Source organism: Drosophila subobscura, chromosome U (genome assembly GCF_008121235.1).
Source record: "Drosophila subobscura isolate 14011-0131.10 chromosome U, UCBerk_Dsub_1.0, whole genome shotgun sequence".
NCBI lineage: Eukaryota > Metazoa > Arthropoda > Insecta > Diptera > Drosophilidae > Drosophila > Drosophila subobscura.
In genome coordinates, this window is record NC_048534.1 from 7,893,458 (window position 1) to 8,034,387 (window position 140,930).

At 46.4% G+C, this 140,930-nt stretch overlaps 12 protein-coding genes across 18 annotated transcripts; 6 read left to right on the top strand and 6 right to left on the bottom strand.

The window, feature by feature from the left end:
• Positions 1-445: 445 nt before the first annotated feature.
• On the bottom strand, positions 446-1,801 carry LOC117902175 (protein l(2)37Cc). Its single transcript, XM_034813317.1, has 3 exons — positions 1,682-1,801; positions 1,030-1,464; positions 446-958 (listed from the first exon to the last, which is right to left on the bottom strand). Exons 2-3 carry the CDS (start codon positions 1,459-1,461, stop codon positions 560-562), a joined length of 831 nt encoding a protein of 276 aa, XP_034669208.1. The 5' UTR covers positions 1,462-1,464; positions 1,682-1,801; the 3' UTR covers positions 446-559.
• Positions 1,802-2,323: 522 nt separating this feature from the next.
• Positions 2,324-5,257, bottom strand: LOC117902172 (pre-mRNA-splicing factor ATP-dependent RNA helicase DHX16). The gene is made up of 4 exons (XM_034813313.1): positions 4,851-5,257; positions 4,653-4,789; positions 3,026-4,595; positions 2,324-2,971 (listed from the first exon to the last, which is right to left on the bottom strand). Exons 1-4 carry the CDS (start codon positions 5,201-5,203, stop codon positions 2,344-2,346), a joined length of 2,688 nt encoding a protein of 895 aa, XP_034669204.1. The 5' UTR covers positions 5,204-5,257; the 3' UTR covers positions 2,324-2,343.
• Positions 5,258-5,506: 249 nt separating this feature from the next.
• LOC117902288 (general transcription factor 3C polypeptide 5) lies at positions 5,507-7,160 on the top strand. The gene is made up of 4 exons (XM_034813565.1): positions 5,507-5,664; positions 5,722-5,923; positions 5,979-6,108; positions 6,162-7,160. The coding sequence occupies exons 1-4, from the start codon at positions 5,545-5,547 to the stop codon at positions 7,138-7,140; spliced, it is 1,431 nt and encodes a 476-aa protein (XP_034669456.1). The 5' UTR covers positions 5,507-5,544; the 3' UTR covers positions 7,141-7,160.
• Positions 7,161-7,322: 162 nt separating this feature from the next.
• Positions 7,323-9,281, bottom strand: LOC117902287 (asparagine--tRNA ligase, cytoplasmic). The gene is made up of 2 exons (XM_034813564.1): positions 9,125-9,281; positions 7,323-8,999 (listed from the first exon to the last, which is right to left on the bottom strand). The coding sequence occupies exons 1-2, from the start codon at positions 9,153-9,155 to the stop codon at positions 7,357-7,359; spliced, it is 1,674 nt and encodes a 557-aa protein (XP_034669455.1). The 5' UTR covers positions 9,156-9,281; the 3' UTR covers positions 7,323-7,356.
• LOC117902289 (dynactin subunit 6) lies at positions 9,276-10,076 on the top strand. Its single transcript, XM_034813566.1, has 2 exons — positions 9,276-9,393; positions 9,464-10,076. Exons 1-2 carry the CDS (start codon positions 9,377-9,379, stop codon positions 10,002-10,004), a joined length of 558 nt encoding a protein of 185 aa, XP_034669457.1. The 5' UTR covers positions 9,276-9,376; the 3' UTR covers positions 10,005-10,076.
• On the bottom strand, positions 9,997-10,543 carry LOC117902290 (probable DNA-directed RNA polymerases I and III subunit RPAC2). Its single transcript, XM_034813568.1, has 2 exons — positions 10,387-10,543; positions 9,997-10,326 (listed from the first exon to the last, which is right to left on the bottom strand). The coding sequence occupies exons 1-2, from the start codon at positions 10,402-10,404 to the stop codon at positions 10,012-10,014; spliced, it is 333 nt and encodes a 110-aa protein (XP_034669459.1). The 5' UTR covers positions 10,405-10,543; the 3' UTR covers positions 9,997-10,011.
• Positions 10,544-10,802: 259 nt separating this feature from the next.
• Positions 10,803-39,267, top strand: LOC117902285 (brain tumor protein). 6 transcript variants are annotated; one of them, XM_034813558.1, is made up of 4 exons: positions 10,803-11,234; positions 28,231-28,501; positions 29,376-32,610; positions 38,751-39,267. In XM_034813558.1, exons 3-4 carry the CDS (start codon positions 29,424-29,426, stop codon positions 38,819-38,821), a joined length of 3,258 nt encoding a protein of 1,085 aa, XP_034669449.1. In that variant the 5' UTR covers positions 10,803-11,234; positions 28,231-28,501; positions 29,376-29,423; the 3' UTR covers positions 38,822-39,267. The 6 variants fall into 6 exon arrangements, with proteins under 6 accessions (XP_034669449.1, XP_034669454.1, XP_034669450.1 ...); XM_034813559.1 differs by lacking the exon at positions 10,803-11,234 and adding an exon at positions 23,201-23,412; XM_034813560.1 differs by lacking the exon at positions 10,803-11,234 and adding an exon at positions 23,201-23,358.
• Positions 39,268-41,788: 2,521 nt separating this feature from the next.
• LOC117900881 (keratin-associated protein 9-1) lies at positions 41,789-42,075 on the top strand. The gene has a single exon (XM_034811408.1). It carries the CDS (start codon positions 41,819-41,821, stop codon positions 41,969-41,971), a length of 153 nt encoding a protein of 50 aa, XP_034667299.1. The 5' UTR covers positions 41,789-41,818; the 3' UTR covers positions 41,972-42,075.
• A 313-nt stretch (positions 42,076-42,388) lies between these two features.
• Positions 42,389-42,926, bottom strand: LOC117901766 (small cysteine and glycine repeat-containing protein 1). The gene is made up of 2 exons (XM_034812656.1): positions 42,786-42,926; positions 42,389-42,731 (listed from the first exon to the last, which is right to left on the bottom strand). The coding sequence occupies exon 2, from the start codon at positions 42,634-42,636 to the stop codon at positions 42,466-42,468; it is 171 nt and encodes a 56-aa protein (XP_034668547.1). The 5' UTR covers positions 42,637-42,731; positions 42,786-42,926; the 3' UTR covers positions 42,389-42,465.
• A 987-nt stretch (positions 42,927-43,913) lies between these two features.
• LOC117901765 (tubulin gamma-2 chain) lies at positions 43,914-45,583 on the bottom strand. The gene is made up of 4 exons (XM_034812655.1): positions 45,469-45,583; positions 45,214-45,416; positions 44,564-45,154; positions 43,914-44,510 (listed from the first exon to the last, which is right to left on the bottom strand). Exons 1-4 carry the CDS (start codon positions 45,515-45,517, stop codon positions 43,977-43,979), a joined length of 1,377 nt encoding a protein of 458 aa, XP_034668546.1. The 5' UTR covers positions 45,518-45,583; the 3' UTR covers positions 43,914-43,976.
• Positions 45,584-45,817: 234 nt separating this feature from the next.
• LOC117901422 (protein pigeon) lies at positions 45,818-49,867 on the top strand. Of its 2 annotated transcripts, XM_034812159.1 has the most exons (9): positions 45,818-45,969; positions 46,028-46,429; positions 46,480-46,772; positions 46,829-48,010; positions 48,067-48,299; positions 48,361-48,575; positions 48,639-48,863; positions 48,931-49,085; positions 49,230-49,363. In XM_034812159.1, the coding sequence occupies exons 1-8, from the start codon at positions 45,906-45,908 to the stop codon at positions 49,053-49,055; spliced, it is 2,739 nt and encodes a 912-aa protein (XP_034668050.1). In that variant the 5' UTR covers positions 45,818-45,905; the 3' UTR covers positions 49,056-49,085; positions 49,230-49,363. The 2 variants fall into 2 exon arrangements, with proteins under 2 accessions (XP_034668050.1, XP_034668049.1); XM_034812158.1 differs by lacking the exon at positions 48,931-49,085 and having other exon boundaries at positions 49,230-49,867.
• Positions 49,868-52,566: 2,699 nt separating this feature from the next.
• LOC117901539 (tyrosine-protein kinase Drl) lies at positions 52,567-67,697 on the top strand. The gene is made up of 4 exons (XM_034812329.1): positions 52,567-53,021; positions 65,544-66,885; positions 66,978-67,274; positions 67,378-67,697. Exons 1-4 carry the CDS (start codon positions 52,910-52,912, stop codon positions 67,487-67,489), a joined length of 1,863 nt encoding a protein of 620 aa, XP_034668220.1. The 5' UTR covers positions 52,567-52,909; the 3' UTR covers positions 67,490-67,697.
• The last annotated feature ends 73,233 nt before the right edge of the window (positions 67,698-140,930 follow it).

Consider the following 140,930-nt stretch of genomic DNA (forward strand, 5'->3'; position numbering starts at 1 on the left):
ACGCCCCAACCAGCCACCCATTGCCACTCACACTCCTGTGTGTCCTGCACTATGGGGTTGATTTATGGCAGACTTTGGCATTTATTCATGTCCTCTTGAGATGGCGCCTTTAAGTGGGGGGAGCTGACTGCATAATCAGGCATAAAAGACCAAAGAGAGCCACAAGTAATGTGTAGATACATTTGAGTGTATTATTTATTGTATTGTTTCTTTACGTGACGTAATTAACATTTTCCGCTGCTTAGATTTTGATTTCGATTTTATAAACCGATACGCGAGGCCTCATACTAAACAGCTCTCATGGAGAGAATCGAAACTTTGAGCTGGGTTTGAGGCACACGCTGCGGCAATCAATCCAACCAGAGGGGGGAGGAAGTTTGTGTGTAAAAACCATTGTAAAGGGGACAAATTTTTGGTTGTTACGCTACACTTTTCTCCAGTGAATCAGTCAGTCAGTGGGCGCGCATTACAACAGTGCATATTTCAGCAGAAACAAATCGAAGGAGTACTTAGTAAATGCTAAAGGTAGTTACAACTTAACGGAACTAGACGCGTCGAGCTACTGCGCCAGGGTCGATGGTAGATTGAGGAGCGTGCTCTGGCCACTGGGCAAGTAGGCAACGCCGCGGGATCTGGATAGCTGGTAGGCAATGTCCTCAGCGGCTTCGATACGACGCAGCTCGACGAGACCGTCACCAGCCTCGCCAAACGATTTGGCCAGCAAACCGGCAGCGGCGGCATCACCCTCAGCCGAAATGATCGATGCCAGCTTCTGTTGCTCTGCCTTCTCCACAACGAAGCGCGCCTTTTCGGCCTCCTGCTGGGCAACCTGTTTCATCTCAACGGCCAGCGTGAACTCGCGGCCAAAGGTCAAGTGTGTCAGCGAAATGTCGTCCAGAATGAAGCCGAACTGATTAGCGCGCAAGGTCAACTCCTGCGAGACGCGCTGCGAAACCATCTGTAGATTGGGCACAAGATTTTAAGGGTCAAGGTTCATCCATTGTTGTTTTGATGCTGCTTCGAACTCACCTCACGCTGCGTAATCAGCTCTCCGGCATCGAATTGAGCGACGACTGCCTTCAGCACCTCAGGGGCAATGGAGGGCAGGACACGCTCATCGTAATCCTGGCCCAAAATCGTGTAGATCTTTGGCAGCTGCTCGGGTATGGGACGGTACAGGATACGCAGCGTAATGTTCACATTCTGCAAATCCTTGCTGCCGGTGATGACTGGCACGTTGCGGGGCTGCGAGCGAATGTCGAAAATAATGGGACGCTGCACCCATGGGATGAAGAAGTGTGTGCCCTCGCCAACCACATGCTCCTTGATGCCGGTGAATCGGTCGAAAATCACAGCCCGGTGGCCTCCCTCCACATTATATAATGCGGAATTGACAACGCCGCCGAGCACGGCCACTCCGAGGCCCATCTGGCCAATGCGGTTGAAAAATTGTGCAGCCATGGTCTATGCGCAAGTAAGAAGAACAAAGATTATTGCCTTGTCGTGCTAAATTAACCATTTATTTCTATATGTATGTAAATAAAAAGCCGACTCGGTTTATCAATTTCATCAACTTTTTAGGTTAGACCGTCATTGTTGACCGACAACGTGTAATGTACATGTTTTATGCCGTAATAACTTATTTCTAAAGCTTCGTGAAACGCGAGTTCTTGGCACTTACAAATTACAAGTTTTTAATGTGTATTATTGCAAAATTAAGACACAAATTTTATATAAAACACGAATTTCAGAGTAGAGCAAGTGTGGCCGCGGAACTATCGATAACTTATGCTGTCAGACCCTCAAAAATATACCAAAATAAACCATCTTATTTTAAAAATATACCGTAATCTTAAATCATATATCTCGATTTTTATATTCTATTTATTTCCTAGCTAGTTAAAATTTTATCCGCTTTATCAATCAATTTTTCACAAGATGGGCTAATTCCCATGAATTTCTTTTGTTGGATTGTTTGCAAAATAAGGTCCAAACTTAATATGTACAAAAAAAAAAAATACCATAGAATGGAAGCTGGAGCTGGCAACCTGTGGGAAAAAGCCTGCAAAAAGACATTCTGAAAAACGCCGTGGGGCGCCAATTTCAAAATGTAAGAAAATTATACGACCATTTGGTCTTGATAACCTTAATTACTTTTAATTTCTATGATTAAGAGTGCACGGAGACCTTATCTGAATCTTCTACAATTACCAGCTGCAAAGTGTTTGCTCTGCTTTGTGCAGTCGCTTCTCCACTGCTATAAAATACTGAAATTTTGGGTGGATATTTGCATATTATTAATAACAAAAGCGAACTTCTTACGTTAGAAAGAACCAACTGAATTTATTGTGTCATTTCGGCCCGCCCCGCTCCCTTGGGCATCTTTTTGTTGGTCGAGTCCTCCAGCTCCTTGGCCTTGTAGTAGTGCGGTGCCACCTCCAGCAGCCACTTGCTCTCGATCTCAATAACCTGCCGCATGTACTCCTTGGAGGTGAAGACCAACTCATGGTAGAGCACCCAGCGAGGCAGCTCCTCGAACAGCGAAGAGTTCGGATGAATCATAACCGTCTGATTGTGCTTGATGGTCTTGTAGTGGCCGCCCTTGGACAGGCGCGCCACATGGTAGAAATATCCGGCTGTGGATGCCTTGCGCACATTTATCGTCTCCGGCAGGCAGCTGACCATATCGATCTCGACGCGCTGCATCAGGCCCACCAGCTGCTCCCGCACATCTCGTGCGCGCTTCATGGAACGATACTGGATGAAGTTCTCGTAGCACCACTGCGTGCTGTAGTCCGTCTCCGCCCACTGATTGTAGACCTGCAGCAGGCTCAAATGATCGCCGTGCATGTGATTGAAGTTCTTGCGGGCCGTGTCCGCGTGTATAATCTTGTCCTTGGGTCGATAGAAGATGGCACTGTTCACCGACAGCATGGCCGATATGGTGACCATCTCCTCGGAACATTTGTACCTGCAAAGAGAATCGATTAGGTTACAGTTTGTGGAGCTCCCCCTCAGCACTCACTTTTCGCTCGCCAGCAACATCTTGCCCATCATGGGATCCACGGGAAATTCGGCCATGCGGCGACCCAGCTTGGTCAGCTCTCCATGATGATTGAGTGCACCCAGCGCGTAGAGCTGTTCGAGGGCCAGCACGAGCGTCTCGTGTGGCGGCGGATCCAAGAAGTCAAAGTGTATCAAATCGTTGATGCCCAGAGCTTTCAGCATGAGCACCGCGTTGCCCAGATTGATGCGCTGTATCTCCGGCACCGTGTTGTCCTCCAGCTCGTGCTTGTAGGCCCACGCGGTGTACAGGCGGAAGCACTTGCCGGGCGCCGTGCGACCCGCTCGACCCGCACGCTGATTCGCCGATGCCTTCGAGATGGGCACCACCATCAGTGACTCCATGCCGGTGCGGGAATTGAAGTTGTTTTGCTTGGCAAAGCCCGGATCAATCACATAAACAATATTGTCGATGGTCAGCGAAGTCTCCGCAATGTTCGTGGCCAGAATCACTTTGCGGGCATTCGGGGGCGTTGGCTCAAAGATTTTCGCCTGCATGTCGCTGGGAAGATTGGCGTAGACGGGAATGACGATCAGCTCGCGGATTTTGGAGCCCAGCCGCTTCACGCGATCCTGCAGCACCTCCTGGCAGGTCTCGATCTCATCCTGGCCCGTCAGAAATACCAAAATGTCGCCCAAGGGCTGAGTGGCGTGTATCTGCAGCACGGACACGCAGCAGGCATCAATGTAGTCCGCCTCCGGGGCCTTTGTGTAGAAAATGTCCACGGGATAACGTCGTCCGGGTATGCGGAAGATTGGCGCATCATCGAAGAAGGCGGAAAACTTATCCGCATCGAGGGTGGCGCTCGATATGAGCAGCTTTAGCTCGGGGCGAAAGCGAGCAATATCCTTGACCAGGCCGAACAGAATGTCCGTGTGGAGAGTGCGCTCGTGAGCCTCGTCAATGATCATCACACTGTAGGAGGCCAGATCGGGCTCCGAGAGGAACTCGCGATGCAGCGTGCCGTCCGTCATGTACTTGAGAATGGTGCGATCCGAGGTGCAGTCTTCGAAGCGTATGCTGTAGCCCACCTCGTTGCCCAGCTTGACGCCCATCTCCTCGGCCACGCGCGCCGCCACAGACATGGCAGCCACACGACGCGGCTGCGTGCAGCCAATCATTTTCTTGTCCTTGGTAAAGCCCGCGTCGACGAGGTACTGCGGCACTTGGGTGGTCTTGCCCGAGCCCGTTTCACCCTCAATGATCAGCACCTGATGCTCCTTAACGGCGGCAATGAGATCCTCTTTGAACGGATAAACGGGCAGCGAGCGGCGCGTCTCGTCGAGGGTCAGTCTTTTGCGTTCTTTTTCTGTCAACTCCGGCTGGCGGCTGGATGACTTTTCGCGACTGCCGTCGAGCGTCAAAGCCTGTATGAAATCAATTTGATCGTCCAGCAGCAGCTCGTACTCCTCCTCGGCCTTGACATCCTTGGCACCAAACTGGAAACGGGCGGAGGCCAACTGCTCGGCTTCCCACTTCTTTTGCTCGGAGTTTGGCTGCCGCTCGAAGTCATCCACCTCGACATATTCAGCTGAGAAAGAGAGAAACCCTCAAGTGTGTGCATTTGTGGATTGTACATTCGACTTACAGCGCTCGCCCTTCTTCATGTCCTGCGGCATGCGATAGCGCTGCACGCGCTCCAGCTCCCGCGCCTTCTCATGCTCCTTGGCAATGTTCAGCAGCTGCTTTTTGTACTGGCGCTCCTCGCGCTCGCGCTTGGTCAACCTTGGGGAAGCAATAGGGACAATTAGTAAAGGCTTTCCATTAGGCATTGAATCTCCCTTACACGCTCTCCTCGAACAGATACTCGTCATCCAATATATCCGCCTCCAGCTCGGCCACTTTGTCATCCTTGCGCTTTTCCAGGTACTGGCGTCGCGACTGCAAGCGCAGATGTGGCACAATCTTGTCCCGATCCTCATGCTCCAGCTTCAAGCGTTTGGTGGCCTCCTCGATGGCCTTGCGGCTGCTGCCCGTGGAGTCCACCACCTTGCGTGTCCGACCTTCATCGCGCTGCTTCAGACGATTGGCGAACTCATCTCTCTCCTGCAGATCTTTCAAGCGCGACTCCTCCTCGCTGTCCGGCTCCTCGGCACTGCTGCTGCTGCCAGCCGTTCGCTTTCTGTTTTTACCCGACATTTTCCACTATAAACAATATAAATGCAAAATCAAAACAAAACAATGCTCCGGCTGGACCAAACTATCGATGCATCCGAAAATCGATATATTTGATTATATCGATAGCGAACAAAACGCAAGATTTAATGAAAATGCTTAAAGAAATAAAAAAAATGCTCTTAATCTGCAAACAAACAACCTTCATGTTTTTTCAACGAAGGCTTGGACATGTCTCTAAACTGCGCTTCTTAGTCGGTGTGTTAGCACATCAGCTTATCGATACATACAGCACATCTCTAAGAGCGTTGCAAGGTGTGTTACGTAGGGGTGGAAGGCGTGCAGATTTTAAATTTCAAGCTGTAATGTCGCGTCAGTTGAGTTTTAATCCCCGCAAGGAATATGAATTGATTGAATACCCAGGCCGCGTAGTCCACACGGAGCGTATGCTGGCCACCTTGGGCGGAATTGTCAAAGTTTCCAGAGTAAGTCGCTGCATACCGCCTACAGTTGGGTTTTTATTCTGAACTGCTTGTTCCCAGGTCTTGGGCGATGAGGTGAAGCGTCTGGAACTGCGCTTTCATCCAAAGAATCCCTATAATAAGCCCGCCTTTGGGGACTGCACCGACAAAACGGGAGTACTGCTCTCGGTGACTGTGCGGCGGCACAAGCGGGACAAGCTGCGCGCCCCACAGTACTTCGTTCGCGTGCTAGGACACTGCAGCCGCAGCTTCTCCTTCGAATGTGAGAGGAGCACCTACAGAGTGCAGTCATCTAATAACCCCTGAATTTATTTCAGCTCTCTGTGATTTTCAGTACTTGCCGCTGTGGACCACGCCACAGAGTGACAACAGCCAAGCGGCGTCAAAGCTCGAGTATGCCCTGGAGCAAACGCAGCCCACAGACGTCACCGATCTCGAGTTCTTCAAGTGAGTCAGAGTCTTCACAGCATAACCAGATTAACGGCTTTGTCTTCCTGCAGACGCCGTCAGAGTCAGCATCTTTGCCTGCCCGAGCTGTTTGCCCGCGTGGACCTGGTGCATACGGGCAACTACCGCATCGATGGCGCGGAGGATGGCCTGCAGGAGGTGCTGGGAGTGCTGACAAAGTCCTCGTATGACAGCTACGATGTGGTCTCATTCAACATGCTGGACACCTTCCCCACCCAGGCAGACGCACAAATATTGAAACGCCTCAAAGTGAAGTACGTTTCCGATGAACAATTTGCGCGCGTGCAAAAATTATTCGACGAGTGCCCCATCTGGACGCGCATAGCGCTGCTGTACGAGTCCGGCGTGGGCACGGACAAACTCAAGTGCATCATACCCTCGCTGGCCTTTTACTTCAGCAATGGGCCATGGCGTACGCTGTATGTGCGCTATGGCTACGATCCGCGCAAGGACTTCAACAGTCGCCACTATCAGACCTTTGACTTTCGCCTGCGTTTTGGCACCGGCGTCTCCGAGTTTGTCTACTCGCGGAAGTCGGCCAAGCTGAAAATGACCTCTGCTGCCGGCGCGGAGGAGCCAAAGTGTGATTTGGTCCAGAACATTGACTATCCGTACTTCGACGAGCACAAACTGCCACGCTCCAGGCAGTGCATGCTGCGCTACTGCGACGTGCGCATCCAAAAGATTCAGGATATGCTGGAGAAGATTCCCACACCCCTCACTGGTGCCATTTGCAACGAACGCACTGGATGGCTGCCACCCAGCTTCGATGCTCAGGTGCGGCAAATTGTCTGCGCCACCATCAGCGATCTGTTGCGCAGTCACTATCGCAAGGAACATCTAATGGCCGAGGTTGAGGCAGTGCCGCAGGCCGACGAGGAGGAGGATGATGGCGAGGACGAGGAGACGCAGGAAGAGGACATGGAGCTGGACGACTCGCTGACAATGAACAGCACAGAGACCTACATGGACAAGGACATTGAACAATTGTTTAATAATATTACAAGCTGATAACAATATCGGAGTATCGATAACACATACCGTCAGACCCTCGAAAATATACCGCAATATACCAACGAAACAGCTGCAGCACATTCCGATTAAGCTTAGGCGCGGCCTTTATTTTGAATATTTGGGATACAGATTGGTAAGGATTAGAGCTAAGATTAGCGCAGAGAAGCTGAAAGTGTGTTTAAATGCGGTTGCCAGATGGTTAGCAGGGCATGCTTAGGGCTTGCATCTGTCGAGGAAACGTGGATAGAGGCAGACCTCACGAATGTGATAGCGATTTAGCAGCCAGCAGAGGAAACGCTCCAGACCCAGACCATAGCCGCCATGCGGCATCGTGCCGTAGATGCGTTGATCGGTGTACCAGTAGTAGGGCTTGGGATCGATGCCCTCGCGCTGATAGCCCTTGAGCAGCTCCTCGCTGTCGAAGATCCTCATGGAGCCACCGACAATTTCGCCCACATTGGGCAGCAGCACATCGACGCTTTCGGTGAGTGTCTTATCCTCCGGGCAGCGCGACATGTAGAAGGACTTAATCTCGGCTGGGAAGCGACACAGCATAATGGGCTCGTTGATGGCATCGGTCATCTTGCGCTCGGGTGCCTCGGGTATGTCCTCGCCAAACTCATAGAAAGTGCCATCGTCCTTGGTCACATTGTTCTCCTTCAGCCACTTGATGGCATCCGAGTAGTTCATGCGGCGGAAGGGCTTCGTTGGCGGCTTGAAGTCCGGGTTCAGCTCCTTCACAAGATGTCCCCAAGGGGACTTCAGCACACGATCGACCACATCGCAAACGAGATCCTCCAGCCGATCCAGGAGATCGTCGAAAGTGAGGAAGGGACACTCCGCCTCGATGTGTGTGTACTCGGCGAGATGGCGACGCGTGCGGCTCTGCTCCGCCCGATAGCTCTGGGCAATGGTGAAGACATCGCCGAGTGCCGGCAGACAAGTCTCCAGATACAGCTGCGAGCTCTGGGTGAGGTACGCTTCCTCGCTGAAGTATTGCAGCTTGAAGAGCGTGGAGCCACCCTCCACCTGGGTCTGCACCAATGTCGGAGGCGTCACCTCATTGTAGCCGCGCTCGAAGTAGTGCGCCCGGAAGGCCTGCATCACCACAGAGCGCATCTTGAGCACCTTGGAGGTGTTCTCGCCACGGATCATGATGTGGCGGTTGTCCAGCTGCACATCCGGCTGCGCTTCCTCGTTGAGGATGGCGTCAGCGCCACCCGGAGGCGCCAATCCAATCAGCTCCCAATAGTCCACAATGAGCTCATGTCCACCAGGTGCGGTCTTGCCCTCTGGTGTGAGTTTCAGCGTGCCAAACAGCACCACAGTGCTCTCGGTGCTCAGGGTGAGAGCGTCGTACGTCTGGCAGAGCTGATCGTTCAGCACGCACTGCAGGAAGCCAGTGCCATCCCTCAGCGTGATGAAAGCCAGCGACTTGCCCTGACGCCGCAGACGATGCACCCAGCCATAGATCTTGACTCGTGAGCCACGGTTGTCGGTGCCCTCCATAATGCGGATTTTGCGGGCCACCGGCCAGCTGGGATCTTCGGAAATCTTCACCTTGCGCGCCTCCTCGAGGTTCTGTTGACGCTTCTCGGCATCCCCAGCCTCACGCTGCTGCTTGTCGGCATTCTTGTGTCCCTCACGTACGAACAGCTTCTGAATCTTCTTCAGCTGAGACTTGGCAGCCGGCTCGAAAGCCTCCGCAGCGTTCGGGTCCTTGCTGTCCACGTAGATGGTGGGAAAAGGCTCCTTGCCGGCATGACGCATCGCCTGAAGGATGGTCTTATAGGGTTTGGCCTCGCTGCCATCTCCAGACTCGTCACTGCCACTCTTCTCAGAGGTGAAGAGGGCGCCTGCACACACACAGAAGTGCATATAAGTATAAATATTCAATGCAAATTGCAATCCGATAGTTTTCGCCGCTGACAACGTGGATTTGCACGTGTCGTTTCTTGGGCAAAATAACAAGTAAACTTACTTATGCTTAGGTCAGCCAAATCCGCGGGCATCTTGTTTGACAAATGATGACTAAGAAGGCGGCTTTTATGGAGAAAATCACAAGATTTAACAACTATGAAAGTGTGCACAAAATTTCATCAGCTACTCGAGTCGATTGCTCCACCGGGATACTCGATGGCACACATCGATAACAGAGGTGCGATTTTTTGGTATTTTTAAGCAACGTCGGATTTTGGTGCAGAAAAACAAAACAAAACAAAAACAGCATAAAATGCCTACTGAAAACAGGTGAGATTAACAACAAATTAAAACTACTATTACAAAATGCTGATGCTCCACTTCCCACATCCCATTCCAGCATTAAGATAATGCCCAAGGCTGTGGTCTGCGAGGAGAGCAACCTGCGTGGTGACATCACCTTCTCCGCTGGCTGCGTTGTCCATCCCAGTGCCACTGTCATAGCAGAGGCGGGTCCCATCATCATCGGGGAGAATTGCATTCTGGAGGAGTACACTACCATCGCTCATCGTCTGCAGGCCGGGGCCAGCTGGAATGCCAACAACATCCTCAGCATTGGAACGCACAATGTCTTCGAGGTCGGCTGCACAGTGGAGGCCGCACGCATTGGGGACAAGAATGTGTTCGAGAGCAAGTGCTTTGTTGGCCCGGGCGTTACTGTGCCAAGTGGCTGCGTGGTTGGGGCCGGCATACGGATGCACACGGCACAGCTGCTGCCGGAAAACACCATCGTGTATGGGCAGCAGGCACTGCAGCGCGAGGGGATCGAGAAGCAGAGCTCCCAGACGCTGCAAATCGACTTCCTTCGCAAGGTTCTACCTAACTACCACCACCTGCGGAAGCCCAATCACGATCCAAAAAAGGCGCGCAGCGTAGTTTAAATCTCACTCATATATTCTCTTGCACACTCCTGGAATTCGCAGCATTAAAGTTATTCATTTCCTTCCCAAAAACTTCCATCGTGTGATCGCACAGCGCCTCCAGGTCCTCGAGTCCACGCTTTAGAAGATCCACGGCTCGATCCCTGCGCGACTGTATGCGGAAGTGTAGCTTCTGCTCTGTGGGATGGGGTATGGTGTAGCCGCAGAAGTCTACCTCTGGGTACCTGGCGATGATCGTCTTCAGAGCGTTACCCAGTGTGTGGCCCTCGTTAAGGAAAACGAAGGTGCGGGATCCCTCGCCGTTCTTCTCGTCGCCTGCAAGCTGAGATAATCGAATCATTAGTTGTAATTATCTTCTTTTTAAGTCGGTTTTGGCACCAACCTCTGCTAGGGCTCCCATTTTGTCCAGGGTCGAATTTGTTTATAAAAATATAAAGAACGTGCACGCCACATGCGGCCGTACGACCCTCAAAAATATACCACAATATTGCTTTTTCAAAATATACCAAGGAAAATAAAATACCTCACTTTGGATAAAGCACCACCTAAAATATCATTTTATCCGATTTATGAATCTTATTTCTACAATCTACAGTCGCCGAAGTTAAACATTAATGAACATTTTCGGTAAAAAAAATAAAAGTAAGCGTAAACGCAATATCTTTCTGGTGAAATGTGCAAACTAGAGTTTTTCACCGGGTGTGCTTAAGTGGGTTAAGTGCGTTAAGTCAGCCATGATGTATGGTATTTTTTGATATATTTCCAAAACCCAGAGGTATATTCAAGCGATACACTCACGGTCACACTGAATCGTACACACTGCCGGCGATTTGAGCGTGTTTCAAATTTAATTTATATTTTTAGATAAGAATTGTTCTAGACCCTACCTAAAGCCAGACGACTACACTAAGAACTCCAGTTATAATAAGTTCTTGTCGCGGATTTTGGGACATATGACGCAGCTGTTATTCGTTAATTTGTGCTTGTTAATGTGTTTGTTTGAACGCGAAAAAGTCTTAAGCAGCAGAAGACGCGGCTAAAGAGAAGCAAAGAACTGAACCAAACCTCTTTGTGCAAAGCGAGGCTTCAGCAAAAAACTGCAACGGCAAACATAATTGCTTTCGCAATGCGCTGAGCTCCAGCAGAAAAAAAACACCGACCGGCCTGGAGGCGGCAAGACCTTTTCGTTTTCGCGCCCAGAAGCAAACGGGAAAAAAATCTGCAATACAGGTTTGTGTGAAACAGCAACAAATGCGGTGAATTATAGTGAATAAATACTCTTATTGAACTCCAAAGTGCCACTTTGATTTTGGCCATGACAGCCACGCCCCCCTCTGGCCGCAATCCAAATTATGCAAATTCATGCATTACACACACACACACTTAAACAACATAAGAGACATACAGGCAGCTACCTCTGCCGCTGCTGCGACGAGACCAGCAAAGGCGGAAGCAAACTCGAGACAGCTTTGGCGTTCTGTTTTGTTTTGTTGTGTCGTCGTGTACAATTTGATACATTCGGTTAATAAATAATTACAAATTGTTTAAATGTCTTGTTTCGTTGGTTGCTAGGCGTGCAGCTCCCTACCTCCTTGCGGCAAGCGTCACTGCCTCTCCCTCCCAAACGCTCCACACCCCACACATCTGCTGTTTGTCAACGAAGCCTGTCTCTCGGTGGTGGTGACTAATGCAAAAGCATGTTCCGTTATCTCATGTGTTCCCCTGCTGCGTCCCCTCCCCACACACAAACTTGCAATGGTCTCGCTCTGTCGCCCGTTTCATTCGGCTCCATGCGTTCCCCCTAATTTTCGCCAGGCTGCAAAACGTTGCAATTTGGTCTAGGCTGTGTTCCGCTTCCATTTTGTTTCCCCCATTATGCTGTGCGCCCTTTTTCTGTTGTTTTTACATCGCTGCAGTGCACACATAAATACATACATATGTATGCCATGCCTATCGGCGTTGGTGTACATTGTATGTATGTTTGTATGTACATTGGTGTATGTACCATGCTGTGAGAGCGAGGCAGCTGCTCCCAGTTTGCTCGCTGTTACTCTCCTTGTTTTATTTTTGCATTTATTTGGCTTTGTTGTTGTAACAAAGGAACTGCATTTAAACGGCACGATCGTCGCAAAAAAAAAAACTGGAATATTTCTGCGAATACGATACAAAGGTTCTCATGCGGCTTGTAAGAAGACAACAATCATACATAAATATGTATCATAATTACATTTGTACATAGCAGAATCCCCAACGTACCCCAGAATCATACAATATGCAATTTGGGAAATAGTTTTACAGGTGTGTGGACAAAGAGGGGAGGGAGGAATTTGCCATTTGTAGGATTTATCAATATAATAAAACGGATCCAAAACTGATACCAAACCAAACCACATTGGAGTATTTTAATGCATGGTGAAAAATACTTCCATATGTACATACACACATGCATATGTACATACAATACAATTCATATAATTGGCAACGGCAGAAGGCAGATGCGGACAGGCTGGCAGACACCACAGCGTGGCCAGGCCAACATCCTGTGCAGCAGCAGTGGCAACAGCAGCACGAAAGAGCACGTAAAAAGCAGACAAAACCAGAGCTGGATACGGAGAATGAGAGTGAGAATATACAGGAGGGGAACGAGAGGTAGAAACCTGTCATCTGGTGGCTGCATTCGATACGGACAGAGGAGGCGACAGCGCAGCAGGATGGAGCTGAGAGCATTTTTAGAATTCCCAAAAACAACAACAACAACAAAAAGAGTAAACGAACAATGCTGGCCAGACAGACACACCTCCCTCTCTCTCTCTCTCACTCTCTGTCTGTATGTCTGCCTGTGTGCGTGATCGAGTCCCGTCCCAGACGGAGCCTTACTTTATACATACAGATGATGTACATACATTCATATGTACATATGTATGTATATATGTAAATATGTGCATTCTTCTGTTCTTTTCATTTTCGCTCTTGTTTCCTTGCTGTTTCTGCTCTCGCTGCACACTTTTCTGGCTTTCGGGCTGCTCTTTGAGCTGCACACTTGGTATGGGAATCGTCAAAACAGGAAGGGAAGAGTCGAGACTGTTTTTGTGGCCGAAGCTGCCAATACCCTACAAAACTGTTGGCAGATAATATGCATGCATAAAAATATTTGCAGGAACTGGGATGAAGGATATTTTGCTATAAATTTTAGAAATAGGAAGTGTGAATTTCTTTTGTAATAAAATGGTAGTACCCTCTTCAAAGGTAGGGAAAGTTTCGAAGTTATTTTCCATTGAAATTGAAGTATTTTTTTGTTTGCTTGAAGAGATTTGCATAATACGCTGTGGAACAACCGTAAAATGTGTCCAATGCCGTCTGTTGCCCTCGTCCGTGTTGCTCCTGCTTTTGGTGGTTGCTGTGAGACTTCGGAGGACGGATCCCATCCCTTGCCGATGGCGGCAATGTCCTGATCCAGTCCTTGTGCCCTGTGTACGTGTGTGTGTGTAATTTCATTTCGTTTTCGTTTCAGTTTTTTTGCTCTGTTGCTTCCTACTTTTATTGTTGAACTTTTACAGCTGCCGCTCTTTCGCCTTGCATTCGCAGCTCCGCTCCTGCTACATGCCAGGAAGGGTGGTTGCTGGGGTCGTCCGGCGTCTGCCTCACTGCATTGCCTGCCACTGAAAGTTGAATTTCCACCACACTCGCATATCGTGTGCGTCTGGCTTTTATCCTTTTTTTGGTCTGTCTGGTCGGGCTCTGAGTCTGGCCACCCCCAGGCCCAGAACCAGGAGCGTTAGGGAAAGTGTCTTGCAAATAAATAAATAGTCATGTCAGCCGTATTATTAATGCCCCAGCGGAAGAGAGGTATCGCAGCGTAGTGGTAGGGTGGTGTAGGTGGAGGTGGAGTGGGGACCGTTGCTAATCCACCCTCTTAAGGGGGTGCGTCTTACCAATGCCCAATTGCTCTACGCATATTGCTTTGTCTCTTGATTTTGGGGTCAACAAACTTTTGAGCCAGAGACCCAGCCCACACCGACAGCCAATTCTCCCCCAGCATCAGTGCTGCGGCTGGCTGCGTGCGTGTGTGTGCGAAAACTCCACATCGTGCTGCGGACGGGGCACGTTCTACGCATTTTTGTGCATTGACCCCAGGCAGACGGCAGCGCAACCCTCTTCCACAGCATGTACATATGTATGTGTGTACGTACACATACACACGAACACCTTACACATATATATATGAATGTGCGTTTTTATGGGCACAATGGCAACCCTATAGCTGATTTGATTTCCGAAAGAGCCGGTCGGAGGGTGGATTGGATTTGAATGTGTCTGTACACCTTTATCGGAAATTGTATGAATTTTTGTTGTATTATTTTTTACGGTTTTGTGACCAGATGTACTAAAATATGAATTTACATTGCTGTGGGTGGGTGGTGTTGGGGCAGCTGAAGGAATCTTCGATTACAACTTTATGCCGTCATAAACTCAAGAAGCGACTTTAATTGTACTCCCCTCTGGGTGGTAAGTGGTAAGCTGGGCTTTTGTTTTAGTGTTATTTTACCTTTGGGGGAGCCTTGGAACATAAAATGGTTTTATTGCAGCTCCCTTCCTCCTGATGTCTGGGTGTGGTTTTTTTGTTGTAAAAGATTGATGGGTTTTAGTTGAATAATTAGGTAGGACAATCATTTCCATCTCCTGTTCAGTGTTCTGTCCACCTTTTGTTTCCTCTTCTTGTCCACAAAATATGCGGAACATCATCACTAAAGGTCATTTACTTTTGTTAACCGTTAGGGGTAGTTTTCCCTAGTATGAGATTCGGTCGGGTCTCGATACCATCTCCCGCCCGCCCCTCAATGAGTATGCGAAAATTTAACGCATTCAAATGTAAACGGAAAATTGTCCCAAGAAAAGTGTCCTGTAAATGAATCTTTATGGGCCCAGTAAAGAGGGTAAGCATGGGATGGAACGGGACGGGTTTGTTGTGTGGAGGGGGGAGTTGTACGGTTCATGAGTTCGTGGGAATTTTACATAAACTTTGAATAGTTGCTAAGAAAGAAGAGAAGGGTGTTTTGGGTTTGTTTCTGTTTTGCCGGAACAGGTTGGTCTGTGCTATTAAAATATGTAGATATCATTATCATAATGGGTCTGGTCTGCAGGGATCACATGGTTTGTGTCTCTATTTGTAGCGCGGGCTTCTATCGCAGCTGCGAAATCTTTTAACAGAAATACAAGCACACACACACGCACACACGTACATGCATATGCTAGTCTGCTTGAAGCCCCAGTCGCTCTGTGCTTTTACTCTTATTATTCTTGGAAAAGAGACCGACGCCAGCATGTGTCTTCTGTTTGTTTGCTTTGCTTGTGTCTTTTCCCCTTTTGTTGTACACATGTTTCGGATTCCTTCGTGTCTCCTCCTTTGTTGCCATTACGCGCCATCTCGCTCTGGCAGCCTTGAATCTGAGTTCTCATTTTTTTTTTTGCTCCGTCTGATGCTGATCTTGTCGGTTTTCCGTGAGGATTTTATTGTGTTTCTTGCTTGCACTTGGTGACGCTCTCCCGCTTCTTTGCTTGTTTTGAGCTGGGAGCTGGAGAGCCGCTCCACTCGAAAAGTTCACACGCTGCTTGCGTCTTTGCATTTTCATTTGCTTTTGACTTTGTTTGGCTTTGTCTTTGGTTCTGTTGTTCTCAAGCCAGAGCCGAATCCAAGACAGCTGATAAAGCAAATGAATCCAGCAATAACGGCGACACGCGCAAGCAAAAACAGAGCAAAAACCAGCAACAGCAACACCATGTACCCAAGATACATTCAAGAAACGGGGTGAGGCAGCCCAATTGAACGGGATGGTGCAAAAAAACAGTACAGTAATGACGAGCAAGATCCAAGGGGAGTGAGTGGGGCTGCCTCACCTTCATTCGATATGCTTTAAGCGAAGCGTCTCGAGTCCGCATTGAAACACTGATGTGGAAATATTCAGAGTATTTTAGTGCGCTAAAGCTGAAATGTAGTATTTGTACATATTTTGCTCTTGCTGATAAAACAAAGCAAATGCCGTTGTTAAGTTTAAAAAGTGGGGGTGATGGCCAGTGAGTCGCATTCAGCCAGCACATTCATACATATGTACATATGTATGAATGTATGTACACGTGTACATACACATATTCCTATCAATTCTTTGGTGGTGTTGCTGCTGGTCTGGTGTTCCTCTTGTTGTTGCTTCGAAATAGAAATGATTTCACAATTTACTTGTGCTTCTTTCGAGTCTTTCTTCCTTCTAACATTCCCCCTCGTCTAACGCACGTCCACCCAGGGGACCAACAACAAAACAGCAACAAAACACATAAAAAAAACAAGGAAAAAAACACAAACACGTTTTCCAGACTCGGTTCGGCTTTTGCTGATTTCTTATTAGATATTTCTCCTCTCCCTCTCTTTCTCTCTGTTCCTCCGCTTGTCTGTCTGTCCAAAGTCACTTATTATTTATTCTTTCGTGGCTTTCAGCTTATGGTGATTCAGCTCTAAACGAGAAGTGAGTGGCGGCTCCCCTTGTCCCGTGCCTGTGCCTACCAGAGGCAGCTCTGCAACGCATACTGCATTTTGTGTGTTGTTGTTTTTGTCTGTGCTGTAAAGCGTCAGTGTTAAATAATAATATTGTTACAGCAGAGAAACGTAAGCAAATGTACCGTTTGACATGAGCAAGCGCTGCTAGATACAGCGACTCGCAGAGGAAGAAAGATCTTCAAGTACTGGCCAAACGAGGCAGCATATTCTCTTCGGATCATTTACATCGCTACGGGTAGAGGTGGGGCAGCCGAGGAATCTTTGATTACAATTTTATGACGTCATAAGCTCACGTAGCGACTTTAATTGCACTCCTCTCTGCAGAAGTGGTAAGCTGGGCTTTTGTTTTAGTGTTATTTTACCTTTGGCAGGGCTTTGGCACATAATTCGCCGCTACCCCGCTGCCTTGTTTGGGAAGTACTCGAAAGAGGAAACGGCGATTGAGTGAGCGCGCTCAAGAGAGTGATTGATGGCCCACAGCAGCAACAGCAACAGCAAATGCAGAAACAACAGCAACAACAAGAGAGCGAGAGAGCTTAAAACTATGCTGAAGCTGCTGCTGCTGCTGCTGCTTGTTCTGGTTCTTCCTCTTGTTCTTTAATGAAGGTCAATGTTCGTGGACGCCAACGCCGCTATCGCTGCTCGCTGCTCGCTGCTCGATGATTGGCAGTTGTTTGGTTATGATTGTTGGGGGCTCGGGGGCTGTGCTGTTGTTGTTTGAGTTCTCTGGTCTTGTGTTGGCGGGTCGCGCTCTCGAGGTTCGGGTTCATTTACTCGTGACTGCAGACAACTCGGAAGAAACCGACCATACCCGTAGAACTGGTTAATGATGTTGGAAGTTACTGCTGGCTTGGCCTCTCCACCCGCCCCGTTTACCAAATAGACAATCCCCATAATTATGGAATCAAATAATTGTTTCCATTTCGTTTCCACAGGCCATACGCAAGCCTCTCCCTAATCTGTTGGCAACCTTTAATCTTTGGTGTGGCCCCTTTAAACAGGGGAATTCCGTTCCAACTGCAAGCCCAGAACTTCCAGATCTGATTTGGAAATAACCAGAATGGGATGCGAATTGAGAATGGTGGAGAGGAGGAGTAATGCAAAGAGTTATCAGCTACTTGGATTAATTTCATCATCACAAAGACATCGGATAAGCTGGATGACTGAATTTTAATATCCTCAACACTTTTTGGCGTTTCCAACAAATATGTACCCACCTAACATGAGGGTACAATGGGGATTGTTCAGAAAACAACATTCTGGATCGACACAAAGTGCCATTTCCGTGGAAAAAAAAACAATTTTATAATTTGCCGCATCTAATATTAAAATTGTGTGAGAGAAGGAGACCGCGTTCGCCCGGCTCGTTGGCTTAAAGAGTGCCACAGAATACAGACAATTATGAACGTTGACCTTCTGCCAAAATGCTCGTACATACCACAAAAATTTCCACAATCTCAAAAAAGAGCCAGCCCGTCGCAAAGGTGAAAGAACGCAACAAGAGGAAGACAACAAAGACATTAGAACTTCTAATTTGGAAGTGAGTGAGGGGTAATGTGGAAGTGGGGAATGAAACACATCTGCTTGGTTGGGGAAGAGTCAGGTGTAGGTGCGTTGCAGGGGTAGGGAGGGGACACAGACCTCCGAAGCAGAGCGGGGAGAAAGAAAAGTTTTCGGAGCAAATAAGCAAAGAAGGAGAGAAAATAATAAAGCAGGCAAGACAAAGCGAATTCGGCCAAGACCAAAAGTCATCACAAAGAGAATCCGTAGTCACGGGGTTCAAGTGTACAACTATGTACATACAAACATAAATATGTATGTACATATGTATATATTTTATATGTATTAGCGTGGTATAACCTGGCGCTTTTTTTGTTAAGTTGGAATGCCTTTGCTTCTGCCTCTGATTCTACCACAGCCTCTGCCTAGCCAACAAACGAGTTTGAAACAAAAGAACAGACGCTTAGCAAACCCCCATCAACCACTCCCCCGTCCCCCCACGCCCTGTCCACGCGTGTGAAGATCGCGCAACTGTGTGCGAAGGTGAATTGGCAAGAGGAACGAAATGGTAATTGGAACAGCTGTGGCATTGAACCAAGGAGGAATCGAACATGGAGCATCCCAGGTACGAGAGCCCTCATTAGGAATGACTTTTCTGGAGAAATGGCCTAAAAAGTGACAGTTAAAGCCAGCAATAATTAAGAGCGTTCATCAATTACATGAGTGCCGCCCACATACACCACACACGAGGTCCCACCCTCTTGAACACAACGCAGTGACAAAGCTCGTAAATGAGTCTACCCTCTCCTGCCACCGTCCTGGGGGTTCCTTTAATTCCTGTGCTGCTGTACAACATTGGGTTTTTCTGCAGAAAAGGAAGGAAACCTGAGTAGAGAATAATACGAGTACTTAAGAGCTTTTTATTTTCGCATCTGCCATAAATCTATCACCGTTAGGCTCTCCTTATTTTTCCTTCGTGCTAGAAACCCAATACCGGACATGTGGGTGAAAGAAATCAAAACGAAGCGAATACCCTCACGATCGCACCCTGTAAAATGCTGCTCGCTCTGATTTCGTTTATATTTTGATTTTTATAAAACTACGCTTGTTAATAAGGGAGATTGTGAGACTAAAACACCCACTGGTGTACCCTCAGCCAGGGCATCAGTAGGACGTACGCTTGATGAACGCTTCTGTCTGGTAAGAAGGAGATGGAGATATATGGAGGAGCCCATAAAGCATGCGAAACATGTGCCGACGGCATCGATGCGTTCTTAATATTCTCGTTGGTTGTTGTTCCTCCACTTCCGCGCTGAGCTTTTGCCACATGCACAGACACATGTACATATTTATGTACATTTGTATGTATGTATGTATGTACATATGTATGTACAGATGGAATATGCTCCGCCACCACAGGACATTTATCAAGTAATTTGTTGCTTTTGCTGCATGAGCTGAGCAACAAGTTTATTCTTGTCTATTTTTTTTGCTGCTTCTGCTTTTGTGGCTATATTCATGGCCCGCGACGCAGGTCGCCGGATAGTTGGTTTATTGACATCGCCGCTGCCTCTGCCTCTGCCGCTGCCGCTGCCTATGCCTGCGTCAACGTTGGCTACACACTTTTTTTCAAGTTCGTGCATTTTTTAGCCGTTCGTTGACTTTTGGGGTTTCTACTGCTGCTGCTTTTGTCTTTGTTTTTCTAGCGCTGCTAACGTTTTATTTATTGTGTCCAAACTAATGTCATTCGAGCGCTGTTTCTCGCTGTCCGTCGCCCCCCTGGGCTCTCATCGGTTCACCTTTGTCCGATTCCGGCTAAAGCCCTTCCCCCTTTTCATCGTTTTCGCAACATTTTGACCAAACCGCGAACTTTCTGAGAACCCGAAAAAAAAGACTAAAGGGGAACACAGACAAAGCAGCAGCAGAAAAAAATTAATGGAAATTTATTTACCAGCACCGATATTAAAATACCCTTTAGGCCTTCAGACATAACTCGAACCATAATCGATTCAATGGATCCTGGAGAACAAGCCCATTGGTTTGCCTTTCTAAGGATAGGTAGCATAAATACATAATATTTTATCATTCAAGGCGCATACATTTCTTACTGATCGGCGCAAAAGTCTTGCTAAAATAATCGTCTCTGCGAGGGTATATAAAAAGCTCAAGCTATGGCCCGCAGAAGTTCGGATTTCAACGGGTTGATTGAAATTTCCTGCACTTTATGGCGGGGGAGGGGTTCGGAGGAGTTTGTATGATGATCTTCCTCGATTATTTTGTAGCTTAATGCGAATTATGAGGTCAGTGCTGAGACGACACATTCACAACAATCTAAAGGAGAGGGAGTGAGTGAAGAGTTCAGCAAAGAGCCCTTATTAGTGGTAACGTAAGGGGATATGGTAGGCGTTGAAAGACGAGAACGGTCAGTCTTGCCCGACCTCGGACCTCGGCCTGGGTCGTCTCTCGGATCTACCAACGACCATACATATGCGGGCCACGAGGCTAGAGTTACAATGCCTTATGCCACCAAAAACATAATTACCCCCCTCTCTATATTCTACCTTGCTTATTTCGCTTCCTCTTCGTTTTCTTCTACTTATTTATGTGTGGTGTGGCTGTTGCCAACCCAAATTGAGCAGTTCAACAGCATAAGAAAAGCTGATGAGGAAATTTGTTGTTACTTTTTGCATGATACATACAACCCGTTGCTTCTATGGGAGTGTGTTAGTCTCCAACCGCTCAAATCGCTCGTATTCCGGAACTGAAACGTGTAACTACCTGTAAATACTCGTAGAGTTAGAGTTCTTGCAAGTGTTCCTGTGGCTACAGGATTACTCGGCATTACTCGTGCGTTCAGCCTTGTGTCCTAGGAAGAAGAGAAGCTGCACTCTGAGTTCTCTTATGTAAGTGCATAAGCATACTCTCTTCCCCACCTGGCTAAGAGCGCGGCGCGGATAAAATAAATGAGCGGAGCAAACGCAACGAGTGGGAAAGCGACAGCTGCTGCTGCTAATTTCCGGTTTCAAGTGTCACATTTTTTCCAAAAATTATTGAAAGAGCCATAACAAATACGTGTGCATTGTTGCTGTTGTTGGATGGTTTAAAGGTTGGGGTTGGCTTTGCCCTCCGATCATCGTTCTCCAAGAGAGGGAAACATCTGGTGGCAGCGGCAGCGGCAGCGGCAGTGCGTGGCAGTGGAAGCGCAGGGGTAGATCGGCGACAGCTGCTGCAAGGGATCGTGCGACCCCTTCCCCTCGTGCCGTCTCTGGAATTGTCTGGTTGTGCGGCAGGGGAGCGGGGTTATTGAAACGAGTTCGATTGAATCGTCTGTCAATATGGCAATAAAACAGTTGAGGTTGAAGTTGGGGGAAATGAATGCTGTGCTGTGCCCTCGACTAGACGTACATGTCCGTGTACCAGATACTCTCTTGCTCTCTCAATGAAATATAAATATGTTCATATGTACATCCATACACACACACAAAAACATACACACACACATATTGAAAGATTGGCGGAATTTTTTGTAGGCATGACGCTGACTTTTTTGCCGCCGTATCGGTATCTTTTTGCTACTTTAACCACGTCGCTGTCCGTCATATACAGGAGGTTCATGAACCGCTGGCAAGGACAAAGCGCGTCGAGCGCTGTCTCTGGCTCTTGCTCTTTGCCAAGTCGGTGGGGACCAAGGGTACATCGATCACAGAGACTGGCAACAAATGGAACAGAGTAAAGTGGAGAGCAGGCGGAGACAAAGCATCTCATCTCTTCTCCCTGTGCCATATTCCACTTGTTTCCTGTGCAGCCACCACTTGAACTTCTGGAAATTCTTGGAATCTGGCCCTGGCCTGTGTCCTGGTGGGGGGTGAAGAGCAGCGGGTATGTGGAGCCATACCAGACGTGTTTCTCCTCTGCATCCGCTGCCTGCTGCGTGAGTCACGCAGCCAATCACGGCGACCAATCGAAATTGGCAATGCTGTCCAAAAGAGAGAACAAGAAATCACTGACCTTGACTTCAAGCAGAGTTTAAGGCCCTATGTAGCTGCCAACCACACATACACATATTGCTATACATACACGTGAATGTATGCATGTACATACGTTGAAAGAGTAGCATAATTATATAGCCAAGCGGCGTGCGGGTTTCTAGACTGGTTTATGATACGCGCCGTGTCCGGCGTTGGCTTTGACCGCGGCTGCGTCTCGGCTCTCCACTTTATTCTTAAGCTCCGCTTTGAACGAAACGAAAACGCACATGACGCAAGCGCGCAGACTTTTACATTCTCTTCTTTACCCCTCTCTCTCGTTGGCTCCCGCTTCCTCCTATTGCATCAGCACTAAAGTTACAGCGTGTAAACTAGTCGTTTATGACCATAAAGAGAAGGTGTTCTCGACCGTTCTTCCTTTCTCCAGTCAAAGAGAAAGACCAAAGAGAACAAGAAATAACAGTTCAGCTCGGCTGGTTTTGTTGTTGCTTTGTTCTGTACCTGTAACTCAATTCCTGTTTATGCAAATTGTATGGACAATACAGAAATAAATGTTATATAATATACACACAAATGTATAAATAAATACAAATTAATTATAAGCTTTGACTCATTCTTGGAAAACTTTGCATTTTTGCCCATAAAGTTAACCGTGCCCACTGATATTTCTGCCGCTGGCTCCCACTGTTCCCCCACACGCACACACACACACTCGCTCGCTCGTTTACTCCTCTCTTGCTTGCATTGCTCTGGAGTGCACTGCTCCCTCGCGCAATTTATGTTCTGGTGCTGGTACGCTCTCCATGCACTAGTGTGCGTGTCTGTGTAGGAGGTTGTCAGAGGTCAGTCTCATCGCTGGCTGCGCTGCCAACGATTCCATCGCTGCCGACGCTGCCTAGCTGTCTGTACATACATACATACAAATGTAAAAACATACATCATGTTCCGATTGCCATTCCATTCCGCTTCGAAACTAGATTTTGCCTTCCATGCCTCTCTCTCGCACTCGTTCTTTGTCTCTGCGATAACTGGTTGAGTGAGTTTTTTGGTCGCGTCGTTCCATTCCGTCTGGACACCGCTCTGTTCCGCGTTCCACGCAACCGCTGCTGCTGCCGCTGCCTCTGGTGTATCTTGTATCTTGTAAATTTTTTCTTTGCTATGGCTCATTCCGTTCTTAGCACTCGCCGGAAAAGCAACGGAATTCAGTTAGCATTTAGGTTTTTGTTATATTTGAGCGAAAAAACTGAAAAGCAACGTGTGCGCTCGCGTCGTACCAACAAGCAGCAGCCCCGTCGCGCCGTTGTTTTCTCACCGTCTACCCGTGAGTGTCTCTTTGTGTGCGTGTGCAGTTGGTTCTGTGCAAAAGCAATAAAAAGTATTAATAATAGTGGAATATCCAATAAAATAAATATAAGTGCAACTCGCATCTGCAACAACCTAAAACACAAACATAAGTAAATGCATATGTACATTTGTACGGATACATACATATGCTTGTACATTGCCCATGTACTTGTGAAAAATAAAACTGAACTGTGGTTCTCTTCCTCTCTATGACGCTGATGCCGACGCTGACGCTGACGCCGTAGCTGGCGAGCAGAGTTCATCAACTTGTTTAGAATCGGCGGCAGCAAGCAAGCGTTCGTGGTTGCAACTGTGTGCGAGTGTATATGTGTCCTTATTGTGATTGTGTGTGTGTGTGTGTGTGTGGTGCTGTTTTCCTTCTCGCCTTTTACCTTCGTGCGGCGCATCACTTGCATTGTTGCTACATAGCCCTGCCTTCTGCCCCCTTTGGACCCCCGCGTGTATTTTCCGCTCTCTGCTTTGTGTTTGTTCTTCTTTGCTGTGTTGTTGAGGGCAGCACTGCGTTTGTGCGCTTTTTGTTATTATTATCTCATTTCTTATTTCAATGTACGCCCGCCCTCCGTGTCGCGTCCGGCATCGAAGTGCCCCCGCTCCCACCAGTGAATGCAAAGGACAAACAATCACTATCTGTGGTGGCAATGGTTACTAGGGGGGGCTACCTTTACCCTCAGCTCGATCCTATTTATTGCGACACAACTGTATAAACACTGCCCAGACTCGACTGCTGAAGTTGTTGCGGCTGTTCCTGCTGTGGCTCCGATGCGGAAGAACAAAACTCGGGTTTATTTCTTGTTTCTGAGTGTGTTTTAAACAGAAAATATTACGGCAATGTTCTTTAAAGTTAATCACTGTTGTTGACGAGCAGCCAGACGGTCCGGACCGACTGATCGACGTGCGAGCGTCGCTCGGGGGCCTCCTCATTAAAATACAAAACCTAAACGTGTTTAAAATTTGATTCTACTCGAACGTCGAACATAAACACACGGAGCGGACCAAAACACAAAAAAACAACATTGGCTGTGGCTCCATGTGTGTTGTTTCACGCTCGATTTGGCTTTGACTGATTGAAAGCTGTCGCCTCCGCTGGGGATCTATTGCGAGCTCTTGCTCTAGGGCCCTCGATCCGGAATCTATTGGCCAGTGGATGGGTTTCCAGCGTCTTCGCTGCAATGCATTTCCTGCTCGCTTCAGAAGTGGGTCGCTTGGTCGGGGTCGGGGTCTCTGAACCAAATTGCTTTGTATTGTTTTGTGTGTGCTTCCATTATCTGGCAGTGTAGAGTCGCGCTTGCTGCACCACGTAATAGATAACGCCAGATGGAACATAAACACACTTGGTCGGGGCGAAAATTCCCGAAATCGAAAATGGTACAACTCTAATTGAAAATGTTAAAGCAGATAGCAAATATTTATCAGAGGTTAACACGAGGAACGAGCCGGCAGAACACGTTCCGTTTGATTGGAGTGGATGCAGTCAATAGATAACGCCAATATTTTTGTGCTGCTGCATCTATGCAGCGATCCGGCACTGTACTTTCAGTCCCAATATTCGGTCTCCTCTGCTTCTCTGTGGCCAGGACACACACACAGACACACACTTCATCTGTCCCTTTCTCTCGCAGCCTAATGGTCTGTCAACAGCAGGGAATGGCCGTCGAGGGAGCGGGAGAACACGAACCACAGACACTACAAAGCGCAGTAAGAAAGAAAACTGTTGTGCAGAAAGAACAGGAAGAGAGGAGGAGGTAGAAGACAACGAAAAAACAAGAACTGCATCGACGCCGTTGACCTGCCGGGCTGCCGCAGTAGTGGGAAAGGGCAGGCGCTAGTCGTGGGAGAGCGTCGGGATCGGGACGCTGTCTGCTCTGCTCTGCTAAATTGGATGCTGCTGTCTGCGTCTCCTTCTCTGTCTCTCTTTTGCGCTCTTGGCTACAATAAAACTCCCTTGTGCCTGGCGTCGCAGATTTTTTCGCCATTGTCTTGTTCAATAAAATTTCATTCAGCAGCAGCTTGAGCAGAGCTGACGCATAGGCCCCCGCCTGTAAATTTGTATGGTTGAGTAGAGGGTGGGGCGGAACGTCGCGAAATTCTGGGGAACGTGAACGTACAGACAGAATTTGCATCGAACAGCGGCGGGTCGTGCTGTGGCGGTGCCTTTGTCCCAACCTGGGTATTGGGATTGGATCGGGACTGCGATTGGGACGAATATTTTATCTTCTAGAAGAAATGCTGCTCCTGCATGTATTTGTGTGTTGAGTGTGTGTGTGTGCATCAGGTAAATGTAGTTTTCTTTGTTCTGTTTTATGGCTGTGGCTCTTTCCTTCTCACTCCCTGCCCTGGTGTATCCGTGTGTCGCTACACTTGCGTGTGTGTCTGTGCGACATGCTCTTTGGCTTTGGTGCTGTTGTTCTTGTTGTTGGGCACACAGTACCATTGAACTCTGCTGCAGTCGCAGTTTCCGTCGTAACCCCAAACGGCAGCGGGGAATGAATGGAAGTGGAACAGAGCTTTGTTTATTTTGAGTTTGTTTGTGGGGGGAGAGGAGTTCTGCAGAACCAGAACTGCTCACTTCTCCCTCCACCACCAATGGCTTGAACTTGGCTCTCTGTGTCTTCAGCAGGGCCCCCTGCTTCCGTCGGGAATATAACGATCTCCACCGACGTGTCCAACAGGAGGGCCCTCGCTGTTGGCTGTTGCCACTCTGCTGAGCCATGAAATTCATAATCGTGTACAAATTGTTTTGAATTTGTAATGGCTGCGCCGTTTGTTCCACTTCCCACTTCACACTTCTCCCTTCCTTCTTTTTCTTCTCTCTTTATTATGGGATACTTGCTGGGAGGGAGAGACAGAGTGCAGTGCACTGTCTGATTATTAGCCCCTCTTCTCTCTCTATTTTTAAACACTTACAAGCCGTCTGGAATTTGTACATTTCATTGGTGCCCCTTCCTCCCCCCCTCAGCGATCCACTTCAGAGAAAACATATGGCGCAGATATTGAGATCCGGACGCTTCTTCTGATGGCCCGAATGATATTTATCTTGTCATGATATACAATCAGACTGACAGTTCGACAGTTTGGGCTGCGATGCACACCCCCTCCTCGCTGCGGAGCATGGGCCATGCTCCAATCAGAAATGTGCTAATCTAATCGATAGACAAAGCGCACCCACTATCAACCTCTGCCGGCAACCAAAAGCAAAACGCTGAACCCCCGCCTCCCTTCATTTGATTTTATTGGATATGCCGGTGACGTTTTAGCGCTATTCTTGTGTATATTAACTAATTTGTTGAAATTACCATTAGAGCCCAAAGTTTATTTATGAGTCACTTTGTGGTGTGCGCTACAGAACTTGAGATAAAGCTTTCGGTTTCCTCAGTTATGTAGCTGCGAAAAAGGTAGAAGCAAAGATGGAAAGGAGGCGTCTCTTGTTGTAGCCCGATGGAGCCTTGAAGGATCTCGACTTTAATGTACATATATTTAACTTCACATTTACATATGTATGTAAATCTGTAACAACGACTGGACTGGAACTAGACTCGATTTTATGCAAGTTCTGCTATTGGGTCTATTATTTTGGTCATATTTATCTGCATACATGTGTATGCAATAAATTGTGTGTGCCTGTCGTCTGGGTATTTCTCGTCGCTTCTCACAGAAATGTTCACCGTTATGCTGCTGTGCTGTTGCACTGCTGGCGACGGCAACATAAGCGCTTCCTGCTGCTCGAAACTTCTACAGCAACATAGAACAGTCATGCCGCCAGCCACCCACAGGCCCACAGTTCACATCTAGTGAGTCAGAGCGGGAGAGAAGAGAGCTGTTGCTATTGCTTTCGCTTGCTTATTGCGGTCGTTGCCCAAATTGGGAAAAAACATGCGCAGGCAGCGGCAGAACAGCGACGCGGGCTCTGAGAACTCTTCCTACTTGCCATCTCTCTCTCTTGTTCTCCTCTCTTCGCTGTCGTATCTCTTCTCTCTGTGGCGCTCGCTCTCGGAGCACGCAACCTGTAGCCCGCGCGAAATTTCTACCACGGAAAATTGTTGCTCATGAGGGGGAGGTTTTTCGAGAGTTTTTCGGGTGGGTGGGTGGTCTAGTCTGGTCTGGAAGCCGCCATATTGTTTTAGGGGTTGCTAAACAACAACAGCAACAACAACTCTGAGTGCCAGGGGGAATGCAGTTTGTTCTTCTCTGGTTCTCTTCTCTGCTGTTTCTGGACCTGGCCCGGACCGGCATTCAACAGTTCGGCGCGCTAGTTCATTCTCTCTCGCGCTCAGGTCTGTTGCTATCCTCTTTGCTGGCTCTCTCGCAGCTTGTTGCCGTTATATGCATGTGAATAGTAGAACATTGTGTGTGTGTATATATTGATTTTTCGCCTGTTCTGTCTCGGTAATTGTGGGCATTTTGCCGTTAATTTGCAAACCGGGAGCAGACCCTGCTCTGACGTAGTCAGTCGCCTCGTGGAATGCAGAGTTGCATTTCTGGATATTTTTGTCTGGTCCCCAGGCACAGGACGTGGTCTCGCTCATTCTGCAGGCGGCGACATCCAAGTTGAGTCGCAGTCGCAGTCGACGTCGACTGAGCTACTGCTGCTCCGGCTTGCGAGCTTTACCCGGGTCGCTGCATTATGCGCAGTTAGTTTTGCTGGTAACTGAACTGCCATTCGCGGCACGTCGCGCGGGACAGTAGATGTTTTTTTCTTGCAGTACCCTGGCCCAGACACTCACGTCATTGTATAGCCCACTGTGTTAGTTTAATTAACCAAGCATAATAATCATTCACCGGATATAAAAACATATTTTTATATTAATTTATTTTTGTTATTCCATTGTAGCATATTGTGCGCGCGCCGCCATTAACTGACAGCACCCGAAAAGAATGCTACACAAATCTGTTTCAGCGTGTCCCCGCAAACAAAAGCAACACAATTACAACTACAGCCACACCAAGCAGAGAGCAATCAGATTAGTGACTGCAGAGAGCAACATCTAGACGGAACGGAAGAACAGAAGAACAACTCCCGCAAGCTGAGCAACGGAAGCACGAAAGCGCGGATATTAGAACATAGAAAATTCAACAAGATATACAAAAACAAAACAGTAAAGGTGAGTCGTCGCCCAGTTCCCCACTCCACTCCATTCCCGTTAGTTGGAACTGTGTGCGGGATGTACATATACATATAAATACATATGTATTTATGTATGTATGTTTGTGTGCATGATAAATGTACTCCAGTCTAGACAGTTGCACAGCTCCTATGCCCTTTCCCCCCTCTGCCAGTAAGCACCCCCCTCAAACCAATGTCTTTTCGCTCCCCCGCTCATTTTTCGGGGTTGATTTCGCTGCGTTCAAAGCGAAAGAGCTTTCCCATTCCCCTTTGCGATTGCCTTTTACGTTGATTTTCTTGTTGACGGAAGTTCGGAGCTGGGAACTCTGGAGAAGTTTCTTTTTGTTTACTCTTTGGCAAGGGGGTGGATGGCTTGGTCCTCTGCCCTCTGTCCTGTTTAGATCCTGTAAAGTTCTGTCCAAGGCAACGAACGAACCGCCGCCAAGGGAGTGAATGTGAATGAGGGGTGCGCTGCTGCTTGTCTGCTTGTGCGTGCGTTTATTGCATTTGTTTGTTGGGTTGCCGCGGGGAAAGTCTATGCTGGGGGGGGCTCCGGCTTCATTCCGGGTACAGCTTCGTTTTGCTTACTTCAATAATTTGAATGGTCCTTCCCATTGGCGGGGGCGTGTTCGTAGTTGGGGGCGATAGTTGACGAGGGGAGTCGTCTTCAAAGACGCCACAGCTGCGTGGGGTGGGGTGGTGTTTGTTAGAGATGACAATTACCGACAAATTATGCAGACAAAGTGGTCCCTGGGCAGCGGCAGACTCTTGGTCACTCAACTCTGTCGTCTGGAGTGTAAATTTATATTTTTACCGTACGAAAGCTCACATTCTCCGTTTCTCTCTCTTTCTTGCACTCTTCCCCCGCACAGCTGTTACTCCTTACTGGAAACGAAGCCAACGTAGGCAATTACACAAAGATGGCGTCCTCGCCGACACCATCGTTGGACTCGATGCGGGGCGGCGCGAACTCGATTGAGTCGTACGAGCACGCCGGCTATCTATCAGACTCACCGCTCACCCTGAGCGGCTCATCGCCACCGGCAAGCGACTCGGCGATCTGCAGCGACGAGTACACCAGCGTCGGCAGCAGCAGCAGTGTCGGTGTCAAGACACGATCGGATGTGACGGTCATCAATGGCCACCATCCCATATCGGCCTCCGTCTCGTCCAGCTCGTCGGCCAGCTCGTCCTCCTGCTCGTCCTCATCCTCGTCGAGCTCCTCGTCATCGTCCTCATCCAGCTCATCGACCAGCGGCCTGAGCGGGTGCGGCAGCACCAGCAGCAGCGTCATCAGCGCCAGCAATGTATCCTCGAACGGACCCGGCGTCATTGGCAGCAATCTTCAAAGCTCCGCCAGCGGCAGCAGCTCGGGCATCAGCAGCCTGGTCGTGGGCGCCGGCAAAGGTAGCTCCAGCAATGGCAGCGCCTCCTCCAACACACCCAACGGCAGCAGCAACGGCAGTGGCAACAACAATGGCAGCTCCCCGCCCCGTTGCACCGCCTGCAAGAGCAAGTGCAGCGACGCGGTGGCCAAATGCTTTGACTGCCAGAGCTTTCTGTGCGCCAACTGTGTCACAGCCCACGAGTTCATGCACTGCTTCAACGGCCACAATGTGTGCCTCATCAAGGGGTTCGATGCGACCGCCACGAACCTGCCGCTGGCTGTCAGCCCGCCCAGCAACAACCCGGCCTCCAATGACTTCAAGTACGCCAGCTCCCTGACCATGATGCTGCAACAGCAGCAACAGCTTGACTCCCAGCAGCAGCAGCAGCAACAACAACAGCAACAACAACAGCAGCAGCAGCAGCAGCAGCAGCTTCTGCCAACACAGCCAATGTCGCAGCTGTCCAAAATCGTGCTTGCCGCCGCCGCACAGGCCAACTCCCAGGAGCATCAGCAGCAGCAACACCAGCAGCAGCAGCATCAACAGGAATCGATCTACAGCTCTGTGCACCAGCAGCGGCAGCTCTTTTGTCCGCGCCACAAGCAGGAGCTGCTCAAGTTCAGCTGCCGCACCTGCTGCATTCTGGTGTGCAAGGAGTGCATCGTCCTGGAGCACTCCACCGGTCTGCACGAGCTGGAAAATGTGCAGTCACCAGCTCTGGCAACAGCAGCCGCCACAGCAGCTTCCGCAGCGAATGAGACGGCCCTGCAAACGCTCCTCGCGGACATGCGTGGCAAGATCGGGGAGATCGTGGCCATAGCCGGCAATTCCGATCAGAATCTGACCAAGGTCAAGCTCCAGTATCAGAAGGCGCACAACGAGCTCAATGAGACGCATCAGTTCTTCGCCTCCATGCTGGACGAGCGCAAGACGGAGCTGCTGAAGGAGCTCGAGTCTCTCTACTCGGCCAAGAACAACAGCAACAATGCGTGGCTGCAGCGCTCACGGGATCTGATCGACAAGGGCCTGGCCACATGCGAGGCAGTGGAGCGCTCGCCCGCTCCACCCTCCGCCATGCTGGCGGAGGCCCTGCTGCTGCGCAAGTCCCTGGAGCAGCATCTGCAGACAGCCATCCAGGACATGCAGCTGCCCTTCGAGATGGAGTTCATGTCCAACTACCAATCGATCCAGGCCGGCGTACGCAACACTTTTGGCTACATCCGCGCCAGCAGCTCCGATGGCGGCCATGGCGCCGTCATCCAGACCAGCAACGGACACGGCAAGCAGCCGCCCATTGCTCGGCCCACACAGAGCGCTAGCAACAGCAGCGCCAGTAGCGCTGGCAGCCACAGCCACCATCAGTCGGGTGCCCATCAGCATCATCACCATCAGCAGCTGCACCAGGCACAGCAGCAGCAGCACCAGCTGCAGCAGACCCAATCCACGCTGCACGGCCTCGGCTTGGGCCTCAGCGGAGGACTGCTCGAGAGCAGCTCCGTCGGCGGGGGAGCGTACACGAATGGCAGCAGCCTGCTGCTGAGTGGCCGGGAGCGCAACGCCCTGTCCGTGGAGCAGCACTTTGGCGAGCTTCTGCCCAAACGGGGCGGCTACAGTGGCAGCAGCGGATCTGGCTCGGGCGCCAGCACCGTGGCCCACTACAATCCATACGAAAAGTGGAGCAACGGAGGCAGCGACAATCTCTTCTCGTCGGTGGGTGCTGGCAGCGGTTCCAGCTCCGCTGTGGTGGACTCATTCGCCAGCCAGCTGTCCAGTCTTTCGTCTGGTAACGGTGGTGTGGTGGGTGGTGGCAGTGCCGTGAGCTCAGAGTCCCTGCTGGACCTGACCAACAAGCTGCTCTCGGCCACCATCTACCCGCCCAAGTCGCAGATCAAGCGCCAGAAAATGATTTACCACTGCAAGTTCGGAGAGTTTGGCGTGTTGGAGGGACAGTTCACGGAGCCGAGTGGCGTGGCGGTGAACGCACAGAACGACATCATTGTGGCTGACACCAACAACCATCGCATTCAGATCTTCGACAAGGAGGGACGCTTCAAGTTCCAGTTCGGGGAGTGCGGCAAGCGCGACTCGCAGCTGCTGTACCCCAACCGCGTGGCCGTCGTACGCAACTCTGGCGACATTATCGTGACGGAGCGATCGCCCACACACCAGATACAGATCTACAATCAGTACGGACAGTTCGTGCGCAAGTTTGGAGCTACGATCCTGCAGCATCCGCGCGGCGTTACGGTGGACAACAAGGGACGGATCATCGTCGTGGAGTGCAAGGTGATGCGCGTCATCATATTCGATCAGAATGGCAATGTGCTGCACAAGTTTGGCTGCTCCAAGCACCTGGAGTTCCCCAACGGCGTGGTCGTCAACGACAAGCAGGAGATCTTCATCAGCGACAATCGGGCGCACTGCGTCAAGGTGTTCAACTATGAGGGCCAGTATCTGCGCCAGATTGGCGGCGAGGGCATCACCAACTACCCCATCGGCGTGGGCATCAACTCGAATGGCGAGATCCTCATCGCGGACAACCACAACAACTTCAACCTGACCATCTTCACGCAGGACGGGCAGCTGATATCGGCCCTCGAGTCGAAGGTGAAGCACGCCCAGTGCTTCGACGTGGCGCTCATGGACGATGGCAGCGTGGTGCTGGCCAGCAAGGACTATCGCCTGTACATCTATCGCTACGTGCAGCTGGCGCCCGTGGGTATGTAAACACTCGCTCGACACATCCACAACCACAACCACAACCATAAACCGCAACCACAAGCGGAAGAGGATCTGTGCCTGTGCGTCTCTCTCTCACACACACTCTCTCTCAGTAGTCTGACTTGCGCGGTCACTCTCCCCACCACTCTCTTACCTGCCACCTGTCTCCTTCTCAACTTTCCCATGTCCCGTGACTCTTTACTGTCTCTCTCTCTGTCTATCTCTGTCTCTGTCTCTCAAATCCTAGGGTAGCGAGCGTTAGGCCCGCTCCGCTCTGTATAACTCGCTCAGTAACTGTATAACACACAAACGCACACTGTTGGAACGATTTTTATTACCTTTTAAATTATTGTTGAATTTTGTTTTATTTTTATATACATATATATTTACCACTGTTAAGCCTAGTTTTTACTTTTTGTGTGTATTTGTTTATGATATGTGTATGTCTTCATGTTCATGTTCAAGTCGGATCGTGTCCCCCCTCCCCCTACCCCCTCTCTATCTACCCCTGCTCTCCCTCTGTCTCTCTCACGTGCGCAAGTCCGAACCGGATAAAAAAAAAGGAAAACAAGAGCAAACCGCAAAATAAGAATTTTTATATAAATAATAATAATACCAGAAGAAGTCCCTCCACTTTCTCATGTTCGTTGCAAAAACTATGGCAGAAGCAAGAGAAAAATAGATTAAAAATAAAACTAAAAAAAAAAAAGAATAAAAAATAAAATCAACGACGATCGATAGTCGAAGAAGAGGAAGGAGTCGAGTCGAGGAATAGGTGGCTGCGCATCGAGCGTAATTAATTGATAAATGATTGTAATTCTAGATGTATCACTGCGCAGATTGTTTGTTATTATTATTCTTTGATTGCATAAACAATTTATACATATTATATAATATTATACAGCTGTTTTTATGTTTATAAATTATTTTTTGATTATACTATTACTGATTACTGATTATTTATACAAAAAACAAACCTATTGCTTAAGAAATGTTTGCTACCTTTATACGAAAACCACACCTCACACCCATGACCAACCATGAACCCCAACCGCGACACACAACTGAATTCATTTTTTATACTCGCCTAGCTTTACGTTTTATGTTTTACGTTTTATGTTTTTTATTCCATTGTTTTATTAAATTACAACACACGAAAAATTATCTTAAACAATAATAGCCAACACAATTCGTTGCCGTTTCTTAATTTGAGAATTACACAAACTTAAAAAACTGACATCAAATCAGTCTAAATCGTGCTCATAATTGTTGATCCTTTATTTATGAGAACAAACATGTATTACCCTTTACGAGGAACATTTGCTTATTTCCAGCCGCAATTTGCGCCATTTCGAATTAACTTAATCCGCAAGCTAGTGGCATTTTCGAAGCAACTTGACATAAATCAATTGTAAAGAAAGTAACAAATACATTTAACTGAAAGTGAAAGTTGGCAATCAGCGCAGAAGACTTAACATTAATAACTACTATAATTATACAACTAGGTATACAACACGCATATGAATATGTGTCCCTATATACATAAATTACAGTACATACGATACGAGTATGTAGGCTAACACTTGAAGAATGAAACAAACGAAAATCTCAAATAATTTAATAATTATTAAAAAGAAAGCAAGAAAGAGGAGGAACGGAAAGAAAGAAAAAAAACAAGCAGCAGCTTCGCAACGTTACGTTATGTTGCATTACTTTACGTTACGTTACCTTTCTTTACGTTACGTTACGTTTTTGTTCTCTTTCGAGAGCCCGCCCAACAGTGTGTGCCCCCTCCCTATGCTGGCGACACGCACTGTATCCATTTAAGGCATTTACTTTTGCTAACTAAAGTGTTCTCTAAGTGTTAGTTAAATAATCATTAATTAATTAGACGAGCAGGGGGGGAATTATGTAAGGAACCGAACCTTTTGAGACTACAAACGCAACATTAACAGGAACAGCATTTAAAAAATGTTTATTTTGTAATTCTTAAAGTAATTAATCTCCTTTATTTTTGTTGGTTCTGCTTGGAGTCCCTGTAACCCAGAGCAGCCTCAAAAGATCCCGCCCCCATGACACACACCCGACACACACACACAAACACACACACATAAGCAGGTATTAGACTTCTTGAATATAATTATTATGCATACCTTTGTATTACTTATTTAACTATGCTAGAGCTAGTGCTTTCGTTGTTTGTTTTGAAAAACACTTTTCTTAGTGTATTATTTTTTTTGGGTTTTTCTATGATTTATTTTTGTGTGTATTTATTAAGTGAGATTATTATTATGTACGAACAATATAATTTGTAGTTCTCTTTGTAACGAAGATGTAATGATGTATTGATGTATGTAGCTGTAACGACGACGATGCAATGATGATGCAACGGAGGGGCATAAACGAAAGTATTGTACATTTTCTGTGTGAAAACAAAAACCTTTTTACTTGACAACCAAAAAACAAAACCACAAAAAAAAAAAAAAACTAAAAAACTGTTGAAATTTTTTTATATACAAATTGTTAAATGAATAACGAAAGAAAAAGAAAAGGAAAAACTGCTAATTGATGGTATTTATTATGGCCTAGTGGGCCATCAACCCTACATGGCTGACTTTTGTAGTACTGTAAATGCGAAGGCAAAAACTATTTAATTGTATTTATTAATTAGCATTTTGGATGGACAGGCATAGAGACCGATTCCGGCGAGGACTTTTATTTGTATTTTGTGCTTGCGTAAACTTGTTTTTATGTTTATCAATTATTATTATTCATTATTATTAGGTTTTTAAATGTTATGAAAAACAACCACACACCAACACACACGCGAATACAAATAAAATATAATTATAGTATTTAACCTTGGCCCTCTGCTCCACAAATTGTTGTAAAACGTTGTCTTCAAGAAGTACACACACACACACACAATCCAACAAATGCCACAAACAAAAAATAAAAACAAAAACCGAGAAACATTAAAGATTTTATATTATATTCTGATACAAAAAAAAACCCTAACTTGTGTTTGCTTTATTTAGTAGTTTTGATATGATTTAATTTATTTTTGATTTTTTAGTTAATTTTCATAGTTTGTACACCTACACCCCTGCTGATGAGAGCCTCTCTTTCTGCTCCACCCTAACTCTAGTAGTGCTATAAAATATGTAAACCTCATATGGATATATATACATATTTATATATGATGAATGTATGTTGATAAAACATTTGATGAATTGAGAATCTAATAGACTGTGCAACAACAACAAAAGAAAACATAAGGAAAGCCGAAACAAAACAATTTTTTTAAATATAAATGTTTCTCTATATGCGAAAATTGGTCAAAGAACACACACACAGACACAGACACACAGGAATCATATTTATGTACATACATACATATGTATGTATACATATGTATATGTATGTATAAGCTAGATCGTGCAACTATAGCACAGTGAGCTTTCAACCAATAACTACATAAATATATACATATATGGTACAGTAATCTATGCAATTTTATTTCTGATCAATTCGAATCGATAAACGTTTTATACCGCCAACTAACTGTGCTCTACCCTAAATATACATATACACGAACATATGTAAAGTATCTCTACATACGTACATATATGTAAACCGATTTATGTATATGTATATGTTAACATTACCTATATAGTATATGTAGTTGGCCATTTGTGATTAGTTTTTTGGGGAAAGGTCTCATATCTCCCGCCCCAAAAACAGGAGAAGATAAGAACAGAAAGGGAATTCGAAAGGAAAGTAAAGTAAAAACACCACCAGTAGGAAATGAAGGGAATGATCACCGATCATGTGGGAATGTTTTGACTAGAGCTAAGTGTAAGTGTTGTTTTATGGCAATGGCATGCTAGTGTTGGAAATCACTAAAATATGTATGTACGAGGGAAATATGTATGTACCACTATTACGACTATTATTTTTGTGATTGTTAGGAGCTCTATATGAATGTTGAATGGAATCGAAGCTAAATCGAAATCAAAACCAGATCAGTACCCCCCCTCGGAGAACTGGTCGTCTCTCTGTCTTTTTTCGAGCGGGTCAATCGACTGCCAGGCACAAGTTATATGGAAAACAAGAACCTAGGGGATAGGTTTATGTACTTATACTATGCAAGTAGGTGTATCCATACACATGTACATATTTATATATGTTTGTATGTCATATCTAAATCAGAAAAACAAAAGAAATCATTTTAATTGTAGTTTATATTTTTGATAAATGTTATTAAGGAAAAGGAAACATAAATCAAAGGCATTCGTCGGGCGTTGTTGAGCATGTTTGTATGGAATTTAAATTTTGTATACAAATTCTTGGGTATCGACCGACGTCAGAGCAGCAGCGAACTAATGAAAAGAAAACTAAAACCAAAAAGTAAATTGAAATTCAAACTGGCTTCGTAGAAGTGTTTTTAAGTATTATTAGAGACTATATGCATAAAGGAACCACTCGAGAAATGCTTAAACACTATTTAGTATATAAAAGATCTGTCTATCTAGCAGAATAACCAAATGATTATATGCGTGTCTATGCTTGGGGCAGCAACTATCGCAGAACGATCTCGGTTCGGGGCAGCCCCAAGCAGTTTTCTGTAAGTCCAATTTTAATTATAATAGTCCGTCAAAGTGTTTTAACAGAATATATGTAGGTAATACCATACAACATACATTTATAAATATTCATAGATCATATATCAATTTATGTATGTTCAATATGCATTCTTGAGTAGTGTCTGTTTGTAATATTGAGAGAAAAAAGGATTGTTCTATCGCCTCTTTATCATTTATCAATCAATCTGTATGCAGATCTAGACATTACCCTCATTTGGCGATCAAATTCCACCACAAGCCCCAATCACAACATAAACATAATTGATAAAACACTAAAAAAACCAAAACAAAACAAATAATTGACTATGACTGATTTTATACACGAATTGAAAAACATTTACACAACAAATTATACACATATACATGCATATACATATATACATATATATATATATATTTATAATGTTGCTACTATATAAAGAATCAAGAAAGTTGAAGTTGATGCCCGTGCACGCGGGCCCTCTCCATCTGTAATACATTTACACTCTAGTAGGCTCCTTCTGCTACATAAATAAATGTAAGCCGTAAGTTATAAACAGTATACATAATATATACATTATATATATATCTAAAAACAAATTATGTGTGTGTTTAAAGGCAAAAAACCAATTTAGTAGAGAACTTAACACTTTTTCAACACTCGAAAACAACAAAATCTTAGACTGCTTCGAAAACGTAAACGTAAAAACTAAAAAATAAAAAAAAAAAAAAAAAACAACTCTTATGTGAAATAAAAATGAATATGAGACTCTTTTAGGGAATTTTTCTAAACCGATTTTTCCGTTTCCGCTTTTCCACACTGCACTTGTTTAAACTGAGGAACGAAAAACTCTGAAAAACTGATTTTACATATAAAACTGATCTTTCACTCTCAACTGAATAGAATCCCTAGACTTGAACTCTAAACGCGCAAGACATCCACAACCACAAACAAAATATAAATATATGAAATGTATAAATATTTTCGCTAATTTTTCTAGCTGCAAAATACAATATTTATATACATAATATATACATAAATATAACCGATAAATGTAGTGCGTATACACAAGGCATATTAACTGTTTGTTGTTAGCTGCTTATTCTTCCTATTGAAGACTAAATACCAAAAAAATACCAAAATACCAAAAAAAAGAAAAACTATAAAACAATTCATATCCCAAGCATTTTTGTAATTTTTAAAAGCAAAGCAACGCATTTCAAAAATAATATAAAAACAATTGTTAGGAATTTAAGGCAAGAGTTAATGAAACTATAAATGAGAACCAAATGGGCAATGGAAAATGCAATAACTAAATAAGGGATTGCAAATGAAACAACATTTATTTTTTATTTTTTACTTATTTTTTATTGATTTTTAAGGTGGAAAACACAGGAATCCCATAAGAGACTGTGCGTAGAATTGAATTTACACTTCCAATTCGTTGGTATAATTTTCTTTTCGTTGTTAGACATTGATTTTAATTTTTGTACCCCATTTGTTTTTTTGCAGTGTTGCACAGCAAAAACCACGACATCATCAGCACCCAAAGCTTGGCAGACAGAATACAGCATTTCATTTGAATAGAGGAGAAATCTATCTAACTCTATGTATATTATTATAAAGCATTCCCCCATTTTCCTTTTGCTATGTTGAATTTGTTGTTTGGGAAAGGAGATCCGATCCACATATGCAATGAAGGAAAGGAATCACATTACACGCATTGGACACATTTCGTTATGCAATTAATTTAAATCAATTTCGGGACTCAAAAAGTATTTCCAATTAGTGTAAATGAGTCTCTACGGTCGAACCGCACACACACACACACAAACACTGAAGAGGAGGATAAAAAACACACATAAGATGCATAAATGTTAGCTCATTTAATCATAGTCACACGCATACGCATTCGAGATAGATTTCTAGTGTTACAAATAGCTATCTATAAAGTGCAACTACGCCGATCAAGGAACCATCATCTAGTCATCATGCATACACATTTACATACATACACACATGCCATATATGTATATGTATTTTTATAATTATTATATTATTAATATTAATCAATAATAAGTGTGAACGAAAAAAAAACTAAACCAAAAATAAGAAACGAGAATAGAGAACACCAATCTAATGTTAAATGTCGTTACAATTAAGTTTTCTTTATATACAAGATACATATGTATATGTATATACATACATACCTACATATGTGTGTGTGTAATTATGTTTTAGCTAACGTTTATATATTTTTTGACTAAGAATTAATTTTTGATACGTACAATATATATGTATTCCCCCCTTAAACGCAATTTGAATTTGAATTTAAAAGTCTCTGCTAAGCCAAGTTGAATTTGAAAGTGGAACTAAAATATAAAACAAAAACAAGAGAATACAGGGTGTTGCTTAAATTCGCTTTTACATACATATATACCATAAACATAGACATAGACATGAACAAATATTATTAATGGAAAAACTTTTTATACTCTGAAATATGTAAACAAATATTTGTTTTCCCTGTGGTTAATTGTTTTCACAAATCGTTCAGTTGAAACTCTTAGATTTCGCTCAAATTTTTGTTTTAAACTTAAGAAAATACAAGCAACAAAATATAAGAAACAAAAACATGTTAAAGGAAAGGATAAGAATGTGGAAAATATGGACTGACATGCAAATAATGTATATCATTGAGGGTTGGCATTTTTAATCATATATGCATAATTATATATATATTATATAAAATAGGGAGACTTTGTCAGGCGCCATTCTCAGCTGTTTCGAAAGAGGAAATTGTTACATTTTTGTGTTGAAAGAAATGAAAGAAAAATATGAAAAAAAAGAAAAGAAAAACGATATACACGCCCACCAAATGCATACTATATGCTATATACTGTTTCTAATATGCCTACAAAGATTTAACCTCGTACATACAGAATTATGTAGATGGTTCGCACTCAAACCTACTTACTGCCAGGATCAGCTCAGACCCTCCTCAAATCACCCACTCACTCACTCACTCACTCATTGAATCATTCAGTCAGTCAGTCAGTCAGTCAGTCAATTCTGTACAGGAACCATCCTACCAACTCAAAACCAAGCACAGTTTAAAGAACTCTCTCGAGACGAAGCATTTAAATTGATCAACTCTATTTTTCGATAACCACAAAGCTGTTTTTTTTTGTAATCCACTAGATTTGAATTCGAACTCGAAAAGAACAGAAAAACCAAAGCAAAGTGTATTGTAATCATTAATCGTAACTAAATCGAATACGATGTAATTGAATGTGAACGTTATAAACTCATTAACTATTATTATTACTACGATTCCAACTGTATTGTATGCGCATTTGATAAACAAAAGGCAAAACAAGTCAAACAAACGATTAAAACTCATTAATGTAATGTGTAAGTAAAGCAAAGAGCAACAAGTACTTGCAGTAAATTATATATAAATATTTTTATACACATGGAAAAGTAAAAACAAAAACGAAATAATCATTATATTAATATCTGAAATGCTGCAAACTTGCTAGAGCCAGTTCTGGAAGAGACACAACTCTATTCTATGAATTTTATATATATTATGAATACTGATTATGAATAGTAGGTACTCGAGAATACCAACAACAACAACAACAACAACAGCAAACAGCATCGAAAAAAACTTGCATCTTAATACGAGTATTCATAAAATAAAAAAAAATAAAAAAGAGAACGATGAAAAAAGTCTTTTAATGCTTAGGGGCCACAATTTTCGAAGTAATTAAAAAACAAATGAGAAAACCAAAAAAAAAAAAAAAACGAAACATGAAATTATTATTATATTAATGTACGGTATTAATTAACATTTAAAAAATGTTGTGTGTATCAGTAATAATAAACCAAACAAGCAACAAAAACCCAACAACCACAATTGTATTATTGTAAGAATTTATATTTCCATCAAAACACAATAAAATTATTTTGTTTTTAAATACAATACAAATCGAGTTTACATTTTTCTTGGAAGTAGAAGGTTTCACAGGGTCTTCGGGGTCGATAAAGATATAAAAACTCAAAATCTGAAGCTTCAATTGAAAAATAACATAAGTGAAATGGGAATGGTTTATTCTACGAATTGATCTCATCCTGATTTGCTGAAGTCCTGAAATTAAATACAATTTAAATTATTCAAGGGAAGATTGGGTAATAATTTCAATATTTTCAGACGGTGAATAAATGGATTGTTATGCCTGTATTGGCATTTGGAGTCTACGAGAACCGAAAACAAGGCATCTAGTAATCCCAAAATCATCAATGTTTAGGCTGTCATTTGCTTTCGCTGAGCACTTTTCATTCGTAGTTCCAAATTCAACCTGCTAACATATAGAAAAATATTGAAAACAATTTACATTATTATTTTGTTAGTTGTGTTCCGTGTTCACCGTTCTGTAATAAAGCTAGCCAGCTCCCAACTGTTGAAAATAAGCAAACAATTCTCAGCTCTTTAGACGGTAATCCTCTAAGCATCCGTGAGTATAATCAGTGCAAAATTAAAGATTTGTTTTGCTAAACAATTATTTCTTTAGAACATGTGCTGTGGACCTGCTTCATGCTGCCCGAACTGTGGCCCACCTTGTGGCGGTCCCTACTCCACGCCATGTTGCGTGGAGCTCTGCTGTTCGCCCTGCACTCCAGCCTACTTGCAGTGCACCTTCTGTCCATGCCACCCACGCTGCTGCTAGCACAGAGGACGAACAGGATGAGGAGTTAATGGAGGAGATTGCTGATCACAATTAACAAAAAGATAATGTAAAAACAAAAAAATAAATTAAGTGTAACAGAAATGCGATAATGGGATGTACATTTGGAATTGCTTTTATTTCCATTGCGCTTCGAGCTATGATCGATCCATTATCCTTGATCAGATCAGACGCACAGAAGACATTTTTACCGACTCCATAAAGTATTCTTAATCAGCATCAAAAGCCGAGTCTATCTCACTTCTCCCTAGTCTTCTCCAACTTTAGAAGTTGCCACCGCCTTTAAAAAAAGTTTCAGCGCCTCCTGAAGAAAGTATTCTGAAGCTCCTGAACTCCGCAATAATAATAGAAATAAGCTGAGGCTCTATTAAATCTAGGTGCAGTCAACTTCTGATTGGATTATTTTTGTTGGTTTTTATTCACGGATGATTTTTAATATTTTTTTTTCCTAATTTCGTGCACATCTTGGAGCTCCGCTAGCAACAACCTCGTGGACCACCGCAGCAGCCGCGATAGAGCGGACAGCAGGGCGAGTAGCCAGTGCGACAGCTGGGAACGCTCGCCGTGCCGGTCCAGCAGTTGAAGCTGAAATTTGTGCACTGAATGCAGGCGGGCAGGCCGCAGCAGCCACCGGGATTGCAGCACATCTCGATGAACGATGAACCAAATTAGCTGCAGCAAAGAGCAGGAATCAGGAGTTGGAGGATGCTTGTTGGTTGTTCCGACAGAGAGCGCAGGAGTTCTGTGAACGGTAGGAGTTTACATAAAATCTACGTAATATTTTCTCTTAACTTACCACAAACAAAATAATAAACTTCAAAAGATGTTAGTTATTGGAAAATGTAATGTTTTTTTTGTGTTGTGTTCACAACGAGGCTCAAAGTCGGAATGAACTTCCTGCCGATAGTCCGTAGCTTGTAAACATTGACATCCATTCGGGGCCTACTACGTTCTACAAAAAAAAAAAGGAGTTCCAAATAAAGTTTAAAGCCTGTTGCTTGCCAATCCGTCTGGGTGCGTCATTCAGCCAATCTAGCAACAAGGTCCATGGCATCCGCCATACAAACTAGGCGGATGGGTGGTCACGCAGCAAGGGCCACAACAGTCCGATCGGAAACAGCAGTAGCTGCAGTCGATGAGGCAGCACTGCACGCACGGCGTGCACCGATAGTAGCGACTTGGACAGCACATGGTGGCTCTGGAGGTGGAACGCGGATGGGGTTATACAAACAGGCTAATAGTAGATGGAAACGCGATCACCTGATGAAAAATCACAGAAGCCCAACGAAGATATGGGAACTATTTATGATTTATATACAATATCCCTCGAAAAGTGTATACAACTTTCACCTTTTGGTTTCTTACTCACCTGTGAAATAAATTTTGATTCAGCTAAACAACGCACCTGACCGGATTGAATTTAGCAACCAACTGAACTCATTTGTTCGAATAGAGAGTTTCTGGTAAATGCAAAGGCAAAGCCTGTTCCGGCCAGCACAAAAAAGATGTTCAAAAGGATAAAAATTAATACGATGAATATTCTGGGAATTCTGGCTTCAAATCAGGGAGTCTAAGAAAAAGTAGTCCATTGCTAACAATCATAGATGAAAAACCTACAAGTAGGCTGAAATTGCCCACTGTGCGACGTGCCTGAGCCTCGCGTGTCCAGACTTTTGCCTGGGTTCGTCGTGGGCACAAAGGCAGTTGAGACACCGAGAGATTCCTTTCTCTACGGGGCGTTAGATCACAACCCAGAACAGCTTTTTGGTCGCTCATGCAGTCTTTGGTACTGGGTATAAAAGTTGTGACGCGTTGCAACGCGTCTCAAAACGTTCCTTTTCGTTGGAGTTTGATCCGATTGTTTCTATGATATCATGACATTGCATAGCCCATTGAAGAATATTTAGGTATGTATATGTAATTCATTAGGTCGCCCCTCTTCAAGGGTATAAAAAACCTTAAAACAGCTAAAAAAGAATTTCACAATTCAAGCCCTTCCCTTTGGGGGGTCTACACGTGGACTCCACTGGCGATAGTCGAACTGCGTGGCAGCCTCGTACTCCTGCACCAGACAGTCGACAGTCTCGCGGGCCAAGTCCAGCTCGGTGAGATCCTCCTTGAACATATCTTCCCGTCGGAAATTATCCAGAAAGGCATTGCGCTTCTTTAGCTTGTCGTACTGAGCCAGGGCGCGATTAAAGAGCGCACTAATGCCCGTATGATTGGCCATCATCAGGCCAGAGACCTTGTGAGCGGTCTGCACATAGGGAGAGCTGCGCGATAAAGCAACCTGAATGCTGGCCGGTCCCCAGGGTATGAACTGGGCCAGCTTACGTTCCCTGATACGCTGCAGGGACTTGTGCACCTGCGTGGGATCCACTTCGCCCTGTATGATGTTCAATATGGAGATGAAGCAGTGACGATTCTGCTTGTCAGCCGTGGAGGAGACCATCATATTCTTGGGCTGCAGCAGACGCCGCATCACGTCCAGCACAGTGGTTCTGCGCACATTCGCCTTGGTCTAGAAGGCAACAAAATATGATTTTGGGTGTGGGTTTGGATGGAAGAGCTCACCTCGTAGTCCGTGATGAGCGGTGTGTAGCCGGTCATCAGGAAGTGCAGCTGTGGCGTGGGTATGAGCGGTGCAATCAGACCAATCAGATTGTTGTTCATGTACGAGGGATACCTCAAGGTGGTCGTGCTCACGCTCATAATGGTGGACACCAAGTTGTTGATCTGCGTGAATGTTGGCGTCTGAATGTGCAGCCGCTCGGTGGCTATGCGGTTTAGAGCGGTGTTGTCCAGCACCACAACGCTATCGGCGCATTTCGTTAGCCGCTTCAGTGTGAGTATCGAGTTGTAGGGCTGCACGACCACATCGCTGATCTCATCTTGATTGGGGAACACGCTGTACGTCTGTATGAGTTTCTTGGGGAAGCGGTCGGAGAGGCGCTCGAGCACGTACGAGCCCATGCCAGAGCCCGTGCCACCGGCAATGGAGTGACACAGCACAAAACCCTCAAGCGAATCGCTGCCATCCGCCTCACGGTCCAGTATGTCGAAGACTTCCTCTTGCACGCGCTCTCCCTGGCTAAAACCCGAGGCCCAGTTGTTGCCAGCGCCGCCGCCATGCTTCGATAGAAACACATTCTCCGGATTGTAGAGCTGTGCGCCAAAAGAAGCTGAATCATGCCTTGAATCAAGCCAAAAGCCAGTGGACTCACCTTGGCATATGGCGAGGTCATAATGCTCTGGATGACACGCGGCTCCAGGTCGATTAAAACAGCACGCGGTATGTAATGGTTGTCGTCGGCCTGGTAGAAGAACACATCCTTTCGATCCTGGCCATCGGCTGCAAAGTCCTCGAGCACTCCATCCGGAGATATGCCGTGCTCTAGGCACAATCTCTTCCAGAACTCAAAACCAACTTAAACACAAAATTAGCAAGCGAAATTACGAGTTTAAAAACTTTTGCTCACTTTGATTGCCGCATTGGCCCAGTTGTAGCGTAATTATTTCACTCGGCATCTTCAAAGTTTCACTTAATTTTTTTATCTGTGCGCCAACAAAAAAAACATGTTCAAAATAACTGTTCTTGCTGTGACAGGGTTGCATTTGATTTATCGAATATTGATATAAATTTATATATTTTTGCTAATGCATATTTCAATGTTCAACGTACTTTTCAGAACTCAAAAACTAATTAAATTAGCATTTAATAATGCATTATTCATTTAGTTTATTTGTGGAAAAACTCACTCATATCACTCGCACGATTTTACCAATACTGTTTGGTATTTTTTGGCGCTCAGCTTAAGGTCACACCGCTGGGCGCGAAAACAGCTGTTGAAATTGATTTTTTTTCCTATTCGGTTTGCCCATAAAACAAATGAAAAGATTTTAAATAAAAATCACAATGCTGCGTCAGGAGAACTTGGCCGCCAACTTCTGCGGTCTGCTGGCCAGCCAGGGGCACACAGGCAAGTAGATTTGGTGCGTTTTAAATGATATTCTGATGCTAATTAAATATTAAAGCAGAAAAGGCGAACGAATGGAGAATTTTGGGGCAGGAGCAGGACGGCTCGCTGTTAACATCCTGGATATTCGACTATTTGGACGATGAAAGTAGACGTGAGACGTGCATTGGACATTTCCTTGCGACCAAAAAGCAGCTGCGCCTGCTGTGGACCATGCCCTGCTGCGAGGTCATCCAGGCGAGCATCAACAGCAGCGTGACGCTCCTCTCGTATGTGGTCAAGACCGAGGGAAAGTTCTACCAGGCCTTCGTTGTGGAAGTGCGCAGCACTGAAGTCGGCACGCCCACACCACTGAACGTGGAGCCCTCGCCGCGCCAGATAATGACGCAGTTTCTGTGGCGTGTGGAGGGCGCCCAGCGCACCTGCTGGCAGGACAAGCTGCTGGTGCTTACACACGAGGAATGTGAGTACTAAAGCTGATCGTTAACATAAATTCACATTCTCCCCTTGCAGCCATCAAGCAGTACAATTGCATTGTCAAGCAAAGTTCGACCACAACGCAGCCGGAAGGCAGCGCCTGGCGCCTGGACACCAGCATATTGACACAGGAAACGCTCGCCAAGAACTTTAGCTGGGCTCAGTGGGATGCAGAGTGTCAGGCGCTCTATTATATACATCTGAAACCAAAGGCCAAGAGTCTTAGTTTGATGGACGAACGGGAGGAGACGGGCGAACAGGCAGCTCCCACGTTGAGTCCAACGCTGTCCGCTTTTCAGTTTAATGAGAAACAGCCTACAGAAACGGTGGTAGGTAGTCCGTTAAGACAGTTAAAGGTTAAACGATGCATTTGCTCCTCTTCTAGCTGAATATTCCTTTGAATCTGCCAAAGCTGCCAACGGGCTCCAACGCGGACTCGGCCAATTCCATGCCCAGCTACGACGACGATGCCGTGCCCCTGCGCGTGCACGATAGCACGCTGAACCTAATCATTCTGGCGGACAGTTCGGGCATGTTCTTCGTCTGTCACTATTACCTCTACCAGCCCATGCAGACGGAGCAGCAGGAGGTGCATTTTGCCTACTCGGTGACGCTCCTGCATCACGGTTGCGTGGTGCACTGCGTCATGCCGGGCGTGCCCTGGCAGAAGGCGCGCTTGCTGCGGCCCACGTTTAGCCTGCACGGCCAGCACCATTTGCTCGTGTCCTCGGCCTTCTTTGTGCACCTGCTGGATGTGGGACTGCAGCACGAGCCCATCTGTCACATCGTTTGCGCGGCGCACAATCGGGGGCCGGATCTGACGCAGTTGGTGCCGCTGAGGAAGTGGGGCACCTTGGCCTACGACACCGCCACATTGGACTTGGTTTCGCTGACAGTGCCCAGAGCGCATCTCATTGAGGCGTTCCGCAATGACAGCTCGCTGGACAATCGCATCAGCATCATTCATTACTTTCTGCTGCATTCGAATGATTTGGATGTGCTCGCGGAGCTGCTGAACACCATTTTGGAGCGTCCCCTGTCCCTCGACACGGTGGCCCTGCTGAAGGAGGCCCTTGTGGCGGGCAGCTATGCTGCTGCCGTGCGAGGTTTGCCCGAAGATGCCAAGCCGCTGATGAGACTCATTCCGCTGTCCACGGCTGTGGCTTCGCGGCCCATCCACGCCCGTGTGGCTGACATCAATGTGGGACTGTCGCACGAGACGCTGCACAACACGAGCATGATGCTGCTCTCGCCGCAGCAGCGACTGTCGCCCTATCGCACGGACATCTGGACGCGTCTGTGGGATCTGCTCAACGAGTCAGCCAAGCAGGAGCAGCCGCGTTTCAGCGCCGAACAGGTGACAGAGAAGCTGATCTTCAGTTTGGCGTGCTATCAGCCAGAGGCTTTGTCCCGCTCAACCACACCAATGACGCCGGATACGGGCACGGGCGGCGGTGGCTTCGGGGACTACAGCAGCAGCAGCGCCTTTCCGTTCAGCAACGAAGTGCTGCCCTTCATAGAGCTCGAGGGCTGCACAGCCAGCAAGCAGGAGCATGTCATTTCTGTGGTAAAGGGACTCTCTCTTTATCCATTTGCATTTACTCTAATTATATTTTCTTTTAGTACTTACGCGAGCTCAGCGTTCACTTGGTTAAGCACTCATCAAAGCCGCAAACAGGTTTCCGCTGGCTGAAGGAAACCTTCTTCGAGCGTTCGCAGGCTCCGGCTCATGTCCATGCTGTTGCCTCGCAGTTTGTCTCCTCACAGCTGGAGCTCTCCCGGGCACTCTGCTCACTGGTTTGCCGAGCCACTGGCCTGGATGCACGTCTGGAGACTTTGCGGGGATTTCAGTTGATGTGAGTGAGGCAAGTGCGCGACCTTGCCCATAGTTTTGACTGGAAATTTGTTTTTTTGCAGTGACAAAATGCCTGGCAGTCAGCAGCATTCGTTGTTTCTCATACTGGAGCGTTATTGCCTGGCCGTGGAATCAATTGCCTTTCCGCTGCCCGAGGGCTTCTCCTCGTTCTTTACCTACCTGGGCTATCGCGCCTTGGACTTTGACATGTTTCTGCAGTACGTGGAAAATCACGTCTTTGAGCTGCAAGTGGATGTCATGAAGAGCATTGTCTATGGTGGGGACTGTCCTTCGAGACTTCATTTGGTTTGCCTTTACTTACTGCCCTTTCCCCTTGCAGATATCGAGGACTCACCGCTGGGCATCGAGCGTAAGCTTTTGCTGCTCACAGCCCTGCCCAAGCAGCGCGCCCAGCGGCTGCTGAAATGCTGGCAGCATCCGGACAGCCTCATGATCCGTGGCCGGGAGCATGCAGCCAATATCCTCTCGGGACAGCAGCAGGAGGCGCCGCACCAGCAGCGACCATCTGCCTGTGCCAATCAGTTGCGCAGCACTGCCAGGAGCGGTGAGATTTTCCACTCATTTTTCTTGCAAATTTTTAGTTTCAATTTCATTTCGCACGCACGATTCAGCTTTGGGCAAGCCTCACACTGTGGTTTGCCACTCGCTTGTTTTGGTTTTTCTGCTTATCATTTTAACCACGGTCGTCCTGAGCATTTCTAGCTTTGTGTTCAGGCAACGGCCACGCATTTGGTAGCTGTTTCCCATCTCAAATCATCGTTGACTGGTAAGCGATGACAGCGCCCATCAATCAATCACCAAACTTCGTGTCTCGTGCCAGTCTCTGTTTGTGCATGTCTTTTTGTTGCTTTTGTTTATGTTTTAAGTTTTCGTTTATGCATATTTAACTCGTTTTACACTTTGATTACAGATCTTAGTGCCGAAACGTTGTCACCTTTGGACTCTTTCCTTGATTTGCTGACGGCGAAGGCGAGTCTAAACGAATTGGACTACAATTTGCTCATCGAAACGACTCTAAGCTCCATGGACCAGCTGAAAGTCGAGGAATAAAATGATTAAATATAAACAATACATTAGGATTAGGAGGAAGGCCAAAGTATTGTGTCAAAATAATCAAGTATTCGGGTTGGCTGCCCTTTAAGGATGTAAGCTAAATTCTAGCTGAATCCCAGCCGTGCTGCCCGTTCATCAATGTTTCAAAGTTTCGTTGTTTAATTTTATTCCAATGGTTCCTATTGTCTTCGTATGTATAAATGCTTACATACGTTCCACATCTGTGTAGTAATGATCTCGCTGTAGTTTATATTCTTAGTCCAACATTCATGCTTAATTATTCGTACTCGCACCGTAAATATAATAAATAGGAGTCTGATTAAACGCAATCAAAACTCTATGTGGATCAGACGTAAAGTAAACAAGATGCTGCCACCTGCTTAAATAAATAAAACAAGCTACAAAAAGGCTGCATAGGGAGCCACGACACGAGTTCCACCCACTGTAGTTTTGCTCAATTGCAAACAAGAGGAATTATTATCACTCAAAATCATGCAAATAATTCAGTACTTTCGAACTACACTGTTCTTTGTAAGCAATTAATAAAATATTTAAATAAAGGAATCGTTTTTTTAGTGCTCATAAAATTAAAATACTTAACCAACATTTCCCTGGTGCCTCGATGTCAGCACAAACGGTTGCGTATTATCGCTGAGTAGTTAATATTGTACATGAAACATGAAACTGTAAGGTAGTCTTTTTCATAGGCTGAGGTAAGCTCAGCCTCTCCAGGGCCACCTTACAAAGAAATTTGTATAGTGCCGGGACCCGAGATTGCGGAATGGGGACGCCGTGTGTGGAGGGGTGGGATTATGGGCGAAAAGGGAACCTGATCGGTGGTTAGCGGAGGCGCCTTCTGGCAGTGTAGCCGCCCCTGTCCGCTCCGGATCGAGTGCCCCTGGTAGTACCTAGGCAGCACCCGTCTCGGAGACAGGCACGCGCCGTTTGAGAGCCCGCGGTCTGGCGCGGTAGTGACCTGCGAACAGCCCAGCGGAGCCCCCAACGCTGGGCGACCACACTTACCGTCTTGCACTTGCACTTTGAGGGAGGGGAAAGGGGTGTTAAATTCACATTAATTTATTCCACGAACACATTGTTAAGTTTTATTGGCATTTATTTAACTTCTTATTGTTGGTTCTTTGCCCTGTGCTTAAATTTCCTATATTCCTGCCTACTCGCACCAAACTAAGTCTTAAAAAGGGATACAGCACGCAGCCTCGCTCACCCGATCCGCTCGATGTTTTTCCTTGGTTGCTCCTCGGGCGCCTTGTCCTCGTGCGATCTTTGTTCCTTGGTCCCAGTGGGGTGTGTCCCACGTGTTTCAAGCACTGCCCACTGACTTGGGGACTTCTTACATTGCTGAACTGCTCCGCTTGCTGGTCAAAATCTAACTCCCCGAGGCGGGCTCCGCGTGGCGATCGCGAGCCCTTAGCTGCGGTCCCTTGTCCGGGCTGCGCTGCCGCTGCTGCCGCTGCTGCCGTCGCTGCTCACGCCCGGGGCTTTCGTGCGGTTGGCCGCTCTCGGGCTGCTGCCGGCGCCCTTGCTCTCTCGCTCTCTGGGCTGGGGTTCGCTTCTGCTGCTGGCTCACGTCGTCGCTTTGTTCTGCTGCTGGCTCGAGTCGCCGTTCTCTTTTCGTTCTGCTGCTGGCTCTCGGCGCTGATCTCGGGCTCTGCTGTTCTCTTTGCTATGCTGTTCTCTTTGCTCTGCTGTTCTCTTTTCGTTCTGCTGCTCCGCTGCTGGATCTCGGCGCTGATCCCGGGCTCTGCTTCTCTGCTGTTGGCTCTCGGCGTCGTTCTCTTTGCTCTGCTGTGGGCCACCGTGGGCCGCGAACTTAAATTATCGCTTCAAAATATACCCTTATAATATAACTTAGGAACTAGAAAAATGGAAATAAAAATATACAAATGAGGTACTTCCCTAGTACAAACTTAAACATCTATTTAACGAAAACTTCATAATGATTCCCTTATAATATAACTTATATAACTACCAATTATAACTACTTACATACTACAAAATTGTGCGTCGTCACAAAACAAATAAAACCGGCTTTTTTAAATATAGATATCGAATATATTTTTCAATATAAATACCGACTTTTTTGCAGTCCTTGTGGACAATTTTGAAATTTGTTGCTTGGTTAAATACCAATTGGTATTTGTTGGTATTTGACAATGTTAATAAAATTGCACTGTACTGTTAAGTTTTTCCGTTCTGTTATGATTAAAACTGTTATACCCGCAGCAAATGTTCTTATACGAATTGTTGCTTGTAAATAAATGTTGACAAGAGTTTGTTTTGATTCAGCAGCATTTTCGATACGATTAGAATGTTTGGAGCTCCATAAAAAGCGGAATACCTTTGAAAAAAAAAATGAAGCATTGCAATTGTAATAAAATATTCAGTTTCATTTTGCCCTGCTTCAAATGCAGCATGCTGCAGGCTTTCTAGCAACAAACATATTTTCTAGCAACATTTAATCGTAGGCATGCTGCTGTACGCCACCCCGTTGTCGTGAAGCCATGTGACGTCACAGATTCAAGCAACATGCCAGCAGCATGCGCGCTCAATTCGAACGAAACTCGTGAACTTAAACATTACGACAAAACTTTAAACGACAATGAGGAGAGAGAGTAGAGAGTGTCTTACCTAATCCTGCTGAAAAACGTGTATAAGATGCCATCAGCAATGCAACGCAAAAATGAGCACAAACAAGTCCAGACTCAAACTCGCTCATATGAGACGCAAAAATGAGAGGATCCATCACGGGTTGAAAATCGCAGGGTGTAATTTACCTTGCAAGCCTGAATTTTGTGTGACGTATTTACCCGTTGTCGACACCTTATTTTCCATCCTCTATTTCCGTCCCTTCCCTGTGATAAGGGAATCTGTTTGCATGGTGAAGGAACACCAAAGTTGTGCGCATTCAATTTCAAATCGTCGCCGTATCGTATCGTATCGAAATAATTGTTGGTTCAAATTTGAACCGACAATCGACAAGAACACAACGTAGTGTCGGGAATAATAATAATTCCCACAATAAACTCGAAAGTCGTTACAAAAAAGAAATAAATTCAACGTTCAAATTCGGTCGCCGCAAATAAAAGATATAAATAAATAATAACAGTCTCTGGCTTGGCAACAAGTCGGGGATAATTTGAAATAATTCAATTTTAAACCGTCGAGCAGGGTCGTCATTCGTCGGAAAATTCAAGGAAAATTCGTCGCGGAAAAGCCAGCGCGCGGATAGAGTCGAGTCGGTGACTTTCACGGGCGACTTTAGGTTCGAGTTCTGTGCTGAAATGCACTGACAAATAATTGCATTTGTCCCTCGAGCTGCCGCTTTTTGTAATCATCCAACGACTCAGCTAAATTTTAAACAAGTGCAGCGAAAAATTAAAGTTTTTGCCAGTGCCACAAGTGCCGCCAAGTAAAGGGAAAACAAAAAAAACAGAACCAAGAAAACTCTGTAAAGGCATTTCACAAATTAAACAATTGAAAGCGCAAAGTGTTGAGCCAACCCACCAACCCACCGAAATGGCCGGCATCCAGAGAAATGTCTTCGCTGTTGGATTACTTTATCTGCTGAGCGGCGTTCAGGGCCATCTCAACATCTTTCTGAATCTGCACGAGGTGCTGCGGCTAATCGGTGAGTTATCCAAAAGAAGCGCAAAAGCGCGGCTCCAACTGCCAGTTTTGGGGCTGGCCATCGATTATCAATTAAGTGGGAGAGGCCTCCAACCCAAGGGCAGGGCCGAATGTGTGCCGAATATTCTGTATATTTTCACGTATATTTTCTGTATATATTTCTCTGGCGGAAATTGTACTCAGAGGAATTTTAATCGTAGTTACTTCTGTCTAGTATTTATACACATATCTTTTGTATCCTCACACTTAGCCGGCACAACAACCATGCCTTCCCCATTCCGCAATTCCCTTTTCCCCACTCTCTCACCCGCTTATCTTCTCGCTGCCAAAAAATGTCACACCCAGAGCAATAAAAGTGAGAGAAATTGTTTTACAATGTGTCGCAGGGCCCCAACAAAGAATTTACAGCACAGGCCAGTTCGTGCGGCATAAAAAATAAATCAGTAGCAGGAGCACGGGTCTGGGCAGGAAAGGGTTTGGGAACGCAATCGTAAAACACATGCAAAGTGTTTGTTTGCTCTGGAGATGTTTGCGGGCAGATAGGGAAGCATTATCAAAAATTATGTTGTACAATTTACAACACTCGCTGGCTGCAGGCTGCTGGCTGCAGGCTGCTCGTGCAAACAGACCAAGCAGCGTGATTGATGGCCACAGCAACAGGAGCGCAGCTCCCTTCACTCCTCAATAACTGAGTAAATATTGGATCGAGTGCAACTCCAATAGAGGGGCTGGGCTGGGCTGGGCTAATCAGTTGGTTATCTGGGCAGCTATCACCGCTGCCACTCGTCGTAATTCATGTAGTGCCAGCGCTGTCAGGGCTGGGCTCTGGGCCTAACACCTATCACCTATTACAGGCGGAGCGCCAGGCCGGGCAGACAATCAATCAGTGGCGCTGCTGAGAGATGTTGCCCTGCACTTGACGCCCCCAAGAAATTTATTGGTTGTGTCAAGCGAAATCAAAATTTAAACCCATTAAGCAGTGGCCAGAGGGCTTCTTCGGCTTGGCTTTTGGTTGGGTTTTTGGGTTTTCGGATTGGGGTTGACTTTGGGCTGGGGGGCGGAGACGAACCTCTCCAATTATTCAGCGGTTGACAGCGGGTTGCAAGCCTGACCTACTTCTGGCACTCTCTTTCGCCTCCCCATGTGTACACATATGTGCATACGGCTAGGTGTCACTGCTATTTTTTATTTTATTTTATTTCTGTCAGCGGTGGCTTCAAAGCCTTTGTGTGGAGTGCACATCAATTAAATTGTCAACCCCAGCAGCAAAAAAGCGGAGGAGCTGCAGGGCAGTTGCAGAGTTTTGCTGCAGCAGCAGGGAGGGGGCTGGTTGGGCGGGGCATGGCATTCACATTCACCGTTCGTTAGGTTAAATCCATCTGCCCCAAAAAGCAACGCCCCGCTGACTGAGTGAAGTGCGCTCAAATTGCTTCGCTCTATGTAAACCATGTCATCAGGTGTGGATCGCACAACGGACAGCGGACAACGGACAACGGACAACGGACAGCGTGTAACGGACAGCGGACATCGCTCGGCACTGCTGGGCGCTTCAGTGGGTTCGCTGCTCGTTAGCGAAATGAGAGCGGATATGTAAAAGTCGATCCGGTTGATGGATTTCGTTGCGGTGGCAGCGAGTGCCCAGAAGGACTCGACATAATGAAGGCCTGGCAGGGATGTAGGTGGATAAAGGAGGTTACATGTTGTCAGAGCTGAAATTTGTATGACAAAATGGCAGCTCTAACTAGAATGAGGACACTGAGGGTCCCATTTCAGCTCAAATAAACATTTGGCATGTTTAACAGATACCTTTCACCCATTTAAAACCAATCAAAAATGTGCTAAATAAATCATTTGTAATTTGAAACACTACCGCAACACTTTCCCTCAGCCTTTGTCAACCAAAATGCTGCCTTCGTCTGGCAAAACTTTGAGCAACTTTGCGAGTCCCTGCCAGCTGTCTGCACACCCACGCTGGCATCGACAATTGCCAGTCACGTCTCGGTTCGGGTTCTGTCTATCAACACTTGCTAATCCCCCTGCGCTCTCTAAACGATTTGACATTTTGCACTGGCCCTAAAAGATTCATCATGGAGCTTCATGCAGTGTTTCCACTGCCGAAAATCCTTGCTGCCGCTTCTTGCCGACTCACGCTTAGCTAATAAAACCAAAGAGCATTAGGCTAAAAATACAAAACATATTTTGGCAAGTAATGTGAACTCAATTAGCAAACAGCGTCATCGTCATCATCCTAAGACCTTGAAGCCCCCAGTTGCACTTCCAGACAGAATAATTAATATTAGAATCGAATTGGAGAAGCCATTGAGACTCCCTGCTAGCTGTGTTTGCACATAAACAACTCTGGCACAACCCGTACGGCTGCCTGGCTGCCTGGCTGCGTAATTGGCAAATGCACAACTCTGTGGCAAGGATGAGTGGGAGGGACAACGGCAAGGACGATGACGCAGCCAGCGGCAACAGCATTTGCAACATTTTGTTGTTGAATCTCAGCTGCCACTTAAATCCTGCCGCGAATGCAACACACGTGTCCGCCTTCATCACTCTCCAGATCTGCAAGTCATTCACTTTACACTCCCCGCCCCGAAGGTTGCATAAGCATTGGCCAACGCACTCGACTGTAATAACAACAGCTACGAAGGCATGGATAAAAATTGGTCATGGTTGGGTGGCCACGCCCCGTAACTGACTCCTCCTGACACTCGCGCTTAATTGAAGCACTAAATGATTAGCGAAAGTGGAGCCGTGGCGTGTGACAATTATAGACACAAAAAAACAAAACAAAAACACAAACAGCTCGACAGCTTTCCCAACAAGTTTTCACACGTTCAAATGTGTTTATGTAGCTGACACGCGGACACTTGCTCAGAGGAATTCAATTCAATAATAAACAATGCAAAAAGTGAAATATAAATTAATATATTTACTTGCCAGATTAAGATTAGGATGTGTATGTATCTGCATCGAAAGAAACTGAATTTTATAAGTTCATTTCTAAAATTATCCCACAGTGAAAACTGTGAATGGATTTATCTAGCGCACACTTTGGGGCACTTTTATTGAACACTTTGAGTTGCTTAGCTGTCAATAAAAAAGGAATTAAATAAGAATTAAACTATCTGTAATTGCTTTACGGACAGTCCGTCTGGCCTGGCTTTAAAATCATATTTCACATTCCAATTAAGCGGAGCACGCAACGAGCAACCCTTAAGAGACCCAGAACCAGATAGATATGGAAGAGCTCCAGCTCCCTGTCATATCTAAAGTGCTGTCCGCGCTGTCCGCTCTGTCCGCTCTGTCCGCGCTGTCCGTTTTTTTTCAGACTGCTTATCAAATTAAATTAATCAGATCCAATTGCTTATGTTTTTGGTTGGTTTTTTCTTGGGAGTTTTTTTAGGTTTCTTTTTTTTTGCATGATTGGTGGTCGTTAGACACGAAAGAGGCGCGGCACAGTTTCCCCATTTCCAATTGAGTGTGCTTTTCCCTCAGCTCTGGCCACATTCGCACTCCGCGCATCAACAATTATCGGGCAAGACAAATTGTTGCGTCCATTATGAGGCGGATTTAATGGCTGCCCCCGGATTGATGGCAAACACATGTGGGCTGTGGCAATAATTTCTCATTTGGAATTTTCTTTATGGTTTTTTTGGGTAAATCTGAAACGAAATTCTCATTTTTGTCTGACGCAAACGGATTAAACCAAAGAAAAATAGTCTTAAGTCTGTGGTAATCCTTGGGAAACGGCCAAACCATCTTAAACGCATTTAATAAGTATTCCTCTGTCGCTTTCGCAGGGGTAAATCGTTTTTCCCACAATCATGAGGAGCGATTAGTGGGCTGGGGTTGGGGTGGGCAGATGCATCAGCTAAGCTGCAAATAAAATGTCTAAATAAACACAGCCAAAAGCATTTGACGCGTGCACGGCAAAAGCAATTGTATCTAGTGGATACCTTCTGCCACTCACCCTCCCCTCACTCAACGCTCCACCCCCCCCCGCCAAAAGTGAGAAAAGTCGCACACAAGAATGACAAACGTTCCAGGCGCGTCCGTCATTCCCGTTCCTGGGGTGGTGGTGGCGGCCTGGACTCATTCTACCTTTGCAACAAAAGCAACGGCAGAAGCAACGGCAGTGCTACTTAATGGACCAGAAATGCGTCGTGCAAACACAGCAGCAATCCCCAGCGCCCTGACCCTCGCCCAGCCATTGCCCTGCCGCTGGGTATGCAAACAAACGGGAGGAACTGTGCCCGGAAGCAAAATGCGCGGCACCGTCAGGCATAAGGGGAGTGGGTGAGAGACCAGAGAGAGAGAAGGACTGGGCTGAGGGACTGAGACTCAATGGGAAGCAGGCGGGCCCGAGCACTTGAGCACGCCGCATCGTGGCTGAGTCCCTGCCCTCACCTTACCCGCTTACCGCTACTCCGACACCAAGCTAGAGACATGCACGGACCCCAGGACCGCACACAAACACACATATAACAACCCCCAAACCGGAGAATGGGCCTGAAACCTCTGCCTGCAGTTTGCCTGCAGGCTGACATTCCACTGATGCCATAGCACAGTGGGTCGCATCTATAGAAAAAGTGCATGCAAAATAAGAGAAAGAAGGTTGAACGAATAATTTTGGAGATACATATGTATAAATTGATTCGCAAGAGTTACTCTTCACCCATGCCTTGTCCAATCCCACCCCACGGTGCACAGCGCCGCTGCAGCGACTCATATTTTTATTGCTGGCGAATTCCAAGCGGGCGCCTGCCTTTCCTTTGCTTTGCCATCCACTGTCCACCCTCCACAGGCGGCGGCTCCTGACATGACTCTCGTAATGAGCCCGTAAATTATTTTTTATTATTTCGTATTTAATTTTTTCATTGGCTTGCATTGTTCCTGCTTTTACTCCTTTCCTTTCTTGCGACAAGGACAAGAGTCACAGCGTGGCAGCAGGAGAAGTGGAGGTGGCGCATGTGATGCTGGAAATGATTGTGGGAATATGCTATGACGTCTGGCGGGTGGGTAAAGCACCTCACAGCAGCAGTTGAGTGCGAATCGATATTCAACTTTAAACGAGAGTCCAAACCCGTGCCAAACTTCCTCGAAACGGGCCTCTGTCAGGGCATCTATTAATATAATGCTAATTACTTTCCGCACAATTTCGAGTATCTGCTACATGGGTGGAGCATGCAAACATATATTACAAATGCAGCTTATTGGAAAATTTCACACGCCCGCACAAGTTTGTTCGGCAGCCACAGAAGCGATCCCAGAAGCAGGGGCACCATTAGCTTCCCACGCGAGGGGAAACTCTCTCTCGCTCTCTCTCGATGCATGGAGTATGGTGTGTGTGTTCTTATAATATTTCTGGCAATTAACAATTTTTGGAGCACTTATGGGCCGCAAAAATGATGTGCATGTGGGGGACTAATGGGTAATAATGGATGGAATGGCATGGGATAAGCGCAGTACTTACGCAACAGCTGAGAAGGGATACTCTCTCAGAAGAGGGAGTATAATCGGTATTACGGCTATCAGCATGTACCACTAAAAATACACAAGAAGAATTTACAAACTGATTACCAATGCGAAGCATAAAATAATGTCTCTCGGAGCGCAACGATCCACTGTGTGTGATTCGGTTTCGATTTGTCACGCCGTGATGGCTCCCAGCACAACGCTTGACATATGCCGAATCAAAACATTCAAGAGAACGCTTTGACCATATAATTGATGTCTTCAATCGGCCTGAGGCTGCCTTGTTGCTCGGAATTTGTCTGTCACGCGTGAAGGAAACTCCGCATGGCACGTGAAGAGAGCAAGACAGGCACCCTGATTATTTTGCGGTTTATTTTAAGTTTAATTAAGCGATGATACGGAATATTTATAAAATTCATTTGAATTCATCTGAAAAGCAAGGCAGAAGGCAGTCTCGCGACAGTTCCACTCCCATCTGAGTGTGAGTGTGAGAGCGAGTGTGCGTGTGCTGGCTATGGCCCATGGGTATACGGCACATTCGTTCCGCGGCGAATGCAATTCGCTTTGCGTTCTCCCGTGCATTAGTCGCGGTTATTATCATGTCTGCTCTCCGGCTCTCCGGCTCTCCCTGTCTCCTTGTCTCTTTCTCCTTCTGCTCCTCCTTCCGTTTTGTGCGTTTGTTTGGACAGCCAAATGGGCGTTGAGTTGAGTGTCTGTTTGAGTTGGGTGTAACGAAAGGAAGACAAAGATAGAGAGAATGAGATGGAACCGGGGAGTATTAGCAACATTAACACATTAACATATTTAAATGTGGCATAAGCCAGGGGTAGCGGGGCTGCCAATGAATAAATAAATAACTGAATGAATTTAAAGCATTCAAATGGAAATCTATTAAGTGAGCAGATAAAGAGCGACTCAACAGCTTCTGAATGAAAATAAAAGAATATGCATAGAAAATACACTAGAAAGAGAGAGACAGAGAGAGAGGGAGAGAGCCAATCCGCCCGCACATACTCCCACAGTTGATGTTGCATTTAACTTACAATAAACTGACCAAAATCTCGTGCAATTATCTCTGGCGCTAAGCTGTAACTGTTTTTTCTCTCACACGCCACTTATACACCAGAGTTGATGATTGAAAGAGACCACGGAGGAGCGAAAAGCAAGGAAAGAATAAACGGTAAAAGGGATGAACCGCTCGCAACGAAAGCAACAACAGAAAGAATTCGGCCCCCCTCTGCCCTGTTCGGGTGTGACATCGAAAAAAGTGTTTCTTCCATTTGCCTTGTTGAGCTTACAAGATGATAAAAAGTAAAGCCTTATCCACTTTTCATTAGCGAATGAATACATGCCCAAGATACACGTACACACTGTACATATGCATTGTGTTTGCTTGACCCAAAAAACACTTACTCCTACCAGGCACAAACAAAAGGCCGAAAAAATGTTCACGCTTGGCACCGGTAAGAGGTGGGGCTGCGTCCAGACAGTGTCCACTTCAGTGGCAGCCACACCACCTACCAACTACGAGTAAGCCACCAGTGAGTGCCACCAATGCAACAATGCTAATCTGCACTTTCAACTGCTCTTCCCTGCTCCCTGTTCCCTCTTGCCTTCCGCTCTTTTTGTGCTTATTGTTTGCCCACCAGCAGCTGCTCGGCAAAAAGTCAATGCGACCGAGTCCGTGTGCCGTGTCCCGTGTGCTCCTCACTCGGTCAGAGTCATAAATTACAGCATCCCGGGGGTGCTATTGAAAATATGTGCGTTGCTTCTCCTCCAGAGCAACACTGAGAGAAAAAACAAAGCGTATGCATGCACAAAAGAGAACGAACAACTGGAACAAACAATAAATCATGCATGTGCCATAACCACTACTCAGAATGTTCTCCCAGTGCACTGGGAGACTCTCCCCGCCTCATCGCTGTGTTGGTTTTTGGGCTGTGTGCGAGATGCCCCCGAGGTGCCTGCTAACTGCTCCTGCTGCCTTGTCAAAAATTGTTCATAAATTCTACCTCAAAGCCTCTGCCCCTGCCCTGCCCCCCTATACAGAACTCTGAAAAATTTCAGCACAGGAAGTTGCTGTTTACTTAAGGCTCACAAAGCACACAGAAACAAATTCACACACGACTTTGCGGGTTTTGTTGTGGAATGTCTTTGGGCCGGGCGACCACCCATGGATGCAAATCCAAGCCGCAACGCCATTAGAAGGCGGACCCAGGCAGGCAGGCAGGCCGAAACCGCACCGTAAACCTCAAGGAAAGCTTCCATCCTCCCATCGCCCGTCCACCTTTAACTGGGCCACACACACACTCGGGGGGCACCTGCTCGCCCGAGCACCGCCCTCGCTTTATGACTTAACACACATTTTATGACTGCGCCTAGACACCGATACAGAGACAGAGACGGAGACAGGGACAACCGACAGTGACGGATCCCTCAGCTGAAGGTGATAAAAATTTCATTACGTCACGCAATGCACAAGATCCGAGCGAGCCAGAGCCAGAGCCAGAGCTGGCAACATTTGCCATGGATTGCCCTGGAAAATTGAAAGAAAACTTTGCACCAGTGGCAGGTTAATGACTGCCTCTGTCCCCAGCGTTTCTGCGCAAAGAAATCACTGTTTCGGGGGGGCAGGACTGATGGATGGATGGATGTGCGTGTGTGTGGGTGTGGGTGTTGCCACGATTCCCTGCGGCTTTTGCTGGTTTACTGCTGCCGCCAGGTGTCGGCTGCCTGCTATCTGCTCCCTGCGATAATAATCACATTTACTTCTTCAGATAATCACATTAAATTGAAGACCTTCCCTGTTAATGCTCCTTGTGATTTTTTATGAGTTCAGAGGACTCCGCTTCACATCGCATCGTATCGACTCCGCTCAGTCCCTCTCCAATGGCAGCCCAAGTTGCGGCTTGCCTGGGGTGGCGCACCTGCTCCGAAGGTGCTTGAGCCGCAGGGTAATTTGTAGCAGATATCGGCCAAGTGGCTCCGGCATTAGATTAATTACAGATTAGTGGGGGCATAATTGAGCTGTTTAAGTGTCTTGACCCAAATGGGTTCAGGCGAGGTGCGGTTGGGAGCGCGATAGTAAAGTCCTTTTGAGCAGTTCATTTATTCTCAGAGCATAGTGAATAGTTCAAGGAATTTTACAGCCATGATTTCTAGCTACAAGAAGAGCAGAAAACAAATCAAATTCCGATCTTGTTCCCTTTCTCAGTACGGACAGAATTTACATTTTTAATTGAAAGAAGCTTGAGGATGATGCCATTCCCATTACCATTCCCACTGCCTTGCTAGAACCATAAATGTAATGCGTTTTCTTTTATGGGCCTTGTCATAGAAATCTACCAGCGTTTGGTAACATAATTTATGCACCACTGCAGGCTGCCACGCAGAATTTATGGTGTTGACCAGGCCAAGAACGCAAAAGGGTGAAGGGAGGAAGGAAGTCTTCAAAGAGCGTCGAAGTGATAATGCAAAAAGAAAATACACAGCTCTGGTGGTGGGGCGTTGCAGGGCCGGACAGGCACGTGATGATTGCGTTTGTGCTGCAGGCGAGGCAATAAGAAAAAGGAGAGAACAGAAACAGCAACAGAAACAGCTTCAACCAGGCCAAGACTCAGACTCAGACGCACGAAGAGTGTGGGGAAAATAAATTGCAGCTGCTCGAGCTGAAGCGATGAAATACAAATAGAAATACTTGGCAGCTACTGGATGAAGTTGCCACACAGCCTGCGCCTGACTGGCATACTGGCAGAGACTGTCAGGGAGGAGAGGAGCCCCAACGCTGCCCGACTGCAGGCAGTCACTTCACATGTCCTTTGGCTTGTTTGTCTTACACTCTGACGCTCTGCAGATCGGATCCGAGTTGAGCAGCGGTGTGGAGCGCTGCAAGTTGATGATAAGTTGTTTGGGCAGACAGCGCGCTGTGCGAAGAGGCCCAGGCCCAGGCCCAGGTCCAAGCCCAAGTCAGACAACCACGAATCATGACCATTTGTGCATAAAAATTGCCTTACCTTGGCCGGGCTCCCATGTCTGCTCTTGACCTTTTATGGTGAGGCTCAGACTCTGGCTGAGAGTCGGACTCCACTCCATTGCAATTTAATCAGCATCCTCGACTAACATATAATTTGGAGAGCTGCAAGCTGCATTTTAGGAGTTGGTTTGAGCATCAAAGGCAAGCGAATGAGCAAAGGGAGGCTTGAGTTATGATGTGCCTGCCTTTGGCCTAGACAAATTTGCGGCTCTGGCTTGGAGTTGGAGTTGGAGATTGAAATGGCAAAACCCATTAGATGGCTGCACAACCCTTGTGTCTGTGGCCCTAAATCAGCATCAGCTTCTAGGCCAATGCCCAACCAAATGTCATCATCAGCCGCGGGGCCGAGTCCCAGATAACTCCCCCAGATGGTAATAAAAATGTCGTCTGACTCCGGCTCTCCCCTCACAAGTTGTCTCTCGCTGGGGGTCTGCTTTAATGCACAACATATTCATGTGTCAAAAGACAATTTCGGATTTATGGCCTGCGAAATCCCCGCACCAGATCCGAAGCTCCAACTCCAACTCCAACTCCAACTCCGACTCCGACTCCAAACCCAATCACAAAACCCTAACAGACGACAGTGACGCAATGTGGGCGAGGAACGAACAACAGAAAAAATATGTTAAGAAAGCATAAAATAATATCCAAACTACCCACTACACTCGGATGGTCTGGCTCGGGTCTGGCTCTGGCTCTGGTCTGGCTCTGATCTGAAAATCTCACTCTGGTCTGTCTGGCTGGCTCTGGGGCTTGCATAAATTAGGCTCCGGACGGGTTGCTGAAAGGCAACCGGAAAGGGGGGGGGGCGGGGAGCACCATACTCGCATGAGCTCAAAAAATTGGCAATTCTTTTCCTTTTTCCTTTCGGTTTATGCGTTAGCCATGGCGTTTTTAGGGTTGTAATTGAAATTAAATAGATGTCGTGCCATGAATTCAAATCGCCTTCGTTGACTGGAACTGGAGCAGTCGGAGAGATTTATTCCAACGATGGAGAACGAATTTTCAAGACATTTTTTAGTCAAATTAAAGGCAGCTTTTTGTGTGTTAGCCGACAAAGACTTTACTGCTGCTGTAAGTCAACTCTTCTATCCGCCACTGGCACAGCACAGCGGGCGACGCAATTGCTTTCGTCTGTCTCCCTTTTATTCCTTTTTCTTTGAAATTTCGTTCGCGCAGCTAAAACTTTTACTTTTTTGCTGAGCGCCGAATTTATGTGTCAGTGGCACTTGAAGTATAAGTTTTTTGGGTGCTGCTCCCTCACGCCTCGCGCCTCATGCCCTGATTGATGGATGCTGGGAAAAATCGATTTCAGCACGGCACCTGCCCTGCCCTGCCTGGCATCAACTTAATTTCCTGGGCAATCAGCACTAATTAGCACTCGAACCGGCAGTTGAAATGCAAAACGCGTCGCGTGGGGTTGGGAGGCCTGGCGTGGGGGTTGGTACCCAACAAATTGCTATTACTTGTCTATAATTGTTTGGGTTAATAGGCTGGGACTCATCTGTGGACAAGAATTTAAATTGTAATTCAAGCTTTGTGTTCGTCGGGTTTTTTTTTCGGTATTTTCTTTAATTTGTGTGCAGCTTGCACCTCACATGTCTGGGCTACATTAACCCTTTGACCCTCCCCCGCAGCGCAGCAGATATCATCAGTCTTCCATCAGCTCATTATGCGACAGTTTTTCATATCTGCCCTTAAACCTCGAACTCCAACTCCAACTCGAACTCGAACTCAAACCCCAACTCCAACTCTAGCTCCCCTGCCTACCAGGACGCCGCTACTAATTACATTTCCACGAGTGTAAGCGAAGCGTGGAAAGAACCGGAGAGGCAGTGCTGAAAGTACGGGGAGTGCTTGCTTGTCCCCACTAATTAGTACGATATGAATATAAATATATACCGCTTTATGCACCACCTCCTCGTTCTCCCTCTCTTTCTCTCTATGAATAGGCCCAAGCATAAGTGGAATAAATTAAAATAAAATGTACCAGAATAAAATGTTAGTGCGAGCGGGGGAAACGGAGCAACTGCAACTGCGATACAAATCTAAAATAAATATTGCCACTCGCTGCGCACGGCGCACGGGTGCAGACCGGGGCATGCAACGCACACATGCAGCAGCCAGGCAGGGACAGAGGCAGGCAGCCTTAATTAAGCATGAACATTTAACCTTCCCACCGAGCCACGCCTCCACGGCAGGCGCAGTCGGAGTCGCAGACGGAGTCGCGTGTCTTGGCCAGGGGTACGCTCTGGTCCTAAATGTTGATTGATTTATTGAGCCAAACGCAAGGCTGGTAGGGGTCACCTGACGCTGCCCCTTAACACGAGTAATCGTACGGCTAATTTAATTAAAAATATTATGTGAGACAGGTAACAGTTACAGCCTCAGTGCAAGGGGCAAACATGCACAAGCTGTCAAAATTATCAGATCAATTTAGATACAATGGAGATACACAGAAAGAGAGACGAAGAGAGAGGGCAGACCCTTGGACAGGTGTAACTTCGGGTGGTGGAATATGCATACATACATACATATGTACACATGTATGTGGCGGCTTATGTTTATTGTTTAAGAGTAAAGTTCAACAAGTGATTTGATTTGATTTTTGCCTCGTTCACACAATCTATTACGTGAAACCTCTTACGGGTTTCTTTCGCCGATCTCCTCTTCGCTCTTGTCTGAATTCGCTTTAACCTGAATTCGCTCTCCTTCGTTGTCTCTTTTCGTTCTGCTCTCGTGTTTTTAGTTCGCAGTGAAGCGCATTGTACCTTGCTTGTTTTGCCATTTAACTCCTTCAATCTGTCATTGAAGTGTTTCGATGGACAGATACTTGCCAAGTTGTGATACAGTGGTGGGAGAGAAGCAAACGTTTATCCCTGGTGATTGATTAAGCAGACGTTCCGGGTGGTTCTTCCGAGACACGTGGGGAGACTCATTGGGACACACACTCGAATGCAACGCGCATTGTTAATGGTTTTGTCTTTCCCCTCTCTTTCGTTGCAGGCGTCTCCGCGGAGCTGTACTATGTGCGCGAGGGAGCCATCAATGACTATGCCCTAAACTTTGCCGTTCCCGTGCCGGCCAACATCAGCGATGTGACATTCACCTGGCAGTCGCTGGTCGAGCATCCGCTGCCGTACAGCATCAATATAGCGACCTCGGATACGGATGTGCTGCCCCGACCGCTGCTGAACATCTCGCGGATTGGGGACGTGCCGCAGGAGCCGCAGACCTGGGGCATTGCACTCAAGTGCTCGGGCACGCGCAATGCCGAGGTCACCGTCACCATCAACGTGGAGGTGATCCTCGATCGGGCGACCAACAACAACACGAACCTCATCTTCAAGCGCAAGAAGATCTGCCTGAAGGAGGAGCAGGACAGCGCCCACGAGGAGTACGACGACGACGAAGTGCTGCAGCCGGCCTTGGGCGGCCACGAGGATGTTCATTATGTGGACCACAACGAGGAGCACGTGGTGGCCAACGGACACTTGGCACCCAGTGACAAGGATCATGACAAGGAGAAGCACCGGAATTTAGCCACCCAGCCGCCGGTTAATGTCGGTCGGGACAATGGCAATGCGGGCGGCTCCAGGCGGGACTTTGATCCGATGCTGAGGGAAAATTTGGTGCCGCCGGCAAGCGGCCTGGTGACCCTCATTGTGGGCGGCATCCTGGCCCTGGTACTCGTGTCCACGCTAATTCTGATCGCCTACTGCGCCAAGGGTCCCTCCAAGCGCCATCCCTCGAACGGGGTGCACTTGATCAAGACCTCCAGCTTCCAGCGATTGCCCACGATCTCCTCTACGGCCCACAACTCGATCTATGTCTGCCCCTCGACCATCACCCCCACATACGCGACACTGACGCGGCCATTTCGCGAATATGAGCATGAGCCTGAGGAGTTCAACCGCCGTCTCCAGGAGCTGACAGTCCAAAAGTGCCGCGTGCGTCTCTCCTGCCTCGTTCAGGAGGGAAACTTTGGGCGCATCTATCGCGGCACTTACAATGACTGTCAGGAGGTTCTGGTTAAGACTGTGGCGCAACACGCCAGCCAGCTGCAAGTGAATCTCCTGCTCCAGGAGTCCATGATGCTCTACGAGGCCATCCATCCGAACGTGCTCTCCGTGCTGGGCATCTCCATCGAGGACTATGCCACCCCGTTCGTGCTCTACGCGGCCACGGGCAGTGTTCGCAATCTGAAGACCTTCCTGCAGGATCCCTCCTACGCGCGCAGCGTGACCACCATTCAGACGGTGCTGATGGCCTCCCAGCTGGCCATGGCCATGGAACACTTGCACAATCACGGCGTCATCCACAAGGACATCGCGGCCAGGAACTGTGTGTAAGTTGAACCATCCCTAAGCCCTTTTTTCGGTACAGTTTGCAACAAGCTAAAGAAAACCTTTGCCATCCTTCCATCTTTTCTACCCTCAGTATCGATGATCAGTTGCGCGTGAAGCTGACGGACAGTGCCCTCAGTCGGGATCTGTTTTCCGGCGACTACAACTGCCTGGGCGATGGCGAGTATCGACCCATCAAGTGGCTCTCCTTGGAGGCCCTGCAGAAGTCCCACTACAACGAGGGCAGCGACGTCTGGTCCTTCGGCGTGCTCATGTGGGAGATGTGCACGTTGGGCAAGCTGCCCTACGCCGAAATCGATCCCTACGAGATGGAGCACTATCTGAAGGATGGCTATCGCCTGGCACAGCCCTTCAACTGTCCCGACGAGCTGTAAGTAAACCTTAGACCTATTTGTTTATCCATTTCCAGACTCTTTGCTGTTTCCCCTTACTAAAGTTGTTCCCTTCCTTTCTGTTTTTTGTATCACTTGCAGCTTTACGATTATGGCCTATTGCTGGGCCTCCATGCCCGCCGAGCGGCCCTCGTTCAGCCAGTTGCAGATCTGCTTGTCGGAGTTCCACACCCAGATAACCAGATATGTTTAACCAGCGGTGCTGAAGCATGCCAAGACCTGTAAATACAACAAGAGGCGACGTCGCAAGATATTCCAACAGACCACGTCGTCCACTCTGTTCCCAAAGACATATTTAAATGGTAGCGCCTAGAGGCGGGGCCCACCGATTGCCCCGCACACACATTATGATAGTTATTTATGCAAACAGGAGTGGGAGCAGACGACGATCTTCGCCCCATGAAAACTCTTTTAATTATAGGTCTAGCGTTTAAGGACAAGTGACATTTCAATGCAAAACATTAGGAGATATTACATACACTTACCCCCTGTTATAGACACTCTTAGACTCTGCAAGAAGAGCTAGTAAAGCCCAGTAAAGAGCAGGTAAAAGTTTCAGCATAAACTAAAACAAAATAAAAGCAAACAATGCATGCATAGCCCCCAATACTAGGATAGGAACCGAATACCGAACCGAATACCGAACCGAATACCGATCTTCGGCGAGTAGGGAGGAGGGAGCTCTGGCAGTCATTATAAATAAATTACGCACTAGTGGGATACCAATAAAATACCGAAACGTATATCTAACTGTAAGTGTATTCATGTCTAAGAAACGTAGTGCTAGTAAGACCCATAAATATTTATCTAGATCCTTACCCTTCTCAGTTAGCCCCACCAATTACAGACCTAAGTTTATCCTCTTTTTGTACAATATATTTATGAGTTGCATTGCAAGACACAAAAGAAAAGAAATACCATTTCAATAAACGTCCGTGCATAATATTTAAAACAAAACTAAAAGGATTCTTTTTGTGTGAAAGGGGAAAGGGTAGTGGGAAATCCTTCGTCTGGGTAAGTACAACATTTCCATTTGCGTGGCTACAATTGAGTCGAGACACGCCCCTCACTTAGCCTAGAACAACGTGCTCTAAGAGCAATGTGCTGTTTGGTTACCCTACACCAGCTCACAGCACCTGCCCCAAACCGCATCTCCAAGTGCCGCACACAAAACCCAACCCAACCCAAACGCAACGCAAACTGAACCAATCTCTTTGCGTAGCCAGGCGCACGGGCAACACAAAAGGCATGTAATGCCAACTGCCTATTTGGAGGCGAAGAATGGTGAGGAATGTGAGTAAGGTCGCAGCTCCCCGTCCCAGTGCCTGCCCGCACACACCTGAGCGTGGACTGGGAGCGCAGCCCTGGCGTGGCCTGCCTTTTGATTGCCATGCTGACACTACTTAGTTTTTGGCACGTCATGCTGGGCACATGATGTTGGCAGTGTCCTTTTTAATATGCCTGTCCTGTCACACAACCATCAGGCAGGAGAGGACACAGCCAACAGCCAGGAGAGGACTAGGAGAGGAGAGAGTTCTGCGGCTCTCTCGGCACGTGCCCGCATGGCATACCCATGGATGGCATTTAGCTAAAGCCACTACGCAAATCGAAAGCTAATAAGTATAAAGTCACAGAGCGTGGAGCAGCTCAACGGCAACGAGGATAACATTATGGAGCTCGAGCTTTATGCTGGATTTAAATGAGGATATTACTATGCAGACCCCTGCATTATGTAGAACCTTTGACACACTCCTCCATGGCTGCGGTTCTCAATGTCTGTGGTTCCCCAGCTACTACTCGTATTATTGATGACAAAAGAAAACACCAGTTGGGTCAGAACACTTTGTAGCCAGATTGTCCGGAAGCGCTACCAAAGTTTTTCAACCTCCCAAAAAGTTTCAAGTGATATCGATGGAGGCGAATCCCAGAGCAAAGGACAGCGCAGCCTTTTGGCTTTTGCGTCATTTCTGATCAAAGTCTCCGGTCCCAGCGGCGGGCGAGTGCATAAGAGAAGCCAATAAGGTGATGGGCGAGCGAGTCCCAATAGTTGCGTTCCAATCAAATTAAAGTGCAGTGCAGTGGGGCTGACAAAGGATATTTAGTTATTAAAAACGCAAACACAAAGCGGTAAAGGGGAGAGGCTAAAAGGGAGGCACAAAATGTAACCCAAAACGTCAAAGGGGACGTATTGGTGGTGGGGGGGCGCCCGGAAAGCCAAGCAAAAACAAACAGAACAAAAAATGAAGAAAAAAAGTGAGTGCCGTGACGACCAAAAAAAGAAAACAACTTGAAATTGAAAAACAAAAGCCAAAACTGAAACTTTGTTTTTGGTCAACACTCTAAGCCAAAAATCAACAAATATAAAAAATTTCATTGCACGTGAGGCAGCATTTTCCACTTTTTAGCGGAAAAAGTTTTCGGCAGCGCGTCGGCACTACGCCCACAACCGTAAAACACCAGCAACACGGGATACCCACAACAACAAAAAGGGGCAAACGAGAAGAGGGGGGAACGACCACATAGCCTGCGGATGGACTGGAATTGGGGTTGACCGTGTGGATACCCTTACAGAAAGTTTGTTTGCAGCGATAGCATATGTATAGGTGTGTTTTTTTGCTAATTGCGATGCTAACACCAACACGAGAAAGCGTAATTGTCTCGTCACTGCGAAATCCAAACACGATGGCCAGAAGAGAAAAGAGAGAACGAAGGAGAGCGAATTCAGATGAGAGCGAATTCAGACGTGAGCGAATTCAGGCAAGAGCGCAGTGCAGATCGGCAGAAGAGAAAACAAGAGAGTCTGCGACGTAAAAGGTTGTGTGCGCGGCCAGGCGACGAGCGACGTGAAAAGTCAAATTATTATGCCATTTAAATTATATTCTTTCTTATATTATCCTTCACTTATTAGCAATAAACATAAACAACTATACACATCTGAAATCTGTAAAGTAGAATTTGCAGTAGAGGTCAAGGAATGAGCAGCTATGCATTCCAGTAATCAAATACTCATTCAAGCTAAAGACAACCTTCATGGGAAGTTATTAATACCCTTTGGAAAGTGTACAGCAAAAAGAGTGAGAGCGTCTACCGAAATGACGACAGGTAGTCGTCCGTCAGCTAGTCAGTTGGGAGCCATTTGGGAAACCATCGCCCGGCCGCAGTCCGCACCCTGCGGCGCTGGACGAGTCCAGGTGATGGCTGAACTTTGTGGTTGATGAGGTGGGTGGGGGGTGGACAGTCCCTGGGCTGATGGGGTTCCTGCTGATGGCCCTGGGAGAACTGCAACACAACTTTTGCCAAAGTCGGTCGGGCTTTGGAGTGTCCTCAAAAAATTGATTACTTTATAGAGAGTGCGCGACGCGGTCCAGTTCGGTTTCGCTCGGTTCTGCTCAGTTCTGCTCCGAATATTTGTAGCTCGGTGCGGTTCGGTTGGCATTTTGAAGCTGTTGATTATGGCCACGAGGCATTAGCAGGAAAATAAATATTTACCTTGGAAATTATAAAGCAAAGTTTTGCAGCTGCTTCGTATGACTCCGCTCCCTCGATGATTGTTCCATCGACTCGGAAAGTTTTTTTTCGATTGCAAAACTAATTAAAAAGTTGATGAAACTCGCCGCTTGGAATTGCTTTTAAAGATTTAATTCATTTCGTGGGTGGCTGTTTGTGTTAAGGGTTAATTTTCATCCAAGGTTGTCAATAGTAATGAACGGGAGAGAGAGGAGCAGCCAAATAATTGGACCACAGACTTTTGACTGGTTTTGGAGTCTTCAGATCTTAATATAAAACTATCTTAATATTAACTTATTCACATTGAACCCTTCCTTGACTCTGGAAATCTCTCAAGTTTAAACTAGAGACTTCTTTATCCACTTTCTCTGCAGCTCTCCCACACCACACCACCCGCTGCCATCCCGCTGAGAAAATGCCAAATGCAAAAATTGTTTTTCAATTTCTTTTCTTCTTTTTTCCAATACGCGCAAACACAAAACACGTAACTAGATGGGGGGGAGGCGAACAACATTAGCATACAACTTTTCTTATTATTTTTTATGTGAAAAATTCTCAAAATTGCCGCCGCCGCCGCCGTCGTTGTTGGCTGAGAGGAGTAGGAGGAGGAGGACGAGGACGAAGGAGCAGCGTCAGCAACAAAACTGCAAACGTCTAAGGAAGCGGAAACGGAAAGCATACAACGCCAGACAAACGGCAGAGTACAATTTTGGTTGGCTCCGCGGGGCAACGAAGCCGAATGCTGGAGCAGAAGTTGGAATTTTGCTTCTTATTTATAGAGAACAAAGGTATATTGTAGGAGTATACTTCTGATTAGCAACAATAAACAAAGGGTACTAGGCCCAAGTTTTATTCACTAACTCTCGACCACTAAATTGGAAATTAGTTTGCTGGAATTATTCCAATATTATATTCAGAATTAATTCTTGAAACTTCACTCTTTCATTTTGATTTTTCTCTCATTTTAATCGTGATTTTTATATCATTTTCTTTAAACACAAATGAGCTCTAGTAGCGGGTATCTCACAGTCGAAATACTCACCAAAATCACTCTTATTTTGGTGCTTATATTTGTTGGCTTATCTGTGGCTCCAACTGCAAGACTTTCTCTGTCTCTCTGTCTCTCTGACGATGAGCCAAAGTCAAAGCCAAAGCCAATGGCAGAAAAGTGAAAACGACTGCGAGTAAAATACATAATAATGACATGGAAGGAAATGATTTTCATTTGCAAGCCATCGCTCCATTGCTCATGGCTGATGGCTCATCGCTCTCCCCTCGCGCCCCTTTTGCCAGTTGATTGAAGTCACGGCGACGGCTATGCAACTTCAACTTCAACTTCAACTCCGGCGGTGGCTGGCTTCATTTGTCGCAAAGTTTTATTGAATTACTCGGGCGTGCCTCCAGTCCCAGACTGCGCGACTCATACTCCTGCCTGTCATTCGTTTGAAGTGGCTGCAGAGGGTTGGATTGGATCGTGTTGGAAGTTCTTCTTCATTTTGATTATAACGCCTTTTGAAAATTCATTAAAAACTTTTCCTTTTCTTTTTTACTTGTCCTTGTCAATCGATTAGCCTCCCCCCAGGACTCCTCCCCGCCACTCGTAGACGACGCCACCTGCATTCATTTATCATTTCGTGTCGCCGCCGTTTTGCGCCTTTTCCTTTGACTTTTTGCCAATTGTCATTATTCATCTTAAACCGTTTTCGCTTCCAGTTCCACCTCCTCCCTTTGGCTTGGAGTTTCCCCAGTTAAGTTGCCCAAAATGTCCCACATATGCTGGACGGAGTGTGATTAATTGCCGCCTGCCCTGCCCTGCCCAACCCCCCCACTGGCTGTTGACGCTTAGCCTGCCTGCAGTCACAGGGCTCATAAAACACTTCCCAAACTTGTGATTTAGTATAGATCCCCGGCGATTGATGTCTCAGCGGTGCTCAAGCTGGAGTCCTCTTGGGATCCCACCAACAACTCTTATGGATATACTTCCATTGACATTTGTACTCACGAGTGGCTAGGTTTTAATTATCTCAAGCTCATGTCATGGTTTTTGTGGTGGAACTGCTACCAAAACTCATCTTTATTAACTTTTAATCGCAATTTTAGTGTTTTTCCAGTAACCAATAAATTACTGAAACATTTTTAAAAATTATATGATGTCCATGGACCATATAGAAGTTTCTTTCAATGAAAATATTGGCTGTATTTCCAATAGATTTCTGCACAGTTGTTCATCCGAAAAATGCTCTCATTCAAAGTGTATATTTATTTATTTTATTATTTATGTATTCTTTTTTTGAGCAAAACTTAACTTAATCCTTAACCTTTGTTCCCATTTTTCTATCATTTTTATTAGCTTACATTTTTATGAACTCTCGCCTGCATTTTGCCCACTTGCAGCTGCCTTGAATGCCACATTTTTATCTGGCAGCCAGCCTATTGCATGTACAGGCGCTGCAGCTCCAGGGATAATGCCCATACAGATGTACATCCTACACTCGAGCACAAGGCGCTACATCAATTTGTCGAATAAGCAACTTAATCATTCGCCATTGTCAATGCAGTGCAAGTGGAACTGTTCTGGCCGTTGGCGTTGCCAGGGCCAGAATGGGCCCTGATCCAGGCTTGAGCCCGTAGTAGGATGGACGGCAGCTGGCACACTCGTATAATGCAACAGAAACAGAAACAGAAACAGAAACGTTGCCAAGGCATAGAATAAAAATTATGCAGACTCCAAACAAGGCTGGTGGGCGGTGGGCGGTGGGTTGGCTGTGGTGTGGTGTGTGCTTCCAGTCAACCGAGAAATGTGGCCCTGCCACTTGCTGCCAAAATCAGCACACCCGAGAGGGAGGGCAGGGGCAGACTTGACTCTACTTGACTTGGCTCTGATTCTGATTGCGAGTCTGTGGCTCTGGCTTTGGCTTCCCTCTGGCTCTGACTCTGGCTCTGACTCTGGCTGCAGTTGCACAATTTGTCGGCTTTGGCTTTCATTTTTGGGCCATCCCACTGGCTGCCATATTGCCACTTGCCACTTGGTTTTATGCAACAAATCATTGGCGTAATTTAAAGCATCGCTCCGCTCTGCGTAGTCCGAATCCCAGTGCCCAGCCACTCTGCCAATGTGGCATTAAGTGAGACTCGCCCAGCATGCACGGAAGGCCTGGCCTGGCCATTCCATACTTCTGCTCTGCTCTGTTCTGTTCTATTTTCTGCTGCTGCTGCACGAGTATGCATGATTATTGAATGTGGTCGAAGATAAATGATGCTTCCGCCTAGGTCTCAGCCTGTTTCTACTCGTAGCCTGTCCCTCTATCATCGATTTGGGACGTGCAACGCGCTCGCTGGCTGGTTGTCTGGTGGTTCGGGGTATGGGATAGCTCTCTCCCTAAAGTTATCCCTCATTGAGTCACGATCATCTTATGAAACACTTCCCAGTTCGTTTACCCAATTAATATCATAGTAAACCCCCCAAGCTTGACCTTTCTGCTCTCATTATCATTGCAACGAGCGGAGAAACTTTGCTGCTTGCCAGAGCTGCCAACTTGTTTATGGTTTTTGGCACCTAAACCAACACACCTCTGCCCGGACACTGGTCTGCTCGGGATGCGCAATAACAAACTATAATAATAATACTTGTAATACTCTCCGCACTGTAATAACACTCGCAACGTGCAATTTAATTAAAATTTTTTGGCCACAGCCAAGGCCTTGTCTGGTCTAGTTTGAGTTTGGACTGGACTGGACTGGAGTACGTGCCGCAGCCCACAGCTGGAGGCGAGTGGAGCCTTGTGTGTGTGTGTCTGTCTACCTGGAAAGTCTGTCTGTCTGTCCGTCTGTCGGCTGGCGACATATGCGGCGCATAAATTAAACACTCCACGGGCCTGTAAAGGAACCAGCACGTACTGCCGTGGCAACTGCCACCTGCCACTGGCTTTTGGCCATAAACGTGTAGGCATTGCTCATTAGTTTGGTGGCCCGTTTGCCCGTTTGCCGCAGGAGTGCCGCGAGGGACTCCTTGAGACACACTCGCATTGCTCGTGTCTACATATTTCTCTTTATTGATTTCAGTTCATTTTTCTTCTGCAGTTGCACCCCGGCAGCTCACACTTGCTCCTGCGGTTTGCGTAGTTAATCATTTCTGTCCGCTGACTGCAGACCCCGTGTCGTGTCTATTGCTCTTTTTTTTGCTGCAGTTTTTAGCTCACGTACGCTTCAATTTCGGGAAAAAGGTGTCTTCGGGGTGCCAGTAGAAAGTGCCATCCAGTTGGAGCCTCTCATTTAGAGAACGAAATTTACAGATGGTCCAAATATATGTTTTATTCTGCAGCCAAATTAGTTTTGTGCAACTGATTTTTGGTTTCCCTAGAAAGTACTTTCATGCAATATTTAATTCGTTATAATTAAACTCTGAAGCATCATAATTTTCTATAATTTCAACTAAGGTTTGAATAAAGGATAGACCCCACAGAAATACGAAGACAATTCGCAGCAATTCTCCGTAACGATTGCGACTTTTGGTTCGTACAAAATATGAATAATAAAATGCAATCTGGCAATCGTCTTACATTGTCAGGGTTCCAGGTTTTAGTTCTTTTATTTCATTCCTTTTGCGACATTCTATTCGCTTTGGGCTCAGCGCGGTCTGCTCTGCTCTGCTCTGAAGCAGTTGAAAGTTCTGGCCGGGCTGCAGCTGGCTTATGCCCATTGAACTGTGTGCCTGGGCGGCAACGGGAGGCAGGGCTCAGGGCACAAGTAGTGGCCAGAAGTTTATCAATAAAATGCTGTGGCATACAAGCCGAGAACACGAGTTATTTCTTCTGCACAGAAGGATAAGCAGATAGATTGGGAGAGGGACTGTGCAGTCAGCCACAGGTCACGGCTTGGCATCTGAATAAAAATATGTTTTGGGGTTGAGAGCTGAGAGATGCAATAAATCAATCAGAAGCGATAAAACACGCAGCCCAGCTGTCAGCCATTGTAATCCAAACTCAGTCTCAGCCTCAGCCGCAGCTATCAGATTCCGTGCGGAAATAGACACTCGAACATCGAAAATCTGCGCTGAATGAGTGATTAAACAGAAGGCCTCGAAAAGGTGTGCGTATTGATAACTCAATTAAGATGTTACTTCCACGAATTATGAGCAGATATTGTGCGCCTCAATGGAGACCGAGACAAAGAGCTGGAGCAACTCAGAGCAGAGGGCTCTATCTTCGGCGGGTATCTTGTATCTGGATGTGTTGAAAAATTACTCGAGCTCAAATTTCAGACATCGTGTAATACGAAACGCTGCCCCGGGGCTGTTCTTCTCTGTACAATTGATTGGAAAAGGATTCGACGGAGCTGGGTTCACTTTTTCTTTTTAAATGAATTCTCATTGAAGCGTTAATCCGTTTAGGGCCCGCAGTCCAGGCTCCGGCAGAAGGGTCACAAAATTGTTGCATGCGCACGTAATCGGATTTAAAGGGTCCATTTGATGGGCAGAGGGTTTATTCCATCGCAACACTACGCCCAGGGCCCAGGGCCAATTGCCTGTGCGGCCACACTATTTAGTGACAATGACATACTTGTTGGTGGCTCAGCCTAAGCGTCATCCTCTTCCAGTCCCCTGCGCAGTGTAAAAACTTTATTGGGGCTAAGCTAAATTTGTGAATAAATTAAAAAATTGGCCCATAACATAAACTATAAAGCCATAAAAACGGGTGTCATGGCCGCCCTATTAAAGGAGATTTCCTTGCCAGCCCTCAGCGCCAGCCCCGCCCTCTTGCATATACTCGATTATCCTTTTTGTTGTGTTGTTCTTTTCAAAGGCAGAATTGATGACAATGCGGCTTTTCATCGCCTGGCAGGGACTCTGATGTGTGCGTGTGTGTGTGTGTGTGTGTGTGTGGGGCTTGCTGCAACAAAAGATAAAAATTTTCATTAAAACCATTATAACCTGATTTTGCACACAGCCAACAGAAAAAGAGCGAGAAGGAACGTTGTGAGCAGCGTTTGCACGCAATTCAGGGGTAACAATGGCAGCGGGTGAAAGTGCAGGAGGACTTACCATCCACAGGCTATATGGATACATACCATGTATGTACATACCATATGTATGTACTATGTACCTTCCCCAGCTAAACCGGTGCATGATCGATTAATCAATCGACAAATTAAACGGAACATTCAGTGCATGAATTTAGTCAGTTATCGAGCGCCGCCCTCAACGGGATCGCCTTTCATCGATGCACCATCGACAATGTCATATATCTTTTGCACCGGGACAGAGGATACATGCAAGTGGATACAAGTACAGTGTGGTACAAAAATGTAAGTATCTGGCTGTGTTATATGTATCTGAGTTTGACAAAATATAACGGAATGAAATCAGAATGGGAATTCAGAAATTCACAAATGTATTTCTTCGAACTAATACTCAAAGTGCTTTATTCATACGAAACGCACTGTGTGAAATCTATTGCTCTGCTCGAATTACACACACACACACACACTCGCAGCTACACATGCTAAGCAAATATTGTATGTTGTGTAAATATTCTGTCTCCCTTTCACGGCATCGCTTTCCGCTTGCCATCCACTTTGCATTTTACAGTTATCCCGCCGCGCCGCCCTCCCGCGGACTTTAGGCTTTTGTATGCCGCGAGAGCAGAGCGAAGCAGCGCAAAGCAGAGCAGAGCACGAGCGAGCACACGGCAGAGAGGAGGTGGAATGGTGGTGTGAGGAGCAAGGTGAATTTGCATCAAGGTGAATTCCACACCACAGAGCAAGACTGGCTCTAGCTCCATTCCTTTCGTGGTGAATACCCCACAGCGGACTACGCCACCTTGTAGGTAAGTTCGCCTTGTTGCGGAGTGTCGTGCTGGCTCGGGCTGCTTCTATTTGGATGCGCCTTTGTGTGTGTGTGAGTGTGTGATAGCAAGCCCAAGGATTATTTCGCATTACTTTATTTTGCAGAAGCGCTAGCAAGTTTTGCGGTACTTTGGCACAGCCTTCGTCCCTTGTAATTTACACGCTGATTGCGCGTCGGGATTATATATAATTTCTCTTCGGTTATTCGGTCTTTCCAAAATCTCACCCCTACCCCCAGGCCACGCCATGCCACGCCTGCCTGCTGGCTTATCAGATATTTTTTGTGTGAGTTTTTTTGCCTTTGCTCCTGCACGTTTTTATAAGCTTATGAAATTAATTGTGTGTGTACAGGAGCAGTGGTAGGGGCGGGGGTGGGGTGGAGATGTGATGGATAGGGATGTGGGCACATTTGATTATGTTTTGGCTAAATAATGAAATTATCTGGTAATAAAGCGTAATATCCTCCCATGGCAGCAGTCAACCTCAAAGGTATTAACGCAGGCTGAAACCCCCCAGCCAGCCGGCAATCGTGATGTGTCTTCGTGGCAGGCAGAGGCTGTGGCATAATTGAAATTCAGGGTTTCAGGCAGCTGGAAGTCGTCGGGAAAGTTGCTGTTTGACCAGAATGACCCAAACACTGTAACCGCATTAGAGACCCCCCCCCACCCATTGTGAGTGAAACCCAAACCGAAGGCAGCGACAAATATTGGAAAAGCTGCTCTTCGACAATCCATACATCACTCCGTAACAAGCAGAACATTGTCCGCTCTAATGTTATTAACGAGGAGAAATGGAGGTTGGATTGAACACTCGAAACGCATCAACGGAGAGCAACTGAAATATAATACAAATAATTAAAAATAGCCGTAGAGACAATGGCTGGAAATTGCCAGACAGCATTAGGGCAGGGTCCAACCCTCACCGGCAAAAACAATTGTGTCAATAGGTTCGCCCGCATCCAGAGCGAGGCACAGGGCCAGGGACAGAGATAAACACTGAATGATAATGGTTCAAACAGCTGCTGGCAACTGTCAACCGAGCGGCGGCCGACCAACCCAAAAAGAAAAGGGAAAGGAAAAGGAAACGAAAGGAAACCGAATCCAACAGGCTGCTGCTGCTCCTCAAACACCATGATCTATGCGACACCACACGACACACACTCAGAGGACAGAGGATGTGGTAAGGTGACACCTACTGCCATCATTTGTTTACACAATATTGAATATTGGAAAGGCTACGCTAGAACGGGGAGTGGGGGAGAGGAAATAGGCATTAGCTGAAAATTTGTAAGGCCAAACACGCACTCAAAATGGGACGAGAGCAACAGACACCCAAGACGGAGTCGAAGGAGGCTGGAAAATATATGCAGGCTACACAATTTGAAAGGACATGTCCTGGGGAATACACGGAACATGAGGTAGCAATCGTCAAACAAATCTATTGTTTATTTATTGTCTGTTGCATTGTTTGCTTTTCTTTTGTGTCTGCGTGGACCGCCCGGCCGACCACACGCGCTTCTTCTTTGCAGGGTTCGGGCCGGGCTAAGTCAATCTTCTTTTCAACGAAATAACAGCTAGAAAGCAGACTCAGAGGCGGTGCTGGTCAGCAGACAACTTCATTTGAGGATTGGCTCGTTTTACGGCTATTATCCAGGCGGTCATCGTCTGCCTCTCCCTTTTGTTTTGGTTATTGGGAAATTTGGGAACTCTCATTGAAACTTAAGCCCGTGACGAAGCCACACAAGTAGTTCTGATATAGTTGGCATAATACGAAAAATAACAATGGGTAATTCGAGTTACCAGAAACCTGCAAGCAGCAGCAACCCCAAAGGATTGGATTCCCTTTGCTCAGATTATCCCATCATCCTCGGCCAACACCTCTCACCCACTCTCTGCTTTCAATAGAACAATTTTCCATGGAGATAGTACTCGAACTACTGCACTAAGCCAGCCACAACTCAAACAACACATTCATTAATGGCTAGCCCTGAGCCTTAGCACGGGCTTATCGCAGATATTCTCGAAACAAAACCCAAAGTACTTCGAAGCATGTAGAAAGATTACCCACAGATGTGCGCGTGAAAAATGTGTTTAAAATTTAATTGCGAATCATTTCTGTTGTACTTATTTTGCACTTTAACTGAGAGACTGAATTTTAATGTTTTAATGTTCATAATTTACAGACAAATCTGGCTTTTTATTGAAAAGTATAGGCAATGGCTCACCCTCCAGCTTCAGTCAACTTTCCAAGGGTCCCTTGGACATCCGCAAGATTTGAATGCACGAGGAAAGACGAATGAGCGTCGAAGCGGCGAGGCGAATCAATTCTGCTCGTGAGGGAGGCTCTGACATTAATGTGACATTTATTTGTCACAAGGCGTTCGGACGTTTAGAACTTTTGGACGGATAACAGCACAGCGCAGTCCTTCGCGCTTCTACTCTCTCCAACAACCCGCTCTCAGGGCACAGACGGAGCATTAATTCCGGTTATCAATGGGTTAATAAAAGCGGTTATAAAATATGAGTTCATTACGCGAATGCGCTCCAGTTATAAATATATTGCAGACTGGTGAATCGTCGTCGCACTGGCACTGCAGGGACTATAAATTCGATCCGAGATGCCCGCAGCGAGCGACAGACAAAGATGGGTCGAAAGGGGAGCCCGAGCAGGGGAGAGTGTGGGGTGTGGGGTGTGGGGTGGCACAGCACACAGCATATGGCATTGTCGTGGTCGCTTTTGTCGTACTTGTAAGAAGAGATTATATTACTTTATGCGACTCTGGCCATGGACGTGCGTCCCGTCCCTTCCCATCCCGTTCCCTGCCTGTCGTGTCCTTGGCCTGCCTGTCTCCCTGTGTGTTGTGGCCTGTACTTAAGTTGATCCTGCGCTTTTGCGCCTGGCTTTATGCCGGATACGGACACGCGACACTCCTTGAGGGTCCTCCAGCCGCACGAGTCTTGCGGCTCTCACAGGGAAGTGATTTGTGTTGCTTTATTATATGCCGCCCATGCATAGATTGCATTCATAAATCAAACGTTTTGCCTAAATGAGATTCGGAACGTACTCATAATTATTACTACAATTCAAAATCTCATTGTAAAAGATGAATCGAAAATATTTATGACTATTTTTGTACTTTTTTACTTTCTCTCCTCTACCGAACTGCTTCCCACTGCTGCCCGTGTTCGTAGCGCGAGAAAACGAAAGAGGCGATAGAAAGAGAGCCTTAGAAGAGTGCGGGCTGCTGCTAAGCGGAGTGCAAGCGATGGTTAAAGAGAAAGAGCGAAAGAGTAATGCAGGAACGAACAAGTTGGAACGGCAGCAGCATATGCGCTTACACACATACATACATACGCATGTAATACAAAATAAATCAGCTTTACGTTCGGCTGCACCAATATGATTGAGCTGGACTCGATGATATTTGTGGATGTAGGCTTTAGTAGGTAACGTTAAACCTTTTCCTTTAACTCTTATTCCCTTTGGTTTCACACTTTTGCACACTGTGAACATTTAGCATTTAGCCCTCGGGCAGAGCTCAAACCATTCCAATTCCACTCATCTCATCTCATAGCAATTCGAATTTCCCATCTCTGCAGTGGTTGCCTCTCTATGTTTGCACACGTCAAGGGCTTACGCATTGCCCTTTTCGCCAAGGCCGCCCCCGGTCTGTGAGTCTGACCCGACCCGCTTCGGGGGTTCAATTCGCCCGCAATCAAGCGTTACTTTGTTTGCTTTCGGAACTCTGGACCATTAAGTGCCGCCCGATGCCAGCCGCCGCCGCCGCCACTGCCGCCGGTGACTTTTCGCACTCGATGCGATGCGAGTCGACGGCAGTCACGTGTCGGGGTCCGGTCTGTAATTGTATCTTATAGACACAATTACAATTTTTCAATATTTTCGCACAGCGAGCGTCGCACGAGCTCTCTCTTCCTCTCTGCATCAGTTTAAGGGCGTTATTATTTATTTATAGTGACACTTTATTGCAATGCCACCGGCGGCGGCTGCAGGCGGATACGCACACGGGACACGGGACACAGGACGCAGGACACGGGACACAGGACACAGGACACACGAGAATGTAATTGCGCATTTGCGGCGTCTTGGAACGGTCCCTGGAATATGTTGCATCATTGCTTCAGTGGCCTTAATGTCCCAGAGCCAGTTGCCAGCAGCCAGCAGCCTGGCAGACTGGAGTGGAGTGGCGCGTCGCCTGCTTAATGTTGCGTTGCGCATTGCACGAGTCCTGGAGTCCTGTCCCAGGAGTTGTTTTTGTTTAATTTAATGCGCCCACACAGTTGTCGCTGTCTCGTTCTCGTTCTCGTTCTCGTTGTCTCCCAGGGCATTATCATAATTTTTCAATTTATTAACAAAGTCAAAACAGTTTAGTTCCCCTCGACACAGTCCCGCGTCTCATTTATTATCTACGTTATGCAAGGACTTGGTCTTGGTGTGCACTGGTCCTTGGCTGGATAAATGTCCTGCGGTGCTTTCGGCTACAAATGCGCGTTAAAACGGCTTTAATTGTCAGCCATTTGGTTCCATTATTTATGCTTCCGTTCGGAGGTCCATCGAAGTTGGAGGGGGAAAAGCGGCCTTTGGGAGTGGGGGATGGGAAGCTTTGTTCCCACCAGTCAAGCACTGATTAAGACAAATTCTCAATTCATTTCAGCAGCCTTCAAGCACTCACACGACGACCCATAAATGATTCATTTCCTTTGCCACCACAAGACCTTTAAATAAAAGTCAAGAGCTGAGACCAAAATTTGAAATTGGAACGAAATGAAATGGAAATGGAAATTAACTGTGCCGCGATGGAGGGTCTCGGCAGGGGCCTCTTCAGACAATTGCCGTCACTGGACACATTTTTTAATTGATTGAGAACGGAGCGCTTCACTTTAATTGACCCAGAAAGAATGAGAGAAGAGGTTTGAAGTTATTCAAATTAAAGGGAGATTGGGGCTGGAGATCGACCTATGCCCCGGCACCCACGTGGGCAAATGCGAACTTTAACACTCAAAGTTCTCGCCAACTTTGGTGGAGTGGTTGGAGGGGGGGCTAGGGCAAAACCGAAATCCAATTTGCAAGTTTCTCAAGTGGCGCAGCACACACGCAAAAATGCTCCTTGGCAATACATGGGTAATGCTGTTTGCTCAGGTCTACTCAGGCTGAGTCCTCTACTCCTACTCCTACTCCTACTCCTACGGCACCCAACCTCCTCGACGCTGACAATCACGCACGATTTCAGGCAAATCTAATTTAAATACGACTACACGTCAGGCATTCAAGGAGCAGCCGGGAGAGTGGGCAACCTTTGATGGCTTCCCATCCCATCCCATTCCATGCCAGTCCCTTCCCATTCCATTCCACCTAAACTTGAGAGAGAGAGAGAGAGAGAGAGCTGAGAGCGAGCTACCAGTTTACTTTAGTTAGTTAACTGTTTATGAACCAGCAGAGGCAGAGGCATGGGGCGGGGCCGAGCACTTTACACTTTTGTACCAGCCGGGGCTCCTCTCTTCTGAAGTAATTAAGTGTTTTTCCACATGATGGCTTCATAGACTTTAGCCAGGAAGTGTTGCTGGGCCGTGCCAATACCCGCCTCTACTCTCTACTCCCTGCACTGAATACTTTTATAATTGGTTTAAAAAACGTGAAAAGAAACTGTTGCCTGGCTTGATACTTGCAGATAGTTTGCCCTCCGCTGCCCTCTCCCTCCGCAGTCTACTCTACTCGAGCCGCTTACAATAAACTTCTGCAACAAAAGCCCTCGACGGCATCAGCAAAATCATTAATAAACTATTAAGGTATTTCCCGGGCCTCCCACAAGCCGAGGTGGGAGGTGCCTCCATTCGGTGCAAACTTTTGTGGAATTTTGATCAGAGAGCGGAAGCCACAAATATCCACACAAGCACGAGGAAATTGGATAAGAAAGCTTTTCGCTTTTAAGGAGATCTTCGGTTAACTTAATCTTGGTTTATTTTAAAGAAGAGCCTTCTATTTATGTATCTTTCAGTGCGAAATTTGACTACAGATTCATGTCGCATCTTCCCCATGTTGGCCATCAAACATTATTCACATCTTCACTTTAATAGCTCCAAATGCGTATTTTACAAGGCTGAATGCCCCAACCCATCCATGTTGCAGTTGCAGTTGCAGTTGCAGTTGCTGCTATTTTGCCATACAAAACATTCGTAATCAGATCCAATTAATCTCAAGACTTGCTGCTTCGTTTGGACAGTCGTTCGCTCGTTCGCGACTCCATCCAGTTTTGCCAGTGCTCTCATGCCTGTACTTGTGTAGTTGCTGTTAAAAATAATTTCTGTTGACACAAAGATTGAATGCCTCTTGCGGAGTAGGAAGACAGAGGCAGAGACAGAAAAGAAGACAAACAACGTTTGACATCAGTCGGGGATCTGCGATCTGCGATAATTTATGCCTTCGATTGCATGAAAACATGAAAAATGTCGCCACAAGTTGCCAGTGCAATGATGACGACTACGATCCGGCCATCACCCATTCCACACCAGTCCATGCCATCCCCACCACATCGAACCGAAGCGAGCCGCGCCGAACCGATGTGATCGAACGCGAAGTTGTCGCGCGCACTCTTTGCCAAATGCAGCAGCCAGAGACCAGACGAGGAACGAATGGGAAGAGCGAGAGAGAGGGGAGCAGAGCTGGATGCTGCCTGCCTGCCTGTCTGCTTACGGAATCGAGCATAAATTAAGTTGACAAGCGCCCGACCTGCGAGTGTTTGGCTCTCCGCTTTGCTCCGTTCCGCTGCCCTGCCCCGCCCTGCGCTGGTCCTTCCCCCAAAAACGAACAGCGTCAGTTTAATGTGTGGACATAATTTTCCTGTCGCATTCAATATGAACTGTGCTGCTTGGGCATCACAACAACAACAACGAAAAAGACAAACATGAAATCTACAAAAAAGTTGCACGTGGATTGCATCACTGATGTGGTACGCAGAGTGTTGCACTCTGGCGATGTCGTCGATAATGGGCATTGCAATGTGCACACGTTAGTGCGAGTGCTTTATATGGGTCTTAAGTGAGTGATATGAAGGCGAAGCCATGTACATTCACGGGCAGAAGGAGCAGGATGGAGTGCCCTGAACCATTTAAGGGAGAATGGGTGTATTGCGATAATGATTTGATTTCAGGCAAACTCAGAGAGTGGTTGGAACGGATGGAATGGAAACTTAAGGTTGGAAATGAGCAGCCCTAAGCGCTGAGTTAAGTCAGGGAATAAATTGATCAAAAGTGGAATTCATTTCACAAATCTAAAGCTAAGAAAAGTGAAGTTAGACAGTAAAGAACCATTAATAATATATAGTAATAAATATATGTACCTATGGGTAACCATTTCTGGCATTTGTTGAACGGAAAGAATTTGCATATTCGCGCTGCTCCATCATTTCCTGCTAGCCCAAGCCATGCCCTTAAAGTCCCCCCCAAGTATATCTGCGATAAGCCTCATTGTTTTCCCGACTGGAGCGCAAACCTTTAGTTAATGAAGTCATTTTGAAGTTGCTGCTTCCGTTTAATTGTGGCTCTCCCGTCTCCCGTCTGTCGTCTCCCGTCTGCCGCTTAAAGCTTTCGCTTGTCCCCTGGCTGTGCGCTACCCACGCTGCATGCCAATTGCTGATGAGCTTTTAAGAATGTTTTTTGCCATCGTATTTCTTGTCGTCTTTTGCGCTGTCTCTGGTGCCGCACTTGCTGCTGCATAATTCGATTATGGTGCGGCGGCTTTCAAGCACATCCGTGCCACAAAACGTTGCTCCGTTGCAATTTAATTAAGTGAAGTGCAAGTTGATGGAGCTGCTGCACGGGGCATGAGGTTGAGGTTGAGGTTGAGGATGTGGCTGTGCCACGGCCAGACTGCTGGCAGTTGCTGGCAAAAAGGCCGCCGATCAGGCGCGATTATCGGCAGTTCTTGCAACACCCACACGCAGCCAAGGGAGCGTGGGTTGAGGCTCTGACTACCTCTGCCGACACGTGCGGTATTTTGTGTTTGATGGGGCAGTCGCTTGGCGTGCAGAGACAGAGCCTGCCTTGTTCGGCAGCAGGTTGCCAACACGCCCACATAATTATCGCCATCGACGCGACGCTGTTTGGGTTGCACGCGTCTGAACCATGGACTCTTTTTTTCCTTGCAGCTTCCCGCACATTTTGCTCCCTCAGCTCCTTTTAGTACCCCAACTAAGTAGATTGTGGCCATCATGATTGTGCTTACGATTAGAGAAACTTTGAGTATTTAAATGTTTGTTTTGGGTCAGTTTTAAAGGGGATTTAAAGCTCTTCTGCCCGAAGCAGTAGCTGCTACAGATTGAAGGACACTCCCGGTTTTGGTTTTGGGTTTCTGTTGCACTTTTATTCAACTGAAATTTCAGCTCTAATTGGATTATCTGTGAGTGCAGGACACACTCTCCCATCCCAAGCCCATGTCTAATGGAGTTGTGATGTTTTCACTCCCACGCAGTCAACTCAATTATGCACATTAGATGCGAAGGGGGGGGGGGGCAGATGTGTGGCCAGAAAAAGATGCAGGATTAAGAGTTGCACTGCAGAAAAGTCAACTGCACAAATCATAGGCGAAGACAGAGTTCTGCATAAATTTGATGGCCACTTCTGGCCTCCGCTTCCTCGTGCTTGCCGCATCCATTGTTGAATGGATTTTCGTACTCGATTGACTTGACCCCAGACCATTGAACTGTCGACGGCCTTTTGCCGCCACTTTGCATTCTGAATTGGGAGCATTCTGACGCTGGTCTCGGGTCTCGGTCTGCTGCTGCCCTATTGACATGCCCATTGCGATTTGTTTTCAACTCACTTGACAGGTAATGGCGGCGGCAGCGACAATGGAGGAACTCCCCATAGAACGAGGAACCCTTTCCACGGAGCCCACTCAACGCCGCTCGTTGGGCTGAATGTCGCCGCCAGAGTTGGCCGTGACAAATTGCTTTAACATTGATTTAAAGACAACACAGCACAGCACAGTCGGAGCATTTCACACAACTGCCACGAAACGTCACTCCAGACAGCGCCCTAATCCCAAGCCCGGCAGAGAAGTCTCGTGCCCGTCCCACCACCCGCGGCGGAGCCATTGAATCGATTTGAATGGGCTGCAGGAGCAGGAGCAGGAGGGGAGGGGAGGGATGACCTTGCTATCGGCATCGGCGCAAGTCGAATGAATAAATTGAATGCGTTTTCAATTTTTAATAAAGCAAAAATAAAGCGAATGAATGAAAAGGAAGCGAAACGAAGGCGAAGCCGAATGCGAATGCGAGTGGGAATCGAAGGCAAAAGGCATCGAATTACGGATTTGAAAACCGCACGGCTCTGAGCAGGACAATGATGAGGACAAGGATGGAGACTGAGACGCGACGATGGCGACTCGACGACGCTGCCCATTATCCTTGATTTATGTATGTGTATCCTGCTGGTCCATCCATCCGCGCGACCCTCTTTGTTTTCTCTTTTTTCTCTTTTTTGGGCTTCTCCATAAACAATTACGGGCACCGTTTACTTTTTGCACTCACTGTTACAGCTGCGGTTTTTATTACCAGTATTCCGGCCTGTCCAGGCCAAAGTCAATGTTGGTCCTTTGTTCCCCCTTGCCCCCCACCCTTTCTATCTGCCGGGGCTTTTGCATTTTAAAAGCAATTAGCAGCGAATTTTTCGGCTTCTGCTGGGGTTTTTTTTTACACTTTTATTTTTGTTATTTCCATTCCTTTTCGTGGCGATTTTCAATAATAAAAGAAACACACAAAAAATTGTGTTTGTTTGTTGTTCCTCTTCCTTCCATCGAACAAACACAAAAGCGGAGCCTGTCCCTGTGCCTGTCCCGACGTTGGGGCTACCCAAAGAATCTGCGGAGTCTTCAGCTTCTGCGGGGAGTCCTTCAAGCAGAAAATGAACTTTTTAATTGGACAATGGACTGGGCTCTGGCTCTATGATCAAAGCAAAGAAAACGAAAGCTTTGTTGGAGAGATTTGAATCGGGACAGATTGTCGGGATTTATCTCTGAAGATTTACTTGCTTATTCGGCATGTTTGTGGATGTCGAACTTGTGGATCGTGGACAACTTGTTGTACCCTAGAGCAAACATGTTCCAACAAGGGGGAAGCTAACCTGCCAGGATCGGCGGAATCGGAACGGAACGGAGTTCAGTCGAACGTTATTCACATGTCAATGGATTTTGTTTGACGATTAGTTAGGCAACTGAAACGGTAACAGCAGATGGAAGCAGTACCTGAATGTAAATAAATAAAAAAAGGAAAAGCAAAAGTAATTTCTAGCTGCAGTAACGATGAAGGTGTAACGCTCCTCCTGCTGCTCCCACCTGTCCTCTCACTCACATGACTGATGCCTTCTCTCTTTCACAGCCAAAACAGCCTTCGGTTTTCTGACCAAAACAGGTGGCGCCGCCACATCCATATCCTTCATGCTGTGTGTGTGCAATGTGGCGTCAATCAAATGATTGATCGACTTGTAAACGTAACCCCCGCCAAGAGCTCGTGTGTGTGCTTGTGGGAAGGAGGATTTCAATCAATAAAACAAAAGAAAAAGGAATGCGGCAGCAGTGGGGCAGTCAGTCAATTAGCTGTGAGTTCTGATAAGGCAAACAGTCAGAGATGGGCAGAAATACTTTGCTAAATAGATAATAAATAACACTGTGCAGGGGCAGCAATATTCGGGGCATCTCTCCAGCCAGCCAGCCAGCCATCCATCAATCAAGCGAGAAAACTATGCAAAGAGCCTCGACTCGAGTGCGGTCTTGCGGCTTGCCGGCATCAATTATGCGCCTGTCTCAATATTTATGAAAATTGATTTCGGTTCTCCCTGCCCTCACACGTCAGTGTCAATTAGATGGCATTATGGATCGCAAGAGCCACCGGATGATGTCAATAGAAAGAGTTCTTGGAGCGGGGCGTAACATGCTGATGGCAGCACACATTTGAGCCGCCTAAAAATCTTCTTAATTGAAGCCTAAGCGGTCGCTCATTATGAACGCGGCACAAAGGACGAAGGCAAAAAGGTGTCGACACAAAGGTGGCTCAAATGGAAATGCAATTGCCAGCTGTAAAGGAAAGCCAAAGCCGGAGCCGGAGCTCCTGTTAATCCGTTTTCGCGTCTCGCATTGATGAAAAGGTGCAAAAGTCTTCAGCACAAAGGACTAGATGGGGATTGAATGAATGAATGGATGGATGAGGGATGCAGGGCTGTAAAATGTTCAATCAATGCGACAGCATAGAAATGCGTTTGTCATAATTTCAATGAAAAGATTGCAAAAACATTTCCCATTTCCCATTTCCCATTTGGAAGTACTTCTACTTCGCTCCCTTTGTATGGCATTTATTTTATTTGTCTACTTTCTGCATTTTATTCGAAAGGAAATGAAATGAGTTTTTGAAATGCGATTTCGCAGCGAGAAGGATGGAGGATGAAGGTGGAAAGCCAGGCTGACAGCACTGCGAATTGGATTGGCCCCGGCCAGTGCTTCTGACACACATTTGAGTTGTGGCGCTGAGTGTTTAGTGTCTGCAGCAGGACAGGCATCCTTGGCACTCATCGAGGGCGGGCCGACAGTTGATAATCCTCCCGATGGCACGCACGAAATATATGAAATTATAAGCCCATTTTAAGTGCATTTAAAACTGAATACTAGAAGCAATTTTAAGCTGGAAATGAGCGCATATCCTTGCAGCATTTTCTTATTTAATTTTGCCACTTTTGGCACACTTTTTGCCCAGTGTTTTAGCTCTCGCACCACTGTGCCCTGGAGTTGTACGTGCTGACAGTTTGGCATCCACAAAAAGAGAAGAAAAATAAAACTAGGAAACGAGAAACGTGGCAAGAAAACGCTTATAGATCATTGATTCCTGATAATAAAACTATCAGCAATGACGTACCGCAGCTCGAAGCGAGCTGGAAGCCGCAGCAGGCGTATAAAAAACAATAAAAACCCAATAAAAGCGAATGCTTGGGGCTCTTAAGCGGGCTGAGGCCGCGATGGATAGGATGGATGGAAGGACCAAGAACCAGACACGGCAGGGCAGGCCAGGCCAGGCCAGGCCAGGCCATCCTGGCAAAATGACAATAGATTTGATGCTACCAGCGGGCACAGAGGGAGGGGTCTACGGGGACCTACTCGGAGACCTGCTCGGAGACGCAGCGCAAACAATAAAAGCAGCAAGGAAACGAAAGAAATATAACAAAAATTGAAGACGGCACTGAGGCAGGCAGCAAATAGTTGCACAGACAAAAGGAAATACAAAAAAAGAATCTCTCTTTTATATATAAAAAGGAAATGTCGGGAGAGAGTCACAATAAGCGCACATTTAAAAGTGTCAAATATCCTTTTCATGCGCCTTGCCCCCGCGTTCCCAGCCCTCCAACAAAACACTTTATATTCCTAAGAGTTTTTCTTCCCACTTCTTTGTCACGGGGGCGAGCAGAAAATTGTATAGAAATGTTAATGCGATTTGATTTAAAGAATAGACGAGACCAGCAGCAGCAAGAATCAAGATGTTGATGGAGCAGCCCAGACCTTTGGCCTGAGAGATGCCTGAGGGCATTGGACCGGCACTGGGACCGGCACTGGGACCGGCACTGGGCATACATTTCCATATTTGAAAGGTTCTTTATGACTTCATTTCGGTAGCAGGTTTACTGCAAACAATTAAGCGTTAATATTCCAAGGCGACCCTGGCATCCGAGCATTGTCCACTGGCAGTGACATTAATTTAATCCTTGAATGCATCTTTGACAGCAGAACCTTAAACCAACAACTCGCTCGCTCAGTGAGGTTTCATTTGAAGCCCCAGCAGCCACATCCACATCCACATCCACAGCCTCCTCCCACTGCGTGTGGCATTGTCAAAGGAATTAGTTCTGTGTTTTTGATTTGCGTGGAGAGAAAGGGCCTTGAGTGAGCAGAGAGCTCCGGCAGCGGTCTGCTGATTGCTTAAATAAATATGCCACCAGGCGATCCCCAAACTCTCGACCCCAGCCCGGGCAGACAATGCCTTTGGGTCTATGCAGGAAAAGTCTTTTGCATTCCACCCAAGCGAGAACAGAGGGAAAACAGTGGCCAGAGTGGGAGCTGGAGCTGGAGCTGGAGCGGGAATGAAGTGTAATTTGAGTTTTGCCAGTGACAGTTTTTGGGCACTTTATTAAAATATTTGACTGTGGCCGTGAGGCTGGTGGTAATCATTGTAAGAAGGCGGATTTTGTAACCACTTGAAACCCCAGAGAGACAATGAATGAAGGACATTGGATGCCAGTGATGGAGCTGGCAAAGGTTTAGCTTAAAGATAAAATATTTACACAACTGAAAAACATTTCCATCTGCCTGTTTTCGACACCTCCAACTTTTTCCACAGTCTTGAACTGGTTTGCACGCCCTTTAAAGCCATTAATATTGTCCACAAGCTGAATACCAATTGCCATATCCAAGGAAATCGAGTCCAGACACATAGAGTCATACCAAACACCAGACACACCATAATCTCCGTCGAACAGGTTTGCTGCGTTGATTGATCGACTAACTGAAGTTGTTGCACACCAAACCAACAATCAATTTCACACCAAAGTTGCACTCTAATGAGTTGCAACAAGCACAAAATCATGGCAGGTATGTTTGGAAGTCTCACGAATTCCTGAGAATGAGTTGCAGGTGGAGCGGCCTGCCAAGATATTAATTAATAAACGAAACGCTTAGATTAATTGCAGCCATTTGCTGCACAGTCAGCGGTCTGCTGTGGTTCGGTTGGGCTCGGTTCGGCTGGGTTCGGTTCGGTTGGGTTCAGTTCGGATCGATCGATCATAATGGGGCGGGGCCGAGCGGATTATGCTGCTGTCAGTGCAGGCTCTATGGTGACACTCTGCTCACAATGAGCTCTGATTGCCCAGAAATTGCTACATGTGCCGAAAAGGGAACCCACACCCACACTCAACACCCACTCCACTCTCCGTGCCACCACCAACCCCTCTCCGCATACAATGGCAACTTAATTAAGTTGTCAGTTCGGTGGCATCTTCATAAAATGCTCATTACCGCGCAACCAAAGCAAATCAGATGTCACAATTCAAGGTCCTTTCTTCGGCGGTGGGCTGGTGGTGGGGGTTAAGGGATGGCGGTGGTGAGGGTTGGTGTTGCTGTCACCCTTTGGGCAACGCCCTTGCTATGTCCTCCTCGGCATCCTTGTTTGTGTTGCCTACTAATTTAAATATAAACAGGTTCTCGCACTTCCCCGCTGGATTCCCCGACAGAAACGAGAATGTCGCGCACTTCCTTTACTTGGATAATTTATGTATATGAATCCACCAAAACCAAACCAAACCAATCCGAAACGACCCCTTTCCGTATTGGTATAACCCCTGACGTTGTAATAATGCAAATTTATTTAGCCAACGCGACTGAGAGGCGTTAGGCGTTAACTGACATTTGTCGCTTTTATTCATGGCCATCATACTTGTATGGGTTGCGGCTACGGTTAGGGATGCTTTGATTTCCGCTGTTGTGGGCCTTTTCCACATATGACTCATTTCGCTCTAGAGGAAAGCAGTGGCCGAGGAGGTGCTGGTGCCCAAGAGTGGTGGAAAAAGGTGAATTGATTCATTAGGGGAAAGCCATACATATATGGAGACAAGCAGAAAAGGTGACATCTGTTGTGGGGTGTACCTTAAGACCTCCTTTGGGAATCGTTGCTTTCCTGTGTGCTAGTGGCGGAGGCAGGTAAAGCACACTGGTTTATGTTTTAGGACATTGAGACATCAGTGTTAGCACTAACAGCACTGTAGATGGTTGCGCTTCATGCTGTTAGCCCACCCGTCTACTGTTTGATCGAACTCCTTAAAGTTCTCACACTGATGTCTAACAGCACTGTAGATGGTTGCGCTTCATGCTGTTAGCAGCGTAAGCAGGCTGTTAAACTTGGCTGTTAACAGTGCTGCTCATCTGAAAAGAACATTACCATAAATGTAGAGCTACCAGCTCTGAACCTATTCAGTTGATCAGCAGTGTACCAATCAGCAGTGCAGTTCATCAACATATTTAAGCAGAATGTCTGTCATTGACCCACATACTTTTTTGCCAGCCGAGTTCGCTTCGTTCCAACTGAGGAGTTCCCGAACAAACAGAAACCCTTTCCCATTGCCAACAACTTATTTCCAAATTATTGGAGCATCAAAATTGCAATGATTACTGTGTGTATAGAAATTGGGGGAACAAAAAGGAATGAAATAAAAACGGGGCAGAGGCAGAGTTGAAGTTGAAGTGAGGGAAAAGAGAGAAGAAAAGAGAAAAAAATGCGAAGTGCGGTGAAGCCAAGTGAAAGTGCTGCGAAAATAGAGAAAAATTACCCCACTGGGTCGTGGACGCTGCCAGGGGCTATGGGTGTGCAGAGGGTGGAACGTGGAAGAAAGCATGTTCACACCTCCAAAGATGAGAATGAGAATGAGAATGGAGGAGGGTAAGGGATGGTAAGCGGAAGGGAGTACCCCTCGAAAATTGTGCGGACTGCTTACCCGAAACTCGTGGTGCGAATACAAAGTAAACACAAATAAAAACATAAAAAGCAAATTCGCATTTGCAAATAAATCAGAGGGAAATCAGTCGCTGACAGTGGGGGGAAGTATTCGTATTTATGGTACGGCACGAGTGGGTGGACGGGTGGACGGGTGCACGCCTCAAGGATTTTCCTTGCCCCTCATTCGATTTCCCTGTGGGTCGTGTGTGGGGGTCTGGTCTCATGGGCAGCGAACAAATTCGCAGAAATTAAGAAACAAATCGAAAATCAAGCAGCCCACAGAACTACAGCTGGAGAGTGGAAAGCGGCAAGTGAATGAAAATTGTATGGAACTTGTTTGCCTGGTCACAGCCAGCCAGCCGCACCCCTGAGGCTTCAACCCCCGCGTTGGTCCGGGCCATTTTTTGTGTGCATTTTTATGGCACATTTTCAAATAAATTTGCGAGAGATTAATTTGGTCCGTTTGGTAGCGTGTAAATAAAATGTTCATGAACTTTTGTCCTGGCTGCTTTTGGGAGGAGCTGGCTGAGGGGAGGTTATGCTAGATTTGGCAATGTGTTAAATGTTCTTGAAATTTGTGAAGCGAATGCTTGGGCTGGCCGCATGCTGCTTGGCTTTTCAAGAGTGCCAATCGGGGGTACAGGAGTGGGATTGGGGATGGGCTTGGGTATGGAGCTGCTTAATTAGGCCGTCAAGGTTGGTGTTGGAGTGGCCGCATTTATAATTCACTGCTAATTCAGACGGCAAAGTGGACCGAGGTTGGGCAGAAATAATTGTATGGAAATTTACACAACATTTAAATGCAATTTTGGAGCAACTGCGAAGAGAGTTGGGCTACGATTGAAAGTAAGTAAAAAGTGGTTAAAGTTTATTCATGTTTGATAATTAATGCACTTCAGTCACCGTCAACGATCCGCGGCACATTGCCTATTCCGTTTATGTTTCGTGGAGTCTCTTCCATTTGATGTGCAAATATCCATCATGGACCGCAGCTCCCCCACTTCCAATCAGTCCCCCAATTCCGTGCTTGCTTCATTATCTTTTAATGCGCCAATGTTTGCAGATAAACAAAACTCACGAAACTCACGCAAAAATAATGCGTCAAAATTATGAATTCAACATTTGCCAAATCAATGGAAATTCATTTCACAAGCAACAAACAACACACAGCACAACGGCGCGGAAACAAGCGACTGGCCTGAGTGATGTGGCTGGGTCTTTGGGTCTGAAATGAAATTACATTTTCATTATTTCGATTTCAAATCGGATGCGTATCCACCGGACCGGTCTTGGCCTGTGCTCTGTTCGGATTATGATAAGAGAAGAGAGGAGAGTGGAAGAGAGTGGAGGGTGGAGGGGAGAGAGCTCTGCACATGCGAAACAATTATAAATGCGCATCAATTTGTGTAGTTTCCATTCATACATACAACTGTACATCAAAGTAAGGTAAATAAAGCGGGCAAAGCCAATGAATTTTCATGCAAATCAAATGAGTTTGAACATTTTTGTATGTGGCAGCAGCAGCAGCGCCCGGCCAGAACTATGCAAAGCAGGCTGGGGCTGGCAGGCAAATAATCAGGAAAACAAACTGTCACCGCACCCACACCCCCCGCAAACAAACAAACAAATGTGAAAACAAATAAACGCTCACATTTACAACTGCATTTCGCTCGGAATTATAGATGTTGGTCCTCCTCCTCCTCCTCCTCCTCCTCCGCCCTGTTTTGTTGCACTTTGCGCATAATTATTTTTGCATATTTTACTGGACCCCAGTCGGAGCGTGGCCAGCAAATTACGAGCGGAGCATCGAAAGATAAAAATTGAGTTTGAATTATGGCAATAAATAAGCAGCACAAGGGCAGAAGTAGAAGTAGAAACAGAAAAGGGAAGAAAAGGAGAGAAAGGGGAGGGGGCGAGACAGTCGCGGCTGGCGCCGCTTGCCGTCGCTCTGGTTGTTTACAGTTAACAGTTTACAGTTGGCACATCAGTGGCGTAGTCAAGCGCGAGTAATGCGGCTGCAGGTAAGTGCCAGGGGGGGCCACAAAAATAGCTGCTAACTAGGGGATAAACTGGAACTGGAAACAAACTTTAAATAAATACAAAAGAGTTAAAGGGTTTGCCTTAAGTTATGGCAAAATTTAAAACAATAATTTTCAATGCAGACACCCCCTTTGTTTTGGGACGCTGCTGCTCTAGTGACTATGTGAATTATGTCAATTTTTGCTCATGCCATGAAGAAGGAGAAGAGAAGGAGATGGAGATGGAGAAGGAACTGCAGCTATTGATGTTTTCTAATTGAGCAGCGCCGCTGGTGGTCTCTGCTGCTTGTAAATGGCTTGAGCAGACCACGATGTGAGTGGAGAACTATAACTGTAATAATCATGTTTGCTCCACAGATACTCCAAATAGGCAGCTTATAAGAGAAGCGAAGATTGTGTCCATGGATAGAGAAGAGGAGGAAACACTTGGGATTGCCAAAAAATACGAGAGAAGAACCAAGTTGAAAAAGTCAAAACTTCCATTGACTCCAGCTGCATGTACATTTAATGCACTTGCTCCAACTTTAGCCAAAGAAATGCGCATATGTAGGAACCAATCCCTAGCTACATTTATATGTATGTATATGCAAATCATGTGTGGCTTGAAGAAACGAACAGCATAGTTCCTGGGTAAGTTGGAACCTTCAGTTTTTCAGTGTTTACCTTATTGAACTGGCTGAGATTTATGAGCACTCGCACTCAATTTCTGTGCAAAAACCAATGGCTGAAGCGAGTCAAGGAGGAGAGTCAACTCCTGCGTAACCGAAGCCACTTTCACCGCGTAAACCATCAAGTTTTGCGCCCCAAAAGCCCAGCAACAACTCGGTGGAAAATATAAATTTATAAGCCGCCAAGGCAACAAAATGAAATAAAATGCTGCTTTAAGGGGAGAAGTGCTGGGGAGGGGATTCTGGGCAGGTGTGGTGTGCCTTTTGCATTTGCATTTTGCATTTTACATTTCTTTCGACGAAGTGTTGTTGCCCCCTACAAAATGGCGCTTGCGGCGCGCCAACAAAATGGTGGAGGCGTCAACGGAAGTTGCACAGAGACCCAACCCCCCCTCGAGCACAGCAGACAAGGGGAACGACAGGTAAAAAGGTAAATTGCAAGTTATTCGAGCAAAAGTACTGCCAGAAGAGAGCCCGCTCGCTGAGACATCCTTGGCGGAGTCGTAACCATGAATGCCGCCGAATAAACGTGAACTGCATTCGACACACAGTCGCAGAGGCAGAGGCAGAGGCGGAGGCAGACACAGATGCGACACAGAGTGCATGCATATGTATAAGACTGTCACGAGTTCCGAGCTCCGAGCTCCGAGCGGTCCTTGGTCCTGCGGTGCTGCAGTGCTAAAATTTATGGCAACATTTATATGTCGTGTCGCGTGCGCGGTAAATACCGGAAATGCCGGAAAGAAGTGCATAATAAATGACGTTATTAACCCACATGCACACACACACACACACACTTTCCAGCGGGACACCAGAGGAGTGTGGAGGAGTGCATGAGAGCAGAGACAAACGGACAGACAAACGGACAGCAGAAAGCCCCACATATAAATGGGTGTAGAATGGGGACTTAGAGCGTGGTGGAAATCGATGCTTTATGCACTGAAAACTCCACATTTAATGGCATTATGGCACACCACTTGTGCTTGTTGCAATAAAATAATCTTTTACTTGTGGATTGATGAGCGCAGTTCTACGAGGATGTCACACGGTGCGGCTCTTTGGGCATTTGAGCTTGAAAATTCGAATTTATTATGCATAGTTATACATTATCTGGGAGCTTAACCTTTCGTTGTGAATGTAAAAAGGGAATTTTATATTTTTTAGAAGGAAAGAGTAGCTAGGAAATGAACTTGCATAAAGAAGGTGATGCATCAATGGGAACATCAGCTTGCTGCATCAAGATTTCTGCGTTAAATTCACTGCATTTGAAAGAAAAATCTGCTGCACGGGGGCTATGGTGAAACAATGTCTGAAAGTCGTACAAAAAATAGCCAAAGTTGCCCTTTGATTGCGGTGCATATTTGAACATCAAGAAACAAATGTTAGGAGTTAATTTCAGTTGCTCATTTATTTCCCAATATTATTTCTACTTGTACATCTTATACATATTCATACTCTACTTCTGCAAATTCTACTACACCTCCTTTTGTCTATCTTTTAGCATTGAAAGAAGCCTCCTCCTCCAGCCAGTTCTTACACGGAATTTACTTTCCGGGCACATCTACATCCAAGCCTCGAACTTCTACCACTTTTGCCAAACTCCGGCCCATCCGGCGCTTGTTGAAGGCCCGCAGCGGCGTCCGCTTTAATTAAATTTTTCAGACTTCCGTTTGGGGGCCTCGTGTGAAATTTGCTTGGACCGTAACGCCTCCTCGTGGTGTCGCCTCCTCGCTGTGTGGCGCCTTTCACTTTTCATTATTTTCCTCAGCCAGAGCTCTCTCTCTCGCTCTCTCTTCCGCTCTGTGTTTCTCTCGCTCCTTTGGGAGTGGCTTTTACTTGTTGGCTTTACGCGGAATTTACGTCGAGTGGCGCATAATGAGCGCCACGCGGCGTATGATTAATATTTTTATCGTCTTTAATTCCCGCTGCATTATGATTACATATTACACATTATAAAGGGGCAGATTGAAACGCTTTAAAATGCAAATCACGTGCCGGCACACATCACATATGTCTCCCCCCCTCTCTCTACTTTCTCTAGACCAATTTCCAGGCAGGCTACCATCAAGCTCGTCTATTTACTCTTGGCCGAAATACGAGCGCAGCTGCCAAATACATTTCAATATTTGCGTTATAGCTAGGCACGGAGCTCCCTCTCCCTCTCCCTCCACTGTTCTCCTCTCTGTTCTGGTCCAGTCTGGTTCAATATGCGCTCGTATCTATCGCATCCATCGCATCTATCTGTGAGTTGCTTTCGTCCTGTCTGCGTGTAAAATGTGCAAATTACCTAAAAGAACCGCAGACGAGCACAACGAGACCACAAAACAAATTTAAATAGACATATTTTTTTCGCCACCCAGCTCCTGCCCTCCTCTGCCGTCTCTTTCCACCAATGTTTCCTTGCTGTTTTTATGATTTTTCAGTTGTTGTTTTTCGTGTACAATATCCCGGCAGCGGCGTAAAATGTTGGCAGCTGCAAATTGGCGTGGTTTTTTCAAGGGTCACCACTGGACGCAGCACGAAGGACGAATAATGGAGGCTGACCGTATTTTATTTGTATTTTTAGCGCTAAAACAAATTGAGGTTCGGCTCCTAAACGAGTCCTGCACAGCCGCCTCTTCATGTGTCTCCGGGTTGAACGCAACAGCAGCAGCAGCAGCAGCCGCCCTCCATTGGCCATCCATTGTCATATTTATTGGCCGTGTTCCCTGCAGCTTTTTGTGTGTAAACGTGTACGAGGGCATGGTGGGGATAGTGGAAATGGAGTCGATCGGAGTATATTCTAATTGGATGAGAACGATGGAGATATACGGATAGATATCCAATTATTTTCATTACTTGTTTTGCATGTGTAGCTATGTTACAGATGCCGAACCATGCTAGAGGAAATTTGAAGTAAAAAAGAGTAAAAATTGAGAAATTTATAAAGTTAACATAAAGAGGAGTTCTGCATTAAATGTGAATATTCGCAGCCTGTTGAAGCGCTCTGTGTGCTGCATTTACAGAGCATATGAGAAGTGCTCCACGTTATGTTATCAACAGCAGTAGTCTCTTAGCAGTACAAAATGTAAACGAAAATATTCACTGTTCAGATGAGCAGCGCTAGCGGGAAGGCAGCACTGTTAATAGGCTAGTGAAATGTAACTGCCTGCCTCTGCTCGCCGCTAACAGCCGGTAACGCACCGCACCAGTCTACAATGCTGTTAACGACCCCGTCTACAGTGCTGTTAGAGCTCCCGTTTATAGTGCTGCTAGCGCTCCCGTTTACAGTGCTGTTGGCGCTCTCCGACAGCTCTCTCTCACGATCGAAACGGTTAGAAGCTAGAAGAAAGTGACTCTCTGACTGTTGAGCATTGTTTCGACCCCCGCTTGGTGCCACTGAATCCACATATGTTCATCGTACACATCCACAAACCAATCACCTCCGTGGACTACCTCTCTGGCGGCTGCCTACTTTGGGATCCACCCTCCTACAAACATTACAAATGAGAAGCAAAGATGATGGTTGATCAGTGGCAGACGTTATTTAGTAGACTTCATTAAAGACTTGCCTGCACCTTCCACTCTTTGGGTTCCACAGCATATGCAAGAGAGAATAAAAGTGCAACAACAAACGAAATTGTATTTTGTTTGACTCCACTTGTAGTTATTGTTTGGTTATTTAAAAGCGATTCAGCCATGTCTGGACACATGCATGGCACATGTACATGTACATGCGAGTATGCATTGATAACAGCCATCCAGTGGCCATCAAGCCGAACGGCTGTCCAGCCATCCGAACACGGATAACATTTTCGGTCGATGCACGACGCGCATCGCCATCTGATGGAGTTTTATTTGTGTTTTGAGTGTTTCTTTTTTGGTTTGTTGATTACTAAGCCCTGGGAAATTGTTTTGAGTTTTAAATAGAATAAACGTTGACGTATAAATTGTGTAAATGTTCAGTCAACAATGAAATCGGCACCAGCCAGACATGCGCTTTGCCGTGGGGCAGGAGGTCTGGGAGGCAGTTTTCATTTAGCAAAATGTGGCTTCAAATTATTGCACGACTGCATCGGCCAACAAGTCTTGTATTGAGATGGCTGCCTCAGTCCTCGTGGCCATTTCTATAAGCAATTTGGTTGCAGCCAGCGTCCTGCATTGAAAACTTTTACTTTCCATCAAAAAACTCCGCTCAATATGCACTTAGCCACAAGCCCCAGCCGCAAACTTCGACTAACACTGAGAGCTGTGAGTGGTTGGAGCGGAGAGTGTACTAAGCATAACTATGTGCACAGATATGTAAATGTATTTGAGCCACTCTGCGACATTTATGACGCAGACATGGCCGAATCTGTGTCAGGAATGGCTTGGGGCTCTGAGCGTGGCCCAGGACCCGGTCCCGACGCCGACTCCGAGTGCCGACTCCTGTTGGTCATCATAAATTTATGCACTTTGTGCCACAGCCCTGCAGTGACCAAAATTACAATTATGACAACCGCAAAAAGGTTTCTGGCGCACCAACAAAAAGTGCCCGGGACCGAGAGCGAGACCGACCACTGAGGCTTGTCCATAAAATGTTTAACATGATTAAAGCAGACAGTCAGCGCGCGGACCAGCGCTGCAGAGCAAAGCAAAGGAGAGACGCTGAAAAATGTGAAATATTTAACAACTTGATGAACCTTCAGGAAGCAGCGAAGTGTGGCTTAGACACGGATGGATTGCAGGCAAATTCCAGGCGATTGCAGCGGCGGAGGGAGGAGACATTCCCATACAAATGCCACACACACCAGCACGCCCACTGCAATGGAATACGACATAATTGCGATGCACGGAGGTGGAGTCAGAGCCAGAGACAGAGCCAGACAGCGATAGTGACAATTAAGCGTGGAAATCCCTTGCCCCGGCACCCCGCTCGCACCCGCTGTCGATGGTAATTTGAAACGTGAAACCGCAAAATCCAATTCCCAGACAGAGTTCTTTGTTTCTGTTTTCCTCTGTTTCTTTTTTATTCGCCAGAACCTCCCGCTCCTCCTCCGCGGACTACTCGTGTGTTCGTCGGATACTTGAGGTTGTTTTTTGCACACTTCATTGATTCGCCGAGTTGCTTGCAAGTGCATTTAGACAATCAATTAATCGACTGCATTTGTCCCAGACTACGGCTTAGCTGCGAGAGTGTCCAACTTGAGTTATGATATCGGGTTTCCGGCTAACAAGTTGCGCACATTTCTGAAATGTTTGCTTTGGGAAGGAAGCCCTAGAAGCAGGTCCAGGCTTGAGCTCATCGATAAAAGCTTTATTTGTCGCCTTAAAAACGAATTTGACAAGCGATTATGGCTTATAGATTGGAGCACTGATCCTGCTCGGAGTTTCGTTTGTTAGTTAATTTCTAGTGTTCATTTCACACTCAAATATTAACTTAATTCAATTAGTAAATCCCATTGACTTTATGTGGGTCTAAGCCACCTTTTTGCTGCAGTTCCTGTTGCAATCAGCATCAGCCCCACAGCTGAACTCAATCTCATTCGTAAATCACTTTTATGGCATGCAAAAAGCCAGTAAAATCTGCCCGTCTCGCCTCGTTCCTAGACCGCAACAGGGGCCGACACCCCCTAATGCATTAAATGCAACATTTATTACTTCATCTGGCGAAGAGCTCGTGCAACAACAATTGCAAATTACACCTGGACGGGCGCTGCTCACAGAGTGAGTGCTGGGTGAAAACTTTTCATTTTGTGGGGGCTTGTGTCAATGCAACTGGTGGCCCAGGTGTGTGGCAGCCCGGTCCTGGCCGGGCACAACACCATAAAAGTTCAGGACGTTAAATTTCACAGCGTTAGCGGTGTCGGGGAGCGGAGTCCTTCGCGTTGCCATTGAAACCACAGAAACCATTCTTGCATCTGGGGAGCACATTTCAGGGCGCCATTGTATTGGCATTGTTGCTTTTGTTGCTGCTTCGGCATATTTACCTTTTGGCTGGTCATGAATGGGCATGGCCACGAGCGGGGGACTCTCCTTCGTTCCACAACTTCGCTTTTTTTCCAGCCAGCGAGAAACTTTCGCACAATTCACTTAACTTTTCGGGGCAGCCGCCGCAAGTTTCGCTCGGAAAAGTCGGCAGGCAGGCAGGCAGGCAGGCAGGCAGGCAGACAGGCAGGCAGGCAGGCAGGCAGTCCTCTGCGCAGTTTTCGTTCCATTTAGTCAGCAGGAGATAGCAGCAGGAGCAGCAGCACTACAGACTCCCCCCAGCACTACAATAGATCATTTCCGTACCCATTAAGCGTGCACAACAGGAGGGTATGCTGGGTGCTAGAAAATGGGAATGTTTTTGGTACATTTTCGACATTTGCCCTCGGGGTATTTTGCAGTCGTTTCGCTCCACTAACATTTCTGCTTGTTAGCCATCAGAATAAAGTTCAGCAAAGTGGAGGAGCAAGCAGCCTGCACACATATTTCCAACTCGAATGCATTTATTCAGGAACTCACCCAAATTATTTGTCAGTTGCGCTTTAACTTATTAGGTTTCTAGGAATTTTGATTATTCGCACTGGAAATGATTGGGAATTAAGCAAAGAATAAGTTTTATTTTGCAAGAACAAATGGAAGAGCAGGATGGGAAGTGCATTAGCATTTGCCGTGCATTTGTTGGGGAACTCAACTGACAAAAGAAAAGTGTTTGAAGCGCCATGGGGTAGGCGCAACTCTGCGCTTCATTGGGCAGCAGCTTCAGGCAATTGAAAATGTTGCTCTGCTTTTTGGGCATCAATTTGGAGGCATGAAAATTATTATTAATGCACTTCTCCACTTGTGCCCCGCCAAGTGTGCGGCACATTATTTCAATTAAACTCATCAGCGACGTCGCAATTAACAATGAGACTCCGCTCCGCTCTGGACTGCAGTCGGAGTCAGAGTTGGAGTGGGGTTCGGTGCGGGTGTGGGTCCAGCTACTTATGCAGAAGGAAATGTGAAATGTGTGTACATAAATACACAAATATGATGTGTGGTCGCTCTTTTGATGCTGGCGGCACTTGGCTGAGTGCACTCGAAAGCGTTGAACCCGGCCACAGCTCAAGAACGAGGGAAAGTTTCGTCTATTTTTAAGTCGCTTATCAGCGAAAAGCTAAATATAATTTCAACGAAAGCGGCGACCCCCCCTAAGACTCATGAAAAAGGCGATTAGCCGTGGATTTATGACAGACACAGAATTTATGGACACAAAAAGAAACTCTTTTGCCATCGCTGCGTGTTGCATGTTGGCTTCCAGACAGGATATTCAAGACATATGCATGGGGCACCAGCTCCGGCTCCCGCTCCGGCTCCGGCTCCGGCTACGGTCAGGGAAGCGGAAAACGCTGGCAAAGCTGAGCCGGAACTCAGCAGTTCCGCTCGCATAAGATTAGTCTGTAAAATATTGTGCATTTTGCATGCTCCACAGAAGCGCCAGCGGCAGCGGCAGCGGCAGCGCCAGCACCAGTCGAGCTGGCTGCCAAAGCCCAGAAATGCACTTTAAAGGTTCAGCAAGACAGTGAAGATTCCAGAGTAAAAGTATTCCCAATAAAAAGTGCTCTTAGTTGTAGGCGAAATGATAGACAATAATGCATGAAAAATATTATTAAAGGTTAAGCATTTAACAGTGGAAAAGTTTATTAGCTGGAACTGAAAACCGTAGAGTCTTCCTCCTGCGAATCTTGACTGTGGCAATCCTTTTGCCTCTGGCAGCGGGGCGACAATACAGTCAACAATTACGAATATGAATTTTTGAAAGCGACAGCAGCAGCAACAGCAGCAGCAGCAGAAGCAGCAGGAGCAGCAGCAGCAGCAGCAGCAGCAGCAGCAGCATCGCGACTTTCATCTCTCTGCGGACATTTGCCTCCCAGCTCCCGGTTGGATGCTCCAGGAAGAGGGACACAAAGAGAGAGAGAGAGACTGTACGATGAGTTTGTGGATGGTCAGCGCAGTGCAGCTGCTGCTACTCGCTCTCTCCCTCTCCCTCTCCCTCTGTGACTCTTCTGTGCGGCTCCCTCTACTGTCCCATTGCCATTGCCACTGCGACTTCCGTTTCCGTGCAGTTTCCGGAATCTTTTTTTTGCCAGTGCCGGGCAACAGCTGCGTTGACTTTGAAGTGGGGAAACGAGAACTAACAGAACTGCAGCTCCAGAGACCCCTTGACCAATGTCAATTGAGTGAAATTTACACAAACACCCGACCAAAAAGAGACTGGGAAAAACGCTGTAAATTCTTTACCATTCGGCGACGTTGGCGCCTGTTCTGACTGGAAATTTATGGCAAGAATACGGCCTACATTCCCATCGCCTAGTGCCAGCGGCCAGCGCCCGGCGGCCGCATAAAATGTGGCACATTCCCAGACAGCCAGCGAAGAGTGATAGAGGGTGGGGGGGAGCTGTGGAGAGAGGGCTTTGGCTACCGGCGGCCACCTACTTCCGGCTTTATGGCCGCCATTTTGTTGCTGACTCGAATTTAAACAATAAATTTTGTAATTAAATTGGCGAAAAAACAGAATGAAATGCACGCGACAGGGATGGCATGTGGGATGTGGGTTGGGGTTGGGGTTGGGGATGGGATGGATGGATGGTCAGAAGAGCCGAAAGTTAATTGAAACGTTGTGTAAATAAATATTTAATCTTTATTATGCAATAAATTTAAATACATTTATTGCGCTTCACACGCTGCCGCCGCCACACGAGCGGTGAAGCTCTTCCGCGTGCGTATGGTGCCCGTGACTTTTGTTTATATTTACATTAAATAATTAATAATTACATCAACTTTTATGTAATTGCTTATTACGGGCCGGACCATTTTGTTGCGCAAAATAATGAGCAAATAATGAGTGGAGTGCAAGTGTGGAATCAGCTACCGAGATGTGGATGGCGATTATGCACTTGGCACATGATACCCAATGCCCAATCTGCAGATCAGATCTCAGCATTCCACTCTCTCCCTCTCTCTGTTTGTCTGTCTGTATGCAAAGGCACTGAAGTCGCGGCTGTTGTAATTTGGTGGTGGTTTGAGAGTAAATCGAACGCACGCGGCGAAGCTGACGGCAGCGCTGGTGGATTGCAGCAGCGCAGCGACAGAGCAGGTGGATCGTAGCAGCGCAGCGCGAGAGCAGCGGAGGTGGTGGATCGCAGCAGCGCAGCGCCAGAGCTGATGAATCGCAGCAGCGCAGCGCGAGAGCATAGCGCACAGAAGAGAGAGCGCGGCCTGCGCTTGAGAGCGAGTGCGAGCCAACACGTGCGCTGCTCTCTCCGCTAACAGCGCTGCTGCCGCACTCCACTCAAAACTTTTACCGTAATTACCAGCATCTTTCAATGTCTATGCAGATAACCCAACAACCTACCAACTAGCATTCTTTCGAACTCTTTCGTTGCGTTCGCTGTAAGCTGCTTGACCTAATTAATCATTGAGAAACTTACAAAAAAATGCACTGCACACATTTTGCATCATGGTTCGAGTAAGTTGCAGCCAGTTCAAGTACAGCTCAAAGACTGCTTCCGTCGCAACTCTCAAGCAGTTCAAGTGTTGACTGCGACATTCATGAGATTGCTTCTCTTTTTGTTGCTTTTCTTGCTGCATTCTCGGCTAACTGAACTAATCGTATGGAGGATTCTCTTCGTCAAAAAAGCGCTTCACATGAGGCTCGCTTCTGTTTTCCAGACTCAGGCAGTTCCTTTGACTCACTGGAGAGTCTGGCGCCCACTTGAGTGTGGCTGCAGCTCCAGAGTTTCGCCTTCGAGCTGCGTGCTGTCGGGAAAAGGCATCAGCATCAGCATTAGCATCAGCATCATGCCCATCATCCTCATCGCCTTCGTCGTCGTTACTTTGAGCTGCCTTGGGAGTGTCAGAAGCGCGTGTCAAAGCGCAAACAAAGCGTGTCCAAAGGCCCGCCCGATAAATGCAAATGCAGTTCCCGGCTGAAATATGGAATAAAGAGTGCCGGAGGACGGGGCACATTCTTATCAGACTGGCAGCCAGCCAGTACGTAATCCTTTGATGGCTCTGCCGCCCGAAACACTTGACATAATTCCAGAGTGTTTGCCGCCCTAATGCGTTATGTTAATTAGTTTGTGGATTTGTTGCTTCTGTTGCACTCAAGTGGCAGGCACACAAGCAGCAGGCAGCAGACACCAGCAATACCCGTTAATGGGTCAATAGTTTCTGATAACCAACAGGCAGAGTCACAGGCTGCCAAGAGTCCTTTGCATAATTCATGGCTGCCCCCAGTTGAGAGCTCAACCTGAGCCAGAACCTACAGAACCTACAGCATCCCAAAACCGAAAACAAAAACTTTTTGTTTTTGCCCAAAAGTCATTTCAGTGGAAATTTGATTTCACGCGACGCAGCAGCAGAAGGAGCCACAGGAGCAGGAGCCACAGCAGCAGGCAATGGCAGTTGGCAGCAACAATGAAACAGCAAATATCCGACCAGAATGTGGAGGCAGGTCGCAGGATGGCGGCACCAAATGGAAGTGGAACCCGACCCCATAAAAACGTATTAAGCATATTATCTAGGCAGCCACAGACGCCTGCCAGACAACGGTGAGGCTGGCTTTGGCTTTGGCTTTGGCTTTGGCAGGTTTTGACATGCACAAACAAGAGGCAGAGGGAGAGGGAGAGGCAGAGGGAGAGGCAGAGGCTGCATGGCAGAGGCGTAGTTCGAGCATTTCCCCTTTCTCCTCTAATGAAACTTCAGATTTTTGGCTTTGTTTTCGTTATGGAAATGAGGCGCCCAACGCCAACGCCAACGCCAATGCCAGCCAGGACTACGACTAGGATGGTCTTAGACACAGAGCCATATGGCACACATGAACGTGTGTTCGAGTGTGTGTTGTGTGTGTGTGTGTGTGTGTGTGTGTGTGTTGTCAGCAGCAGCTATCGCCGGCAGACGCATTTCGGATTTGGCAGAGGCAACAGTGCGTATGAGTGTCATCATAGGCATTGATTTGGGCTGGATACTACGACCCGAGCCATTGATTCAAATCTGGTTAAGGCCCAGCCAGCAGCAACACATTTGAGGTGGGATTTTGTGCAGAAACTTCGCCAGAAATGTTGCTGAAAACTTGAATTATCCTGCCAGAGCAGGCATTGACCCACTATCGAGCAACCATCTGATAATATTGCAATTAATTAGCAACTTTATGCGGCTCAAATGTACGCAGAAATGTGCACTAAATCAAGTTACTTTGTGCCTGGCCAGGCCATTAATCTGCTTGGGCACTCGGCGTACAAATTGCGAATTGGTTTTGCGCTGGAACATTAATTGATTCCGCAGCGAATACAATGCGAGTGGCCATGGGGTGCGGCTCGGGGCGCTGCGAGGTGCGAGGTGCGAGGTGCGAAACAAATCCCAAAGTAAACCTAATTAGCGACAGATTAAATCGGATTAATTTTCATTTAACGCATGAACCAAACGCCGGCTGACAGACGCAGGTCTGTCCCTTGCCCATTTCCATTTCGCTCTCCCCCGAGAGGGCTCCCCTCTGGCCAGCTCTCCAGTTCCTTCTTGCTGTTGTTTTGCCCCGCTTGAACCTGTTGGCTCTGCTCCAGTGGGTGTCTGGGCTGGCGCTCTGTTCGCGTGCGTTGCAAGGGCACCCTCGACACACACAAACATATGAAATATGCATGGAAAATTGAATTTTTCAGCCCGCTCTGCCCGGCTCCACTCCTCTCCGCTCCACCCCAGAGCAGTGCGGCTCTTGGCGAGCATCGAATGGTGCGAACAAATTGATTTATGCACATTTGCCGCAATTTGTTGTGTAAATAGAAAATAAGTCAGCATTTTAATTAATTTTGTAGCCAGGCAGCGTCCTTCCTGCCTCGCTCCGAGGCTCCTTGGCTCCTTCGCTGCTTTCTCGTCTCCTTTTTGTGACTGCCCCAATTAGATGGCAAAAAATTGCTGCAATTTTGTACGTTTGAGGCGGGCGATTCCTGGTCTCGGCACTTCCCAGACGCCACTCAACTGTGGGTCCTTCTCGCTTCGCTTCGCTTCGGTTTGGATCGGATCGGAGCACCGCCCCACCGCTCCACCGCTCCAGCGCTCCATTGACCAAACTAATTGCTAACAAAGTGTCAACAGTTTGGAGAGCCGCTACGAGGGCACACTGAAGAAGCTGCAGCACAGACGCCGCCTAATTGCGAGCGTTTATGATTTAGTTAAATAACAATTAGAGGCAGTTGCTCCTGCACAGAGCGGGAAGCAGACAAAGGAGCTGCCAAGGCACAGCGGAAGTGCATTGCCAGCAGACCGGAGACAGCAACAGAAGTCGGAGCTACGAATAAATATTCGTAGAATGAAAACATTTCGAATTGTTCGTCATAGATCAATGGATGCTGGGACAGGCACTGCCTCTCCTTCCTCCTGTCTGCCCTGCACCCACCTGCAGGTGTGGCTCCTGCCTCGTGCTTATGCATATGCAGGGGTTCTAGATTCCGTTCTTGCCTGGCTGCAGACAGCTTCCATTTGCCACACAAAAACACATTGGCAACATTTTAATGAATGTTGCAGCCGCCACTGCCACAGCTCCCCGCAAGACAAACAATGGCAAACGGCAGCCTCTCGCCGCAGCCCCTTGTGGCTCCGAGTTGGAGGCTTTCAAAATGCTCGACAAACATTGGCCAACGATAAAAGTAAGTAAAAAGGATGTGGCTGCTGGCTGCCTGCCTGCTTGCAAAAGGCGCACGCCGTCGCTCCTCAGTGGATGCAATTTGTGCAAATATTGTGGCAAGCCGGAGCGAGGCAGCTGCAGCAAGGGGGGAGCGGATGCTCCAGGTCTAGGCATAGGCATTTTTGCATGCAGTTTTTGGGCTCACCAGAGAGGCAACTCGGGGGCTGAGTTGGAGTTGGAGTCGGAGTCAGTGGCAGTGGCAGAGTCGACGGCATGATAAACGTGCTGCCAATAAATTACACTGCGTCAGGAGCAACGGAGCTCCTGGAGCTGGCTGCTGCTTGGGTTCGGGATCCTCGCCGTAGCCGGAGGAGTCGCTGCACATTTTTGCTGCCGTACCATTTAAAATTTACTACAATTTTCTTTTGGCATTCACGTGCGCTCTCCTCCGCCGCTCATACGGTAAACAATTTGGATGCTTTGGCAGCCAGAACACGTAGAGCAGGCTCCCAGCCGGGGATGACTCTGTTCGCCCCAACTATCGCCTGGTGATGGCACCGTGACACGATTTCCTCGGCTTACCTGCCTGCATTGGCATCGATTGGGGCCCAAGATCCATGATGGGCAGGCAGGAGCACCCATGGCCAGACAGACTGGCTGCGGCACTCATCTCCACCCGTAAGGTGGGGCTCCTCCCTCTGGTGGGTTTCCCCACCGCCAGCCAGCAACAGGACAATCGGAGCGTAAAAAGTTTGCTCTTTGTTCCCGTAACCCCTAACTATGCTTACTCCCCCCCTGCAGCCCGGCAACCATTTGCAATGCAAACACTGCCAGCAAAAGAGGAAAGGAGAGGAGAGGAGCGGCACTCCTCCTGCTGCCTCCTCCATCAGAGCCGGGCACGCATCTCGCATTGTGTAATATGCTCTGCGATTTATGTTTGCCCTAAGCCGGAGGACTGCCACTCCCCCTCCCAGTCCCACTCCCCAGTCGAAGAGAACATAAATTGAAATGTTCTTAGCTGAAAAAATATTGAAATCATATTTGGGGCAAGTGCAGCCATGGAACAGACTTCACTTGACTCTCCAGCAGAGGATTCCGCATTCAAGTGGCACCCACACACAAGCGACACACAACACAAAGAATATGAGGAGTAAAAGGGATAAGGAAAAACACACAAAAAGTGGGGAAAACCTTAGAGGAATGTTTACACTCGCAGAGAGATTCGATTCAGCCAATAGGAAATGCAAAATGAAGTGAAGTTCACCCTGCGGAGCCCATGCTCTTGATGGTAGAGGAATCGCATCAAAGATTTGAGGCAAGATTCTGAATGGATTCATTCATTTAGCGGTTAGAAAATTACTTAGGGGAAACCCAATCTGCAATCTGCTCAATCAAGCTTTTCGTACTATTATTTCACCCACCGCTGTCCAAGTCACTCCAAGAACTCAATTGAATTGCAGCCGCAAGTCAAATCATTTTATGTGCACTCTTAGCTGCTCTTATTTCTGCGCTCAGCTCCCACCGTTTTATGGCTTAATACAATTTGTATGTGCTGGCCATTTTGGTTGGCCATTTGAGTGAAGTTTGGAGCGGCGTCACCTGTGTGTGTGTGTCCCCCCATAAGGCACCAAGTCCGCTCCTGCTCCAGCCTCCACGCCTCTCCTTTTCACCTGTTTATGGCTGGACATAAAACGATTTTATGTGCGGCTCTCGGGCATCGGTTTAATGCTAATCGCCATCGTCATACGCCGAAATGGCTCGTAAATGCACATAAACTTCGTTCTTATGATTAGCGCCATTTAAGAGAGAGCCAACGATGGACTCAGCCCAGGGGAATGTTTGGAGGAAACTTCTTCAATGAAATCAAATTAGCAGCAAGCGATTTTCCACTTTTGTTTGGGGTTTTATCAGCGACACATGATACCATGAAAATAAACGCAAAATTGGTGGATAAAATCTGTGCAAAAGCAACTTTAAGGAGTGCAAATTATGAGCGAAAATAGAGATCCCTTTTGCAGGGAGCTTCTGACGTGGAACTTCGAGTTGTCAAGCTTGTGTCTTGTGTGTGGACTCCCAGAACTGCCAGGTACGCCTTGGTTGAACGCGTTGGCACATCGTTGAACAACTTTGAACTCTAAGTCACAGCAGACAGCATCCCAGGCATAATATTTACCTGCCACATGCACTTGCCCTTGGCTTCATCTTAAATCAGAGCCCTGGAATTATCAGCTTGTGAATGAACAAGATTTGGGTTTCATAATTGCATTAACATTAATGCCGCACAGGATGCCACAAACAATGCCCTGCAACGGCAACTGAAGCCCAACTTTGCTGCTGGGGCAACCGGAAATTAGTCGATGGGCAGGACGGGGAGTGGGGGCGGCCAACAAGCGCATTAGTTGTTCATTAATTGTGCAAATGTAAATATGCACACACAGATGCATGTACAGCAAATCTTACGAAAGTTTCTGTTTGTCTAGTGACAGCAGAGAGGGCGTGGGACGTGTGTGTGTCCCATGTGTCGTATGCGTAATCTTGTTTATTGGATCTCAACAAAATTATGCATCGCATTTCAGCTCGAACTATTTTGCAATCCACAGCCATAAATTGGGATATCGCCAAGTACATAAATGCTGATTAAAGGGGGTGGCAGCGGGAGCTGGATGTGCACAAATCCCATGCATAAAACTGACACAAGCCGACGTACAATAATTGGAGCCAGGACTCTGCTTAAGGCTGGCTGACAATTTCCGCATTGATTGCTCTGCTGGGTAGGTAGCTCCCAGCTAAAGTTTGGAGCCCAAACATTGATGAGGAAAGTCTAATTGCTGCTCCCCTGCTGACTACATATTAATATGCATGACGAGATTCTCATTTTACATACTTAATTGTTTTCCCATTACACAGCAGCCAGAGAGATTCATTAGCATACGGCAGCGGGCCCTGGCCTCTCGGCAGCATCTTGAAAAGTCACAGCGATTAATGTCAACTTGCTTAAAAGCGTTCCTTTTGCCTCCGCCCGAAAGCGGCTCACACACAGAACACACATGAAGCGGGGAGGACCACAAGACAGGCGGCAGTAATTTCCTGTCACGGCTCCCACTCCCCATTCCATCATACAAAATGCAGGCTCAACATGTCATGTCACTTTTGCTCGTCCAAACTTAGGCCGAGGCTGTGCCTGTGGGGCTGATGCTGCGGTTGTTCGCGTGATGAATTACACACTCGCCGAAGGACACGATGATGAAGTGCCTGTCATTCAAAAGCCAAAAGAACGTCCAACTGTCCGTCAAGTCTGTCCGCCTGTCCGTCCGTCCGTCCGCTTGGCAGCTGCTTTTCGTTGTATTGTTGTAAGCCATTTGCATAGAGAGCATCTTCCGCATAATTTATCGACACTTGCGCAAAACTTTAATTACTCCAAGGCTCAAGGAGCGAAACATTCCCCAGCCCCGGGGCTGCGGGCACCCTCAAGGATGGCAGCGTGGAGCGATGTGAATTTTTGCATATGGAAAATTTGTTGAAGGTTGAAGCTTGGAGGGAGCTTCGAAGCTTGAGTCCTTTGGCTGTGTAATCCAATGCGTGTCTCTATGTATATCCCTTGGCCATACACAATGCATTGGTTCGGCTTCGGGTTCGGGGTGGATGTAGCCTCTGGCTAATGGCCTTTAATTGAGCGCTGGGAAAATGCTCAAGTGTTTGCGGCTGCTAAAAAATGTTGCCGAAATTTGATATTGAAAATGAAGTGCCTTCCATCCCAAGCCCGAATGCTGTGGGAGATTTGTTTGCTGAGTGTCGAAAACTGCTTCGATAGCTTGGATTTTGATAATCGTTGAAGGGAACTTGCCCAGCCATTTGTCGCTGCCATAATTGTTCTTTCTAGCTGAACTGGCTTTAGCTTTAAACTGAACTTTAGTTAATGCAGCGAGCGCTTTAATTTGTTGTCCCAGTTCCAGGCCAAAAGCGGGTGAGTGCCGGGCTGCCACACACAATTTCCACATAAATTCGCACACGAGAGCCTGCCTTGGCTGTGCTATTTATGGAGCAGTTCCTGTTCGGCAAAAAAGCCAAAAAATACTCGCACCAAAGAGCAGGAAAGAGAAAGGCTGAGCCACTTTTAGTGCTGCTCCAGCAGAAGGAGAACAAAATACACAGAGAAACATAAATCCCAAATTGTCTTTTGTCGCATAAATATTTTACCAGCCAGAGCGCCAGAGAGCCAGCGAACAATGGGCCAAGCAGGAATAACACATCAGATGACATTATTTCTTATTATTAGAGCAGCGAAAATAAGTGAGAGTCGGAAGGACGCGCAGACACTGGGCTGCCGCAGGAAGTGTCAGTCATGAAAGAGGTCTGGGGGCCAGTCCCCACATGAATAAATGCTTTATCTACGACAAACACACACTCAGGGACGGGGCTCGGTTTGTTGGGCTTTGCAATTATGTGCACAGAAAAGCTGACCCAAATAGAAGCCTCGCAAGCACAGGGGGACTCTGAGGTTATATTAATAAAAGGAAAATAGTTGTGAGTGCATTGACTGCTGGTTCATTAAGTGAACCCGTTGGACATGTGAGCCGAAACAATCCACACAAATGTGGGAGGCTTGCCCGCCGAACAAGTGCTCGGGTTATGTGGATCAATTCCGCAATTGATGAAGGAGCTGTGTGCGGGCAGGAGCTCTCCCATCTGCATAGAGACGTGTCCCGCTCGTGCAAATTTATTGCTCAATATCTCGCTTGCTCTTTGCACATTCTCACAGAAAATAAATTCATAAATTCAGCATACAAATGGCAGACAATCCCCCCTGCCCGCCTCTGCACATGATTTTGATTCTTTTTGTGCTGAATATGCCCTGGCATCATCCATTAAATGCGATGAATCAACTGCTGGCCGCCATAAACAATCTTTGGCTCAGTTGCTTCCTCCTGCCAGCGTGGATGGCAAAGCGGAAATTTATGCTCGCCATTTACCGCGCACTTGTTGGTATTTGTCTCACCATAAAACCATGCAGACGAGCACGTGTGAGTGAGTGTGCATTGTATTTGACTTCCTCTTGACTCACAAGATGGCCGACAAAGTAGCGCATGAGTTTTTAGGTGCAAACTAAAACAGAAACAAGACCAGAATTGGGTTTGAAATCTGGTTCAAATAAGCTGTGAGATGAATTGAGGCTGAAACAATTCTTTGGTTAATTTTGAGCCACTGTATGCAGTGTGCTTGGGGCGCAAATATTCCTAGGCACGGCCCTGACTGCAGTAGGGAGGGTGCGCTAACAGCGCTGTAGACGGAAGCGCTAACAGAGCTGTAGACGCAGGCGCTAACAGCGCTGCTGCCAGATGCACTGCCGGCTGTTAGCAGCCTGTTAAACTGGGCTGTTAACAGTGCTGACGTACTGTTAGTGCTGCTTTGGTTGAACGTTAGCTTCAATCCAACGGATTGATTATTTCTGTGACAGTAAGCTGGGTGTGAAATCAGTTCCTACTATTGTCTTCTTTGTCGTCCTGCGCTTGGGATGCTCCTCCAGCGTTGTTTGCCGCCCAAAAAGTGCTTATTCAGTTGTAAGTTATTTGCATTTCTGTTATATTTGCTCGTTCGCCTGCTCTGTGCGAGTGCAGCCATTGCCATTCACTCTGGCTTTTGTCATTTGGCCATTTGGCAAAAATGTGGCCAATGAAAATTGCAGCTGTCCCAGCATAAAAACAGCAAAAACACAGACCGAAAAAATAAGAGCGAGGAGCAGAAACATGGGGAAAAAGGCAGCGCAGAGAGAAGACAAGATAATTGATTGTTTGATTCAATCGCAAAATCAAATGCTTTGCTCAGAGCCGAGCTGGCTCGAAATGGTTGCTGGATGATTGCGTGAGCGTCAAAGGAACGCACCGAGCACCGAGCACTGAGCACTGAAAATTGGTTACAAATTCTGATTAGAAGCGGCAGAAAACAGCCAGAGGTAACATGCAAAAAAGCGACAAATTGGGCGGCTGGGCGGATGGGCGGATGGGCGGGTGTGGCAGTTGGACAAATTGAATTGTATTCGGTTTGTGCACCGATAAGACAAAGCAATCAGTCAGTCAGTCAGGCAGTCAGCCCAGTCAGGATGTTTGAAAGCAGGCCGAGTGCAAAATAAATGTGGAACGGCATCGATGGATGAAATAATTGGCAAAGTGATCGATTAGATGTGTGAAATGAATTGCAGGCTATGGCCAAAGCCACAAGAACTACTGCTGGGCAGCCATAAATCATTTAATTTGCTGTTCTATTTCCCACTCGAGAGTGACAGTGGCCTCAGCTTGGCCTCAGATTTCGCTGCCATTTTGCAGCTCCATCAGTCCGAACACGAAACCAAAACCAAGGGGTAACCGCATTTGCATTTGCATTACATTTCATCATTTTGCCAATTTTTGAGTTTTCAATCATTTGGCCGCAAAAAGTATTCCACAATTCGTTCGCAATTTTGCATTTTGCCAATTACAGTGCAGCTGATTGGATTGTTGCCAATCTTTATTGCTTATCCCTTGCTTTTTACACACAGGTATTCCACATATCCATATTATTCTCCGCTCTGCGCCGGCATTCCAGCAACTCAATTAAATCGAACTGCAATCATATTCACCTGCTTCTGGTGCTGCTTCCGTTTCCGCTCTCCACTCTCCGCTCCCCGGCTGTCTGGATAGCTGACATTGTTTTCAGCAGGGAAGTACACTCGTCGTAGCTTTAAATTCGAATTCATATTACGGATTACAAATTCGCAGCATGTTTGTCATTCCACAGTTTTGCTGTTTTCGTTCCTTTTTGCAGCTCCTTTTTCCCTTTTGCCCCTCCTCGGCACAGCCATTTTTAATTGCGTTGCATTGTCATTGCTATTGTTGGATATTTTACCAGCTATATACTTTATATACACCCACACAGCGAGACATATCCACATTCCCACCGACTGAACGACTGACTGACTGACTGACTGATGTGTGTCTGTGTGTGTAGAGCTCTGCTCTGTCCTTTATTTGATTTCAGTTTCATTTCAAAAATTTGTAATGCTGCTCATGTAGCTCCGCTGGCTGGCTGGCTGACAATTCCAGGAAGGATAATGAAACTATGCGCTTCTCGCCACTCCGTTTGTTTAACACTCACCCACAGCCACAGCCACAGCCACCGCTGCCCCAGGACTCAGCCCTCAAACGTATTGCCTCAATGTGAACGGCCCGACGCATGATTGGCATCGGTCTGAGTGCAGCTTTAGCTGGTTACCACTGTACTAGGTTTTGTGTCATCATGTCATCATCATCATCATCAGGTCGGGTCCCTCCGCCGCGGTCGCTCTGTGGCATTTCAATTTCAATTTTAATGCCAGCTACAAAAAATGGCAAATAAAACGTACGAAATCATTATTCCTCACTATTTGCTTAAGGTGTGCAGCAGCCCCGGAACGGAACGGAATGGAACGGAACGGCAGAGTTGAGAATGTTTTAATCCAGGGATTACTCGGATTTAAAGCAAATGTAGAGGCAATAACTATGCTCTTGCAAAGTGCAATACAAATAAAATAGTAATTGAAAATTATTCAAACCTTAAGCTGAGAGTTTTTGTACCCCAGATGATTATATTTTGGACACGCCTCTGGAAATCACGCAACAAATTGATGAAGAAAGGGTGAACAGCGGAGAGAAAACAGCAGATGACAGCCCCACAGGGGGCGTGGTAATGAGCGGAAAGTTAAACGAAACGAAGCATTGCCACCCGATCGAGCGACACCCAGGCTGGAAGACGATGCATGAGATGAAGACTTAATGAGCCAACAAATGATGCATGGAAATGTCTGTGAAGAATGCCTCCATGAACATAAATAGTTCAAATATGAATATCATAGCTAGGCAATAGATAGACATTTACTGGAACAATTGTCAAATTCCACCTCATAAAGTACCAGACAGTGTCCGAGCAGCACCCAAATTTTACATAATTGCTCGCGTGCAAGACAATTATCAGAATATTAAATCGGTCTATCGCTGCCCAGCTAACATGCCCATTAAAATGTCAATTATGTCAGACATATGTATACATATACATATATGTACATACATAAATACATACATCTCTTCCATCTACTTCACACGATTCAAACTCTGCCTACAGGCAAATTCCACATTAATGCGCGATTTTTGTTTGTGATTTATTTGGTTTCATTTGTTTGCTTCGCTTTTATTTGTTATTTATGATCGAATTTAGAGCAGCAATTTATTTAGAGCGCATAATAAATAAAAGAACGAAGAGGAATTTTGTGAGCCGCGTCGAAAGCGTGCGACACTGTTTTGTGTCAAACTCATTTAAAATGTTCTATGCAGTGCGTGGATTATCCCGTAAATCAACACCCATTGTGAGTGACCACAAAATCAATTTCAATTGTCAACAAAGTCAAAACAGAGCAGCCGCAAAAAATGAAAACAGAAACCAAACCGAGCAGGAAAAATCATAATATAACTTTTAGCAACATTCCAAGGATAACAATGGGAATGAAACTTTTGCCCTCGGCCGTTGAACGGGGAACGGGGCAAGAAAAGAAATAAATTTAAGAAACTTTCAGTGACTTTGGAATCAGCTAGCCGAGCTCCGATATGGCCAAGGACTCCCACGGGCTGGGGGCAGTGCGTGCCTTAAAGTTTTTGCGGTCTTCTGCCTAGACAGAACGGTAGACGAAGGCTGAAAAGCAGGCAGGGGACGACAGGGAGGAGACGTAGACACAGTCGTGCTGGGCAACTAATGAAGCTGTTTCAGCCAGAGCCTGAGCTCCGCCTCTTGCCGGATAGGATAACACCTGAGTAGTGGGCAAATCTCTGCTGGCCCACTTTGAGTTAGCCAGGATTTTTTCCAATTGATTAAATTGTTTAATTCCCCTGCAGCAAACACAATTGAAATCATTCTCACATATTTGTGGAAAATTAATTGCATTAATTAAATGCAAATACAAGTGAGCGGATTTCTTGGGACTTTCGAGGAGAGGCTAAAATTCAATTGAATCAAATTTATTTCGTGGAAACCCACTGCCAAAAATAAAATGTTTTACTCCTAACTTAACTTATGATTTATTTGATTTTATTAATCAGCACGATTCCAACTTCAAGGAAATCTGTAATTAAATTTTCTGCAACTGAAATGCAATTGTCTGGCACAACTATTTCAAGCTCCACATTTTACAGGGCAGACGTACTCGTATCCTAGGGAATGGCTGCGTCAGGAGGGAAAATTGTGACCCCGGCATCCGGTGCAAAATATTTATTTGTGGCACAGGAAGAAAGTTGTATCGCCGGGGCAGAACGAGCGGCGGCAGTTTTCTATGGCGGAAATTGATTTCGCTTTGAGCGCAGCATAAGGAGCAGCAGATTGCTTGTGGGCTTGTGGGGCGCCTCCCAAAAGGGCCAAAGGACCGAGGACATAACGCACATTTCCTGCGACAAATTTGCCAGGCAAAAAGGTTGTGGGGCGAGCGGGCTGGAGCTTCCTCTTAAACGAACTTTGACTTTTTGTTTGCCACTCAATTTATAGGTCTATCGAGTTTTCAGCTCCTCTGTCCCACTCCGCTGCAAAAACTCAGCTAAAAGTGCACACAAAATGTACTACTTTTCCAGACACACATTTTCAATGGCAGCAAACAATATTTCTTGGGCGCCATCGATCGATGCATATGCATGTCGTAGTCTGTAGTCTGCAGTCTGGAATGAATATGATAAATATTTTTGGAAAATGAACATGATAAATAATAGCGAAATTTGCCAGTGGTACGCACTCACTAAAAATGCCTGCAATCGTCGGACTGCATTTCATTTTGTATTACAATTTATGCGCAGGTCAGGTCCGCACTCACACGGACATACTCGTATCTGGGGCTGGGGCTGTGGCTACCAGGACATGACGATGCTCCTCCTCCTCCTCCTCCTGCTGTGATGCTGTTTTTGCTGTCCAAATATTTATATTCATTGTGTCAGAGTGTTAAAGCGATAAAATGCAGGGTAAATACAAAGCAGCTCACCTCCTGCGCTCCACCCGTTTGAGCTCCGCTCCTTTTCCCCCATTGTGTGATTAGAGGAGGAAGCCCGCCCAAGCCCCGAACACCGAACACCGAACCCCAGATTCGGGCTGTTGACCACAGAAACCATTCGAATTATTCATGCATTTAATTTTTGTGTAATTTGCAGCAGCATTTTCGTGTAACTAGCAAAGCAAAACCGACCGTACGGCAGAACAACCGCCCCACAAACGAAACCTAATCGCCTCGTCCTTGCAAGGATTCTGCTTCACTTCTGCGTTACAGATCGAGAGGTGATGGCCACCCCCTGGCTTGGTCAGTGAAAGTGTTTGTGGGCATGGCCGAGGCAGTAAGTGGATAGCATGGGAGCTGCACATTCATGTGTGCCCAAAAGAACTTCCAGCGAAACTAAAACCGATATTGAGACGACATGACAGGTGTGGTTACAGCAGATGCTTGGACAACTTTGGCAATGCAGAAATAGTTTATTTAATTTAATTATGCTAATATTTAAATGTTGCATATTTCGTGATTATTTTTCTAGATTTACAAAGTTATCAAATGCATCAAAATGGAACATGAGTGCAGCAAAAAGTTCAACATTGCATTCAAATCATTCTGCAGTATAGGAGTTTATCGGCAACAATCAACTTGTTATTTATTAACATATTTTATTAACAAGCAGTAGATTTTTTTTCGTTATTTTTGCCGCAATAATATGTTTTTAAATACTGACTGACGGGTATAAAGTTGCGACGCGTTCAAGCGTGTCTCACAACGTTCCGCCTCGTTTTAAATGAAAATATATTTAGAGGGCAGAAGTGTGAAGCGTTTCGTTAATTTTCGAAGAATTCCTATAAATTGTTGTGAAATCGATAATCCGAATACACAGAATTGAAGAAAAATTTACATTCTTGCGATTTAGTCCAAAAACTCTTTGCAAATTCTAATTTTTGGGTGTGCTGAGAGCCACCAAAATAAGCGAAACGATTCACCCTGGCGCTCTCTATTTATGCATTTACTTGTAGGAACAGCAGGTCATGTTTTTATGTATGGGAGACACAACTTGTAACAGATATTTCTGCCAATTCCCGAATCTGTGCTGCCACACGCGTATCTGGCAGGGCCTACACTGGGCCAATCAACCACACAACTACAGCAAATTGCTTAATTTGTAAGTCTTTCGATGGAATGGCAGCTACGTGCAGGTGAACTAATTAGACGAACCCCGACTTAAGCAGCAAAAGTCGCACGGGTTAGTGGGGAGGGAGGAGTGGATCCACCACTAAATTCGAATCAGGTTGAGAGTCGGCGAACCAGAAACCAGAACCAGAACCAAATCCAAGCAAACCTGCCAAAGCTTCTCACATTAATTATTTTTGCAGCTAGAATATTGAGAACGCTTGTTCGCCCCGACCAGGCGGCAGTTATGATAATTTTGCATTGCCACCTCCTTGCCCTTACCTTCCCTGCCCGTGCAGAAATCAGCAGTCAGCAGTCAGCAGTCAGCAGTGAGCTGCTTCTGAGAGCAGTAAGTACCTGCTGCTTGTATTACAAGTAATTTCCTTAATGATGTTGCACCGCTGTGGCATTATCTTGTTTGCCGCGCTGCTCCCACCTGCCTGCCGCTCTCGGATAATAATTTATGCAAAATATATATGAGGGGAGTGAGAGCTGGGCAGAGGGTCGACCACCGCATATGCATGATACTCGTATGCATAAAGTTCCGCCCGCTCCATCTTCGTCTCTGAATTGCATGCAAAACTTTCCCAGTCAGCAGAGCTCGCACTCAGTTTGGGTTTTGGTCGGTCTGGCGTTGGCTTTGGCTATGGGTCTGGGTCTGGGCCTGGCACTGAGTCTGGCCCTGTCCTGGCTGGTTACTGGGGTCTGTGTGGTCCAATTTACACGATTTCACTTTGGCAGCAACGCCAAACGCGCACCTTTCAGTACCCTCCTCGACGCTGGTACTGGCTTACTCGTATCTGCACTTGTAGTTGCTTCTAATGTCTCGAACACCACCATTCTCCCCGCCCCAATTTATGGTTAGTTTGTTGGCAACTTCCCGCTCTCTCTCTCTCTCTAGTAGAGTGAATTAACTAATGACCGAGGAAGCAACATGGACAGGTGGTTGTACGCCGGCACAGGTAACTGAGATCTCTGCACTCAGGCATTCACAACACGAGCACAACTAATTAATTGGCTAAATATACGGTGTGTACCTTTGAATATGTTTTAAAAATTAGCACATTCGGTGGGGCATACACGACGGATCCAAGCATAATTATATATATTTTATAACTCCAAGTTTATATTGGATATTTGTTGGATATTTCTTGCCCACCTTCTATTGGAACTACTCAAACTCTTCCTGCGTTTGGCAGCCAAGTACTAAGTGCTCCCACGCATCGCATCCATTATCGTGGAGCGTTTTACAAGTGTTTAACGTCTAATGAAGTGCCTGCCGCAGTGAGTAGCAGAAGTGCGAGTAGTAGTTGTACGCAGCTAACGCTGAAGTTTGTTTACCCCGCCACTCTGGCCGAGAGAGCCGAGAGAGCTCAAGCAACGCGATTTTAATTAAGTTTTTGACACTTGCATTCGGCGCTTCTGCAGCTTGAGAGCGGAGAGGCGCCAGAGGAGCCTCAGGGCTCTGGGCTCTGGGCTTGAAGTGCTTTTATGGCTAATGCAATTTGCAGAGATCGGGATGAGTTGTAGAACTGCAGCCATTAGCTGAATGAAGAGCAATTGAAAGGTGTTTTTGGACAACGAAGTTGGTCTGTGAAATTGATCGAAAAGGGATTTGAGAAGGAACACTGTGGTGGTGGCTCCTTTGTGTATAATAATTCCTCCAGTTATGTTTTTCTATATTTTTCTCAGTGTATTCCAAGGCGTGCATTTCCTTAGAGTATTTCTTGCTTAATCCCATTAACCAAAACAAATGCCGAATGCCTTTGCTTATCACTTCTTTGACTTGCCGGAGAGCTCTTCAGATTTGTCAGCCCTTCAGCCACAGCTCTGCCCCTGCCAGGAACTTTTTATGAATTTTATCCTTTGTGTTTGGACAGTGCCTTTGACAAAAATTTGTTTTTGGCTTTGCAAGTTGCATAAAATAAATTAAAAACTGCTTTTGGCTGCATTTGCTTCCCGGCTGAGTCAAAGTAAATGGCGAGAGTCAGCCAACAACTCTCCACGAGCTCCTTTGGGAATTACCTTTGATGTGCGGCAGGGCAGGGCAGGGCAGGACAACGCAGTAGCTCCAGCCAGCAGGGAGGTGGCAGCCCTTTGACATTTTTCATATCCATAAACACGGGCGACAGGTGAAAGGAGCTGCTTCTTGCCTCTGACATCTGAGGCGTCAGAGTGATGTGGTAGCGGGGGTTGAGGGGTATGTGCTGTGCGCCTGTTCGTGCCAACAAAGGGTTAAAATATGCGGTTTATTCTTCGGCCCCGTCGGGGCTTGCTGTCATTGCATTTAATTTCCGGCAGCCGGATAATGGTAATGGCAATGCCATCGATACATACCCAACATAGACGGGACGGGCTGGGCCTGACAGACAGACGGACAGACAGACCGACAGGCATGGCAGGCCTTGAGGCTAAATTGAAATTCCTTCGCCTTGAAAACTGGGTCAGAATTTCCGAGAACTACAGGAACGAAAGTTTCATCTTCGACTTTTGGTATGTGTGTGACATTTTTATGGCGAGCATTTGCTCCTTCGTAGGACCCCCACAGCTCCACAATCCCGATGCCGTATCCCACTCTCAATCGCTGGAACCCTCCGTGGAATATCAATAGGCGGAAGGGGGAGCTTTCCCTCTCCGGTTTCCAGCCGGAATCTCTGACATTTTTATGTTTTATTGTTCGAGTTTGTCTTTCATTCTTTCGTTGTCGGTTTTGGTGTGTGTTTGTCTGTGTCTGTGCCTGAAAATATTTGAATATTAAAGTGATTTAGTGGCGAGCTGAAAAATGGTGAAAAATCATTGGAAAGGTGAAATACACGACAGCAGGAGCACCCCGCCCGCAGCCCGCCACACACTCGAACAAAAAGAAACAACGCTCACCGCGCTCCACCTCGCTCCACCTCGCTCCACCTCGCTCCATGTAATCCATAAAACGTTTTAATTAATGACAACAATATGTGGCGTTGTAGCGGCAGCGTTTCAAGAACCGCCGACCCCTGACAGAGGTTGGGGCAAGAAGTTGACATTCGTCTGGTCCGCGTTTTAGGTGTTGTCTCTTTTATTTTTTTCTCGTCACAGAAATTATTCGAACGGAACATGAAACGGGCGTTCAATGCTTGTCGGAGGCGTCGTCGTCGTTTATAATGTCCATGAGCTATGCATGTTCGACATTGTGTGGGTGTTGAAATGATAAACCGAATTGAGCATAAACGGAAAGACTTCGAACACATTTCGAGAGCATGTTTGTGATCTGCAGGAAATACGGCTATACATCTAATGGGTTGGAACGAAACCAAGAGTGACCAAGGAAATGCTACATGTAACACACATTAACGGTTTTATTTGTGTACATATTCGCTTTCACGAACTCCCACCAAAACAGCGACCGAAAAAGAGGAGCAGAAAAAATTGCAAATTTCCAATAAGCCTCTCCTACACACTCACTTTGCAGGTAGGAGAGGGAGGAGAATTGATTTCAATAAGCAAGCAAAGAGAGCAAGAAACATGCAACCACCAAAGCTACCTGCGCACTCTAACTCTCTCACTCCCACCTTCAGTGACCATTCGATCTACGTTAGGAGAGGGAGCATGGGAATGCAAAATTTCCAATAAGAGAGACAATGGGTTGAGCAGCAACCGCAGAGCATGGAATGTGCAAGCAATTAGGAAGAGAGCAAAAGTACGGAAGCATTACACGTCTCTCACCCAATCTCTCTCCCATACTCATTTCTTCGTGGACAACTTATATTTCATTTATAGTGATTTTTATTAATTTCGATTTCATTCCATTACCCTTTGGCTCTTGGAAATGTTATCTTATGATGATTGATTGGCTGAGTGATGAACTGAAGTACAGTGTGTATATGTGTTTCTGCCCACTGTACACACATTTTGTAACCGCACACGGCAGCGGCCGTCTTCTTCGCCTTCTCCTTTTTCGTTTCGTTACCCCAGCTGCAGCATCTGAGCTGTTCTTTTTCGCTTCATGCTTTCATCTATGGCGTTATAACGGCATTTCATAGCACGGGCAGGTCAGTCACTCAATTCTTGCATTTCGTGGAACTTAACCGTTCATTATCAATTACCCCTCGTTAATCTCGCTATCGCTTTTGCCATCACACCAGATTTAGTCTACTTATCACAATAAACTGTACATAATACTTATTTTATTTACATGTCAACAGCTACATAGTGAAAAAGCTCACCAGCTTAACATACCCACCCAGCAAAAAGTTGTTGATTTTAATTAAAATTTTGGTTAACTTACATTCGCCTGGCTGATCCGCCTTGATGGAAAAACTTTGCATGGCAAACAGCATTGTTATTTATTTCAATTTTGAGCTGTGTAAGTATTTACCCAACGCAAATGAAAAGCGTGACAAATTGACATGCTCGTACATATCGATTTGCATGTTTCAAATAGCTAACCATCCCTGACCCCAGGACGATATGGCCATGCCCAGTGAGAGCGACAGCCGACAGCAGGAACTTCATCTACTTCTCCGTCTCCATCTCCGATTGCCCGATGACATGACAGGTCGGAGAAGGGTTGTGCCTGCCCTGCCGCATTCCTGGAGTTCTTTCAAGGCGAAAGCGATCAATTTCAATCAATCAACTTCCACCCATTCCCATGCCTTATCAAAGTCGCAGGAGTGAGCTGGGAATAGGCAACGGGATGTACGAGAGTGACGAGGAGTGAGCCACTTAGGCATCGCAATCCCTCAATTCATATTCTAAAAAGTAGACTCAAAGTGCTTGGCCCAAAGGAGAGACAGAGAGAGGGATCTCGGCAAAGTTTACACAAATAATTTGTGTTTATTTTAACAGCTACAGGACGATGCATATAGCCTGGAGAGCTCGTCCTGGTTGGTCCTCGACGGCAGATGCGCTACTTCTCACGCGGCACTTAATGGGGAACGAGCCATTCAGCCGGACTCCTCTCTCCTGATTATGCAAAGGAACGTAGTCCGCATCAAGGCAATAGAGTGCCGGGATAGCTCCTCTTGTAATGCTGCCACGCGACGCTTGCTCCGTGTTGAGGCATTAAATTTGAATTGGAATTGAAACCAGTCGAGGCCGCAAATGGGCAGCCAATTAGCAGCATTTCGGATGCCTAGCAGCAAACATAATTTTGTGTCCAACCGCAGGCGAACGAAGAGGAATGGATCCTTGTGGCTGCCACTCTGTAACCATTGTGGAGACCAACACAGCCGCCACAACAGGCTACTCTGCCCATCGATATCTGATATCAAGTTATTAATGGCTAATGCAAAGATATGGAGCAAAAGCCAACAGCGGTTCAAGTGGCAGATTCATTTGCGAAACAATTTCAGCTTGAATGAGTTCGAGTTTATCCCGGAAAAGAATCTCGATAGTTGGAGTACCCTTGCTAAGTTCATCAGCAAAAAGAATTCCATCAAAATGGTTTCAATGCAAACCCAAATATAGGTTCAAATGTCAAGTGTTATTAGATAGTTGTCTTACCTATCCAATGAGGCACTGCCATAAGTTGCCCAGCAACCGCTGACATCAGCTACGGCACCCACTTCCTGCCCCACAACCATCTTCCTTCCGCATCCCTTGCTCCCCCGCATTCCAGCATATTTAACATTTCCAACGTCTAGTCTTAGGTCCTCGTCTTCGTCGTCTTCGTCGACGCTTTTCTGCTCGTTTTGCCATGGGATTTAAATGCAAATTTCCGCCGACATCGACGCACTAAATGCGACTTGCAAATTAATGAAATGAACCTTTAACTTGAGTTTAACTTGGCGCCTTTCTAGCCAGAGATAAGGCGCCAGAAGCAAAGCCACCAGCAACACCAACAACACCAACACCAACAGGATGAGCTATCAGGAGCGCGAAGGATAACAGCAATTGGAGCATAAAGAGCAGCCACCAAGAGAAACTACTGCGAGAAGGGCGGCCAAGTTTAAACAAAGTTGATTATGCATGCATTAGGTTTCCACAACAGTAGAGCAGAGAATATTTGGCAACGCTCCCAGCCACGCCCTGCGCCCTGCGTCCTGCGCCCTGACGCCCTCTCCAGGGGCGGCACCGCAGAATTTTGACTTTTGCATTTTGTTGCGCAATTTCGGGGCGAAAGTTCAAGTTGTCTGTTCGGAGAACGAGGAACTTTTGAATGCAATATTCGTTAGCCCTTGATACGAATACATAAGGAAGCGGAAAATGGTTTATGGTCATGAAGTGCGAAAGTGGAAAGTACGAACAGCATTTTGTATCTGCTAAATGGCATAAGTTATGGCCAATGGTCATTTGCCTCAACTGTTTAGCAGCCAGCAAATGTGCGAAGATATTCTGAGAGCTGGGCAGGCATTTTGGGGTGGGATTTCGGGATGTAGGAAAGTGGATTACAGAAAATGAATGAAGAGAGAAGTTTAGCATGAGATTCAGACGAACACTGAGTGGACTTTGTGGTGGAAAGAGGAGCACAAAACATTCCCTCCCAGCAACCCTCCTCCTCCTCTTTTTTGATGCTTAATCGGAGACTTAGCTTATGACAAAGGCGAATCCCCACTAATCTTTGCACTCGTCCGTCTCCGGCTCGGCTCTATTAGCAGCTTCGGTTTAGAATGCTGCCAGCGAAAATAATTGCTTTGGCACACGCCACATCCTCCTCCTACCCCACTCGAACATCCTGCCACCATTGGGGCAGGCCACATTCTGACCCGAAAAAGTTGTTCCGCTGCCAAATGTTCGAGCTGTATAAATGGCGAAGCATTTAAAATTTGCCAACTTTTGCGCTTCGATGCTTTAACTTTTGACACCTATGTCGGGCAAATAGCCCGACCCCGAATAGGGATCCCAGGCCGGAACGGAACTCAACTGATGGCTGCCCTCCGGCAGGGTCGTCCATGCCAGCACCTCGCCGCCGCCCACTCCTCCGCCGCTGCCTTCTCTGCCCGCAGGAAGCAATGAATTCATTCATTTGTTTACTCGTTCAAGTGGCAACTTCATTCTGTAAACACTTTCGTTTACATACAACTTTTTGCTCTCAAAAAAGGAACACTCTCAAACAAAACCTGCCAACAGAAAGGAGCACGGCGAGATTTGGGCGCAGGGCGGGATTGGGTTATGTAAGGCAGCCCACAAGTTACATATCCTTTAACACACAAAGTCGACCGCCGACCACTGAGACGAAGGGGTGCCACCGAAGCATTCGCAACTCACAACGGGAGCGCCGCCATCGATGCTGCACAGTGTCCACAAAGTTATTTATATTTACATATGAAAGTATCGGGGATGAAAATATTTATATTTGTATATACAAATGCTTTATAACTCTATAAATTATGGTAAGGTCGATTTTGGTATTCGTGGTTTTCGCGGCTACGGATTCAAACTCAGACTTCTAGGAAAGTAGATGCTATTTTGCTTGCGAATTTATGATAAATGTAGCCAATTGATGTCTCCATAAAGCAGGGAATATAGAAAAAAGCATTAAGGGATGTTAAAATCGATTTAGAATTAGTTTAAAAATGATTTCATGTATCGTAGAAATGTCCAAAGAAATCTTTTTTTTTTTCAACTTTTATTTAAGATCTGTCTTTTTCGCAGACAATTATTAAATTTCCTGTCTGGGTTCTTGGCAATCTTATTTCAGTTATCATTATTTAGCAATTATCATTACTAGCATTTGAACCGCTGACGTTTGTTCGGTTCGGTTGTGGCAGCCAGCCCCATGGCTTGTGCCTAAAGAATTTCTAAACACCAGTTTTAAAACGAAATTAAAATGAAATTGAAGTAGTTTATGGCTGATAAATGTACTCTGAATATTTCTTTTGCAATTCTATGATTCAAATGAATAGTGAAAATCCCTGATTATATTCAAATAACATTCGTCCCACTGTGCATCGCCGACATTCGTTGCCTTTTGCGGTGTTCCCTGTCTGTTTTGCCGACTCACTGCCTCCGCCTTGCCACGCCCGGCCCGGAGGAGGAGCCCGACACTCCCCTCTTGGGCGGTGACCCCCTTCACAGCTCCGGTCGGCAGCTTTCGGGTAAAAGTTTTGTGTTTTACTTTTAGTTTGTGGCTTTCCTGGTTTTATCTTCAACTTAATAAAACGCCGTCGACAGTTTTAAATGCAAATTTCGCAGCTGCAACGCGTGCTGTGCGTGCCACGCGTTCCCCTAAGCACAGTTTTCCCCCCTCTCCACCATTGGGGACTCTCCCCCCAGTCTATTCCCTACTTAGCACAAATGAGACTGGCAAATGATTATGCGCTCTGCTTGCCACGAGTCTTTAAAGACCACGAGATGCGGGTACCACTGCTGCTTCTGGATCTCCTGGAATGTGTCCCCCCGGTGATTTTCAGACATTTTATCAATTTCCCTGTGCAAGTTTCTGTGCAGCTTGGAAAGTTTTGGCAGTGTGTCTGTGCTGGCAGAGTCGCTTCGGTGTGCAGTCCCCCACATGACTCGATGTGCGGCTGCTTGAGAAATAGTTCAGGGCATCTTTCGCCCTTAATATATGTTCTTACTTTAACCATTACTTGTTGTTGTTACAGACATTGTTGCTGCCTTTGTTTCCAGGTCAAGTTGGTGGTTTTAAAGTCTAGGAAAATGTTCACAGTTTGCGCCCGGCTAATGAGCTGGAAATGTGTTTGAATATTTCAACTGTTGCCCGCTCTGTTGCCTGTTCTGTAAGTTCTGCAAAGATTGGAGCGGATGAGCCACAACACAATGCCCGCAAATCATCATATCCATGTTTGTCTTTCAATAAAAAATTCAATTTGCATGCAAAACAAACGGAAAAATGCCTCAAAAAGTGTCAAAGCAATCAACGACGGGCAGAAATGTGGGAAAAGTTTATGGAAAACTTCCCTGACACGTACAGACACCCCAATGGGGTCACAACAGGGCCACGCCCCCACAGCACAAACACTTCTAATTAGTGGGGTGGCGGGCAAGGCATCGAGAGAAGAGCTCTCAAATTTATGATAATATTTTCCGAAACAAAACAAAATAAAACAAAATACAAAAAAGTAAACAAAATGCAAAGTGGCAGTGGGGGAGGGGAGGCAGTAGGCAAACGGCAGAATTATTTCTATAAACAAAAACAGTAGCAACAATTCATTCGCAAATAAAGTAATTAAAAAGTTCCCAAACGCATTTATGGCTTCTCCGTATTTATTTTGGAGATTTCTTTCTTTCTTTTTTGGGTCCCAAAAGGAACAGCAAATTAAAGTGGAAAACAAAGCTCCGCTCGGGAGGTTCTAATTCAATTAAGAGGAATTATTTTTGGACCCTACTTTTGGGTAGAAATAATCAGCACATGGCTGATTGGCGGGCAGTGCGGTTTCTGCAGGAATTTGCATATGGAGAGCATGGATTAAGGAGGCCAAAGGTCTCCATGTACTCTGCTTAATCCGTCTGAAAGCGCACTTAAAAATCATTCAGATTCACATTAGCCCGCAGTCCTCGCAGCCAACTAACGAATCTATAAAACAAAGGACTGGAACGGCAACATAATGGAGAGGCCAAACAAAGGAGCACGCAAAAAGTACAACTTAAAACTAAAATATGGCACATAAAGAGCGGAACTGTGTTAGTCGTGCAAAAATCTCTTAACTGGGCAAGAAAACAACGAGCAAGGAACACAAGAAACACAAACTAAACGAAACGAAATGCGAAATAGAAAAAAAGGCAAAAAGAGGCAAAAACAATGCGAAACATTTGTGCTGAAAACGAGCTAAAAGCAGCATTTCCGCTTGGGTTGACTCTTCCACGGCTCCATCTTCCGGGACGCTGTTGATGCTGCTGATGATGAGGACGGTGCTTTGGTTTGGCCTGGCCTGGTCCCGCGCTCCGTTGTGGCTCAACAATTGCAGATTGCAGACTGCCAGTAACTCAAACAAAGGGAAGGTAAGGAGAGCCAAAGCTGAAGCTGAAGCACGCCAAAAGCCTTCTGCTTGTTGCATTTAGAGCTCCGCCAAATGGGGTTTACTTTATGGATAATAAGTTAATTCGCTTGTAAATAACTTGGTCAAAGAGTCTTGTTGGTCGGGCAGCTAGGGGGGTGGACGCTGAGTGAAAGTGCCCACCATGAGGCGATGATCAAAACTAACGTCAGATGAAAGTAGCCCACAGAAAGCCAACTCTTTGCAAGGGAGAAAACATGAAACATAGCTGGCAGATCTTTAATATTTCAGTCAGCCAGAAACGCTGCATTTATAATGAGAGAACGAGCTTAAAACAATTACATTTACATTTAAGCTAGAGAGAAAACTCCCTCATTTCCCTGCGAAAAAGCTTTGGCTGCAATTGCCTTTGATACCAGAGACCAAACCCGCTCCTTGATCTGCATAACTAACGAATGCATCAGCGTCTCTTCAACTTGTGTCTGTTCGCAATCTCCCACCAGTCCAGTCGCCTTCCAATCTCCCACCAGTCCAGTCGCCTTCCAATTTGTATCCCAAAAGCATAATTCAAAATTCAAATTGCAAACAGCATTAATGCACTGCCCGAGTGCCAGCGACGACACCCCGTCACGGCTCCCAAAAATGTTCAATGGCAAATTGCGCATAATTTTCGCGAAATGTTTATTTATGAACAACTGCTCTTGGAACATTGCAACTGGCCATATTTATGTGCGTGGCTAGATGGCCATTAACGGAGGTGTTTTAGCTGAAACAAAATATTTAAATAGCAGCTGCTCCACGCGGGCAGGGCACTCCCTGCAGGACAGCTAATCGAATTCCCAGCGAGGAACAAATACACAGAAAATGGCTGAAAAGTTGCTTGCGATTGAAACCCATTTAAATGGCCAAATACTTGTTGCTAATTAATTGAATTATTTTTCCATTCCCCCCATTTCAATAATTTATGCTCCGAACAAAAATAAAGTGCAATCCCCCGACGAATATGGCAATATTTCTGCTCAAAAATGTCAATTAAATGACGCTTTAATTTTAAATTCATAAATGCAGCACTCTGGTTGGTGTGTGTGTGTGTGTGTCTGTGTGTGTGTTTGTGGCACACATTGCCACATAAATTATTTAACATAAAATGGGGCCGGGCACAAAGTTTTGCAATTTGCATGCCACTCCCACCCACATGTGTGTGTGTGCCAGTGTCCGCCCACATTTCTATAGATGCGCATAAATATAATGAAATTAAATTAAATGCATACGTTGCGCATACGCCACGTTAACTGTTGCTCCTCCGAGAACGCTGCTGGGTGCTGGGAAAGTGCGGCACTGCCAAGCAGTAAACGTGTTAACGACCTCCCTGGCGAAAAGTTGCTGCCTCTCTCTCGCATTTTTGGTTGCGTTGCAATTTCATAAAAATTAAATAGAAACACAGTGCAGGCGCAGGGGCAGGGGCAGGACCTGCACTGACGGGCGCATTGGCAGGTTGAACGAGGCTGAACCGAACTCAACTGTGGGAGGCAAAAGGCGTGTGTCTGCAGGGGCGTGTCCCTCCACCCAACTGAAATTATGTACTTAATAAGAGCTTCAACAACTTTGCTTTATGCCGCGGCATTTATGAGAATGCAAAACTCCTTCCAGCTGCTCTTTGTGCTGGGGCCACTTGAAAAGTGCCAGTTTGCCATTGCACCCACGTGAGTGGCGGGGTTGTTGCCACAAGAACGAGTGCAGCATGGAAATGCTGCTCATAATTGAAGGAATAATAATTCCGCAACTAAAACTGATGAGGAAACACATGAGAGTGCGGAAGAAACTGTCGCAGACACAGAGCTTGCTGGAGCCTAATTAAAAATGCAATTATGGAGCATATGTATTTTAGTTCCAGTTCTGTCTCCCAAGATGTGCCTATTAAATATTCCATGCTTGATTCGGGAGCCCCAACCCTTTGGCGATTTATTGCAAAATTCCTTGGCTAAATTCCCGTCTCCAAATTACGCATATCAAAAGCCAAAGAATCCACACAGACACACAGACAGGCCCATTGCCAGATATTTATTTGCATTAATTGATGTCAAATTGTTTCACATGAATGCCAAGTGCAGACCGGACCCCCAGCAGCAGACATGCTTCAGGGTTAGTTTGAATTCAACCCAAGCATTTAGTCCGAGCAGCCGCAATCGGACATAACTCTGGACAAAAGGCCCCTGCTCCTGTCTCGGCTGCTCACGTCCCCGAGCTCAATGAGCCGCAAACTCATTGGAAATTATTTGTACGTCAAACGATTAGACGGGCTGGCCAACTGTTCAACTATGCGATTGCTCGATTGCTCGATTGTTCGGCTGCTAGTGCTTAATGTTTGCCACATTAACTCCATTGGCCGCAGTCCAAGACTCAATTGCTGTACGAATAATTACCAGACGCTGAACGTGAGGCTTCAATCCAAGAAGTTCAGCCAAAGATGAGACAATTTGCTGGTCCATTCAAGAGCCTCAACCCCTTCTCGAAGAGAATCCAACGATTTCCTGCGGATTTCCGGCAGACAAATTCAGAGTTTGGTTCGTTGGCTTGGTTTTTCGCTTTTTTCCGCTCCGAGTTTTTCCCATCTATGCAGCTCAGAGGACTGCCCAGAAAGACCTTCCATCCATCCATCCATCCAGTGGAGTGTTTGGGCGCTGAGAGAGGATGTTCTTGTTTACGAGCAAATAGTTGTTGTTATTTTAAGTATTATTTTGTTGTTCCAAGGACTCTCGAGCAGCCATAAACTTTCGAGAAACCCATCTCCCAGCCGAAAAGCGGAAATTAAGTTTTCAGAGAGCTTCATCGTGGACTTCTTGGCTGGGGCGATAAGTGCGACTTTTGACGATTTCGTTTGCCCTGATGAAGGGGCACAAATCCCAGCCCCTACCCCTACCCCGACCCCTTCCTGTGGCATTTCTTGTGCAAGCAAAGCAGAAAAAAGAGACATACAAAATGGAGAGCCCCTGCACTGCTCGAGACATCAAGTTGGTCACTTCCAGGAGCAGGAGCAGGAGCTGGAGCTGGACTTCACTCCACTCCAATTGAGCAGCCATTTCAAGTTCTCCTCTTGCGGCTTTTCTTCTCGCACTCGCACTCCCTCGGCTGGCCGCCCATCTTTGTGTAACTTTAATGAGTCGAGCGCATTGCGCCTGAACTTGAAACTAACTTCGAAGTGTACGTACGGACATGCAACTCCAACTGCAGTGGCAACTGTGAACACAGTTTGTGGAGGAGCTGAGCTGAGTCGTAAAGTGAACAAAAAGCATTGGCTGGTTGTGGGCAGGCAACATGCTTTTGTCTATTTCGTGGCTAGCTCTTAATTAATCAAGGATCATCACGAACAAAGGTACTTTTGCCAGGCAGAAAAGGGAGGAGGGAACTTGCTTGCAAGTGTCTTACGATTTAAAGCACTTATTAGAGACGCGCATCTGACCAGAACCAAATCACATGAAATTATCATAAAGATAAGGAACTTTCCCTCCAGCTTTACCTAAAAGTCTCTTTAATTCACTTGTACTTCGTGTGTCCGCTCGTGTGTCCGTTGGTGTGTCCGTTCGTCTTTGATTGTTACCATTTACATTTGCTTAATGTGGAACACTCAATGGCCGCGCTAATGGAGTTACCAATGAGAATGCCAAATGAAGACCTTATCGCTTTATGCAGCGAGAGAGAGAGAGAGAGCGCGCGGAGGCCCAGCATCTGTCCATTAAAACGATGCCGACTGCGATGGGCCATTAATTACGGCACGCTTCGGTGGTCGGGCGGTCGGGCGGTCGGTTGGGGCCGGGAACTGATACGATCCCCTAGGAGTTGGGGGACAGCTACATCTGCTACCGCTGGATGTGGGTTGCGGGCGGATGAAAAGGATGAAAGGATGCCCGGGAGCACTACAAATTGGCATAGCGGGTATGGTGGGATTCCCATGTCTGAAATTGCATTAAATGCGCAAATATTTTTCCATTTTCCAGCTGCCGATTTTTATTCAATTTAACAATTTTATTTGATTTTGTCGCTTCGTTCTTTTGCATTTGTTTCAGCCAAACGCTCTTCCCCTCGCACCCCTCGCTGTCTTCTTTTGGTGGTACCAGCAGCAGCACCGCATGCGTCAGCAGTTTGTGTGATTTGTGAGGAAGGGTGGGCCAAAAAAGAGCGTGGGATGGGGGAGCGCGGGCTCCACAAGCGTTGTCAATGGATACACGCGTCAACAGGAATTTGGCAGCTGATTTGTTGATAGATGGAATTTCCCCGCTGCATCTGACGTTCGTCCCGTCCACCCCCAACCCACATTGCCATCGCCATTTACACGCTTCGCTGGTCTCGGGCTCGGGCTACAGTGGCGGAGTGAAGCTCATAGAAAAAAAAAACTCTCACACAAAGCAGAAAATTCTATCTGCCAACGGCCTGAGCATGCAAAAAGCAATGCGAACAGGAAACTAAATGCAGGACTACGGCCGAGATATGACTACGTAAGAGTGGGGGCGGCGGATGAAAAAAAAATACACAGAGCACGGCCCATGTAGACGGCAGGCAAATCGTCGTTCGTTACGTATTTTATGATGTTTTTCCTTTGGCTCGCACTGACTCCCACAGAACAGCAGGACAGTCGGATGGTCGGACAGTCGAATGAGCCGAAGAAATGATTTCATTTTGCTGACAGTCGTCGTCAGTGAAATTGCCTACTGCCTCCAACGGATGCGACTGTCGACGGCACAGAATGCCGCAGCCCCAGTGAGAAATTTGATGGCAGTTACTGCAGGAATATGGGTTGGGATTCTTTGGATTTCAATTGATGGAACGAGCTGTAGTAAGGAAAGGGTTTGTTGCATTCCAATCATTAATTATTGCGTTTGCATATTTATATTTGCATAAGCAAATAAAAGCATGTGCTTGGGCAGCAGCGCTGTGAGCAGAGAGAGCATCGAAGAGCGGCACGTGTTGGCTTGCATTCGCTCTCATGCCCTGACCGCTCTCTCTCTCTCTCTCTATCGTGCACTTCGCTCTCGCGCTGCGCTGCTGCGATCCACCGGCTCCGCAGCTCTGGCGCTTTACTCTCGTTCTCGCGGCAGTGCACTTGGAGAGGGATTTACCGTAATACCGTCTGCAATGCATACACACATGTACATACATACATATGTATGTACATGCATACATAATCACCCGTGGATTACTTTTCTTGCGCTAATTCTTACGTTGGGATCACTTCGGCGGCAGCAATCCTCGCTCCTACAAGCAGAATGCATATTTGAATCGGTAATTTACATGAATGTAGGACGTTGGCTACATTTGTTAATCACTTTTCAACATAGATTGTACTTGACCTAGGGAATATCAATAATTTACATTGAGAACTTTATTTCTGTACTTGCCTAGCCGTAAACAAATATCTACCAAATTGTCCACGGGGCAAGCCGCACGACACAACAGCACCACAATATATTCATTCATACATCCCCAGCCCCCCCAGTTCAGTCGCGGCCGGCAAGAAGAGAAACCCAAAGCGAAGGCTGGCATGTTTATATGGCTCATCGTTTTCGCAGTCTCGTGTTTCCGTTGGGTCTATTGCCTTGTTTCTGTTGTTCCATTTACTCTTATCGGTAGACCCACAGACACACACAACACGCAGAAAATAATGATATAAGTGTGGCATAAAGACGAAAAACAACGCGAGGATGGAAGACAAAAACAAAATGGGGAATAAGAAGGAAAAATAAATTTGGTTTTCCAATTTCTTAAGCCAGTTTGCATGGCCACCAACGGCGCATAGGATGCTGGCCAGAACGAGTAGAACTACCGAGATTCCATGGTGCCCAATGGAGGAGCACTTAGCGGGAGGGCAAGAGGGGAACCACGAAGGACCCAGTGCTACACGGACAGCTATAACGCTTTTTACGGCAGCGGGAAATTCAATTTGGTTTTTGGGCATATCAAAATGTTTTTGGTGCTGTGTGTTGTGGGGCTGGTTTCGGGCTTGGGTTTCGGGTTTTTTGACTGCGATGCGGTTGAATTTTTTTGTTGGTTTTCGTGTCCTAAACGGTCAGATTCCAATTGAATTTATTCGCTGCGAATTTTCCACTGCACACAAACTAAAATATCCCGAAAGGGACATTGGATGGGCGAAATGCCTTCTGGCCGAGAGCAAATGCTCCAACATTAATTCGATTTGATTTTATTTGCATTGCTTTGACGGTTTTAAGCGCTGCACCAGACTCTTTGCATTTGCCTGTCAGTTTGAATCAAATCATCGTGCAGCTGTGGACAGCACATGGTGCACATGTCCCTGTACATATTTCTCAATGGGAATAATAATGCGCCTAATATGCGTGATAATTTGATTTGATGGTCAAGTGTGTGGAAAAGTTGGGGTCCGCAGAGCCACAGATACGGCGGAAGGAATTATGAATCCTTGATACTCTCATGATACATTATTCGAAGGAATCAACCAGAAACAACTTACGGAAATCTTGAAATTAAAGCAACTAAAACTGCACACGAAATACCCTAATTGGCACGCACCCCAATCCAATTCAATGCAAACCCATAAACACTTCATACACAGAGCAAACATATCATATTTTCATGGAGAGAGCGTTGGAGTTAATATGGCACCGCGGCATGCACATGCACCCAGTGCCAGTGCCAGGGCCAGGGCCAGTCTCGTGCCTTTGTGGGCCCTGAAAACAGACAGCAACATCTGTTCAGTTCATCTGCAGAGCTGTAAAAAGCTATTAGGAGTCTAAAATTATTTACGATTCGCCGTCGCATAATTTACGAGTCTGTCGAAGCAGAAATGAACTAGAATGAAGCGCTCCACGAACGTTTTATGGTTTGGCCAAAGGATCTTCAACTACGTAAAAAACGAAACTAATTGAAATATATTTTTATATGCCTCGCGCCCCCAAGCTCTAAAGGATCCTGGCCCAGGACAATGCGGTGGAGTGTTGTTTAGGGTTGAGTTGGCCTGGGCCTGGGCTTGGGCTTGGGCTGGGGTTGGGGTAATGTGTCACCCGAGGGTGACTAACGTCGAAGTGCCAGGGCTTGTTATTTTTTGTTACCTCACCATATGGCTGTTGATTTTTACGATACTGTCTTCCTCCTAGAACACTTTCGCTCTCCTCTAATTTATGTGTCCTCGTCCTTGCCCAATTTGTTGGCAGACAGTGCCAGAGCCTTCTCAAGTTTCGACAAGTTTTCAGAGCACTCAAATGGCTTCATTAACAGCATGGGCCCCGGCATGCCAGCACTTGTTTGGGGGCCAGAATTATGGCTTCAAGATATGCCACTGAGAGTGGGAGTAAATCCAAAATATAAATACAAATTTTGGGTAGAAGAAAGCAGCTTAGGGCAGTGCAAGGATGAGCGATGGAAGGTGCGAAATTACTCAAAAAGGAGGTGGAATAATAGGCAACAGTTCCATCGTTGAAATGGTCTCGAAATGCTTAACAATTTTCCGTATTTTTGGGTGTGTTACATGTTTATTTTTACTTAATTCTCATAATAATAATTTTACATTTGCAGTGCCCCAAGAGTCGGAAGTGGCAGCAGGCCACTAATCAAATCAGCGTCCATTTTTTGATGCATTTTTAATTGAATTTCGCTGGACTGAGTCGGCAGGCAGGAGCAGCAGCAGAAGCAGAAACCGGGCTAATGGCTTCACAATGGCTGCGCCTAGAGGCGTGGCACTTAATCGAATTTACCATTTTGTTGATGGAGGGGAAGAGGTGGAGCTGTGGAGGAGTGGAGCCCAGGCTCTTACACACTTTCTGTCAATATTTGATTTGGCATTTCTCGCATCTACAGAGGCGCCACAGGCAACAGCAATTAAAGTTCGTGTGGGAGCTGGCAGCCGGGGAGTGGATTCGCATGGAGCTACCGTGATGGATTTTCAATGAAGGAACGAAGTTCCCATCGCTCTCGCCTTCGCCTTCGTTTTCCCCAGGTAAACTCAATTTTCATTTCAATTTCCCCACCATTTGTGCGTATAAAAGGAGCCTAAAGTTAATATTTAATTTTGCTCACTTCAAATTTCTTTCTGGGCCTCCCGCGCTGTCCCTTCGGGTCGGTTACATATGAGGCTGGATGGGCCTTGGGATGTCCTTCCTGGCACAACAGAATTTTAAGCCAAAACTCAATTTATTCTCGTAATACGTTCGAATAATGAGGGTCATTTGACATAAATGAAACGGCCCCAAAGTGAGGCACTGGCACCGAGATTGGGCACCATGGAGGCCTCCTCCACGGCTCATGGGGAAGGGCACGAGTGCAGGCGTTGCCCTCAAGCTATTTGTTTGCACACATTGACAAATTTTCCATGTTGCCACCAAAAAATGTTGCCATTTGGACTATAAATTGCTTAAAAGCGGGCCACACCAGACAAGGGTCGCCAGAAATTGATTGTTCGATGGTTGAGTGCTGCTTATTTGGGTTTGCTATTAAAAATGATTGAGTTGCTTGATTGAAATGAGTAAATTGAAAGTTGTCTATGGATTGACTGAGAGAAATGTTGCCAAAAAGTGAGCAACTCGTTGAATATTCAAATAAAAAGGTGGAGGACTATTTTCTACTTTATTAAATATAAATAAATAATTTACCAGATTTCGATAGAAGCTAAGCAATTATTTTATATTAAGCTTTTCAATTTAAAGTATTTTTTATTGAATTTTGTAAGCGCTTTAAGGGCAAACCTGATTGCTCCTTCCTCCAGTTGAGGAGGCTTCCCCCCCTACAGCTTCCACTTAAAGTTCTTAAAGTTAACAATGTTTGCCCTCCAAATATAATCAGCTACTTGAGCAGATGTGCAGCCAAGCAAACGTTTCCCCATCCCGCCATTAGTCCTCCCACGGACCACCCACTGCCACGACCCCCCCTTGGATGGAGTGGGCCTCCTCCTGTGTGCTCCTTCACTGTAAAATATTACGCATACTCCATGCCACGCCCGCATCGCCACGCCCAGACGTAGACAACGTCTATCATACAATTCACCAATTTTCATTCAAATAAAAGCAGGAAGCAGCGGACGAGGGGGAACGGGAACGGGAACGGGAAGAATAAAGAAAAATGGGCGAGAATTTCAACATCAATGGAAAATGCGCAATAAAAAGCGTCTATAAAAATCGGCTATGCACACACACGATATGCAATATGGATGGATGTAGGGATGCCGGCGACAACGTGGACTCCACTCCAACCGGGAGGCACCACCAGCAGCAGCACCATCATCTGTATCTGTATCTGTTTCTGTGGCATGTGGCTCTGGCATGGCGGAGCATAAAAAAGGAACCCAGTAAATGGCGCACTTCGTTTAATTTTTAATTCCGTTCAGCATTATCCTTGATTTATTTTATAGGCGGCGTCATCGTCAGCGCAGTCATCGTCGTCGGCGTATTCAACAATTATGATGCCAGCCAAAGGACCTGCACGTGGAGGCAAGCGCTTAATGGAAAAAAGAAAAGTGTGCAATGGTACGCCACCGTTCCAATTCCAGCCACAATCCCCACGCTCCACGCCGTGCCGATGTTCCCGTCGTTAGCCACTTTTTTTTGCTGTTTTTTGCCGCTGGCTGTTGACGCTTGTGTTTGCTCACAGCGGATTTGTGGCCATGTCTGATTAACTGCAAATTCAATTTTTTCCACCCGAATCTCTGCTTAATCAATGCATCCAAACATGCATCGAATGGCGAATTCTCTGAGATTTATATGCACTAAAACGGGGAGGAATATTTTAATTTAATTTTAATTTTACACAGCTTCAAGTGGTTGGCCCAGAGTTTTAACGGCAAAAGTTGTGTGAGAATTACAGTTCCAGCCCACATTTGAGAGCGTTTTGGGGAGCACTTTGGTGTTGGCTTCACACATTTAATGGCACAATATTTAGCAGTTAAAGTTTAACCCAAGCCCAGCTTATTAAGTAGCATCAATTGGCTTTGGTTTAGGATCTATTTCAACAGACAAAAGGTGTATGGAAACCCTCTGACCAAGAGGAAGATTTAGTTATAATAATTTAAGAACTTAAAAAGGGAGTTTCCCTCTTAAATAGGAAATACTTTTGGAGATTTTCTTCTACCTTACAGAACAGATGGGCAACTATCGTTGATTTTAAATATAAAATATGAAAGTTACATCGGAAAACGTTCATCACGAAGGGACAACCTGCAGTCACGGAAGGCAAGGCACGAATCCTCGTTCAACGCGTTGCACGTAAATCAATCAATTGCGAAAAAAGATTTCATTTATGTAAACAGAATTCTGAATGCGCCCGCTTATCCACGCTGATTGGTTAATTTTATTTCAGGACATTTAAGAGTCGGCCAAAGAGGAATGGGAAATTAAGCGCAAGACCCACAACAACATGTTTTTGCTTCAACGATTTCTCTCATTTCTCCTTGGCGAAAACTTTCGTCTGCTCCGTAAACTTATCGCTAATTTCCCAATTCGATACATTTTATGGTAGCACCCAAATAAAGTATCACTGGGCCACAGTTTTCCACACCCTCGTTGGCCAATCCCGCCACCTCTTATCGATCCCGAAACGCCGCCGGGCAGTGCCAAGGTGAGCCCCATGGAGTCTCGTGGCCGATAAGCATGGAGGAAGTGGAAGAGTAAGAGGAAAATGAGAATGAGAATGAGAATAGGAGTTTCCACGTGTCGCCCCAAGGTACTTTGAATTACTTGCGGAGCTGCGTCACAGATAAGGCAGACAAAGGCAGACATGCCCTCATCCTGGCAGATAAGGGGCGCCGCTCGTTCCGAGCTTGCAGCCCTAGGAAAAGGGAAGCGAAAAGGGACAATGGAATGCCTTTTGTATGGTGAAACAGTTTCATTTCATTTTAAAATTGTTCAATCATAATTAATGCAAGTTTGCAATTAAACGCGTTGCATTCAGATTATGTTGATGATGATGGCAGTGTCGTGGTGGACGTGGCCGTGGCAGTGCCAGGGAGAGCAGATAACCGGACGCAGTCCTGGCGCATGCAAAGCGAACTGTGAACAGAGACAGTGGCGTGGAAGGGGGCGAGTACCAAACAGAAGCACAACTCCACCCCCGGGCATGTGCGCCCCTGGCTAGTGGCGTTATTGGCCGTGTGGTCGGATGCAGCGCCTTTTGTTCGCGTCCCTCTACACAGCAACAACAACAACTACAACTGGGAGCAACTGCAACGAGCAGCTACAACGAGCAGCTACAACAACTGCATTGCATTTGCAGTAGCAATGTGAGCCGACAGCATTTCCTTTTTATGATGGCCGCATTTTAATTGAAACTGTTTTTGCAAATTTATGAAGCGCATAACTTTAAATGGCACTAAAGTTAATTTCAATGCGGTTGCCCGAGACAAAAGAGAA

Coding starts and splice junctions, on each gene's coding strand:
- LOC117902285 (XM_034813558.1), top strand. CDS start 29,424: ATGGCGTCCTCGCCGACACCATCGTTGGACTCGATGCGGGGCGGCGCG. Junction 32,611..38,750: donor CGTGCAGCTGGCGCCCGTGG/GTATGTAAACAC, acceptor GTTTTTTTGCAG/TGTTGCACAGCAAAAACCAC.
- LOC117900881 (XM_034811408.1), top strand. CDS start 41,819: ATGTGCTGTGGACCTGCTTCATGCTGCCCGAACTGTGGCCCACCTTGT.
- LOC117901765 (XM_034812655.1), bottom strand. CDS start 45,517: ATGCCGAGTGAAATAATTACGCTACAACTGGGCCAATGCGGCAATCAA. Junction 45,417..45,468: donor GGGCCAATGCGGCAATCAAA/GTGAGCAAAAGT, acceptor TTTGTGTTTAAG/TTGGTTTTGAGTTCTGGAAG. Junction 44,511..44,563: donor CGCTCATCACGGACTACGAG/GTGAGCTCTTCC, acceptor GTTGCCTTCTAG/ACCAAGGCGAATGTGCGCAG.
- LOC117902175 (XM_034813317.1), bottom strand. CDS start 1,461: ATGGCTGCACAATTTTTCAACCGCATTGGCCAGATGGGCCTCGGAGTG. Junction 959..1,029: donor AGCTGATTACGCAGCGTGAG/GTGAGTTCGAAG, acceptor CCCAATCTACAG/ATGGTTTCGCAGCGCGTCTC.
- LOC117901422 (XM_034812158.1), top strand. CDS start 45,906: ATGCTGCGTCAGGAGAACTTGGCCGCCAACTTCTGCGGTCTGCTGGCC. Junction 45,970..46,027: donor GGCCAGCCAGGGGCACACAG/GCAAGTAGATTT, acceptor ATATTAAAGCAG/AAAAGGCGAACGAATGGAGA. Junction 48,300..48,360: donor TTGCGGGGATTTCAGTTGAT/GTGAGTGAGGCA, acceptor GTTTTTTTGCAG/TGACAAAATGCCTGGCAGTC.
- LOC117901766 (XM_034812656.1), bottom strand. CDS start 42,636: ATGTGCTGCAATCCCGGTGGCTGCTGCGGCCTGCCCGCCTGCATTCAG.
- LOC117902287 (XM_034813564.1), bottom strand. CDS start 9,155: ATGCCCGCGGATTTGGCTGACCTAAGCATAA. Junction 9,000..9,124: donor TTTGGCTGACCTAAGCATAA/GTAAGTTTACTT, acceptor GTGTGTGTGCAG/GCGCCCTCTTCACCTCTGAG.
- LOC117901539 (XM_034812329.1), top strand. CDS start 52,910: ATGGCCGGCATCCAGAGAAATGTCTTCGCTGTTGGATTACTTTATCTG. Junction 66,886..66,977: donor ATCGCGGCCAGGAACTGTGT/GTAAGTTGAACC, acceptor TTCTACCCTCAG/TATCGATGATCAGTTGCGCG. Junction 67,275..67,377: donor TTCAACTGTCCCGACGAGCT/GTAAGTAAACCT, acceptor TATCACTTGCAG/CTTTACGATTATGGCCTATT.
- LOC117902288 (XM_034813565.1), top strand. CDS start 5,545: ATGTCGCGTCAGTTGAGTTTTAATCCCCGCAAGGAATATGAATTGATT. Junction 5,924..5,978: donor CCGCAGCTTCTCCTTCGAAT/GTGAGAGGAGCA, acceptor AATTTATTTCAG/CTCTCTGTGATTTTCAGTAC. Junction 6,109..6,161: donor ACCGATCTCGAGTTCTTCAA/GTGAGTCAGAGT, acceptor GTCTTCCTGCAG/ACGCCGTCAGAGTCAGCATC.
- LOC117902172 (XM_034813313.1), bottom strand. CDS start 5,203: ATGTCGGGTAAAAACAGAAAGCGAACGGCTGGCAGCAGCAGCAGTGCC. Junction 4,790..4,850: donor TATCTGTTCGAGGAGAGCGT/GTAAGGGAGATT, acceptor TGCTTCCCCAAG/GTTGACCAAGCGCGAGCGCG. Junction 2,972..3,025: donor ATGTTGCTGGCGAGCGAAAA/GTGAGTGCTGAG, acceptor TTCTCTTTGCAG/GTACAAATGTTCCGAGGAGA.